Genomic DNA, 144,179 nt, shown 5'->3' on the forward strand with positions numbered 1-144,179 from the left:
CAAATTTCCCTCCCAGGATATTGTAGCCCTCTTTTTTGTAATATTCCTGAGGCTGTTTTTAAAATTCTGGTCTGTCACATGGGGGGAAACACAGTAAGAAGTTTAACAACACCAGGTTAAAGTCCAACAGGTTTATTTGGTAGCAAAAGCCACACAAGCTTTCGAGGCTCTAAGCCCCTTCTTCAGGTGAATGGGAATTCTGTTCACAAACAGAACTTATAAAGACACAGACTCAATTTACATGAATAATGGTTGGAATGCGAATACTTACAACTAATCCAGTCTTTAAGAAACAAAACAATGGGAGTGGAGAGAGCATCAAGACAGGCTAAAAAGATGTGTATTGTCTCCAGACAAGACAGCCAGTGAAACTCTGCAGGGGGGAAGACTCCCTGTCAGGCAGGGGGGAGTTTCCTCCCTGTCAGGCAGGGAGGAAACTCTGCAGGGGGGAAGACAGATAGCAATCATCCGTCTCAGCACTAGGGGGAGACACTATCATGCACAATGTCCACCTGTTAATGTGGGGACTTGAGATGTTACTTTTGGAACTTACCAGAAGACACTCAGCTTGTTACTCAGATGTTACTCTTGGAACTTACCAGAAGGCACTCAGAATGACTTGAGCATAAGAGCTCCAAAGAATAAGGAGAATAAAGTCTAATACAAAAAAGAATTATCTATGGTATAAAAAGTAGTAAAAAGAAAATTATCAAATATATATTAGAACACATTGAATAAAAGAAAGACTTGCAATTATATTGTGTCTTTCACCACAACCAGACATCTCAAAGCACTTTACAACCAATGAAGTACATTTAAAGTGTAGTAATGTAGAATGTGCAAAGTCGTGCACAGCAAGCTCCCACAAACAGCAAAGTAATAATGACCAAGTCATCTGTTTTTGTGACGTTGATTGAAGGTAAACATTGACCAAGACATCAGGGGATAACTCCCCTGCTCTTTTTTGAAATGGCGCCATGGGATCTCAATTTAACATCTCAGCCAGAATCCGGCACCCCCAACAGTGCAGCACTCCTTCAGTACTGCACTGCAGTACCTGCCTTAATTTTTATGCTCAGGCTTTGGAGTAGGACTTGAACTCAGAGGCGACTAACGGAGGTGCGCTGGGATTCTAATGAGCTTATCAAAGCTAGGTGCATTGTCTTGTGGTGCCATTCCAAATTACCTATTTTTATTCAAGGCTACACTCTGTCAACAAATAAGATGAACAGTCTTGCTTTTGACCTTCATTAGAAAAATAAGAAGTCTCACAATACCAGGTTAAAGTCCAACAGATTTATTTGGAACCATGAGCTTTCAGAGCGCTGCTCCTTCAGCTGATGAAGGAGCAGCGCTCCGAACACTCATGATTCCAAATAAGCCTGTTGGACTTTAACCTTGTGTTGTGAGACTTCTTACTGTGCCCACCCCAGTCCAACGCCGGCATCTCCACATCATTCATTAGAAGAAATTCACTTTCCCATTCCTGGTGGAAATGGTAGGTTTTTTGTCCTCTTGGAAGTCCAACGCTCCTCGTTCATCATTTGATCTTCACCCAGCTTAGTCCAAGTTTTGATGCCTGCGAGAATCTTGCTGCCTGAGTCTGGCAGATATTTAGTGCGTTCAGCAAACAATGAGCTGATTTGCTCGTCATTGCAACAATCCCAAATCTCACGCATTTTTGACGTGGTTCGGCAGGCAACAACAATCAATTTTTTGAGACTCTAGGATTAACCTGTCCATTGCAATCAACCATTTGGAGTCAACAGTAAGGGGTGCAGAGTACAAAGGTGTGAATGCCAGACCAATGGGAAATGTTGAGCAGCTAAGATTTACCACCTTAGATCATATTGTTCCCCATGCTACCACACCCAGGACTCTGGCACACACATAGAAGTGAGCAGCATTCCATTCCATAGATGTGAGATCTGGAGTCAGGTGGGGGGGTGGGGGGGGCGGCGGTGTGGGGGGGCTGTGGGGGGCGGCGGTGTGGGGGGGGGGGGGGCGGCGGTGGGGGGGGGGGCGGCGGTGTGTGCAAACTTGTGAATTACATCATTGAACCAATGTGGCTCTAAACTCCACTCATTGACTTAGCAGAACTATGGGCATTCATTTGCTCATGGTGAATGAACGGAATCCGTTTGGCCATGGATGAATGACATATCCATCTTTCGTCTTATGAAGAGAGTTTGAGCAGTTTAGGCCTGTACTTACTGGAGATTAGCAGAATGAGAGGAGATCTAATTGAAGTACATAAGATGCCAAAGGAGATTGACAGGGTAGATGTAAATATTTCCCCTTGTTGGACATTCAAGGGACGACAGTTTTAGGCTAAGGGTGGCAGATTTAAAACAGAAATGAGGAAGAATTACTTCACTTAAAGGGTTGTGAATCTGTAAAATTCTCTACCCCAGAGTGCAGTGGACATCGGAATACTAAAGAAATTTAAAGAGGAGATAGATAGACTTTTAATTAGTGGAGGAATGAAGGGGTATGGGGAATGGGCAGGAGGGTGGAGATGAGCCTGATCAGCCATGATCAGTTAGCACTGCTGCTTCACAGCTCCAGGGTCCCAGGTTCGATTCCCGGCTCGGGTCACTGTCTGTGTGGAGTTTGCACATTCTCCTCGTGTCTGCGTGGGTTTCCTCCGGGTGCTCCGGTTTCCTCCCACAGTCCAAAGATGTGCGGGTTAGGTTGATTGGCCACGTTAAAAATTGCCCCTTAGAGTCCTGGGATGTGTAGGTTAGAGGGATTAGCGGGTAAAATATGTGGGGGTAGGGCCTGGGTGGGATTGTGGTCGGTGCAGACTCGATGGGCCGAATGGCCTCCTTCTGCACTGTAGGGTTTCTATGATTTCTATGATTTCTATGATTTCTATGATATTTATGATATATGTATGTTAGGGGTTTGGGGTGCATACTGCCCCCTTAGGAGTGCGGATCATATGACCTCTGAGGTGGGGTTAGCTCCTCCCAGGGTGATATCTGGTTAAGCAGTCTGGTTTTTGGGGTTGGACAGAGAGAGGACATGTCCCCTTTTCTTCATGCTCTGTCACTTTTCTTTTGGCTCACGTCCAACCCTTATTGCCCCCTGTGATGCCTTGTCCTTATATTTTGGCTTGTTGTCTTCTTGTCTCCTGGGCCTTTTCCTAAGCAGTCTAGGATCTGACTGTGGGATAGTGAACACGTATAATAAGTAGTTCCCCAGTGTTTAAACTACGAGGCCTACTTTGTGGTTCTTGCACCAGACTTTCATAAGTACATACATAATTGTATTGAATGATGGAGCAGAGTCAAGGGGCTGAATAGCCCACTCCTGATTCTAGTTCTTATGTTAATTGTTAATCAGTGACTCCCCTTCCCTGATGGGATGGCCACAGTTGATGAAGCTGTGCCCTGCCAATGAGAGTCCTTGTACTCCATGGCTGCATTAATGTCTTCCACTATGTAGCTTTTACAAATTTGATGTGAGCCTATTGAGTCGTGCTGATCCTTTTCAAAGCGCTGCATTAGAAATCTGGCTTGCCCTTGTTTTCTGGACACATGGAGTCCTGTGTCACTGACCTGACGCTGGTCACTGTAGTGGCACAAACAAGTGAGTGAGTGTTCCAAGAAGGAGCCCCACAGCCCAGCTTAGCAGTTCTCCCACACATCTGACTTCTGATTGTGAGGAGCACATGGCCCCGAGACTGCCTGTCATCTGTGACTCCTTCCCATTTTGCAGCAGAAATGTCTGCACTCTCTGATCATGTCTGCCAGCTCCTGAATTAAAACAGGAACCTTGACATAGTTCCCGTTTCCAAAGAGAACCAAGGACAACAATGACATTCACAAAGTTCTGCAGCCCCAACCTATTTAATATTCATACGCACCTTCCCTAATATGCCACACTAACAGGCACCCACCCCATTAACTGTAGTCCCCTTCCAGTAATGAATATACTATTCACTTGACCCTCTTGTTTGTCTGTGTGTCATAGAGCCTTGGCAGGATCCGGCCTCCCTCCCTTCAGTCTTCTCTCTGCCCTCTATTGTTTGACTTCTTCATCCAACTCCTTGCCCCTCTGCCTGTCACCGTGAGCCCTCGCCATTTCTCTACCACTCTCCTTACGTAGCCCTCCTTCCACATTGACCCCCTTGTCTTCGTTTTTCCTGGTCATGAAACACACACGCCACCCACCACCCCTCCCTTTCCCCTCACCCCAACGCCCCTACCTACTCTCTTCACCTCACACTCCACCTCCAGTCGAACTTTGGACCTTTGTTATGGTGGTTACATGAGTCCCGCAGCACAGTACTGTCCAGGTAGACACCGGTGTGTGGCACCAGATGGGAAAGAGCCACCTGTACTCACCAACCCAACACACTGTACTGATCTAACTCGGTGACACAGGAGAGTCCATGGCTCCAGCAGCACGGTGCTGTCCATGAAGACCAGCTGGACATGGAGATGGAGGGCAGGAAGTGGTCTGTTTCGGCAGAGTGGTATACAGTGCATAGAAGCAGCGCAGCACTATGGCAGAAGTTTAATGCACTCACCTCAAAGTCTTTGGTGAACTGAGTATCCCCTTATGAACGTGACTGTTTATCAATCGGGTTTGATGCTGATTTCCCGCTGGAATGACACAGGATTGGAAAGCCTGACGGGAAACTGGCGGGCAGCTGTTTTGATGAGCATTCATGAGATGCGAATGAATGCCAATGACGTGGACACCACCAGGTAGCAGGAAGACGCACCCACCCACCATTAGGAGAATCGCAACGTGATTGTATGTCTTTGGTTTCCAATTTTTGTCTCCCATCAGATTCCCTATGCCGGCTGCCAAACCCGCTGCGGGCGGTTTGGAGAATTCCGCCCAGTGTCTCTGTGAACAATCAGGTTCAGCGGCAGAGACTACTCACAATTTCTCAGCAATGAATAAGTGACAAATTCCTGAATGTTTTCCTAGAATCTCTCACTGTGTAATGATGAAACATTAAATTATGATCAGTTTGTACACACTGCACTTTCACCAGTTGTAGGATTATATTTAGGGCTGCTCTGCTTGAAGCATTAACTGCTTTGAGACTTGTGCCAATTCTGTTACACTGATGAGAGGTCATCACCCTGAAACGTTGGGGAGGATTTTCCAGCCCTGCTCGCACCAAAGCCAGAAAATACCACTCCAGGTCAACGGACCTTTGCATGATCCGGCACCCCCCCCCCCCCCCCACTCCCCCGCTACGATTCCAGCGGCAGACAGGGTGGGAAAATTCCCCCCGTTAACTCTGTTTCTATCTCCACAGATGCTACCTGGCCTGCTGAGTATTTCCAGCACTTTCTGTTTTAGCTTGACATTGAAATTATTAGTTAATTTTGGCCAATTTTCCAATTGGGCCTGCATTGAACCACAGCTGAAACTGCCAGAACTGTGTCAGAAACAAGTTCTGTTCGTGACATTTTCATATCATGAGGTGAGTTATGAAACTGATAAATTCCTACGTGTTTGTGTGAGTTCCCTTGGGTTCCAGTAATACTGAGGTATTCTTCCAGTAAATGTGAATAACAAACCTGTGAGACTCGAAGGGCTCCTATCAGCCAATGTGTTGGTGGCCATTTCTTTAGGCGTTCCCTCTCGGTCCATTCTGATAATATATGCAGCATCAGACTAACGGCCAGTTTAATCAGCAGGACAGGGTAATCCTGAAAGTACAAAGACCGATTGGACTACCCATTAAAACAAAGTACGATAAACTTTTAGGGAGATGGTGGTGTAGTGGTAATGTCACTAGGTGAGTAAACTAGAGGCCCAAACTAAAGCTCTAAACAAAAGCTAAGGTTCAAATCCCATTCCAGCAATTATTGGAGTTTAAATTAAAAGTTGCTGATAGTTCAAGAAACCATTGTCGTCAAATGCATCTGCTCGTCTGGCCTACATGTGACTCCATACCTACAGCATAGATATAACTGCCTCTGACATGGACCGAGCAAGCCACTCAGTTCAAGAACAATTAGGCAATTAATGCTGGAGGATGTCTTGTGGTGTTGTGGGTACCGTCTCTGCCTCTGAGCTGGAGGCCAGAAGCACTGGGATTGAGTCCCACCCCAGGACTTGATGACGAAGGAAATTTCCTTAATAACCTGGCCAAACAGGTTGAGAATCCACCTGCAAAATTCCTTCCAACCTGCCAGTGGCTGGCGGTAAGAGTGGGAGAGACTCCTGGTTAACTATGCTTGGTGCGGAGTGGCGCCTCTGGCGACAGACTAGCTAACTATGGAAACAGACAAAAGTCTGCCTTAGTGCACCTGCGGGCATGGTGGCACAGCAGCAGGGACCCGCGTTCAATTCCGGCCTGTGTGGAGTTTGCAAATTCTCCCTGTGTCTGTGTGGGTTTTCTCCAGGTGCTCCGGTTTCCTCCCACAGTCCAAAAATGTGCTGGTTAGGTGGATTGGCCATGCTAAATTGACCCTTAGTATTAGTGGGGTAAACATGTGGGGTTACGGGGATAGGGCTTGGTGGGATTGTGGTTGGCGCAGACTCAATGGTCTGAATGGCTTCTATCTACACTGTAGGGATTCTATTCTATTCTAAGAGGAAGAAGAAGAGTAATAAATACTGGCCTTGCCTGTGCCATGGAAGAATAAAGAATCACCAACATGATTCTTCACACAATATTTACTTATTTTAAATGGATATTTTCAACAAGACCTTTACTTGATATGCATTAGTGACACAAGAAAGGGATAAAGGCAATTAAATTCTTGATGGTAAATCAGCCTGGCCCCGGTTCAATTATTTATCCAAAAAGTATGAGAGAAGAGAATCTGTCCCAGTATCATAACCAGCCTGAACAGGAATAATTCAGTTACAAAGTGCTCATCCTGCTGCACTCAGAACTGAGAAAGCAGGGCGTTATAGAATTCATATTGAGGACAAATGTACAGAGGATGTGGAGGTGCAGTCACTAGAGGGAGACAGTATCCTATTAAATGCCTCAAATACCAGCATTTCTCTTGTCCGTTCCCTAGCATACAGATGGCATTCCAACTCTAGGAGAATAAAACTGGGCTATGTTACACCCGTGTTTCGGGCATTTTGCCTCCCGTGCCTGAACAGTGTCAGAAACACACGGTGTGATTCATCAATATTACAGAGAAACATTTCTCTAAACAAAAGGGGTACTGGCAGATATATTACAGAGACATGAATATGCCACGGGCACTGTAAAACTATCTTTGTCTTTAAGTCAGGCATTAGATTGCTTCAATACGCTACCAGGAGGCCTAAGCTCAAGTTTTAAGACCTTTTTCTGAAATTGGTCAGAAACTAAACAATATTTTTTATGCAGTTCCGGGTCAGATTCTGTTCCGTTTTCTCATCGCTCCTCTTGACTTCGAAGCAACGTTGCATTTTTATGAGAGTAGGGCTAATTGAATGTTTCTGAGAAAGATCTGGAGTAGGGATGGTGGGCTGAATGGCCTCCTTCGGTGCTGGATTTGATTGCAGTCTTACAGACACTCCTTGTTTTAGTTTGGGAATAGCTAGTTAAAGGCAGCTGGAAGTCAGGCATTTGAATCAAACTTTGCTAAGTATGACTTTGGGAAGAGGAAAATAGGCTGAAATTTTCCTGAGGTGGCAGACAGAGGGCAATGGGGATAACCATTGCTGCTGGATCGTTGGGGAGGTATTCTCCATGGGCCAAAGTCGACCCAAAAAGGAGGCCTCTCCTCACAGCCTGCAGAGTTTCACATGGCGGTAGGCCCCCCTGATGTGGGCAAAATTCCAGCGAAGGTGGCCAGAGGCCCGAGGTTGGCCACTTAAGTGGTTCAATTGGACTTGGCTTGTGGGCCGTCTGTCTGCCATCTTTCCCGTTGCTACAAAATGGCATGGCAACAGGAGGATGTTGGGTACATTCATCCATCGCCTTGCTGCACCATTTTGCCAGTCTTTCAGTCTGCCAACAAATCCTCAAAAGGCTAATAAAATTCAACCCATATTCTGAGTAGCAGATGCAAATCATGTCAGCACTGGAAGTTCATGATTTTATTCTAGGTTAAGGTCTATAAAGTGGGCTTTAACAGAGTCTGCCTCAGAGTATTTCTTAAGATATAAAACAAGTTAGTAATGGGCAATTGGGAAGTGCTGATAAGTTTCAATTGTCTTCCCCTTATAACCTCTTGGATTCTGCAGCAGTTTGACAGAATTAGAAATTAGTGACCTCAATATGTGAACATCATACTCAGTGACATACTTCTTTTCAATTGCTGTACCTGACATATTATCACATTTTGAAATAAATGTGTTAATCACTCTATTACATTAACACTCAGAGGAATGTCAGATGAATGAGTTAAGCACGCATTCATTAATATCACAAACTGCAATTTACTGCAATTTTGAGGTAATTAATACATTTTCAATCATTAGATATAAGATAAGACCACATGAAAATTACAGCAGGTAAAGACTAACTGGTCCCTCTGGCTTACTCTACTCTTCCAATCCCATCCCCCACAGCCATGTAATCCCTTGGGAGAGGATGCTCTGTGAAAATGTCTCTCCAACCTCCTCAGGCTAGTGATCAAAACCAGCCCAGGATTTGATTTGATTTATCATTGTCACCTGTATTAGTATACAGTGAAAAGACTTGTTGCTCGCATGCTACATAGACAAAGCATACCATTCATAGAGAAGAAAAGGAGAGAGTGCAGAATGTAGTGTTACAGTCATTGCTAGGGTGTAGAGAAAGATCAACTTAATACGAGGTAGGTCCATTCAAAAGTTTGATTGCAGCAGGGAAGAGGCTGTCCTTGATTCAATTGATATGTGACCTCAGACTTTTGTATCTTTTTTCTGATGGAAGAAGGTGAAAGAGAGTATGGCCAGGGTGTGTGGGGTCCTTGATTATGCTGGCTGCTTTTCTGAGGCAGCGGGAAGTATAGATGGAGTCAATGAATGGGAGGCTGGTTTGCGTGATGGACTGGGCTTCGTTCACGACCCTTTGTAGTTCCTTGTGGTCTTGGTCAGAGCAGGAGCCATATCAAACTGTGATACATCCAAAAAGGATGCTTTCTGTGGTGCATCTGTAAAAGTTAACTGCCAATCTGCCCCACACCAAGCTGAGCCCTCCAAGGGGGCGTGGAAAATAGAAAATGATCCTTCTTGTTGTCAAACACCTAGCAACTGTTTTCAGGCATGTTGATACAATACTGCAATTTGTGACTGCAAAGCTAGATTTGAAATGTGGGCAGAAAATTGGGGCACACCCTCACTAAAGAAACAAATGGCTTGAGATCCATTTAGGGAGATAATCCCACACCACTCCTGTTTGACACTGCGATGGAGCATGGTGAGGCTGAGGTCTCAAACCTGGTTTAAGCCTTTGAGGTTCCTTAAATATTTGGAATTGAGAATCTATTGATGACCATGAAACCATTGTCGATTGTCAGGAAAACCCATTTGGTTCACTAATGTCCTTTAGGGAAGGAAATCTGCCGTCCTTACCTGGTCTGGCTTGCATGTGACTCCAGAGCCACAGTAATGTGGTTGACTGTTAACTGCCCTCTGAACAAGGGCAACTGGGGATGGGTAATAAATGCTGGCCAGCCAGCGATGCTCAGGAACCACGAATGAGTAAAAAAAACTACTAAGAGAAATGGTTTGAGATCCACTAGGCAGATAATCCCACAACACTTCAGTTTGACACTGCGATGGAGCATGTTGAGGCTGAGGTCTCAAACCTGGTTTAAGCATTTGAGGTTCCTTGGATCCGCTGACTTATTAAATCTCACCCCCCTGCACCCATACCCCCACTCCCCATAGCCTGGAAAGTCCAGTCACTCCCACTTGTACTCTTTATGTTTTTTAATTTGTTACAGTGTGTGCGCGTGCTCTTGCTTAGACAAGAGAATTGCTGTTTGTACCAAGCAGCGTAAGCAGAGTGGCCGGAATTCAGTCTGCAGCTAATGGACTCAATGCAATAGCAACACTACACTGCAGCCTAAGATCTAGCTGATGCACACATCATGGCGTCTTGCTGCATTTTACCATTTGTGATAAAGTAGTGTTTCTACATGTTTTCGATATAAAGGATGGAATAAAGTAGCACCTACTTGCACTTTTCCCATCATTTCTTCTGTCCCAGGGATTTTGACATTGTGGCTGTAGGGCCAATTTTAAATTTAACTCTGTGAGCATGAATGGATGAAAGCCAGTTTAATGCCCAGTCTAATACTGGAGAGAGTGTAAAAGGTCCACCTCATTCAATCCCAGTGGGTGCATTGGGTTACAGTTCCCTTCACACGTGATACCTTCTGGTGGCTACATGGCCTCATTGGCAGAGGCCAGTACTTGAATTATACTGCAGGCTCCGAATCTCACTCTGGAAACCAGGAAAGAGGAAACCAGGAAAGAGTTCCATCCACCTACACAGATCCAAAAGTTCATGGCGATCCATGGGGACATCCAAAGGATTCTTGAACACAACAAATCTCAACCATTAAGGCTAATTCAGGTGTTGAACCCATCCGGCGTGTCGTGCGTTCATAGTGAGGAAGGGATGGTGCGCATTAGAACAGAGGAAGTTGAAGGGAGATTTAATTGAGCTGTATAAAATTATGACAAGCCTAAAGAGCTGGGATAGGAAGGATGTAATTCCCTCAGCAACGGCACCAATATCCAAGGGGACAGGTATAAAGCAATTGGCAGAAGGATTAGAGGAAAGCTGTAATCATTACATCACTATAGTGCAGAAGGAGGCCATTCAGCCCATCGAGTCTGCACCGACCACAATCCCACCCAGGCCCTATCCTCATAAACTTACTCTGCTGATCCCCCTGTCACTAAGGGGCAATTTAGCCAATCAACCTAACCTGTGTGGAGTTTGCACATTCTCCTCATGTCTGCGTGGGCTTCCTCCGGGTGCTCCGGCTTCCTCCTACAGTCCAAAGATGTGCGGGTTAGGTTGATTGGCCATGCTAAGAAAAATTGCCCCTTAGTGTCCTGAGATGCGTAGATTAGAGGGATTAGTGGGTAAAATATGTAGGGATATGGGAGTAGGGCCTGAGTGGGATCGTGGTCGGTGCAGACTCAATGGGCCGAATGGCCTCTTTCTGTACTGTAGGGTTTCTATGATTCTATGCACATCTTCGGAATGCAGGAGGAAACCAGAGCACCCAGAAGAAACCCACGCAGACATGGGGAGAATCTGGTAACTCCACAGTCACCCAAGGCCAGGATTGAACCCGGGTCCCTGACACTGTGAGGCAGCAGTGCTAACCATTGTGCCACCATGTCACCCCAGTTGTGATGTTTTTCACCCAGAGGGTGGTGGGGATCTGGGACTCACTGCTTTAAGGGGTGATAGAGGCAGAAACCCTTATCACATTTGAAAAAACACTTGGCTATTCTTCTCAAGTGCGGTAAGGGAAAAGGCAACACACCAAGAGCTGAAAGGTGGGATCAGGTTAGATCACTCTATCATGGCCAGAAAATGACTCTGTCTCGGCAGGCTGAATAGCACCTTTCTGTGCTATAGGTTTCTCTGTTCCTATGTAGCAAAAATGCACATTGGGAGCAAGAAAGGACTTGTCTTGAGAGTTCTGGGAGTCACGGCACTGCAAAATAACAGGATAACTGTATCCTTGGCAGCCATTCCACAGGTACAGCAAGAAATATTTGCAGGCATGGAATGAATCGTAGATTATTGATTTAAATTATCCTTCCTATAGGCGAATTAAAGAGGCAAGTGGGTTGTAATTTGAGGTAATCTGTGCAGTTTAATTTTACGCCACTTCAAATTTCTCCTTATCCTACAGCCTTATAAAGGCTCCCAGATTATGAAGCACGTCTGTTTTGTAAAGTTAAAGGGCATTTTTAAACTTCAGAGTTGCAATCCATAAATAAATGAGTTACATTTCCTCATATGGGTTCATAGCGACAGGGAAATCTCTTCCATATTATATATAACCTGCTGATTGTCTACTGTTCTACAAGGTCCAATCAGGAGCCACTCACTGTGAGATATTCCAGAGCACATTCTTAAAAGGAAAAACTTTCTCTGATGTTTCAGTCACATCTCTCAGTATAAACTTCTTTAACTATACAAAGTTAATTGTTATTTTTGAAGTCATTAATCTCGTAGCCAGTAAATCCATATAGCAACACTTTGATGCACCATAGCACTGATTGGGATCACGTATCAATATGAATACCTCCCCCAGCTCCTAAACATCAGAACCATTGAGTGTACCTATGTCAAAATCAAGAAAGTCGAACCGTGTACCAACCATACTCGGCTTGTTTGTTGAACAAAAAGTTCTGTTAGGACAGAAATAACCACTTTAGGAGAAATCTGAAACCACTTGAAAAGAAATGATTTAAGGCCACTCCATGAAATTTCAGTCTCTGCACTGGGGGTTGATTTCAAGTTTGCAAAGAAATTTACCAGTAAATATTTGAATTAAAGATGTAACAGGAAAGAACCAGAGAACACCTTTTGCAACTCAGGATAGCATAGAGCACTTTAGAGACAATCAATTACTGTTGTAATACAAAAATGTAGCAGCCTATTTGTGCCTAACAAGGTCCCCAAAACAGCATAGAATCACATAGAACATAGTCAGCCCTCAGAATTACGGTACAGTTGGTTCTTGAAAACGCCGCTGTATGTCGAAACGTCATAAGTCAGGACCAACATTCCCACATGAACAATGTTATAAATAGGAGATTAGTCCCTGAACCATGGCTGGAAATCACTCATGGAGTGCCCAACATGGAGTGCCCAACAAGGGCGGCACGGTAGCACAGTGGTTAGCACTGCTGCTTCACAGCTCCAGGGTCCCGGGTTCGATTCCTGGCTCGGGTCACTGTCTGTGTGGAGTTTGCACATTCTCCTCGTGTTTGCGTGGGTTTCCTCCGGGTGCTCCGGTTTCCTCCCACAGTCCAAAGATGTGCGGGTTAGGTTGATTGGCCAGGTTAAAAATTGCCCCTTAGAGTCCTGAGATGCGTAGGTTAGAGGGATTAGCGGGTAAATATGTGGGGGTAGGACCTGGGTGGGATTGTGGTCGGTGCAGACTCGATGGGCCGAATGGCCTCCTTCTGCACTGTAGGGTTTCTATGATTTCTATGAGTGTTAAATGCTCTCAACCCTTGCCCTGTCAGGTTACTGAGATGGCTGTTGATGTCTGCATGCCTTAGCACAAGTTCCTCAGCTAGTGTGGGGAATATGTTGAAACCATCGATCATCGTCAGTTGCCTCTTTAACCTTGAACTTCTGTGAGTCTGCTTGCATATTAATTAGAACATAAGCATATAAATGCAATTAAATCACATAGTTGCGCCAAAAAATAATGAATACTCATTTGCAACCTGTATAACCTGTTAAGTCGTATAGTTGGGTGGCTTAGAACGTCAAAGAGCTGGAGTCATAAAGTTGAAACCAATGTTGTCAAGTTAAAATGGGATGTCAATTTATAAACATTGGAAGTACAGTACAGAGACAGGCCATTCACCATTCCTCATCTGTGCTGGCGTTTATACTCCACACCCATCTTCTCCCATTCCATCTACCTCACCTCAGCCTTTTGACATATCTTTCTATTCCTTTTTCTCTCGTGTACTCACCTGTTTTCTTTTGAAAGCATCTGAAGCTATTTGCCTCAAAGCTTGCTACAGCCTCCAACTGTAGTAAGTTCCACATTGTAACCATGCTACTAGTTGTAAAAAGGATTCATATCTTCCTAATGGGATTTATTAGTAACTATTTTGTATTTATGGGTCCTTAGGTTTTGGATTCTCCTGGGAACTTGTTGTATTTATGGACTTGTGCCTCACAGGAAGCACACAGAAGGCAGTATGAATACAAAATTGTGCTCTCTCCCAAGACGCAAAGGATGGTGGTGGATGGATGTTTTCTCAGAGTGGGAGTTGGTTTGCTTTGACTGCCCTGCAGGGGTCAGTGTTGGGTCCAAATTACCCTTTTCATTTGTTATAAATGGCGCAACATTAGAAGATTTGCAGCTGATACCAAGCCTGACATGGTAGATCGTGACGAGGATAGTTATAGGCTTCAGGACGATGTAGATAACACGGTGAAATGGGCAGAAGCAGGAAGCACACAGACGCTGTCACATCCATCCACCACCATCCTTTGCGTCTTGGGAGAGAGCACAATTTTGTATTCATACTGCCTTCTGTGTGCTTCCTGTGAGGCAGATAAAAGCAAAATACTGCAGATGCTGGAATCTGAAACAAAAGACAGAAAATGCTGGAAAATCTCAACAGGTGTGACAGCGTCTGTGGGGGGAGAATAGTGCCAACATTTTAAGTCTGGATGACCATTCGTCAGAAGCAGGGCAGAATGGGTGCAGAGAATTCAATGCAGAGAAGTGGGAAGTGATGCACTTTCAAAGGATTAATGTGGGAAGACAGTATACAAATGGCACAATTAAGGAAAGAGCAATGGTCTCTGTATAAAAATCCTTAAAGGTGGCAGGACAAGTTCAGAAGGTGGATAAAAAAGCATATGGTTTGCAAAGGTTTAGAAATAGAAAAACATAATATAAAAGCTAAGAGTTAATGCCAGAGGTTCATAAATCACTGGTTAGACCATGACTGATGTTATGGATGAAACTCACAGAACACTTCAGGAAAGATGCCAATGCCTTAGTTAAAGTTTATTTATTAGAGTCACAAGTAGGCTTACATCAATACTGCAATGAAGTTACTGTGAAAATCCCTCAGACGCCACATACCGGCACCTGTTCGGGTACACTGAGGGAGAATTTAGCATTATCAATGCACCTAACCAGCACGTCTTTGGAGTGTGGGAGGAAACCGGAGCACCCGGAAGAAACCCACGCAGACACCGGGAGAATGTGCAGACTCCACACAGGCAGTGACCCGAGCCAGGAATCAAACCCGGGTCCCTGGAGTTGTGAGGCAGCAGTGCAAACCACTGTGCTACCGTGCCGCCCCAAGGTAGGTTTACAAGGATGTTATGAGGAATGAAGGATTTCAGTTACTGGGGGAGAATGCAAACGTAACCCCTGGAACAGAGAAGACTATCTGATGACCCAATAGAGGTAGATGGAGGAAAACAATTCCCTCTGGTGAGTGGATCAATAACCAGATGTCATCGAATTTTTAAATAAATCTCAGAGTTTTTTTCCTCATTTTTAACTCTTTTGCTGACCATCAATGTTGCTTTTAATGATTTGTTAATCTATATCTTTGACCACATTGTTCTTTTACCCCATTCAGCTTCCTATTTCTAAAGTCTATGTGAGTCTATTTTTCCACTGAAGTGCATCTACTCACATTTATCAATGTTACAGTTCATTTGTCATCTAAACTGCTCAAGTTTTCTAATGTCTTGCTGGATTATGCTGCATCCTTCCTGAGCGTAAGCAATACTTTATATGTCCTGTAAATGCTGCACTGGACTTGGCAAATCTCCATGCAGGCTCCATATAAGTTGGCTCCATGAAGTAACCGTACACAGTCTGTGTACTTAAACAAATCACCCATGCTGATCCAGCCCCCCCAAAAATTAATGAGAACTGTAGTGGCACTCCAGGCATCGCCAAGACAATTCAGGATTCATTAGGAATTAAAGGTATTTATTGATAAAGAGAAACTATGTACAGGGGTTTGCAGCTCTAGTCTGCCTTAGAGCAGCCTACCCAGCTGCCCCACTCCTTACATGCTTACTACATGGGCTTCCAGATGTATTCTGGCCAAGAGAGGACTCGCCCCACGGTGATCACTCACTCTTGGTTCCAATTGGTCCCTCAAATCAGGTGATCCTCTTCTGCCGTGCTGTCTCAAAGAGACCGACACTACAATCACTACATCACTATTGCGGTTCCCGAGGTGCTTGAAGATTGGAGGATGACAAATGTTGTGCCTTTGTTTAAGAAGGGCTGCAGGGAAAAGCCTGGGAACGACAGGCCAGTGAGCCTCACATCTGTGGTGGGTAAGTTGTTGGGAGGTATTTGAAAGACAGGATCTACAGGCATTTAGAGACGCAAGGACTGATTAGGGACAATCAGCATGGCTTTGTGAGTGGAAAATCATGTCTCACAAATTTGATTGAGTTTTTTGAAGGGGTAACCAAGAAGGTAAATGAGGGCAGTGCAGTTGATGTTGTCTACATGGATTTTAGCAAGGCCTTTGACGAGGTACTGCATGTTAGGTTGTTGCATGAGGTTAAATCTCACGGGATCCAGGGTGAGGTAGCTAAATGAAAACAAAATTGACTTTGACGACAGAAGCCAGGGGGTGGTTGTAGAGGGTTGTTTTTCAAACTGGAGGCCTGTGACCAGCGGTGTGCCTCAGGGATCAGTGCTGGGTCCACTGTTATTTGTCATTCATATTAATGATTTGGATGAGAATATAGGAGGCATGGTTAGTAAGTTCGCAGATGACACCAAGATTGGTGGCATAGTGGACAGTGAAGAAGGATATCTCGGACTACATTGGGATCTTGATCAATTGGGCCAGTGGCCTGATGCATGACAGATGGGATTTAATTTAGATAAATGCGAGGTGATGCATTTTGGTAGATTGAACCAGGGCAGGACTTACTCAGTTAATAGTAGGGCACAGGGGAGAATTACAGAGCAAAGAGATCTGGGGGTACATGTTCATAGCTCCTTGAAAGTAGAGTCACAGGTGGACAGAGTGGTGAAGAAGGCATTCAGTATGCTTGGTTTCATTGGTCAGAACATTGAATACAGTAGTTGGGACATCTTGTTGAAGTTGTAAAGCCACACTTGGAATACTGTGTATAGTCTGGTCCCCCTATTATAGAAAAGATATTAAACTAGAAAGAGTGCAGAAAAGATTTACTAGGATGCTACCTGGACTTGATGGTTTGAGTTATAAGGATAGACTAGATAGACTGAGACTTTTTTCTCTGGAGCATTGAATGCTGAGGGGTGGTCTTGCAGAGGTCTATAAAATAATGAGGGACATAGACAAGGTAGATAGTCAATATCTTCTCCCAAATGTAGGGGAGTCTAAAACTAGAGAGCATGGGTTTAAGGTGAGAGGGGAGAGATATAAAAGGGTCCAGAGGGGCAATTTTTTTCACACAGAGAGTGGTGAGTGTCTGGAACAAGCTGCCAGAGGTAGTAGTAAAGGCGGGTACAATTTTGTCTTTTAAAAAGCATTTAGACAGTTACATGGGTAAGATGGGTATAGAGGGATATAGGCCAAATGCAGGCAATTGGGATGAGCTTCGGGGTTCAAAAAAAAAGGGGTGGCATGGACAATTTGGGCCAAAGGGCCTGTTTCCATGCTGGAAACCTCTATGACTCTATGACCCCTCCCCCTTCAATTCTTCCATACAATCTTCAAAATTGATTTACTCAAACCTATATTCTAAATAAACATTATACACACAAGTTAGACATTTGTAAATCAATGTAGCGGTTGTTCAATGTTAAGATCTCGAGGCTTGGATTTAACATAACACTTCTATTAGTAGGCTTCAACTATGCACATTTCCAAATATGGTCATGCATCAGACTCTTCCGTACAAGTTCGCTGCTTTCCGAGGTCTGTCCTAGGCTGTGTGCTGACCATGGAATCCTCCATTGATCCTTTTCTCAAACCTCTGACTCTTCAATGCATGCGGTTACTATTAACACAGTCTTATGTCTTGACAGCTCATAGAATCATAGAATCATAGAATCCCTACAGTGCAGAAGGAGGCCATTCAGCCCATCGAGTCTGCACCGACCACAATCCTACTCAGGTCCTCTTCCCATAACCCCTCATATTCACCCTGCTAGTCCCCTGACACTAAGGGCCAATTTAGCATGGCCAATGCACCTAACCGCACAGCTTTGGACTGTGGGAGGAAACCGGAGCACCCGAAGGAAACCCATGCGGACAAGGGGAGAATGTGTAAATGCCACACAGACAGTGACCCGAGGCTACTGGCGCTGTGGGGCAGCAGTGCTAACCACTGTGCACCGTGCCGCCCCTGTAATGTTAAATTTAACTGTAATGTTAAATTTTCACAAATATTTTCTCTTCTCTTTTTCAGACCCCATGCTCCCACAAGATAACTTTTCAGCTGAGGATAGCGTATACAAGTAGGTTGGGGATACCAAAGAGGGGCAAGGAAACAAAATTAAATGAGAGCCTGAAGTTCACTGACTAATGGAAAATTATGCACAATTAAATTTCACAGTATCAGATTCCACAGATGAAATGGTAGATTTTGTTTTGTAGTGAGTAGTCCTGAGTAGATGTCAGCAAGATAATGAATAGTAAAGGTCCTAACTCCAATCTCTGTGGAAGACTATAGGTAATTCTGTCTTCAAGCAGATATTGTCCACCACAGCTAATTCTTAATATCATGCAGCAAATTACAATTCTATATTGCACAGTTCTGCCTTGTGGAGTAACCTCTTGGAGACATGCAATTTTGTTCTTGGAAAAGATCTTGCTTCGGTTTCAAGTTAGAAAACTATCTGCAGTTTGGTCTCATCATATGGTGGGCAATATTAAGGCTTTGGAAAGGGTACAGAAATGGGCCACATGATTAATTCACCATTTAAAATACCTTAGTTACCCAGAGGAGTTCAAAGGACCAGGCCTGCAAACATTAGAAAAGCATAGGTATGGAGCAACTTGGTTGAGAGGATTTGTGTTTATATAGCACCTTTCATGGCCTCAGGAACATCCTAAAGTGCTTTGAAGTCAACAGAGTGTTTATAAAGTATACAATGTTGTAACATAGGAAAATGGTCACGCTTCACAAAATAACAAAGGGAATAAATTGTTTACATGGATAAATTCATTTAGATGGATGAAGGAGGGCCAGAGCCAAATTTACAAGTCACAGCAGAACTAGGCCATAAGTTAGACTGTTCTTTGCAAAGGCCTGTGGAAAAGCTTCCTGACCTTTGCAGTGAATACTGATTCGCCTTCAAGAGACAGCTGGAACCTCTCCAGGGTGGAGATTTTGCACAAGAGATAGATGCTCTAATATAAATCAGGATCAATGCACCATCTTGGACGAGTATTGATCACCTGAAGGAAGCAGAGGGGAATTTTCTGATTTGTCCCGTTAACTTATCTATGATTTAAGCCTTTTTTTGCTTCTCCCTGGAGATGACAAGTTAATGAGTATCTGCATCATAACGTATTAGCATCAAAATGATCTGGTGGCAGGCTAGTTGGACCTCTGGTTCTTCTACAGCACAGAAGCAGGCCATTTTGTCCAAATCGTTTATCTTAGAATTTATGCTTCAACGAGCCTTCTTGCCACCTCTTCATCCAGTCCCATCAACATGCTCTTCTATTCCTTTCTTCTTCGTGCTTCCCCTTAAATGCATCTATGGTTGCAAATTCCACATTCTTGCCACTCTTTGATTCACAAGGATTCTTCTGAATTCCTTATTGGATTTATTAATGACTATCTTATATTTATAACTTTTAGATTTGGTCTCCTGACAAGTGAAAACATTTTCTCCACATTTTCCCTCTCAACCCTTTCATTATCCCCTCTCAGACTTCCCTTTTCAGGAGTTAAGTACCTCAGTTTGTTCAGTCCACTTTGGTAGTCACAGCCGCTCAGTTTTAGTATTTGCTTTCATTCTCCTGCTGTCATTTTTCATCTGAGCGTTAAACTCAGGTGGGGAAAAACTCACCTGCTAATTTACTGACTTCTTAAAAAACACACAGATTAGAAAGACACACATGATCTTTCTATGGGGCACCACTTATCATTGAGCACTTTACACATTAGTGGTCAAATGAATGAGACTATAGTTACCCAGCGCTACCTTTTAAAAAATCTGGAACCATGTTTGCATCTATCCAATGGGCCTGAACAGTCCCGACTCGAGGGAGTTTTAAAGACGAGGCAATTGACTGGCAGAGGAGATAGTTAAAATACTCAGATCCAGAGCCTGTCAAGTTCTGGACTGCTTTGGTCACAATAAAATTTAGACCATTCAAATAATGTAAAAAAAACACTCATTCACAAACTCGATCTGTCACTTGTGAAGGAAATAGTCATGGTACTCTACTTCTGGTACTTACATCATATGATAAAGTTCCTTATCTTTTTAGCATTTCTACTCAGCATCTTTTCCATTGATCATTTTATCGTATTCGTTCTTGTGCAATTCTATCAATGTGACCATTTCAGCAATCTTGTTCTGGCGTGTAATGTCAGTTTGCAAATTTGTTTCTCCATGTTGCCTTTCCAATCTCTCCCTCAATGAAAACTGATTTGTTTGTATCCAATGATTCTTGGTTTCTGATTCTCATTCTCAGTATGTGCAAATTTAACATTGCTCTGCTTCTGCAATCCATTCAGTTTATCCGTTTCTCGCAAGGTGAATCCATCATTCCCTTTGATTTGATAACTATCTCTCCTTTCTCATGCTTTGCATGTTTTCAGAGAATTGACATGTTCCTTTTGTTGTAGTTGCAAAAAACTCTACCGGCGGGATTTTACTACCTCGCTCGGGTGAGGCTCGTAAAATCCTGCCCGAGGCCAACAGAGAATTCTGTTCTGCGAGCCTCGCCCGGCCCGATTCCAAGGCGGTAAAATTCCGGCCTACTTCTATGTTCAACGTTTCTTCCTTCTTCTTGTTATATTTATTGGACAATTCTCTTGAATTGCTAACTTGTTCCAACAGTCCTGTTCTCTCTTTGGGTATGTCCATTGCTATGTCCTCCTCAGCACCCACAACAATGGACAGTTTCTGCCTCTCCACATAATACAAATTTCTTAAGCTCATTGGCATATTCCACATTACTGGTGGCTCACGTTACTGCCCAGGGCTGCCAAGGTGAAAAAAAAGCTCAGTTCCTCATGCCCACCACAAAATGGGAAGTCATAAAATTATTGGGGGTGTGCGGGTTCTACCACAGGTTTATCCCAAACTGCAGCACAATAGCTGCCCCATTGACAGACCTATGTTAGGAAAAAGCAAAGGTAGTATGCACTGAGAAATGCCAGAAAGCTTTTGAGAAGGTGAAGGCCTTTCTAATAGGTGAGCCTGTGCTTGCAACCCTGAACTTTAACCAAGCATTTAAAGTAGCCATCAATGCATGTGACATGGGGTAGGGACTGTTCTTCTACAGGAGGGCGAAACCGGAATAGAGATAAGTACTTCTCCAAACAGCAACACAAGCATCACAAACAGTATTCCAGCAGAGAAGGAGACCCTCGGTTTATTACTGGCTCTCAACACTTTGAGGTACATGTCCAGAATGGGAAGACCATAGTATAGCGATCACAAATTGTTAGCTTTTGTGGAAAGATTTAAGACACAGAATGCCAGATTATTCTGTTGGAGTTTGTTCCTACAACTATATCACTTAAAAATCACCCACATTCCTGGGAAATCAAATGCATTTGCGGATGCCCTGTCCAGAACCAAAGGAGCTCAGTTAGAACTGAACAGATAATATTGACCAATGCTAGGAGAATGAATATGTGTGTGAGAGTGTCTGTTGTTTTATAATTTCATTCCAGTGAAGAGGGGAATGTCATGATGACAGAGCAAAACTCCGAATTACATAAGGAAGTATTAAACTTTTAAATAAGACAAGCTTTTTTCAAAAAATGGACATACAAGCCAAAGATGGCTGAGGATGTAAATTCTGAGATAGTAAATTCAGCCACTGTTTGAATGGTTCTGGCGTGGGTGATACCAAGAAAGAGACAATGGGATGTCACACCCTCTCTCAGACAGACATTTGAAAGGAGGAAGTCCTGTAAACATGAACTGCCATCTCCTGTGGAGATAATGGAAGCTGATTATCATCTCAGCAGAAATTATATCCTGTAAATTATGTCCTAGACTGGTTTGTGGATTTTCACCTTCTAGGAATATACAAGAGACTAGTGTTAGGAAGTTGGAATGAAATAAAAAGAATTGGATAAAGAAAAAAATGATTGGGTTTTAGCTGCAGTGAGGAATTGAGAGAAGCAGATTAGCTGATTCGCAGAGTGAAACAGATACATTGTGTGGAATTTTCCCATCCTGCCCACCTCAGGAATCATAGTGGGTGAAACATGAACCATGCAAAGGTCCATTGACCTTGGGCGGGATTTTCTGATCCAGGAGCAAGCACGGCCGGAAAATCCTGTCCCAGTTAAGCAAAATGGAGCCCTGCCAGTGGAGCCTCTGCACTGTAGGGATTCTATGATTCTAATAAGAAAGAAAGAGTTAAAGGGGCGGCACGGTGGCACGGTCGTTAGCACTGCTGCCTCACAGCGCCAGGGACTCGGGTTCAATTCCAGCCTCTGTTCACTGTCTGTGTGGAGTTTGCATGTTCTCTCCATGTCTGCGTGGGTTTACTTCGCTGCTCAGGTTTCCTCCCACAGTCCAAAGATGTGCAGGTTAGGTTGATTGGCCATGATAAATTGCCCCTAGTGTCAGGGGGATTAGCAGGGTAAATATGTGGGGTTATGGGAATGGGGTCTGGGTGAGATTGCGGTCAGTGCAGACTTGAAGGGCTGAATGGCCTCCTTCTGTACGGTAGGGATTCTATAATTCTATGATTCAGTTCAGAGACCTGGATCGTTGCCACAGCCAGATGCAACACAGAGCTATCTCACAGAATCAGTCTTTTGTGTAAAAAGGAAGGCAGCAGGTGTGAGATCCCATCAATTCTATCCTAAACGAGAAGAAGGAGCCCCAAAAGAAAGTTGCAGGTCCTGTGTGAAGATTATTTACTGGATTTAGCTCAGTGTTAAAACCTATGGGATATTGTTTTGAGGTAGATGGATTCTCAGAGTTTAGGAAAGTAGATAGTTTTGGATTGGGGGTAATTTAAGCATACTGCCTGGGTGATCATTATTGCAATTAATTCTAAATGTTGGGGGCGATTCTCTCAGCCCGCTGTGCTGCTTTAGTAGTGCAGTGGGCCTGGAGACTCTAGTGGGAGCCGTTTCATAGGCTGCCCGCTGGGCACCATGGCCTGAACGCCATGATCTCTGGCAGCCGCATTTCCGGCGCCGTCAGCTCCACGCCGGGTGCATAATGTATGCAGGCCTCATTTTAATATAATTTAAATACCATTAGCGGGAAATCTCTGGGCCTGTTAGCCTGTCCCCCCTCCCCTCCCGCCAGGAGTATTTCATTCCAGCGGGGTTGAGTATAGCTCCCCACTTGTGGGGAGCTGGCGGCCCAACCCCACTGGAGTGAAGGGGGGGGCAATCGAGGCCTCCCAGAGGATCAGGTCCACCAGCCTAGGCCCCCTGGCATTGCCCAAGGGGCAAAGTGCCAATGTCCCAGGGCATGTTGACACTGCCCATCGGGCATGGGGGGAACTGTCAAGAGGGTGAGATCTGGTAGGGGGTGGGGCCTGATGGGACAGGGCCTCTGGGGGACAATCTGCGGGAGGGGGAGTTCCGCTGCCACTTTGCATTTTGGGCTGAGTGACAGGGGGAGGGAGGCCAGTGATCAGGGCTGGCCATCAGGGTGGGTGAGGCAGCTTGCTGGGGGAAGGGGGGGGGGGCTGGCTCGGGACTGAGGGTAAAGAGGTCGGGGCTGCCAGTGGGGGTGGGGTGAATTGGGGGGGAATCGGAAGATTGGGGCTGCGGGGAGGGAGGTGGGGTCGAGGCTGGCCTGGGGGGGTCCAGCTATCGGGCCATGGGGGGGTCACATGGCCGGCAATGCGGGGGCCATAGGGTTAGCCAGCATATCAAGCTGGCCCACAATTGGGAGACCAGCAGACAGGGGCCACTGTGCATGCGCAATCTCAGCACTGACAGATCGGCGTATGCACAGTGGCCTGTATGTTTTAAAGCTGTGGGTGGGTGGGGCCTATTCCCGCTGGAGAGGCTGCCAGCCTCTCCAGCGGGAATAGGCCCCACCCACCCACAGCTTTTTGCTTTCTTCACGCTAGTGCATTCAGCAATGCGCAGAGTGTGCGAGATTCATTTTGAAACTCCCGTTGAAAAAACCAGCACGATTTACTCCAGTTTCTTCGCAAATTCGACACTCTGAATTTTTGGGGGGAGAATCGTTTCCCCCTCCCCTCCCCCGTTGTGTTTTACTTTTGCATTTATTGTATGTTTTAAAGTTTAATAAACATTTTGTTATTTGAATAATTTACAACAAGACTGGTCCCTTTCCACAACAGGAATTAATTTATTTTCTCACATTTTTGTTTCCAAATTGGAAAAATAGTTAAGAATCGGCATTCCGCGTTTCCCTTCTGGGATTTGGGATGCCCTCACACTGAACATCAGTGGGGTTCATTACACTGGAATAAAAAGCCACATGCAAAGCTTGGACTTGTGCTGGGTGTATCAGAGTGTGTGACACAGAATCACAAAGGCAGCTGAGTGCCCCCTGCTCTGGCAGGAGACAATACAAGTCTCACTTTCTCTCTGATCGCTGAAGAAAGCCAAGTCAGCAAAGCCACAGAGACGAGGAAGCAGCACAACTTCCCAGCTAAACTGCAGATCCTGTCAGCTCAAAACCAACTGTTCAACTGCTGCGGTCAGTGCTACTGGAATCACAATCCTCAAACGGCTGCAATTTTTCACCATCTCCTCCTCATGGACAAGTCAAAGATTGATTTGTTTATCTTATCCCATTTCTCATTTCTAATCTGCGTCAGTATCCTTTATTATGTTTCTTGTGTTTAGCAGCTAATAAACTCATTCTTCCTTTGACTGAAGTTAGCCTGGATAAATTCGCTCCTTTTAAAACATAAATACATTCGGACTGGGAAAAAGAGAGCGATCCTTTTTGAGGTAATCTTATGAGACCAACCAAAGGAGTTAGATAAAGAAAGGGAGCCAGTTCATTCCTCCTCACCCGGGGGATATCCAATCCAGAATTTAACAAATTGGGTCTCATAGGAACTCAACAATCCCTACAGTGCAGAATGAGGCCACTCGGCCCATCAAGTCTGCCCGACTCTATGAAAGAACATGTTACCCAAGCCCACCACCCCCTCCCTATCCCACACATTTACCATGACCCATCCAAGTTACCTACATATATTTGGACTATGGGAGGAAAATGGAGCACCCAAAGGAAACCCACATAGTCACGAGGATAATGTGCAGACTCCACACAGTCACCTTTTGAGAGCTTTTAAGAATGGGCAACACAGAAGCTGACTTTGCCATTGTCCCATGACAGATTGAGAAAATAGTGAGGTGAGAATGGAGAGTAGAGGGTTCACTTACCCTGGGCAGTGTGGATTAAATTAGTCATGCATTTCCTGTACTGCGGGGCAATCCGCCTCTGCACCCCTGTGGCACTGACCACTCTGGTGACCTCCTCTCAGGCCACTGCGGTGAGTTGGGGGAGGCTTCCTACTCCCATGGCTGGCAGACAGGACATCCCTCCTGTCCTCCAAAGCCTGGAGGAGAGTTTCCACGGAGGCATCACTGGACTGTGGGGCCTGTGCTTGCTGCTTTCTGGAAGCCATGTCTTGGACTCCTGGCAAGATGAATTATTTGCTGTCCCGGGTGCCTGTTAAATATGGCACCCGACGTGACAGCAGGGCATTCCTCGTGCCTCCCCCTCCCCCCCAAACAATGTGACCTCATCCTCCCAACTGCATAATTAAATAGGTGAGCAGGACACAGTTCAATGTGCTCACCCTCCCCTGCCCTCCATCTGGAGTCTCTCCAACTTCCCACATCCACCACCGGACTTGGGCCAAGAGTGGGAAATTCCTGCTGTTCGCTAAAGTGGCAACCAGAAAGCGAGTGCACACTTCCGTTTAGAAGTTTTCCACCCTGACATACTGAGGATGGACAAACCAGGGGCACCATTAACCCACACCTGGAGAAGGCATTGGCACATTTGAAGATATAAATAAGGGACATAATCTTGCTTCAAGTCCCTGCTGCAAACTTGGTCCACCTTGAGGCTGCCCACACTCTCTTTCCACATAATTCTGCAAATGCTTCTTTCTCAAATATATACCTCATTTATTTTCAGAAGTTAGTATTGAATCTGCTTTCATTGTCCATTCAGACAGTGATTTCCAGATCATAATAACTCGTTGAGTGAACCCATTTCTCCCCTCCAATTCTTTTGCCAATTAAGTCAATATATGTCCTTTGGTTTCCCCAGTGCCAGCGTCCGGGGTTCGATTCCCGGCTTGGGTCACTGTCTGTGTGAAGTCTGCATGTTCTCCCCGTGTCTGCATGGGTTTCCTCTGGGTGCTCTGGTTTCCTCCCACAGTCTGAAAGACGTGCTGGTTAGATGCATTGGCCATGCTAAATTCTCCCTCAGTTCTCCGAACAGGCGCCGGAGTGTGGCGACTAGGGGATTTTCACTGTAACTTCATTGAAGTGTTAATGTAAGCCTATTGTGACACTAATAAGTAAACCATGCTGGTCCCCCCTTCCCCGCTACAACAGTATTGCTTTTATGTTTCAAATAAAAAATATCTTAAAATTGTAATTTCTCTTTGAAGTAAAGGTATTTGAATTTGTTGGATTGTTGTGGGATCACATTGTTGGCAATTTTAGAGCCATTGGGCTGTCATTGAAACATGTTTCTCCAAAACAGAAAATAAATTATTTTATATTCTTATGAAACATGAGCTGAATTAAAAGAGGGACAATTCTGAGGAACTGTTAATGAAACAGGAAGGTGTCTGGTCATGTTCTTAGTCAGTGACAAGATCAGTGTACTCGGAATGTCACTTTGCTGCCTTAACACGTCATCAGTGAAAAATTACATTCACTATCTCGAAATGAGGCAGAGTACAGCAGATTTCTGTAAATTTTTATTTAAAAATGCTGTGATTGCACAACATTCGCACGCTACAAAGATAAATAAAGTGCCTATCACTGCAGTCGTCTGAACACTTCATTCCCACACTCGTCTGCTGACTAAAGCTCCAGGTCACAGAGTCTGAGGCACTTTACCATGTAGGGAACGGTGAAGGACATACTTTCCCAAAGATAGTCACCTTACTAGAAGATGATCTGAGAAGAGAAAGGGGTGATCACCCCTACCCCATACATAAAATGTAAAGTCAGTGCAGAGATGGTGCACTGGTGGTGGCATACTTTGATCGAATCATAGAATCGGTACAGTGCAGAAGGAGCCATTCGGCCCATCGAGGCTGCACCGACTTTCCCACAGAGCATCTTACCCAGACCCTATCCCCGTAACCCCATGCATTTACCCTGCTAATCCTCCTAACCTACACACCTTGAGACACTCAGGTGGAATTTAGCATGGTCAATCCACCTAACCTGTACATCTTTGGAGTGTGGGAGGAAACCGGAGCACCCAGAGGAAACATACGCATCCTTCCATTCGAGAGGTTCGGTGGGGAGGGACTCCATCTCCATGGGACGGTGTTTCCAATGACCATGGGGGTTCATAGAATCATAGAATCATAGAAACCCTACAGTACAGAAAGAGGCCATTTGGCCCATTGAGTCTGCACCGACCATAATCTCACCCAGGCCCTACCTCCATATCCCTACATATTTACCCACTAATCCCGCTAACCTACGCATCTCAGGACACTAAGGGCAATTTTAACATGGCCAATCAACCTAACCCGCACATCTTTGGACTGTGGGAGGAAACCGGAGCACCCGGAGAAAACCCACGCAGACACGAGGAGAATGTGCAAACTCCACACAGACAGTGACCCAAGCCGGGAATTGAACCCAGGTCCGTGGAGCTGTGAAGCAGCAGTGCTAACCACTGTGCTACCGTGTCGCCCAGACACTCTGTGTGTGCATGCGTGCATGCGTGCGTGCGGGCGGCAGCGCTTGGGGAAAGCCTGGAGATGTGTAAAGTCAATGACATGACGGGTGGGCCTGAAACTTTGGCCCAAAGATAAAATCAGAGTGGGGAATGTGGGCATCGATCCCACTACCTCTCACATGCAAAGCGAGCGCTCTACCATTTGAGCTAATTCCCCGTGGTTGCGGGGGTGAGGGGGGCAGGGGGCGGCGAGGAGGGGGGTGGTTCACTGAGGAATGGATGGTTTAATTCTTTTGTTTATTTTGTTTACTTTTAAGCTCTCAGGTATCGAGGTCACTGGCAGGGCAGGGAGCCACTTCCTGTCTTTTAGTTTGCAAAGTGTTTGAAAATTCAGCGGGAAAGGTTGGCAGCGCAGCCTGTGGTCCACACACCGCCTTTCCTGCTGAGTTGACATTTTGAAAACAAATCGGAAAATCCCAGCCATGCTATTCAGTTTCAGACACTGCACCTCCGGAAATTTATATGGTGGGGACCACCAGTGTGGTTTCGGCACAGATTTACTAGAATGATATTGGGGCTTAAAGGGTTAAATTAAGACAATGATTAGCGTTTATACAGATTCTTTATTGATTTCTGAACTCTGGCAAGGTGGTAGAATAATTCTGTCAGAATAAAGTGCATCCGCTCCGGGCTCTTTACAAAAGAGCTCCCACATCATAATCATGGCTGTGATGCAAATTGTTGCCACAGGCAACTGAAGTCTCAGCAGTAAAGAATATTTTAACTCAGCGAATGTAATCGTGCAGCACATGGATACTTGAATAATCTCTACAGCGGCGTGGTTAATTGAGATGAAACAAATCCTCAGTCTTGACCATGTGAGCAGGTGGGAAGTTAAATCAGGGCTAATCCTTTGCTCACAGGGTAAGAGGGAAAAGTCAGTGACTCATGACTGCGGGGTTCTCTTAATCAACTATTGGCAGCCTACCCCATGATGACATTGGCAGCACAAGCTATGGTGCCAGTTAATTTTCTTGCCAACTCAGGCAGGTCATGGCAATCAGGACGCGTATTAGTCCATTGGCGAATGCAGGACGGTTGTAATGCCTGCAGCAAAGGTTATGGGTGGAATTTTCTGTTTTTGCTGCGGAATGTGGCAGTAGGTGTGAAAAACAGGGGTGGAAGCTGCCAGCTCCAAGGGCAGCGCCCTCTGACGTACTCACAGCCTGACATTAAAAGAAATGTAAGGGGCGGGTCTCATGACATTATACTGCTTGAGACCGCCGGCAATTTAGGGCACCCCAATTTAACAGCAGAAACATCCCCTGCCATGTAACCCCCACCCCACCCAACCACAGAACTCCTCCTCCTCACCAGGGGGCAGTGACAGGGGGCAATGCAGGGGCAGTGCCAGGGTACTGCCTGGGCCTCTCCCCCCCAGTGGCTGTCATCACTTGTGTGCCTCGGGTGGGTTCTGCACGCCCGGTGCATGTCATGGTGGACCTGACATGCATCACGTGTTTCACATCAGTGTGAGTGGGCAATCTAATGTGGGGCGTCTGGCAGACGTAAATGTGGAGGGGGAGGGGTCTGTCAGGCCTGATAATGATATTTAAATGAATGCAAATGGATATCCCAACTTTCAAGGTCAGGATTCCCGTCACATCATTAGCGGGAGGGGGTGCAATTGGTGATATACCGCTGGCACAAATTGCAAATTTTGGCCTCTTGCGTGATTTTTTTGTCCCCGTCGCCATCTACACCCGTGGCGAATGGGGCACAAAATCCCAGTCTATATTTTAACACTGACACATGTCTCAAAAATGAATGGCCTCATCTTCTTGATTTCTGTAACCTGTTTCAGCCTTTTAACCCATCAATAACACTGCATTCCTGCAACTTTGACCTCTTGACCATTCCCCACTGTCCTAAGAGGAAATGAGTCTGGACTATCAACTAAGCTTCATTCTGTGCGCAGCCAGAGACAACTGTTGAATTTAATTGATTGACATCCTTATGTGGTAACAATATGTTATTTTACTGTGATCTCTTTTGTCAATACCTCAATGTTTATTTGCACAAGATTAAAAGTTGTGATACAGTTAAAGCTTCTGTTATTGATACTTTAATGCTTTGGTTGATTAACACTATTATAGGATTGTCGGGACATCACTTTTTGATTTCCAAAGATTTGTGAATGGATTTTTTTTCCTAAGTAGTTTTGCATGTACTGTTGCTGCTAGAGGGGTTATTGGTTCTGTACATAGCAGATAATGGGTGAGTGGGCATAGAGGGACCAGAGTTGGTATGGAGGATACAAAAGGTGGTGGATGAAGGACATGGTTAGTATGGGTGCTATAACAGGCCCAAGTCAGAATGTCGGCCCAGGAAGTTGCGACTGCCTTTCAGTGAAAGTAAATAGGAGCCACTTCACAGCAGTTCAGGCTATAATAGGGTGGAGGCAGAGGGATGTGAGGGATTAGGGTATAGCAGCCTTTAATATGACTGAGATGAAGTCCCAGGGAACCAAGGTGGGCTTTTTAACTATCCTGCCTTGGGACTCGGCTGCCCCTGGTCTGCTTCCAGGGGTGATGGGCCCAATTCCATCCTGCAGCAAATTCCCTCCCCAACACACTCACCAGGGCAAGGTTTGCACCTTTCGAACTAAGTCGATGGGGTGGTCCAGGAAAATTTCCGACTTGAGCTATCTGCCTTGGTAGTGAAAATCGAGGCCTTTCTTGTGAAATCAATAGAAGAATTCATAGAATTACATAAAATTGCAACATAGAAACAAGCCAGTGTTATATTCCACATTAGCTTATTTCTCTCCTATTTCACCTCACCTTACCAACACAACCTTCCATTCCTTTCTCCCACATTTCCCTTCAATTCAGCAATGCTATTCATTTCAAATATTCGTTGTGCTAAAAAAAAACCCATTCCGACAATTCTCTGAGTAAAGAAATTTCTCCTGAATTCCTTCGTGGATTTTTTAGTGGGGTAGCATGTGGCACAATGGTTAGCTCTGATACCTCACAGTGCCAGGGACCCAGGTTCAATTCCGGTCTCGGGTCACTGTCTGTGTGGGGTTTGCACATTCTCCCCGTGTCTGCGTGGGTTTGCACTGGGTGCTCCGGTTTCCTCCCACAGTCCAAAGATGTGTGGGTTAGGTTGATTGGCCATGTTAAATTGACTCTAGTGTCAAGGGATTTGTAGGGTAAATATGTGGGATTATGGGGATAGGGCCTGGGTGGGATTGTGGTCGGTGCAAACTCGATGGGCCAAATGGCCTCCTTCTGCACTGAAGGGATTCTATGATTCTATTCTATGATTCAGCGTAAATTTTATACTGCCCCCAACATTTACCCTTTCCATATTCTGTACATCTTTTATCCTATAAATGAATCCTATGGTTGGAACAGAATTTCACCATGAAACATGAGGAGAAGCTCTTTTCAGATGCCAGAATAAAGAACAAAGAAAAGTACAGCACACGAACAGGCCCTTCGGCCCTCCAAGCCTGTGCTGATTATGATGCCTGCCTAAACTAAAACTGTATGCACTTACAGAGTCCATATCCTTCCATTCCCATCCTATTCATGTATTCGTCTCGTTGCCCCTTAAATGCTGTTATTGTACCTGCTCCCACCACCTCCCCGGGCAGCGCGTTCCAGACATTCACCACCCTCTGTGTAAAAAACTTGCCTCGCACATCTCCTCTAAACTTTTCCCCACGCACCTTAAACCTATGTCCCCTCATACTTGACTCTTCTACCCTAGGAAAGGGCATCTGACTATATACTCTGTCCATGCTACTCATAATCTTGTAGACCTTTATCAGGTCACCCCTCAACCTCCATCATTCCAGTGAGAACAAACCAACCATTCCTCATAGTTAATACCGTCCAGACCAGGCAGCATCCTGGTAAACCCCTTCTGTACCTGCCACTGACCTGCCACCCAAGCGTTTCTACAATGCAGAACCTGATAATAATGGATAGCAGAAAAGTGTGAGTAAAGTTGTGTATTTCATTCCTTTACAGAAAATCATGGGACAGTTTAAAATGTATGTTCCCCTTTCAGTCATTTGAGGGTCATAGACAGATTTGCTTGTCTAGACTGTGAATGTGCAGGAGAAATGTATCAGCAACAATCACTTCCCATTTTCACACGGTCTATGTAGCAAGGATGAGCTCGCCACACGTCAGTCTTCACAGTCCAAGTTCTTCACCATTGAACACAAGCCATGGAACAATTACCCAGCCCACATTAAAACAGGTTCAGGGACGTGGGTCGGGTGGGATTTGGAGCTTGGGAAGGCCAATGCAAAGAGGAAGGAACACAGTGCATATTATTTTCAGTTTATTTATAAATTCATGTTTCTGGCCCTCCAGGTCCCAAAAAATAATGAGCAGTGTCCATTCTGACCCCAGACTGCAAGTAAAGCCCCATCGACTTGTTTCCCAAGATGGAAGTCAGGGCATTATGCATATAATATGGCCCTGATTTCCATTCAGTGACATTACTCTTTACCTGAATCAGGCAAATTCTCAAGCCGCCAATGATAGGTCCTGCTGAAGGTGGCTTCAGTCACAAAAGGACCAGGAATGGGGTGGTTAGGTTTTTTTGCCGCTTCAACCACCCTCTTTCCATCCAGTGTGCCCAGTGAAATAGCAGTAGTATAACTAATCATAATGCACCCGGTCTTGAGTCAAGTTACTATTTTCACAATTACTTTTACGTATGCGCGCATCTAATAGTTTTCGGGTTTTTCTCCACTGCTGTCCTCGTGTGCTGCCATGACTGAGTCAGCAGCCTGAGCCTATAGTGGGTGTTCCCTTAAGTAAAGAGTTTTGGATTATCCTGAGGTCATGAAAAACATTATACAAATGGAAGGATGTCTCTTTTTCATTTAGGATGCTGAGACATTGTACGGGTGAGGGAACAGAATATAACAGATATTCCTAATTAGATGTAGTCTGACCTCTTGCTATATTGATCATATTCCATTCCATCTGATGTGTTCTGTTCATGCTACCTGTTTGGCAGAATATGTTTACTTCTTCCCCAGATTTCTCTTATCTTTACTGGCCTCAGCCAGGCAGTTTTCCATGAATAAGCACAGCTTGTGAGCATTGTGAAAATATTCAATCTTGGAATGCGTCACAGCTGCGTTTGAGTCTGTCCACCCCTAACATTCATACACCTGCACTTTCCTCAAAGCGCCCCTTGACACTAGTGTCATTTCCCAGTGGAGGCATGGGGATATCACAAATTTTAAAACTGCCCTTTCTTTAAATGGACCCAACAGTTTTTAAAATGGCTGACAGCACATCATGTGACTTTGACAATATTGGTTCCAGCCAAGACCTGAAACTCAAGCAAATACCTCACTAACATTGCAACAATCCCATTGTTAAGGATAAACTGTGAACCAGCAGGACTATGATAGATTCACTTTCCTGACTTACCGTAGATAATAGAGACATTGAAACTCAATGTGTGCTAGATTGAGGCGGCACGGTAGCACAGTGGTTAGCACTGCTGCTTCACAGCTCCAGGGACCTGGGTTCGAATCCCGGTTCGGGTCACTGTCTGTGTGGAGTTTTCACATTCTCCCTGTGTCTGCGTGGGTTTCCTCCGGGCGCTCTGGTTTCCTCCCACAGTCCAAAGATGTGCGGGCTAGGTTGATTGGCCATTCTAAATTGCCCATTAGTGTCCCGGGATGCATAGGTTAGAGGGATTAGTGGGTAAATATATGGGGATAGGGCCTGGGTGGGATTGTGGTTGGTGCAAACTCGATGGGCCGAATGGCCTCTTTCTGCACTGTAGGATTCTATGATTCTAGATGAATATGAAATGAGTCTCAGCAAGCGTTCATTGTATTGTGATGGTGCCTCATCTCAAATAACTCAAAGTCTGAAAGGCCACAACATAGGATGTGTATCAGGACAAGGCACAACCTTATTTGTGAAAGGTCTTTGGATTTGTATAGGTCACATTGTTAAAGTAGCCAGGTTTGTAAAAGTTACAGCTGAACCTATTCTGATGCGAGAAGCATCATAAGGGATCCCATCTAAAAAGCTATTAACCCAGCTGCAAGAACACACAGCCAAGATAAATCAGCTATACCTTGAAAGTGGGAGACAGAATCTCCCTTCAACTTGTTTCACCTGCAAGCTGACCTCCTGGCAATTCAACTACAAGAAACTTTGCTGAGAAGTTCTGTTTTTACCAAACCTACACTCCAGCTACATCTTCAACTTAGCCAAGAAACTGCAGGCATGTTATGAAAGAGACGGAAATCATTTCAACTTGTAATTGTGTCATTTTCTCCCCTCATCTGTATCTATTCTTTTTGTGTGTGATAATATGTGACATGTTAAAACCTTCAGAACAAATGCTCGTTAGTTGTTATATATTTAAAAGGGTTGCAGGTTGCTTTAAGAACTGATCACATGATTTGATGGTGATGTCATTAGGGTGTTGGAGGCTGCTCTTTCATGTTTAATTTGTACTCTATGTGGTGCGGAGAACATCCTTCAATAAAACGTGTGTTAGTTTGAATCTATGTGTGCAAACCACATATTTTCTTTTTGTTAAAACTCACAACCCTAACATAGTTAGAACATTACAATAATATATAATCTTCATTATTTTTAAATTCACAAATGCTTGCTGCTAGAAATTATTTAAATTGGGACAAACCACTCTGACGGTAAGAATACACATTGACCTCACACATATAAAAAAGCTTTGATCGTGGACAATTGTTCATGTCACTGGTCATAAGTTGAGGGGATAGTTTGCAGTCACTCACTTAACAGGCTTGGCAGAGTAGTTGCTGGGAGCATGTTTTTCCTGGTTGGAAAGTCTAGAACAAAGAGTCACAGTTTCAGAATAGACTGAGATGTGGAGAAATTTCTGCACTCAACGGGTTGTCAATCTTTGGAATTCTCTACTCCAGAGAGTTGTGGATGCGCAGTTATGGAATATATTTAAGGCAGAGATGGAATGATCTTTGGATACTAAGGAATCAACGGATTCAGGGATAATGCAGGAAGCTGGAATTGAGGTAGAAATCAGCAATAATCTTATTGAATGGTGGAGTAGTTTTGAGGGACAGAATAGCCAACTCCTGTTGCAATTTTTACACTGTTTATGTCTTTAAGCTGTTAGTGAGTTAGTATCAGAGAATGATAAAACACAGAAGGAATCCATTTGGCCCATTGGTAGCACTATTTAATTAGTCCCTATCCTTTGCTCTGTGCTCATGGCCCTAGAATTTATTTACTTCAGGGATTTATCTAAGTCTGAGTTACAGTAGGCGTTCCCTGATAACCCCATCCTTCCTCAGGTGGCATACCTCCCAGTTTGAGATCCTGTCCATTGGGTGAGTTCTACATACAATATTTGTGAAAGTCTTGCACTTTTATTTTCATTCCAATTTATTTACTTACTGAGGACTATTATGATCCTGGACATATCAATATCACCATGACTTTCTGTGGTGTTCAACTTTTGGTATAATTGAACATTGTACTCAGATGGGCGGCATGGTAGCACAGTAGTTAGTTGATACCCGACTTGGGTCAGTCTCAGTGCAGAGTCTGCACATTCTCCGTGTGTCTGCATAGGTTTTCTCCGGGTGCTCTGGTTTCCTCCCACAGTCTGAAAAGACGTGCTGGTTTGGAGCATTGGCCATGCTAAATTCTCCCTCAGTGTACCCAAACAGGCGCCGGAGTGTGGCAACTAGGGGATTTTCATAGTAACTTCTTTGTAGTGTTAAAGTAACCTACTTGTGACACTAATAAATAAACTTAAACTTTATTCAGTGAGACCCAAGTTCCTCACAACGATGTCCTAATCTCTAAGACTCCAGCTGTCCTTCCACTGCACTGCTTTGAAGAAGAGCAGGGAAATTCGCCCCAGTGTCCATGCCAACCCCTCAACCAACCTCACTAGATAGAGATATTCTGGGCATTACTGTTGTGGGATTTTGCTGTCTACAATTTGGCTATTGCATTTCCTACATTACAACAGCAACTGTTCTTCAAATTGCACATCATTTAATCAATGGTAAAGCACTTTGAGGTGTCCTGAGGTTTTGAAAACTGCTTTATAAATATAAATCATAGAATCATATAATCTACAGTCCAGAAGGAGGCCATTTGGCCCATCAAGCCTGCACTAACAACAATCGCACCCAGGCCCCATCCCCGCAACCCCACACATCCACAGTCCAAATCCCCCTGACACTAAGGGTCAATTTATCATGGCCAATCAACCTAACCCACACATCTTTGGACTGTGGGAGGAAGTCAAAGCACCCGGAGGAAACCCACGCAGACATGGGGAGAATGTGCAAACTCTGCACAGACAGTGATCCAAGCCGGGAATTGAAGCCAGGTCCCTGGCGCTGTGAGACAGCAGTGCTAACCACCGTGCCACCCCCCCCTTTACTTTCCAGTCAAGTCTGCCGACAGTAAAGGATGTGACCAGTGTGGACTGCTGTCCCACAGGGGAGGAAGGGAAAGCGAAAGGGAGTTGAAGCGAACCCCATCTCCTTAAAGTTACTACAATGTCGGTGCAACCTGAGGGTCTAGTCATCCATCCATTCCCTCAGCCAGAGTGGGAAGACCTGATGATCTGGGAGGAAACATAATGTCAGAAAACAAAACAATTCCACCATGACAGGATGGACCCTGCTCAGTCCATGAAGCCAACATGTGGTGATTCTTGTCTTCGGATGAATCGCCCGCTTGATTCCTTTGTATTTCCATTTCAGCTCTGTGAGGATGCATCAGGCCACCATCTGCTCATGGGAGGGGGGGTTAACCTAAATGACGGCGTTTGAGACAGGAAATAAGCTTCTTCCATGTGTGTGGGCTGCTCCGTGGAGACTATTGCAAATATTCTGAACAAGAACAAAAAAAATGTGTCTAAGTAATCTCCCTGAGTTTTATTTCACAAGGGTTTTGTAGATGAGATTAAAGTTATTTCGAGGCGAGTTGACACTTACATAGCGTTTTTGCGTTTGATAAGACTCACCTCATCCTGTACAGCTCAGAGGCCTGATTCAGGATTATCACGAAGGGTGGTTTCTTTGTGTGTCTGTTTCTATGTCTGTCGGACTAGATTAGTGATGTTAATGATAGTGGTGAGCTGAAGTACGAAACGCTCGCCATGTCATTCTCACGAAATATCATTTACTTCAAGCATTACCTCTGTTTCTCTCTCTCTCTCTCTCCACAGATGCTGTCAGACCTGCTGTGTACTTTCTGGCTTTTATTTCCAATTCCCAGCATCTTCTGTATTTGCGCTTGTTTGAAAACTGGAGCACCCTGCAGTTTCAAATGATCGCTGCCGGCATCCATCTCTCCCTGCGCTATTCATTAACTGCACCTGTCGGCAGAGGGTCAAATGCCACGAGCAGGTAACACTACTTAAAGGCAGCCTGCCCCTCTTAAAGGGGAAGAGCACATTGGCTGCAAGAAAATGGTGGAAGCTTTATTAAAAAAATTCTTCATAGGTGGTGAACCTGTGGAATTCTCCACTTCAGAAAGCTGTGGAGGCCAAGTCACTGAATGTATTTAAGAAATAAATAGATGGAGTTCCAGACACTAAAGGCATCATAGGGTATGAATCATAGAATCCCTACAGCGCAGTAGGAGGCCATTCGGCCCATCGAGCCTGCACTGACTGCAATCCCACCCAGATCCTATTCCCGTAACCCCACACATTCACCCTGCTAATCCCCTGACACTAAGGGGAAATTTTCATGGCCGATCAACCTAACCCACACATCTTTGGACTGTGGGAGGAAACCAGAGCATCCGGAGGAAACCCACACAGACACAGGGAGAATGTGCAAACTCCACACAGACAATGACCCGAGGCCAGAATTGAACCCGGGTTCCTAGCCCTGCGTGGCAGCAGTGCTAACCACTGTGCCACCGTGCCACCCAAAGAATGGGAGAATGGCTTTGAGGTAGAGGATCAGTCACAATCGTATTGAACGGCAGAGCAGGCTCGATTGCCCCAATGGCAGACTCCCGCTTCTATTTTCTATGATTTTAAAAGGTGCACCTGGACTGTGATACTTTTAGGAAAGGCTGAACAAGCGAAATACCGAGCACTTCATGGTGTCATGTACATGGCACTGGTTAATGGTAAGCACCAGAGCTTCACAAATGCTGCATCAGTGTTTTACTTCAAGTTTTCTCTTCAGGTCTCAGGTCTCAGCATGGATGTCCAGCTTCATAAACCAATATGTAACAAAGAAGAGATTAAATAATATTCCGGTGTAAAGATGAAGGGTTTGATGAGGTCTGGGCCAGGATTGCGTCCACGAGCACCCTCCAATACCAACCCCACCAGGGTTTGTCAGGCCAGGAGGACAAACCCCTCCTTCGATGAGTCAGTGGGAACAAGTGGCAGGTCAACACCTGCTTGCTCGTACCTGCTGTGGATTCCAGTGTCTGTAGGTGGAGGGATTCCTCAGCCTCTCTCCCACTGCACTGTGCTCTCTCCGATCTCTCCAATGGTCCTACTGGTCCCTGGGCGGACTGTTAAGATTTTGGAGTCCTTTCCTGACCTGGAACCTAACCACCCACCAGCCACCCCCCCCCCCCCCCCCGCCTCCTCCCTCACCTCACCCTCCACCTCAGCCCCCCATCCCCCAGCAGCCAGCCGGATAGACGTTACAGAGGCTGCAAACCTCCTCTCAATCGAGGCACCAGCCCTTGCTACTGGTAACTTGGCCCTCTGAGAGCTGCAGCCTAGGGAGTTGCCTTCTCCGAATCCACTCGGCAGTTATCTAACCTGTGAGCCACAGGTAGCAGGCAAACAGGAAGCTTCTGGCAGGTACTGAGACTGGCACAGTCATTTTACCAGGGGTTCTGCTCGTCACCTGCCAGTGGACCAGTGGAATCGCTATAGGACGGGGCATAGAGTATAAAAGTTGGGGTCTGATGTTGCAGTTGTATAGAACGTTGGTTCAGCCGCATTTGGAATACTGCGCCCAGTTCTGGTCGCCACACTACCAGAAGGACGTGGAGGCTTTAGAGAGAGTGCAGAGGAGGGTTACCAGGATGTTGCCTGGTATGGAAGGGCTTAGTTATGAGGAGAGATTGGGTAAACTGGGGTTGTTCTCACTGGAAAGACGGAGGATGAAGGGGTGACCTAATAGAGGTGTATAAAATTATGAAAGGCATAGATAGGGTGAACGGTGGGAAGCTTTTTCCCAGATCGGTGGTGACGTTCACGAGGGGCCATAGGTTCAAAGTGAGGGCGGGGGGAGTTTTAACACGGATATCAGAAGGACGTATTTTACACAGAGGGTGGTGGGGGCCTGGAATGCGCTGCTGGGCAAGGTGGTGGAGGTGGACACACTGGGAATGTTTAAGACTTATCTAGATAGCCATATGAACAGAGTGGGAATGGAGGGATACAAAAGAATGGTCTAGTTTGGACCAGGGAGCGGCGCGGGCTTGGAGGGCCGAAGGGCCTGTTCCTGTGCTGTATTGTTCTTTGTTCTTTGAAAAGCTGCCTTACAGACTTCACCTGTGAATATAATTAAAATGTAAGCTGTAGTGCACACCCTGTAGCACAGTATTCCAGCAAATATTCACCAGAAACAGCGTGCTGTCACTGTTTTTCCACAGAGACTATTAATGTTGGATATCTTGGAAAAGCAAAAAGACAGCCAAGGCATTCTGTAATCATTTGGAGGAGATGGTAAGATGTTATCACAGATATCATAGAATCCCTACAGTACAGGAGGAGGCCTTTTGGCCCATCAAATCTGTACCAACCACATTTCCATCCAGGGTCTATTCCTGTAACCCTTATTTACTCTGCTAATCCCCCTGACACTAAGGCCAATTTAAATGGCCAATCTGCCTAACCCGCACATCTTTGGACTGTGGGAGATAGCCCACTGGTCCCTGGGCGGACTGTTAAACCTCCCCCCGCCCTCACTTTGAACCTATGGCCCCTCGTGAACGTCACCACCGATCTGGGAAAAAGCTTCCCACCGTTCACCCTATCTATGCCTTTCATAATTTTATACACCTCTATTAGGTCACCCCCTCATCCTCCGTCTTTCCAGTGAGATAGCCAAGTATGATAGCCAAGTTCCGCACACACGAGGACGGCCTCAACCGGGATATTGGGTTCATGTCACACTATTTGTAACTCCCACAGTTGCGTGGACCTGCAGAGTTTCACTGGCTGTCTTGTCTGGAGACAATACACATCTTTTTAGCCTGTCCTGATGCTCTCCCCACTCACATTGTTTCGTTTCTTAAAGACTTGATTAGTTGTAAGTATTCGCATTCCAACCATTATTCATGTAAATTGAGTCTGTGTCTTTATAAGCTCTGTTTGTGAACAGAATTCCCACTCACCTGAAGAAGGGGCTTAGAGCTCCGAAAGCTTGTGTGGCTTTTGCTACCAAATAAACCTGTTGGACTTTAACCTGGTGTTGTTAAACTTCTTACTCTGTGGGAGAAAACCAGACCACCGGTAGGAAACCCACGGAGACACAGGGAGGAAGTGCAAACTCCACACAGACAGTGACTGAGGACGGAAATGAACCTGGGACCCTGGTGCTATGAGGCAGCAGTGCTAACCACTGTGCCACCATGTGTATGTCTGTATATGTCTGCATGCCCTAGAACTTTAGACACCGGGGGATGGCTGATTTTCTGTCCCCATTTTCAGCGGGCCGGCAAGCTGATGGGGACGGAGAATCCAACGGGAGTTTTACGCTGGTAGAATTTGCTGTTGATAATGTCCCCGCCTCCCACCAATGAGGTAATGGGGTTCCTCCCAGGAGCACTCTACCCCCAACCACCCAGGGACCCTCATTACCATACATTTTAATATAATTAGTGGGACTTCCCACTGTATTTTCTCCCCATGTGAGGAATTCCACTCCCCCCCCCACCGCCTCCCCCCCCACCACCTCTCCTCCTCCCCCCCCCCCCCCAACCCCTCAATCTTGCTGGCTTTGGTGGGGTTTACAACAGCTCAGGACAAATGGGACCCTGGGAAAAAGAATGTGCCAGTTGCTCACAGATAAGCACAGCCCCTGGGGTGGAAAGAATCATGCCCTGGCAGAGCCCGGACATCGCGTCGGGGACAATGCCGGGGTTGGGGGGCTTCCATGGGGGAGCTTCAGGGTGGGATTCTCTGGGTGAGGGTTGTGTTCCCATGTCTGTGACAGGGAACATTTTAAAATTCCTATTGTTTTAGATCAGGGCACCCCCCAGGGGCTGAGGTTACTGGCAGGGTGGGCTCCACCAGTGTGATGTTGTGGGGCTCACCTCCAGGATTTAGTTTTGATTATCTGTCAAAGCAAACTGCGGAAAAAGCCTATAGAGTGAGTGGTTAAATATTAAATCAGACCAAGTCACTGAGTGTATTTAAGAAAGAAATGGATAGATTTCCAGACACTGAAGGCATCATAGGGTACGAATCATAGAATCCCTACAGTGCAGAAGGAGGCCATTTGACCCATCGAGACGGCACTGACCGCAATCCCTCCCAGATCCTATTCCCATAACCCCACGCATTCACCCTGCTAATCCCAGGACATTAAGGGACAATTTAGCATGGCCAATCAAGCTGATCTGCACATCTTTAGACTGTGGGAGGAAACCAGAGCACCCGGAGGAAACCCACGCAGACATGGGGAGAACATGCAAATTCCACACAGACAATGTCGCCATGCCACCCACTCTACAGTGACTAGTCGCTCTGTCACTTTGAACTGAGTCAATAACATCAACAGCAACTCACATTTATATAATGCCTTTAACACAATTGGCAATTAAACGAGACAATCGGCAATTAAAAGAGTCAATTGATTCATCCTAGGCTTATCACACCTCATTGCTTTTGAGAACAGCAGGGGTTGAGTTCTACGTGCCCTCACCCAAAGGGAAGAAATGCCAGTTTCTAGCTAAAATGGAGGGCTGACTGACCAATCCCCAGATTGAGGAGAGTCAGAGGTCATCTGCTAGTTTCTTGCCCAGGAGAAAGAGAGAGAGAACTGAGTGACATGGGGGAAATCAGTGAAGATAGTTTTCTGAATGCAAGGCTTGGGCAATTTAAGCCTTGGTCTTCTTCAACACTGAAGCAAATTCTTGATCCAAAGCCAAGGCTACACGGGAAAGGAAAATCCTGCAGATGGTGGAAATCTGAAATAAAAACAGGAGATGCTGAAAATATTCAGCAGCTTGGGCAGCATCTGTGAAAAGACAAAGAGATTCATCATTTTCGAGTCAAATATGACTTGCCTTCAGAACTATTTGACTTTAAACATGAACTCAGTTTCTCTCTCCACATATGCTGCCAGACAGGTTGAATACTGCATGGGTAATTGCTTGTCTTATTCATAAGGAGAATCTAATTGAAGAATGTGTGTTTTGATCATAATGTCACTCAATGTGTTGACATGCTCTCTGTCACATGAAGAAGCTTCATGATTTGTAGCTGGGCTTGTCCCGCTAAAGTATTTGTAGCCTGCCTACAGAAATACTTGAGAAAGGTGTGTAGGGCAGGAGAATGTGAGTGTATGTGTGAGAATGTCTGTGTGTTTATGTGAAAGTGGATTTGTGTATATTTCTGTGTGTTTGTGTCAGTGTGTGTGTGAAAGTGAACATATGTGTTATGTTAAAGTGTGTGTGTGTGTGCTTATGTTTGTGTGAAAGTGTATTTGTGTTTGTGTGTGTATATGTATTTGTGTGTGTGTGTTTATGTGGGTGAGTGTATTTGTGAGTGTGTTTATATGTGTGAGTGTGTTTGTGTTTGTGCGTAGGTGAGTGTGTTTGTAAATGTGCAGATGTGTGTGTTTTTTGTGTGTGTGTTTGTGTGTATGTAAATAAATTTGTGTGAGAGTTGTGTGTGTGTATTTGTGTGTGTGCTTGTGAGTGTGTTTATGTGTGTGTGTACTTGTATGTGTGTGTGTTTATTTGTGTGAGTGTGTGTATGTGTTCGTGTGTGTGTGTGTTTATTTGTGTGTGTGTATGTGTTTGTGTGTGTATGTGTTTATTTGTGTGAGTGTGTGTGTGTGTCTGTGTGTGTATGTGTTTATGTGTGTGAGTGTTTTTATGTGTGTGAGTGTGTTTGTGTGAGTTGCAATGTTGAATTGGAAGGTCCCCTTCAACCTTTTGGGAGAAGTAGGGATGAACAATAAACACCAGACTTTCTAGCAAAGCTTACAAGTAGCATGAACAGATTTGGAAGCTTGCACTATCTGGAGGGCTAGGTTCTTTCATTTTACAACCCTAATTTCTAATTTGTCTTTTCTCTTGCCAAAAAACTCCTCCTTCTGTGTTTCTTCCATCACTGACCCCTGATCGCAGATTATAAAGTCAGATTGAATTGATTTACAATGTAAATTGTGGCCAGTGTTCAACACAAAGAAGCAAAGTTAAAAACAACACACAGCACAGGTGGATTTCTTCCATACACAGCTGGGTATTTATACGGCTATACTAATAGAGGCTTTGATGGTCGTTAGATTTCAAATCTATTAAAATAGGTTTTCAACTTACTGCCCAGGTATGAAGCTGGCATTGTGGATGACGTTGTGGTATAGCAACTGCCCGATTTTCATTCTCACATACAGTTGCCCAATCCACAATGTCAGTTTTATGACTGGCAACTCACTTTCTGATCAGCGTTGTGCAAAAGATGGATCAAGTTCTCCGATCTCTCAGTCCCGAGTCAAACCAGTCAAATCAAAAAGATAGAACTGCTATCCTTCTGCTACAGTCTGTGTGATGTAAAATTATGGACTGGGATTAATGGAGTGGAATGGCACATGGCACATCAGCACAGCATCTGCGAAGTGCTGATGCTGTGATGAAAAGCTCGATTTGAACCTAATCAAAACCCATGGGTTTTGTGTTTTATGGTTTCCGAGAGCCTGGACAGGCCAAATGTTTACAAGTATTTGCCTTTAGTCGACTCCTGAGAAGTCATTAACTCTTCATTATTTTTGTGTCAAAATGAGGGCCGAGGTTCGCACAATGTTTAATCATTTTTGTACCATCAATACATTCAATTTGGTCATTATCTTTCTATAGTCAAAGTTTTAAAAAATTGAACATTGGCGGCATGGTGGCGCAGTGGTTAACACAGCTGCCTCACAGCGCCAGGGAGCCGGGTTCAATTCCGACCTTGGGTGACTGTCTGTGTGGAGTTTGCACCTTCTCCCCGTGTCTGCGTGGGTTTCCTCCGGGTGCTCCGGTTTCCTCCCACAGTCCAAGATGAGAAGGTTAGGTGGATTTACCATGCTAAATTGACCCTTAGTGCCCCAACATGTGTAGGTTAGGGTAGTAAAGTGGGGTAAATATGTGTGGTTATAGGGATAGGGCCTTGGGCCAGAGTAGGATGCTCTGTCGGAGAGTCGGTGCAGACTTGATGGGCCGATTGGCTTCTCTCTGCACTGTTGGGATTCTATGAACTTCTTTGAACTAACCCACTTGGGGCCACTTCGTTAAATACGTTCAAGAGGGAACTGGACGTAGCTCTCATGGCTAAAGGGATCAAGGGGAATGGAGAGAAAGCATGATTGGGATACTGAAAGTGCATGATCAACCATGATCATATTGAATGGTGGCGCAGGTCCTAAGGGCCGAATGGTCTCCTCTTGCACCTATTTTCTATGTTTCTATGTTTCTAACTCTAAACAATAATGAAACCGACTCCTTTGTCAAGTTAAGGATGTGACTCTCCCATAAACACAAATTTTGTAACCAAATAGCTGAGTGATTATAACCAAACTCAAAAGGGAGACAAACTGAGAGGAAGCCGCGAGGCTGACCAGTGCCCAGTCTTATCAGAGTTGGAACTCATCTTGATCCTGAGGAGTATAATGGAGGAGCCCAATAAATTGAATGCCTCTATCAGCTTTTCAACACCAACCATGAGCACGCAGGCAAGAACATTCCAGCAAGTTCTGGAATTCATTCTTAATCAGTGAAAATCCTGGAAAGTCAGCTTGGAAAACAGAAATAGTTTTAAACGAATGGCCAGTCAAGTTCAGACTGTGGCTCAAACTTTCCACATTATCTGTGAATATTACCTGCCAATGAAAGCTGCACTCCAAGGGTGATTTACACGCTAAAGTGTCATCGATATTGCAGGCAAGTCATATGGGAGCAGGGCCAAAAAGACGGAGAAATGGGGCAATGTGATCGGAATGTCGATGCGGCTGCACCTGGCTGGAAATTTGTATCTTTGTTCTCGACATATAAATCAGGTGAGCCAGTCAGGTATCGTAACGTGGCCCTGCGGTTAGATCCATTGGAGATTCAGTCAGCTCCAACATCTGGCCAAAGCACAGGTAGATCAATGGGGGTGAATCGTAAACTAAGGAGGGCTGGCACAAGCTGACAGCAACTCTGTAAAAACTCCAAACAAATGACTGACCATTTTGTTAGGTGGCCTGCAGTGATCCAGTTAAGGACCATTGTTCTTAAACGCTGTCCTGTTTCCTCATGTCACAAGACCAGAGACGGTAATAATTCCCTTCTCCCCACAGATGCAGCCTGACCTGCTGAGTGTTTCCATCATTTCTGTTTTAATGCCGGAGCCCCAGCACCATTTTGCTCCTTGTTTTATCAAGTTGGACACAGATTTTAAGTGGAGTTTCCGCTGAGCAAGAGCAAGGTGTGGAATAAATCTTTATTCAGTAAAATGACACCATGGAATCTGTCTCCTTTTCATCTTGGGATAGGTTTAACTCCATTGGAGCAATGGCAATGTGGCAATTTATGATTTTGCTTCATTCTATTGAACCTTTGACAACAAGTGTGAAAAAAACAAAGTACTCGCACAGGGTGGGGGGAGCATGTGAATATGTTAGTGTGCGTACGAGAGAGAAGGGAGAGTGTAGGTGTGTTTGTCTAAGTGTCTCAGAGAGAGACAGTGCGTGTGCGTGTGTGTGTATGTGTATGAGAGAGAGGAGAGTATGCACGTGCGTTTGTGAGAGAAGGGAGAACGTAGGTGAGTGCGTGAATGTTTTATGTTTATTAGTCACAAGTAGGCTCACATTAACACTGCAATGAAGCTACTCTGAAAATCCCCTGGTCGCCACACTCCGGCGCCTGTTCAGGTACACTGAGGGAGAATTTAGCATGGCCAAAGCACCTAACCAGCACGTCTTTCGGACTGTGGGAGAAAACCGGAGCACTCGAAGGAAACACACGCAGACACAGGGAGAACGTACAGACGCCACACAGACAGTGACCCAAGTGGGGAATCAAACCAGGGTCCCTGGCGCTGTGAGGCAGCAGTGCTAACCACTGCACCACTGCGCCCCCAGAGTGTGAGTTTGTTTGTGTGTGTGTGAGTGAGAAGAGAGAGTGCGGGTGAGTGTGTGAGAGAGAGAGAGAGAGTGGAGAGTGTGTGAGTGTGTTTATGCGTGTGAGGGAGAAGGGAGAGTAGTTTGGGTGAGTGTGTGTGTGTGAGAGGGGTGGGAGGAGGTCAGGGTGTGGGGGTGCCGGGCTTGGCTTGGGTGTTTGAAATAGTTACTCTTAAATGAGAGATGTTTTTTTCCTTCTAATTCTTTCAGAGTAAATATGAGTGTCAAACTGGCAGAACCATCTGAAGTTAACAATTTAAATTGCTTTGTTGGATGGTTCCCAGCGCAATGCAATTGTCCAGGGGAAGTCTAGCGTTTCTTGACAATTGGCGGGTAAACCCTCAGCTGGAAACCTCTGAGAGGGATTCCTCAGTGCATTATTGAGGCACCTCCCAGAACGGGTGCTGGGGAGCCAGGAAGTTATACACAGACGGGTTGGTCACTATGGAGCCACCTAACTTTATGGCTATTTATTTGAATGAATTGAAAATCAGGGCAACTTGAAACATGGTGAGATAAACGTTACTGCAAACCGATTTTATGACACAGTGGAGTTTTTCAAGATGTGGTTCAAAATACTTAGAAATTTATAACTTTGCTGGCTTGTTAAAATTTCTCTGAGTATTTAATTCTTTGTATCATCATCTGCAGTCTCACTCCTCTCCTCTTCTCCATTATACTGTAACAAATTTCCTTCATGGTGTGCTGCATCACACAGTGTGGTTGATTATAATGCCGGCTTTAAAGATAAAATCTCAAACAGAATTTGATTCAGTGGGCATAATCCTACAAAAAAAATTCTAAGTTCCAAACAAGCGAGTGAACAGGAGAAATTGGCACCGGTTTTTCTGGCGAACCGCAAGTCGCAATCTTACGGCACACTGTGCAAATAAAAAGAGCCCTGATGTGATTCTCACCGGTATGGAGAGGGAGGGCGGAGCCTAAGCTCACTGGTGAAACTGGCTTGTGGCGCCATTACGCAGGCGTCCCATCTCCTGCAACCGCACGGCTGTTTCCGGACTCCTGGACAATTCCCTCCTCATTGGCGAGATCTCTTGCCAACGAGAATCTCCCACTGGGACCAGACGTGATGGCCACGCTGGGGAGGGGGTAGGTTGGTGCAAAGCATGCCATTAATATTTAAATCAGCTTTGCGCCCTTTTTGGGCATGAAGTCAATCACACTGGCAAAACTGAGCCAGGAAGATGGCTTTCGGTGTGAGACAGGACCGCGGTCAGCGCAAAAACCTTGCGCACTATCTTCCCGGCTTGCTGTGCCAATCAGCTAGCACAGCGGGCCAGTAAAATCATGCCCAGTGCATCCAATGAGTTACTTTGGGCGAGGTTTTGTGGTCGCGCCCATCCCGAGAGCTGAAATGCCTGCTCGAGACCAATAGATCTTTAACTGGTCCACCAAATTTTCCATTTCTCCCTCTACAATTCCCACGGTGGGTGGGCCTGGAAAATTCACCTCTTTATGTCTCATTCAAGAAAGGTTCGTACAATCTCAATAACAGGCAAAGTAAAGGGAACTATTCATTAATGAATCCACCCTGATGGTCTCACCTTTGTGACCTGTGATTTGCCAGTGATGCAATAACGTTGGAAATAACATCATTTCAATGCCACAGTCTGGGCAAGGTGTGGTGTGCCTTCTCTGGACTGGAGTGGTGTGGGGCGGAAGTGGCGGTGACTTAAAAATATTAAAATAAATCGGGGAAGTGATGCAAGGAGCAGTCTCTCGAGGATGTGAAAGTATTTTTAAAATGTTCTAGACAGGAGCTGGGGTTGGCAGGGTCGGAGTGGGTTTGATGGCAAGATCCAAGGGAATGTGTTTGGAAAAGGTTTTGGAGGCAGAGAAGAAGTTTGCAAGGCAGCTGAATGTCTGTGACAGTTCTGGGAAGAAAAGCAGGATCGTTTCCCCAATATTTATCCCTTAGCCAACATCACAAGATTATTACATGAGCATTATCACATTGTTGTTTGTGGAACCTTGCTGTGCGCAAATTATTCCATGTTTCCTACATTATACCAGTGACTACATTTCAAGAGAGCTTATTTAACGAGGAAGGAATTTCATAGACTCAAGAACAGCTTCTTCCCTGCTGCCATCAGACATCTGAATGGACCTACCCCATATTAAGTTGATCTTTCTCTACACCCTAGCTAATACTGTAACATTGCATTCTGCACCTTTCACTTTCCTTCTCTATAAACAGCATGTTTTGTCTGTACAGCGCGTAAGAAACAATACTGTTCACTGTATACTAATACATGTGACAATCATAAACCAAATCAAATCAAATCAAAACTAACTGAAACGAGTGGAAACTTCATTGTCCTATATTAATTCACGATGTTTAGTATTAAACAGCATTTACTCGACCTTTGTGGTGCACAGCAGTTTGCATTACTTACATCTATCGCACTGCATCATTAAAATATATATGGAATGCTTGAATCATCAGGACAGTCATCCCAATAGGCTAAAAATTACGTGAGTGAGAGCATTGACCTGAACGTAATGGAAACACAATAATGACAACCTGAAGAGATATGGGTGCAATTGTTATTTAGCTCAAATATGTATGGGTGATTCTGCACATTGCCAAATATTTTCATAACCTGTCATCTGGTAAAAAAAAACTGTGACAGGAACAAATATGTGACCAGGAACATCTAAACAATTAAAACAAACATAGCTTCATTGGAGCATCAATCATCATGGAAATCTATTTTTAGCAATAGACACTAAGAATACTTTGACATAGTTTAAACTAGTCTGGCAGGGGGAGGAGACACAGAACATTAGTAAACCAGAAACGCATCATGCTATAGTAAAGGAGGCAAGTCAGAGTGTGTCCAGCTATGTTGTCCTGGGCCTGCCTTATAAAAGGCTCAGGTAATGAATTCCAGCCATGCAGGCAACTGCCTGTTCCCAGGGGAACTCATACTCAACAAGCCCACAGATCAATCAGTGATTCCCCATTGACCTCCTGGGGGTTATCACTGGTGCCATTCAGCCTCTGCCTATAACTACAGTATTACTTTGACTTTTTTTTCGTTCCATTAAGTCCACTAACTCCAGATGTGAGCTGGAGTAAAACGTTCACTTTTTAATTTGAATATGAGTCTGGAATGCTCCATGAGTTTGATTCAGCAATGGGTCACAAATAAATTCCAATGTTGCAATTCTTGGAAGTGTTAAACAGTTGCAATCATTACAACAGTGACTGCCAGGGATAGATTTTCCGTTTGGTGCAGGGATTCCAGTGTCAAGATTAAATCCGGTCCCAACCCGGTAATAAGCCAACAAGATTTTCAAATTGGATAATTATTGCTCAATTAATGGCCAGATCATGCCCTTGCCATCCAATTAAGGAAGGTGGGCAGGCTATCAAAGTACAGAAGCCTGTCATTGCAGGTCAGAGAGAGAGAGGGCTTTTCCACCTTGAAGCATCCTGTTAGCATTTTTCACCAACCTTTATAGCCCTGTAGCTATGCCAGCTGGAGGGTTGCCTTAGATTGATCCTGGAGTGCTTCCCACCAGTCTGCTGCCAGGAGACTGCCTTCAGAGAACTGCTGGCCTCTCAGCTCCCAGTGAGGGCAACAGGTCACCTCTCATCCTCCCTCTTTCCCTGATGTTGCAAAAACCCAGTCTGCCTCTAATCACTGGCTTTAATTGGCCCCTTAATAATCTCAAGTTACCCGCTACTTGCGGGTGGGTAGTCATTCCATGCCCGCTCTGACCTCCAGCACACCAGCCGGAAGTCGGGACTGCAACAGGGAAGTGACAGGAAGTTCCATACTTGGCCGCCTCCAATCCCACCCCATAACAAAATCCATCTTGAATCATCCTGCCAACACTTTTGACAAACCTTAGCAGCCAGTTAGGTATGATGATACCACAGGGGTGCCTTAAATTGACTCTGGCGCATGGAATCAGGAATATATTTTGACTAGGACACCAGGGAGAATAAATTCCCTTGCTCTTCTTCCAAATAGTGCCATGGGATCTTCTATGTTTGTCTGTTGGGGAGAAAAATACAACTATAATGTACTTCACTGTCTCAGTCTTGAGAAAACCAGGCGAAGACTCTTGGAGTTTTAGACAAAGCCTTTATTACGAACCATAGTACGGGCTGGCCCTAGTACTCCACTTATCTGGATATGCTTTATTATGACCTATGGTTTTCTCATAGCTTTGATTTGACTTGATTTATTATTGTCACATGTATTGGAATACAATGAAAAGTATTGTTTCTTGTGCCCCACACAGGCAAAGCATACCATTCATAGAGTACATAGGGGAGCAGGAAAGGAGAGGGTGCAGAATGTAGTGTTACAAGATCTTTCCCTGAGTGACTGCGTCTAAACCTGTGTGATTATTAACCCTAGCACTGCCCCAGAAGGGCGAACAGGTCATCTCTCATCCTCCCTCTTTCTCTGATGTTGCAACAGTCTGTTAGCATTACACTGAAATTTCAGCCTGCATTATGTGGGCAGGCTGCAGGAGCCAGACTTCAACCCCTGATGTTCTGGCTCAGAGGTGAGAAAGTGACTCTGAGCTGAGGCTGACACCATCCAAGTATAAGATCGCAGCTCAACTGTTAATCCACACACAATGTGGTTAAACAGCAACACCTGTCAATGCAGTGACAGATCCACAATAATATCCTGTAGTGTTGCTATGTTACATAGGATGTCTTATTTGCAAAGCTGCTTACCAGGATTACGAGTAACCACCTGTGCAAGCCAACAAATAAAGATAGATTTCCATGCTATTAAACCTGTAATTTATATTTATATAGATGCACTTGGATGAATGCTTAATTATATTCATCTTCTCTTTGGATTTGTTGATTATGTGCAAAAGTCCACAGGAATGAACACTTCCACCCACAATCTCTGTCATCTGAGCATTAGAGACAGGCAAAGGAGACATTTTTCTTGCAATGACTTGTTCTGATCTGCAAGGCTGGTGGAGGGAGATTCAATGGTAACTTCCCCCAGAGAATGGGAGAAGTACTGGAAAAGGAAATGCAATTGCAGAGATACTGGGAAGAGTATGGGAGTGAACCTAATTGGATCATTCTTTCATAATTGGATCAAATAACCCCACTCCATGCTATAAGATTCTCGGAAATATCAGTTAGTTAGAGGGTGCTCCAATTGTAATACAATTGACAAGTCAGGGTGAAACCGCAACGGATACCGCAGAAGTGAAGGGAGGAGACATGGGAACTGGATTTTGTGTCCACAAATTGGGTAGGCTGACGCCCCCTCTTATGTTGGGTCGATAATCTGGCATTATTACCCCAGTGCTCTGGCCTTGAGGAAGGCGAGAGGGCACCGAAATCCAAAGCCCATCCGCCATTTTGAAAAAAGAAATCGATAAGCTATTGAATGTAATTCTTAATTGCCCACTTCATTTCTCGATAGTCAGATGGCATAAGGTGATTAACAACAGGTGTTAGGAGTTGTAACTAGAACTGATGAAAAGACCTGCAAATGGCATCATGGCTACTTGCAGCTGGTGAAAGTGACAGCATTTGGATGTTACTAAAGTTTATTTATTCTCCGTTTTAAGGCTGCCATAACAAAGAAGGAAAGAGTAAGAGGGCCGGGGGCCTTTAAATTGGCGGCCGTGGCAGACTTCCAGTTCACGGCTTAACTTTTCTCTTCTGCCCAACGTCCCGGTGCTAACTTGCCACCTTCCTACCGGGCAGCTGCCAATTGACCTCTCGAGTCTTCACTCGCCATGCTGAGATGGCGCAGCAGGAATGAGTGGATCACTCAATTCCTGCTACACCTCCCTCACCCCATCGCAAAACATAAAATCCAGTCCATGGTGCAGGAGAGCAGTCCGGTTAAGGGGAGGCATTACTCTTAATTACAGCCGGTCCTGGCAAACAGGCCAAACATGATTTGCCTACATTCTTTCCATACCAAATTTAGTTATCTAAACATCTGCAAGGATGGCTGCGAGTCATTTGCCTGGGTTTGTCTACATTCCACACAGCTACCTACTTAAACTTGAGAACAAACACAGAGGACAATATTGCTTATTATGTACTGAGGTGTGGCCTGATCACATGGGAGGCGCAGCATGAACTCACGCAAAGTAGCTGTCAAATGTACGGCTGTGGTAGAAGCCAAGCCATAGGATAAAGCAGCCAGGGAACAAAGTGGAATGTGATACAACTACCTGTTTTTGTTCACTGTAACTTATAAGTTTCTATTAATAAAGACTGCAGAAAAAAAATGTCATTTTTTTCTGCTGTCTTTATTAATAGAAACTTATAAGTTACAGTGAACAAAAACAGGTAGTTGTATCTCCACATCTTCACTAGAAGATATAATGTCCTTGGCAGTCACTCAAAAACGCCAGGTGTTTAACACATTCCTTGAGGATTAACAAATGGAACAAGGTAGAGAATGTTCCTCCAGCCTTTGGTGCAATCTGATCAGAGAGCTTTCACAACTGTATGATACCGTGCTGTGAAAGTCTGGGAGATATTTATCACCTATCATATTGAGGTAAAACTGGCATTAACAAACAGCGCAGAGGAATATAGGAACGGGAATAGGCCATTCAACTCTTTGAATATCTTCCTTCACCATTCAATAAGATTATGGCTGGCCCTTACCTTAATTCCATCGATCTGCCCGTGCTTTTGTATCCCTTAATATCCCAAATTATCTACCGCTGTTTTGAATTTTTCAATTGACTTTGCTTCAAAAGCGTTTTGTGGTGTGGAGAAAGTTTCAGATCTCCACCACCATTTCGATGAAGATGTAATTCCTGCCAACCCCTGAACAGGCTAGCTTGAATTTTAAAGTTATGCATATTGCTCTGGACTCTCCCACCAGCAGAAATGTTTAGCCCTGGTATTATAGTTTTTACCTTTTCCCTCCTTCCCCACCCACTGCTGAATGGTCTATGGCTTCACTAGAACCCAGTAAGAAGTCTCACAACACCAGGTTAAAGTCCAACAGGTTTATTTGGTAGCAAACGCCACTAGCTTTTGGAGCGCTGCTCCTTCATCAGGTGAGTGGGAGATCTGATTAAACTCCCACTTGACAGATTTGACAGATCTCCCACTCACCTGACGAAGGAGCAGCACTCCGAAAGCTAGTGGCGTTTGCTACCAAATAAACCTGTTGGACTTTAACCTGGTGCTGTGAGACTTCTTACTGTGTTCACCCCAGTCCAACGCCGGCATCTCCACATCTTCGCTAGAATCTGCCAGCCATTGGCATCTTGCACCAGTGACTATCATTGCAAGAAGATTATCAGTCCAGATATTTGTTCACAGGGGTTGAGAGAGGGAGAGGGTTGCAGGCTGTGGTAGAGGGGGGAGGTAATGACAGGGAATTGGTGGCCATGATTCTCCAACCTTGCCTGTGGCTGGGATTCTCCAGTCCCTGTGCTGTGAGTGGAGATTTGGCTGAGCGCCAAATTCTCTGTTCTCGTTGGCAGTGGAAGCGGGCCAACTCTCTAATCCCAGGCCAATCCAAAACCAGTTCACTCACGATAATGAGTGAACAGACCCGAAATCTTCCTGCTCTCAGCGACTGAATAAATACACTAAGCTAGCAAGTCAAACTTTAGCATTGGACTTTCATCAAATGCAATTGGACAAAGCAGGATGGTTATAAATTGATGTTGCAACTATCCTGCTATTATTATAGGTTTATATTATCATAGAAGAACAAAGAAAGCAGCAAGGGGTGAAAGTGAATAAATTAGGAGACATTTGGGTGCAATTTATATTCATTTAATTTAAAGAGGAACTTGCATTTCTGGTACATCTTAATTGTCCCAAAGCCTTTATAAGCAAAATGTTTCATTGCAGCTGTAATCCTACTGGCAAATGTAATAGGTAACTTGTACACAGAAAGCAATAAATTAAGGAATGACCAGATAACCTACTCCCAGGTAGATGGGAATGTTGATAAGATACCATGTTCTCTGCTGCGGGGTCTCTTGCCTGAGTAGGCAATCTAATATCACATTTGAAAAACAGTGCCTCTGACAGTGCAGCATTTCTTTAGCACCGCACTGGTGCGTCAACCTGGGGGATGGAATTGGCCTTGGATGGAAGGACAATGGGGACATTTGGGAATTCAGCAGCTTCTTTTACAGCTGGTCTGCTTTCCTTTCCCACTGTGGGATGCTGTTAATTCACTATTGCCCACTTTGCCCACTTTGTCCTAATTCCCCCCGTCCCAACCCCCAACCCCCTCACACACAAACACACACTCATCCCTTAGGAATGTGAGTTTCTGATGACATTGAAGCTTTGGCGGACTCGAAAGGACACATGCAGTGACCCTAACACAGTGCTATACAAGGTGAAACTCTCCTGTTGTGCGATGCAGCAGATTACCAATGCTCAAGAGGGCGATGGAGAATTTCTCGTTTCACTTGTCATAGAATCATATCATATCATAGAATCATAGAATCCCAATAGTGTAGAAGATGCCATTCGGCCCATCTAGTCTACACTGACTCTCTGATAGACTATCATAGCCAGACCCTCTCCCCCATCCTATCCCCGTAATCGCATACATTTATCACGGTTAATCCAACTAACCTACATATCTTGGGATACAAAGGGGCAATTTAGCATGGCCAAGCCACCGAACACGCACATCTTTAGACTGTGGGAGGAAACTGGAGCACCAGGAGGAAACCCACGCAGGCACAGGGAGAACGTGCAAACTCCACACAGACAGTCACCAAAAGCCAGAATTGAACCCCAGGTCCCTGGAGCTGTGAGGCAGCAGTGCTAACCACTGTGCCACAATGTTGATCCAGAATTAATTCTAACACTGTTGCAAAAATGGTTGCATGTGAGATGGAATCTGTTTTCTCCTGTGTTCTGCTGAGGTCGAAGGTACCGACATGCTGGGGGAAATGTATAACTATTACAAACATGCGAAGTAGGAGAAGTAGGCCAGTCGACCCCTTGAGCCTGCTCCACCATTCAATTTAGATGATGGCTGATCTTTTTGTGTTGCAGATTCCGCATTCTCATCTACCCACAATAACCGCTGTTTAACTTGCCGAACAAGAATCTATCTACCTCCGCCTTAAAAATATTCAGTGACCCTGCCCTCACCACTTCCTCAGGCAAAGAGTTCCAAAGTCACAAAACCCTCTGAGAGAAAAAAAATTCTCCTCATCTCTGTCAGCCAGAAGAGACGTGTGATTCTGATGACATTGTTATATCAGCAGTCTAATCTGCAGAGCTGCTCACCCACAGGGTTGACTAAACTATGACGACAAATAAACACCACAGATGTACAAGAGGAACCAAAATGTGAAACCCGCACTTCACAGATGCAAAAGTATATCAAGATATGTCAATTACTTGCTATGTTTGTCTCAGTGTAGGGAAGGCGCAAATGTATTTTCATAGAATCATAGAATCATAGAAACCCTACAGTGCAGAAGGAGGCCATTCAGCCCATCGAGTCTGCACCGACCACAATCCCACCCAGGCCCTACCCCCACATATTTACCCGCTAATCCCACTAACCTACGCATCTCAGGACTCTAAGGGGCAATTTTTAACCTGGCCAATCAACCTAACCCGCACATCTTTGGACTGTGGGAGGAAACCGGAGCACCCGGAGGAAACCCACGCAGACACGAGGAGAATGTGCAAACTCCACACAGACAGCGACCCGAGCCGGGAATCGAACCCGGGACCCTGGAGCTGTGAAGCAGCAGTGCTAACCACTGTGCTACCGTGCCGCCTGAACCCAATGAAGTTATCTTCAATAGAAGAATCAATTTTTAAAAATTCAATTTGATTAATGACAGCAAATATTATTGTTGTCCAATCATTGATGTAACAGTACAAGCAGTGGCTGTATTCTTTCATGGAGTGCTGGGTTCATATGTTCCATAGGACGAGAAGATTGGTGAAGCACAGCTACTACCATTTATTTTGCACTGATCCAAACTGCCTCTTTCGAGACCCCTAAACTGATGAGCTAAAGGGAGTAATTCTTCAACTGAGAATTACACGGATGCCAGTTTAACACTCTGGGGGTTTGGTATGGTGGGGTGAGGGGAGGGCCAATTTGCCTCATTGACATCCAAAGCCTTCCCATTTTTTATGATGGGCCTATCAATGGGTAATGCTTGCCTGGAAGCAAGCCTAGGACCCCAATTTGCCTACGTAACAATGTGGAAATTGAAGGTCTTATCCTGGTTATAAGACACCGCGTTGAAATTTTCAGGTACAGAATGGACAGTGTTTGCACTGCCCAGGTTGATTTTGGTTCTTCGTGGGGCCAGTGGGAAATGGGGTGATCCGGATCCTGGAAATCTGTCACTCTGCCATGTCATTACCTCTGGATGCAGTTTATCTTTGGCCCATGTTACTAAAGGCTCTTGGTAGCATTACCTGGAGACCTCGGATCAAATTTCACATGTAGCATGGTGACACAAAGGTTTACCTCTCACACACTTCTCTCACCCTCTCCACTGTCTCTCTCTGATATACATATCTCCAGTTAACCAGTGGCAAGGACAAAACTACTTTCCTTGGCTCCCGCCACAAACTTCACCACCTTGCCACAGTTTCCAGCTCCTGGTACAAATGTATCAGCCCTAATCAGAACCTTACTGTCCCATTCAACATTACAACCCCTATATCCACCCCTACAACATTACACATTTCCACAGATCATACCTCAGCCAATCGGCTGCTAAATTCCTCACCCATAACTCTGTCACCTTCAAAATTGACTATTCGTTGACTTTGGCTCCTTTTCCCCAATGCCTCAAATTGAAAGTTGTCATTCCTGTGTTTAAACCCCATCATGGTCTCTCCCCTTGATTCCTGTCTCAGTGACTTGTTCCAGCATCCCACCCAATCCCACCTCCTGGCTCTATTATACTCTGACTCTTTGGGAGGGATTTTCCGGCACGCTCTCCCCAAAACCGGAAAATCTCGCCCGAGGTCAATGGACCTTTGCATGGTCTGCCCCTCGCCTGCTCTGATTCTTGTCGCAGCCGGAACGAGAAAATTCACCCCAATATGTTGTTATTTTTAGTTTTATAGTGCACAAACCAATAAAAAAGCCCAAGGAAGTCAAAACTTATGAACAGTAAATCAAAACGCTAAAACTGAACAATATTTTTAATATCTGAATCCAAAATCTCCAAACTACAATTATGAGGGAAGTATTTCTAAGCCTGCACAAGATCACTTTCATAAATCCTTCAAAATCTAAGGAGTGCTTTTCCTTACTGCCACTCTTTACAGAACAGGGCACTTCCCAAAGATCTCAAAATCATGGATCGAATAACTTTTCAAACTTTAACGAGGCTTGCCATCAGAAAAACAGTTCATCAAGGACAAATGCAGCAGATACATGGGGAACGCCACCATCTGCAAGATCCCCTATAAACCATCCTGACTTGGAAAGATATCGCCGTTTCTTCACAGTCGCTGGGTCAAAATCCTGGAATTCCCTTCTTAATGGCATTGTGGGGCAACCTACAGCACGTGGACTGCAGCGACTCAAGAAGGCGGCTCACCACCACCTTCTCAAGGGCAAACAGGGATGGGCAATAAATGCTGGCCAGCCAGCGATGCCCATGTCCCACGAATGAATAAATGAAAAATAAACCCTCAAACTGGAAAAGGAGAAATTGTTCATTAATGTTCTCCTGACTAATGAATGGTCTTGGGAGTTTTACTGTGTGCTTAACCTACAAGGAGTGGTTAAAATAGGTAGCGCTCCATCTCTCAAAATTACCATTTCTTTCCTTGATGAGCATAATATTCATAAAACGGCTTAATAATTGAAAGAACATTCTTTGGTCCAGGCTAGATCCACAGGCTACAATTTTACCCATTAATGGGATCTTCCAGTTTCTCAATGAACTTTTGAATAGCGAGCCATATTTTCCAACTCTGTCCTGTCCCTACTGCGAAAGGGCTGGAAAACCCCACCACAGAGAATGATCAATTGGCCCAGTGTAACAGGGGGTGATGGTACCGTTGGGTCCCTACCCTGTGTGAGTCAGCACCTCAGGAAAGGCTGGATAGAAGAAGATTGATAAAAAAAGAATCATAATTCAATTTCATTCCTCCTCTCAGCTGCACTTTGTGAATTATTTACCAGGGGGCCATCTACGTACAAAACTATCTGGTTGTCATACACGTGATGGAAAAATATCACATTACTGTCCCAAAATAACTTGACTCATTCTTCAGGTTGTGCAGATATTGTACAAAACTTGCAAAACATGTTCCCAGTTACATTTGAGGAAATATTCTGATGAGCAACTTTTATATAGAATTACAAAGGATCCTCAGCATAGGAACAAATTGATTCAACCTGTCCCTGATGTCATTTATATTGCACTTGGGCTCCATCCTTCCTCATCTATCGACATAACCTTCCATTCCCATCTCGCTCATGAATTTATCTGGCTTCCCCTTCAATGCGTCTGTACCATTTACCTTGATTCCATATCTGATTTCTTGGTAACTGTCTTATATTGATAACATCTGGTTGTGCTTTGCCCCACAGTGTTGGTCTGTGAATACTCTGAACAGATCCTTCCATACTTTTAAAGTCTCCTATTAGGTCACAAGCTAGGCATTTGTAAATCAAGGTATCGATTGTTCAGTGGAGGGATCTCGAGGCTTTCATTTAACATATCACTTCTTCTAGAAAGCTTCAACTATGCACAGTTGCAAATATAGCTGTTGTTAAGGACCAGATCAGAAACTCCAAAGTATTTTATGAAGTTAGCCTAGACCCCAACTTTTGCATTTGGTTTTGGCATTTTTTCAAATTCATTCATGGGATATGGATGTCGCTGGCTAGGCTGGGATTAATTGCTCAGCCCTAACTGTCTTTGAACTGAATAGCTTACTAGGCCATTTCAGAGGACATTTACAAGTCAACCACATTGCTGTGGATCTGGAGTCACATGTTGGCCAGATTTCCCTCCCTAAAGGGACGTTAGTGAACCAGATGGGTTTTCTGACAATCAGCAATGTTTTCATGATCATCATTAAATTTGTTAATTCCAGCTTTTTATTGAATTCAAATTTCACCATCTGCCATGGTGGGATTCAAACACAGGTCCCCAGAGTATCACCCTGGGTCTCTTGATTACTAATCAAGTGACAATGCCACTACGTCACCACCTCCCCAACTAGGGTGAGCATAAGATGTTTCACTCCAGGTATGATTCAAGTGACCCACCAGGAAGCTTTTATCAAAACAAACTTTATTTAAGAACAGTTAGAATATAACAAAAAGCATTAGCATTATCTTAACAATTAAAATACTTAGACATGGCAAAGGATAATCCTTAACAGCTAGCTACCTCTGTTGTTCCAATTGAAAGCAATATCCCATAGACAAATCCCTTCTGTAGAACCAGTTAGCACAGAAACCAAAGATGCTTATGTGATGCTAGATTTCCAGCTTTTTAACACTTCTGGAAGGAGATCCAGACAGCAGTTTTCAGATAAGGATATATCCTCAAATCAGCAAAACTTCAGAGGAGTAAGCCTAGTTTCTGGCAGCTCCCAGTCTCCAAACTTCAGAGAGGGGAAAAGTGAGGCTCTTCTTTCTAAAACCAGCTTTAAAAAAAAAAAATTATTCATTTATGGAATATGGACATCACTGGCTGGTCAGCATTTATTGCCCATCCCTAGTTGCCCGAGGGCAGTTGAGAATCAACCACATTGCTGAATATTCTTTGTGTAAGCCTAGCTCCACCCCATCACATGACCACACCTGTCAATCATCCCAATCAAGCCCCACTCTCCAAAATCCCAGGGGAAAACCAAGAACAGCAGAGCAGCATTAGTTCAGATTAAGCAATTATGCTGCTGCAGCAACAATAAAGGATACCAGTTGTAATAGAATGGCTCTGAGTGCATAGAAGCGCTACAACAGATCCTGAACAAGAATATGACTCAAATACATTTCTTAAAGGCACAGTATCATCACACCATGCATGGGATTCTTCCATACAAGCTCGCTGCTTTCCTAGTTCTGACCTAGACTGTGCATTGACTGAGGACTACACATTTCATTCTGCGGACAAAGTCAATCACCAATGCACTGTTGATCCTTTTCTCTTTCAAACAGCTTACTCTACAATGAATGCAGCTACTGTCATCAAAATACAACACAGTCTTATGTCTTGGCAGCTCATTTACAATCTTAGTCTGTCACTTGTGAAGGAAATGGTCATGGTACGCTGGTACTTATGGTTTCTGGTACTTATAGATTCATAGAATCCCTACAGTGCAGAAGGAGGTAATTCGGTCCATTTAAACCAGAGGCTGCATTCTCTTGTGAGTTTGAATCTTCTTCATACACCAAGTTGCACATGAGGCTGGCTTTTCCTGGAACAGGCCACCAGCTTGTTGTCAGAGGCTAAAACTTGAGGGGGCGCCACAAGCATGGCTGACCTGGAGACTCTCACTGGTGGAAGAATTTACAGGTTGTTGAGCTGGATATCAGGTCCTGAGTGGCACTAGAATTCGGAGCTTCTGGCTCAGAGGTAGGTAAATTACCCACTGCACCACGCGACCTCCCTGCATCGAACCATAGAATCCCCAAAGTGCAGAAGAGCTCATTCTGTCCATTGAGTCTGCGCTGATTCTCCAACATTGCACCTTGCCCAGGCCCTCTCCTCCACATTTTTCCTGTAACCCTGCACATTTAGCATGGCCAATCCACCTAATCTACACATCCCTGGACACTAAGGGGCAATTTAGCATGGCCAATCCACCTAACCCGCACACCTTTGGACTGTGGGAGGAAACCGGAGGAAACCCACACAGACATGGGGAGAATGTGCAAACAGGCAGACACCCAAGGCTGGAATGGAACCTGGAGTTCCTGGCACTGTGAGGCAGCAGTGCTACCCACTGTGCCACCGTGCCACCTTTGATTCATTTACTTAATATTCCCTTTTTAAATTCAGTCATATAATTTCTAATCACAACTTCTGGCGCCATATCCATCTGATCCATCTCTGTGGTAAATATCAAAGCAAAACGATGATTTAATATTTCTGCTATTTCACTATTTCTGCCTGCAGTCCCATAATGGCCCATTTCCATCACAACATTTTAAGCTCTTTACGATTTGTAAAACCCTATTGTGTATTTTCTTATTTCATGGAATTGCTGCATGACCGTCATAACTTAACCTGGAGGAGCTGTCAAGTAAAGGAGAAGGGCTCTGGGAACATTCACAACTCTGCAGCTATGTCACTTAGATGTGTCAGATGAAGCAACTGTGGTATTGCCTCACCCAGGACTCTCACAATCTTTCCGAATCCAAGCACCTTAGCCTGCTGCATTTTCCACCGTATTATGAACAACAAACTTTGAATGATATAACATGAATCAATTGCTACTAAAGTTTAAAGTACAAGTTAATATTTCAACTTAAGAAAAGGTGTTTTAGACTAAACTCATTGCGCATGTGAAATGAACCTTGGGAGCAATACAGCTAGGTCAGGCAAACTCATAGACGACCTAAGAGGACGTGCGTGCCTGTCTTTGTGGAAATGAGAATCTGTGGGATGGGAGTTGAGATGCTGGTAAATTCTCAGCTAGGCCAGGAGTCGGAAAAGTCAAATCTATTCTGGTTTAGGGAAGAAACTGGCTTTTACCACTCAGAATGCATCTCCAGCTGCTGACAGTTCTGAGGTCCTCAGACTAACCCATTTCCCTGCAACAGAAGTGAAGGCCAGCTCATCCACATTGGTAACTAATCTTTTCAATTCTGCAGCCCAGTCCACTTCCTTTTAGGCTGTGCCTTTACCCACACTTCAAGATTATGCTTGGTTATCTGTTCAGGTTTAACCAATCCCAAGATTGGTTAAGATGAGTGACAGAGCAAAGTGTGCAGAGGACGCTAAAAGTCTGCAAAGGGATATAGATAGTCTAAGTGAGTGGGCAAGGGTCTGGCAGATGGAGTACAATGTTGGTAAATGTGAGGTCACCCATTTTGGTCGGAATAACAGCAAAATGTACTATTATATAAATGGTAAAAAATTGCAGCATGCTACTGTGCAGAGGGCCCTGGGTGCCCTTGTGCATGAATCACAAAAAGTTGGTTTGCAGGTGCAGGAGGTAATTAAGAAGGCAAATGGAATTTTGTCCTTCGTTGCTAGAAGGATGGAGTTTAAAAAGTGAGGTTATGTTGCAGTTGTATAAGCTGCTGGTGAGGCCACATCTGGAGTACTGTGTACAATTTTGGTCTTCTGACTTGAGAAAGGATATACTGGCACTGGAGGGGGTGCAGAGGAGATTCACTAGGTTGATTCCGGAGTTGAGAGGGTTGGCTTATGAGGACAGACTGAGTAGACTGGGGCAATACTCATTGGAATTCAGAAGGATGAGGGGAGATCTTATAGAAACATATAAGCTTATGAAGGGAATAGATAAGATAGAAGCAGGGAAGTTGTTTCCACTGGCGGGTGAAACTAGAACTAGGGGGCATGGCCTCAAAATAAGGAGGAGCAGATTCAGGACTGAGTTGAGGAGGAACTTCTTCACACAAAGGATTGTGAATCTGTGGAATTCCCTGCCCAATGAAACAGTTGAGGCTACCTCATTGAATGTTTTTAAGGCAAGGATAGATAATTTTTTGAACAGTAAAAGAATTAAGGGTTATGGTGAGCGGGCGGGTAAGTGGAGCTGAGTCCACGAAAAGATCAGCCATGATCTTATTGAACGGCAGAGCAGGTTCGAGGAGCCAGATGGCCTACTCTTGCTCCTAGTTCTTATGTTCATCCCACAGACCTGCAGCCTTAGAAAATGTTACAGCCAGAAAATCTTTGGGCGAGATTTTATGGCCTCATTCGTCCCAAAACTGTAAAATCCCGCCCGACGTCAACAAACCTTCCCATTGTCCGCTCCTTGCCCACTCCAAATCCCATGGTGGGCGGGATGGTAAAATTCTGGCCATTAAGTTTCTCAGCTAGCAATGCTACCAACGTAAGTTGCCAGACGACAGCCATGAGACTCCCCACAGGAAGGGAAGAAATGTCACTCTGTAAAGGGCATTTGTACTCCAAAACTGGGTAAACAGCAGCTTTGACTGCAACCTAGAATCGGATTGTAACCTTCCTATCATCTTGACAGAGGAAGTGCTGGTGGCAGAAGAAGGTCTTAAGGAAAGGTATCAAATTAATTTTTGCTATTAACTCTATACACTTTTCTAATTGGGAAAATATGTAAACAAACCATTTTTCTTATCTATATTAAACAAATGATATGCATCATCTCACAAATACTACAACATGAATACTGTACAGCAATTTGGTCATATTTATTCTTGGAATAGGGACAAGGCCAGTTCCATCTGAGTTATCCTGGAAGGTGGCTCTGGCTTTCTTCTTGAAATGAGTAGCTGGATTTATATATATATTATACATATGTATATATATATATGTATATATATAGCTATATATATTTATATGTGTATATTTTATGTATATATATAACATATATATATATACATATACCTTCATTTCAAATTCCGCTGTGGCATCACTTTCTCTGTAACCTCTTCCAGTTCTATAGCTTTCTGATTTCTCTACATTGCTCCAATTCTGGTTTCTAGAGCATCCCTGAATTGTCCCATGCCTTAAACTCTGGGTTTCCCTCTCTCGACCTCTTTGTCTTTCTACCTCTCTTTCCTCCTTAAAGATGAGAAATAAGAGGGGGAAAGATCCTTGGGGTCCTCAGAGGCAACTGTGCAGAAGCAGGAAGAGAAATCAACACAGGTGATTCCCTGGCTCCTGGTTCGACTTTTCCTATATGTCAACAGCTTCGTGATCACTTTATTTGGCAGCAGTGATTTATTTCTAGATTGTTAAGCTGAATTTAAACACTCAAACTCCAATTGTGGGATTTAAACACACATTTTCTGGAGCATATATGAGTATAAATACTACACTACCACACCTCCACATGTACCTGAGATGTGACTCAACCCATCAACCATGAGACATGCAGCAATGTGCTTGGACACTGCTTCAGGCAAACTGAAGTGGGTGTTTCTGCTATTTCAGAACACAGCCGACACGACGGATGCATCTAAATTGAGTGTGCAGCATTGTTGTGTGAAGAAAGACGTGTTTGTACTCTCAGAACTTAAAATAGACCTAAAAGCAGCTGGCTGCCAGAAGGAGGGTGTGTCTTTGAGGACCCTGATTCATCCTAAAGCTTCAAAAAAATAGCTTTCTCTAATTCCCCTTCCTGTTTCAAGTAAATTAATTAATTTGTGGAGGAACTCATTTGCCCTCATGGTTCCAAAGGTCAATTTGGGAAAATTTGGACAAGGCCCAAAAACAGGCCCAGGGGACTAAATGCATTGTTAACCCATGCATTGTTTGTTATTTGGCAAATAAACTTTTTCTGCCTGCTGAATGATAGGCGTGTGAAGCCCACTGTTAAAGTGGCTACATATCCCCCAGAATTCAAGCTAGTCTGCACTATTTAAATCCAGCCTACACCTCTTTGAGGAAAGATGTATATTGTCGTGAATGTGCCAGCAAGTCTAAAGCATTTCAAAAGGTATTTTGCAGGATATGAATCCCAATAACAAGATTAGCAATTGTAGACAGACCTGAAGAATACATCATCCTGCTAATCGGAAATACACTGGGGTAGACGATGGCAGCATTCAGAGATAACATACAAATGCTCATGTTAAAACTGTAAGAAGTCTCACACCAGGTTAAAATCCATCAAGTTTATTTGGAATCACGAACTTTCAGAGCGCTGCTCCTTCACCTCTTACTGTGCCCACCCCAGTCCAATACCGGCATCTCCACATCAGTATTAATACTAACAGAAGACGAGAGGACAGACAGCCAAAGATTCAAAGTTTGTGGAGGCCAAGTCATTGAGTGTACTTAAGACAGAGATAGATAGGTTCTTGATTGGTAAGGGGATCAAAGGTTGTGGGGAAAAGGCAGGATAATGGGGTTGAGTAACATATCAGCCAGGATCAAATGGTGGAGCAGACTCGATGGACCAAATGGCCTAATTCTGCTCCTATATCTTATGGTCATATGGTCTATCTTCAAAGAGAAACAATTATATAATTGGCAAGTGTTTCGTGGAAGAAGGGAGGCATTGTCCATCTAGCAGCCTGTGCTGATTGGCAGACCAGAAGCAAGCATGCAGAGTACCTTGGTGGAGGCAGTTAAAAGCCATATCCTCACTGAACAAAGGAGAGACGTTCCCCAGAAAAAACTATTCGATTATATAAAGTGTTGTAACGATAATCTGGCCTTTCCTTATAGATCTATTGGATTGGATGTTGTTTGGGCAAAGGGAATTCCTGAAAGAGTCTGGATCTTGCAGATGTACTTTGGATCAGAAGGGTAATTTCTATTTAAACTGTGTGGGTGTGTTTAGTAGTCTTGTACATAACTGTCTTAGATTATTTTGGTCCAGTTTGTGTATATGAGCCTTTTCTTCATTGTAATAAATAATCTTTAATAAGTCTTATGACTGAGCTGGTTACTGTTTTCAATGGGTATCATACTTGGCCCCTTGCACTGTTCCTGTAGACAAATCTATACACCGGTGTACACAAGCCGGTGTTTCCAATTTGGGATACCCTCACAGTTAACATCAGCCGGGTTCATGACAATATGGGCTGCAGAAGATGCTGTGATTAGCTGGAGAAGAACATGTCGACCTCTAAGAAGAATCAATATTATGCAACAGGGCAGAGAGCAGTCCCCAAAGCTCTCCAGCTGTGGAGGCCTCAGCAAGAGGTGAACAGAAGGGATGAGACCCTCTCTTTTCTTAGAGACCAGGAGGTCAACCAGGCAGAAACTGAAACGGCAATGGGACCAGATAACTTTGCTGCCAATGCCAGGAGTGCACCAGAGGCCTGAGGGACTGGTTGCAGTGAAGCACAAATTAAGTTCAATGACCCCTCCACAAGTGGTCAAGGTCAGTCAACACATCTTCGAATCCAGATCCTCAAAGATTATTCATGAGGCTGACATACTTCTCAATTCATCACCCTCCTCCTTCGCTCACCTGAGAACAATCTCTATCACAACTTATATGTCACAATCGTCCCCAGAAGGCATTTGATAAGGTCACTTCTAAGAGACTGCTAGCTCAAATTGAAGTTCAAGGAATTGAAAGCAAATTATTGACCTGGTTAGGAAATTGACTGAGTGGCAGGAAACAGAGAATAATGAGCAGGAATTCTAATTGGCAGGAAGTGATGAATGGTGTCTCACAAGTGTTGGAGCTTTAAATATTCATTGTATTTCATTAACAACTTAAATGATGCAATGGAAAGTCATGCATCTAAATTAGTGAATAAAACCAAGATAAGCAGCATTGTAAACAGTGTAGACAAAGGCATAAACTATAAAAAGATTTTAATAGATTAAGTGAATGCGCAAACAGTGGCAAGTAGATTTCAGTGCAGGCAAATGTAAGGTCATTGACTTTGAACCTAAAAAAAGTTAGAACAAGGTACTTTCTAAATGATGGAAAGCTTGTGGGTGAAAGAGACAAAATGGAAACAATGGAAACTGAAATGTAAACTGAAAGTACCAGAAATACTCAGCAGATCTGACAGCATCCATAGAAAGAGAAAGCGAGTTAACAGGTGGAACTTTCTGGTGCTGCCAGTGAAGCTCTGGTGGGGGAGGCCCCCCCTCTGGAAGTGAACATGCACACGGCCTCGAGAGGGGGAGGGGTGAGGTCCACATGGGGTATGGGGACATCCACAGTGCTAGGTTCAGGGAGGAGGGCAGGAATATCCATAATAATCACTATGGATTCCAGGGTTACTGGGGGAGACTGGAGAATGACCAAAGAACAAAGAACAACAAAGAACAAAGAACAATACAGCACAGGAACAGGCCCTTCGGCCCTCCAAGCCCGCACCGCTCCCCGGTCCAGGATTGAATCCTGAATCCAGGATCCCCGCCCAATTTTCCAGCCTATCTACATACCAATATCCTATCCACCGAGCTGTCCCTCACAGCTACGATGCTTTGTTCATTACAACCTATTAACTCACCCCCACCCCCCCATTCCAGACCATGTGATCTCCAGGGAGAGGCGAAAACCCAGAGTGAAAAACCCCAGGGCCAATATGGGGAAAAGAAATCTGGGAAATTCCTCTCTCGACCCCCTGAGGCGATCGAAACGAGTCCAGGAGATCACAATGGCCCCGATCGGAAAATGCTTCCCAACCCTAGTCATTTCCACTTCCACGAACACCATATGAATTCCCTGCCCCCGAGACAGGTTCCCAACTATCCGCAGTCTCGCTCTGTACTGGCACCAGCAAGATGATCATAGAATGAAGCCTTGAAACGAGAAACAAGGAAAAATTAGCCCGCGCCGCTCCCTGGTCCAAACTAGACCACTCTTTTGTATCCCTCCATTCCCACTCCATTCATATAGCTGTCTAGATAAGTCTTAAACGTTCCCAGTGTGTCCGCCTCCACCACCTTGCCCGGCAACACATTCCAGGCCCCCACGACCCTCTGTGTGAAATATGTCCTTCTGATATCTGTGTTAAACCTCCCCCCCTTCACCTTGAACCTATGACCCCTCGTGAACGTCACCACCGACCCGGGGAAAAGCTTCCCACCGTTCACCCTATCTATGCCTTTCATAATTTTATACACCTCTATTAAGTCTCCCCTCATCCTCCGTCTTTCCAAGGAGAACAACCCCAGTTTCCCCAATCTCTCCTCATAACCAAGCCCCTCCATACCAGGCAACATCCTGGTAAACCTCCTCTGTACTCTCTCCAAAGCCTCCACGTCCTTCTGGTAGTGTGGCGACCAGAACTGGACGCAGTATTCCAAATGCGGCCGAACCAACGTTCTATACATCTGCAACATCAGACCCCAACTCTTATACTCTATGCCCCGTCCTATAAAGGCAAGCATGCCATATGCCTTCTTCACCACCTTCTCCACCTGTGACGTCACCTTCAAAGATCTGTCGACTTGCACACCCAGGTCCCTCTGCGTCTCTACACCCTTTATGGTTCTTCCATTTATCGTGTAGCTCCTCCCTACATTATTCCCACCAATATGCATCACTTCGCATTTATCAGGATTGAACTCCATCTGCCATTTCCTTGCCTAAATTTCCAGCCTATCTATATCCTTCTGTAGCCTCTGACAATGTTCCTCACTATCTGCAAGTCCTGCCAGTTTTGTGTCGTCCGCAAACTTACTGATCACCCCAGTTACTCCTTCTTCCAGATCATTTATATAAATCACAAACAGCAGAGGTCCCAATACAGAGCCCTGCGGTACACCACTAGTCACAGGCCTCCAGCCGGAAAAAGACCCTTCCACTACCACCCTCTGTCTTCTATGACCAAGCCAGTTCTCCACACATCTAGCCACCTCCCCCTTTATCCCATGGGATCCAACCTTTTTCACTAGCCTACCATGAGGGACTTTGTCAAACGCTTTACTAAAGTCCATATAGACAACATCCACGGCCCTTCCTTCGTCAACCATTTTGGTCACTTCTTCAAAAAACACCACCAGGTTAGTGAGGCATGACCTCCCTCTCACAAAACCATGTTGACTATCATTAATGAGTTTATTCCTTTCTAAATGCGCATACATCCTATCTCTAAGAATCTTCTCCAACAACTTCCCCACCACGGACGTCAAGCTCACCGGCCTATAATTACCCGGGTTATCCTTCCTACCCTTCTTAAATAACGGGACCACATTGGCTATCCTCCAATCCTCTGGGACCTCACCTGTGTCCAGTGACGAGACAAAGATTTGCGTCAGAGGCCCAACGATTTCACCTCTCGTCTCCCTGAGCAGCCTTGGATAGATTCCATCAGGCCCTGGGGATTTGTCAGTCTTTATATTCTCTAACAAACCTAACACTTCCTCCTTTGTAATGGAGATTTTCTCCAACGGTTCAACACTCCCCTCCGAGACACTCCCAGTCAACACATCCCTCTCCTTTGTGAATACCGACGCAAAGTATTCATTTAGGATCTCCCCTACTTCTTTGGGCTCCAAGCATAAGTCCCCACTTTTGTCCCTGAGAGGTCCGAGTTTTTCCCTAACAACCCTTTTGTTCCTAACGTATGAATAAAATGCCTTGGGATTCTCCTTAATCCTGTCTGCCAAGAACATTTCGTGACCCCTTTTTGCTCTTCTAATTCCCCGTTTGAGTATTTTCCTACTTTCATTGTACTCCTCCAGAGCTCCCTCCGTTTTTAGCTGCTTGGACCTAACATACGCCTCTCTTTTCCCTTTGACCAGTCCCTCAATTTCCCTGGTTATCCACGGTTCTCTAATCCTACCCTTCCTATCCTTTTTTACAGGCACATGCTTGTCCTGTAGCCCTAACAACCGTTCCTTAAAAGACTGCCACATACCAGATGTGGATTTACCCTCAAACAGCCTCTCCCAATCAAGAGCTGCCAATTTCTGCCTGATCCCAATAAAGTTAGCCTTCCCCCAATCCAACACCTTACCCTTGGGACACCACTCATCCTTTTCCATCACTATCCTAAAGCTAACAGAATTGTGGTCACTATTTGCCACATGTTCCCCAACCAAAACTTTGAAGACCTGACCGGGCTCATTCCCCGGTACCAGGTTCAGTATAGCCCCCTCTCTAGTTGGGCTGTCCACATATTGTTCCAACGAACCCTCCTGTACACATTTTACAAATTCCTCCCCATCCAGAGTCCCTGCCCTCAGCGATTTCCAGTCTATACCAGGGAAATTGAAGTCTCCCACTACAACAACCCTATATTTCCTGCACCTATCCAGTATCTCCTGACATATCCATTCTTCCACTTCCCTTGGGCTGTTGGGGGGCCTGTAGTACACCCCCAACATAGTGACTGCGCCTTTCCTGTTTCTAAGCTCCACCCAGAGTGACTCGCTACACGACTCCTCCGAATTGTCCTCCCTCTGCACCGCTGTAATATGCTCTCCAACCAATACCGCTACTCCCCCACCTCTTTTGGCCCCTCCTCTGTCTCTCCTAAAACACTTGTACCCTGGAATATTCAGCTGCCAGTCCTGTCCCTCTTTCAACCAAGTCTCTGTCACCGCAACCACATCCAAATTCCTTGTGCGCATTAAGGCCCCAAGTTCGTCTGTTTTACCTGCTACGCTCCTTGCATTGAAGTATAAGCACTCCAGACCCCCAGGCTCAGTGAGGTCGTCCTCCCCCAGAGTGCTCTTCTTCTTTACCAGCCTTGTCCCAGCCCCAAGCTCGTCCCCAGCCACCACACTTATAGACCTAATAGTTTGATCCCCACCCCCCTGCCATACTAGTTTAAACCCCCCCGAACTGCACTAGCAAAGCTCCCAGCCAGGATATTTGTGCCCTTCCAACTTAGTTGTGACCCCTCCCTCTTGTACAGGTGCCATCCTCTCCTGAAAACCTCCCATTGGTCTATGAAAATAAAGCCCTCCCTCCTGGACCAGTCCTTTAGCCAGGCATTCATTTGAACCAACTCCCTATTCTTAGCCTCACTGGCACGAGGCATTGGGAGCAGCCCAGAGATGGCCACCCTAGTGACCCTACTTTTTAACCTATTTCCCAACTCCCTGAATTGCTCTCTTAGGACCCCCCTACTCTTCCTATCTACGTCATTTCCACCAATGTGTATAATGACATCCGTTTCTTTATCTTCCCCTTTTAATATGCCTCCTATCCGCTCGGAGACATCCGTGACCCCAGCACCAGGTAGGCAGACTACCATCCTGGAGTCCCGTTTGCCCCCACAGAATCGCCTGTCTGTGCCTCTAACTGATGCATCCCCCACCACTATCGCTCTCCTAACCCCTCTCTTCCCTTTCCGGGCCACAGAGCCTGACTGTGTGCCAGTGACCTGGTCACTGTGTCTTACCCCTGGAGAGGCACACTCCTCCACACTATCTAAAACAATATACCTGTTTTGGAGTGGGACAACCACAGGTGACCCCTCTTCTAACTGTCCACTCCCCTCCCCTCTCACACCTGTCACCAAGCCCTTCCTATTTTGAGAGACCACCACTGGAGTCCTCCCTTGTACTTTACCCTTCTGCCCTTTACTCCTCCTAACTGTGACCCACGTGTCATTCTCCCGATGCCCCGGTGTAACTAGTTGCCTATAACTGCTGTCAATTTTTCTCCCATTTTCCCTGACTAGGCTAAGGTCAGCGATCTGCAGCTCCAGTTCCCTAACACGGTCCCTCAAGAGCTGCAGTTCCACGCACCTGGCACATATGTGAACCTCTGGGAAGCTAGGTGTTTGCAGGAACCCCCACATCCCACATCGGAAGCACTGAACTGGCCGATCACTCATACCTGCCCTTATCCTTTATAGGGTTGGGTAAAAAATAACTAGCCTTGCCTCGCCCTTTCAGCCTAATCCCTGTGAGCCAAAGTCCTTATAGTGCACACTCTGCTACCCACTCACTCCACTGCCCGCTCCCGACGCTGCCCGCTGTATAGTGCAGACGGCTTTTTATGCTCCCGGCGAACCCCCCAAGGAACTGCCTTTTATACTAAGACTCAACCTCCCAGAATCCCCTTCAGCTGACCTCACTTCCTCAATTCAAAACCCTGAAAAAAGCCCGCGAAATATACTCGGAATACCCTTAAATGAATAAATGAATAATTAAATCACTTCTTAGCTTACTCTCAGCACTCCTGCTAAGACTCTCTCCCCCAGTCTCACTCCAGTTAAACAAAGACCAGATAGAGCTTTCCCTACACATTGTGAGGGTCCAGGATGATCTGAGGGATGGGAACAGTGATGGGGGAGGTAGAAATGCAGCACCACCATGTTGAGATCCTGAATCAATGACGCAGTTTAAAAATGAAACTAGAAAGAAAATCACTCCATCGGGGTGTGGGAGGCAGTGTGGGAGGAGTCATTGGCTGGATTCTGGGGCCCCTTCAGGGGGGCAACCTTACACTTGTTAAAATTTCAACATGGAGCTGAGAAAACCCACGAAGAATTAATTAAAAAGTTAGAGTTGGAACCAGTAGCTCACTTTTACGCAATACTACACTAAGCATTGGGCCCAGATTATAGTTTCTTTCATTGAGCATTTAACCAGCAGACAAATGTGAGAAGGGAAGAGACAGGCAAACATTGAGGAGGCACAGCTGCTGGATATCTGCAAGAAGCTCTCTCAAACCCTGCAAACTACATTGCCCATTCAACATGGGTCACAGGGCACAAAGCATCACTCAAACAACACATCAATCATCCTGTTTGGAGATGAATGAGAGACAGTGCCGCGCATGGCTATGTTGTCAAGAGATGTGGTGACTCATATCTGCCACATTCTGTAGGAGGATTGGAATGCCACCCTCGGCCAGTGTCCCTGTCATCACTGCTACACTCAATTTCTAATTAAGTGACTTGTTCCAGCGATCCACAGAGGACCGATGCAGCATCTCCCAGACTCAACACATAAATGCATAAAGGAGGTGATGGATTTCCTCCACAGTAAGGCTCATAATTAAATAGATTTCACAGTGGATGAAGCTAGCCAGGCTGCTAGATTTCTGGGGTTTGCGGTGATCTCAGGCTTCCCTAGAATGCAGGGTGTAATCGATTGCACGCATGTCATTTTAAGAGCTCTCTGGCGGCAGCCCCTAATCTTCATTATCAGGACAACATTCCACTCCATGAATGTTCAGCTACTCTGCGATCATCAGAAGCAGATTGGTGGCACAGTGGCACAGTGGCACTGCTGCCTCAAAGCTCCAGGCACCAGGGTTTGAATCCCAGCTTGGACCACTGTCTGTGTGGAGTCTGCACGTTCTCCCTGTGTCTCCCTGCGTCCGGGTGCTCCAGTTTCCTTCCAGAGTCCGAAAAATGTGCTGGTTAGATGCATTGGCCATGCTAAATTCTCCCTCTGTGTGCCTGAACAGGCACTGGAGTGTGGCGACTAGGGGATTTTCGCAGTAACTTCATTGCAGTATTAATGTAAACCTACTTGTGAGACTAATAAATAAACTTAAAACTTAAACTTAAAACTCATGCATGTACCCTGTGAGATCTCATGATTCGTCCATCCTAACATTCCCAGGTGCCACAGTTACCCGAAGGGCTGCCGCACTTACAAGGTTGGCTGCCGGGTGACAAGGGGTACCCACTGAAGAGACAGCTCATGACACCTATGCGCCTTAGAGGAGAGATACAATGCTGCGCACTCTGTGACAACATCCATCATTTCACAAACCATTGGCATCCTGAAGATGCGCTTCTGTTATTTGGACAGTTCAGGTTGGGCCCTGCAATATTCTCCAGAGGCTGTCCCGCGTCATGGTGGTGTGTTGCACTCTGCACAACACGACACTTCAAAGGGGAGATCATTTGCCACAGTGAGATCTAGAGGAGGTTAAAATTTCCTCGGATGAGGAGGGTTTGAAAGGGCAGGGATTTGATGAGGGTGAGGGTGCTCCTCTTCCATGTGAGGATTCCATCACAGCAGCGAATAGCCACAATGTTCCAGCAGGAGTAGGATCCAGGCAAGGGATCCGAGTGCATTTTCCTCATCTAGTAATCAGAAAGGCCTTTCCAAGCAGTGGCATCACCAGCAAGATCAGCATTCAGCCTTGGACCTGTGAACCTCAGCGATCACAAACCCCTCATTCTTGGAAAGGACAGCAGCCAAAGCTTCATATAGTCAGTGTGAGAGGGAAAGGCAGCATATCAGCCCGCATCCTGCATCAACTGCACAGTCTGCAGTCAATGCCACCTGAAGGAGACACTTTGAATGGCCACAGAAACTGGCCCATGGTTGTAGAAACCACAAAGGCTCCATTTCTTTTCATGCTCATAATGAACACAGTTCAGCATTGATGGTACAGCATTAGATTTAACACTCCAAGATTCATGAGCACACGTCATTTTATGGTGTGTTTCAAAACTTAAATGATTGAATCACAATGTTGCAGTCACTTTCAGGATAAGGCTTGACACATTTCCCTTATAAGGGGAAAGTGCCTAACATGAGTCTGCTTAACATCACATGAATGAGGCTCGCAAGGGGAAGCAATCACAAAGTGGGAACTTGGGCCATACTCACAATAAGAGGTCACATAGTATCACATGAAGAGGCATTCACATGATGAGAGTATTATCGTGAACTCAAAATATATTTACCAAAGTGCATGATATACACAGTGAGTGAAAACTCATGTCCCCATTGTGCTCTTAGTATTTCTTATTTTTTCTTACCCTGCCACTATGTCTGCGTGTTTTCCTGACATCCACAGCAGAGGTAGAAGCAGCCTGCTGACTGTCGTGCCATGTTGTCTGCAATGATCTTGGCAGGCATCATCTGGAGGGTCAAGTTTTGGAGGGTCCCATCTTGCCTTGGGTCTCCTGCCGTGGGGAGGAGACCCAAGGCAAGGCATCCTTCTTGGTCTGTGGAGTTGGAACTGACGGAGTCATTGGCATACGGGCTAGGATCGGCTGGACACTTTTGAGTAGAGGTAGATACAGGGAGGATGTTCCTGATGGTGGAGGAGTCCAGAACCAGGGGTCACAGTCTGAGGATTCGGGGTAGACCATTTAGGACGGAGAGGAGGAGACATTTCTTCACCCAAAGAGTGGTGAGCCTGTGGAATTCATTACCACAGGAAGTAGTTGATGCCAAAACATTGAATGTATTCAAGAGGCAGCTGGATATAGCACTTGGGGCGAATGGGATCAAAAGTTATGGGGAGAAAGCAGAATTAGGCTATTGAGTTGGACGATCAGCCATGATCGTAATGAATGGCGGAGCAGGCTCAAAGGGCCAAATGGCCTCCTCCTGCTCCTATCTTCTATGTTTCTATGAGCCTCTTGGGTAGATGACACTGAGGTGTTCAGCAGACCTCAGTGTCTTTAGGTGCCCGAGGATGCCTGCCTGATTCCTTGAGGAGAAAGGGAACCTAGAGGAACCCCTCTTGCCAAGCCAAGGGGCAAGCACAAATCTGGCAGAACCTGCTGGGCCAAGGTCGCCAAGGCACCCTTCCCACGGTGAATGTGAGGCACTCGCATGTCAGAGATACGGCATCAGACAGAGCGTAGATGGACTCCTCTATCCTTCGCTCTAGTCTATTGACTGCATCACGTGACACAACCTGATTTTTTGCCACCTATCTTTATATCTCCAGTATGTGCAAGATGGCTGTTTCTGGAGGCTCATCGTCAGACTCAGACTCAGCCAGTGCTTGTTCTCCTGCAGTCCCCCGAATGCCAGATTCCCTGGCTGTCACTGCCTCCGACTGCTGTGGGGGAGTGTCTGTGAGGTATTCCCCGGAATGTGCCCCTGAACCTAATCCAGATCTAGCACTCACCAAGGTCTGTCTGTCTGTCTGGATGGTGGGGAGTGCAGGTGAACACAGTGATGGACGAATTGCATCCTCAACTGAGCTGGGCTGGAGCTGATGGGCTGCTTGGAGCTCTCCCTGGACCTGCTTGTTTGTGCCCTCAAGAGAGAGAAGATAGATTAACTTCAAGAGCAGGCAGAATAAAACATTGCATGTCACTCACTGCGAATGTCAGGATGTGATCCACTCATGGAAGGAAGACTCATCTGTACTGGGCTGCTGGGGGAGGCTGATCTCACTTTCACCACAGGAGCGATCCCTGCCCTCCCCTCCAACCCAGCAGCATCCTCCTCGAGGGGAATGAGCTCCTGTGTCATCATAGAGTCCCACAGTGCAGAAGAAGACCATTCGACCCATCGAGTTTGCACCGAGCACAATCCTATCCAGGCCCTATCCCCATAACCCCTGTATTTACCCTAGCTAGTTCCTCTGACACTAAGGGGCAATTTAGCATGGCCAATGCATCTAACCCGCACATCTTTGGATGTGGGAAGAAACCGGAGCACCCGGAGAAAACCCACGCGGACACGGGGAGAATGCGCTAACTCCGCACAGACAGTGACCCAAGCTGGGAATCAAACCCAGGTCCCTGGTGCTGTGAGGCAGCAATGCTAACCACTGTGCCACCGTGTCGCCCTGTGTGTTGGCTGTCCCCGCTCCAGTCTGGAATCTCTCTCTTGTTGTGGGTAAGTGAATGTGATGAGAAGGGATGGAGGAGAGGTTGGGAAGCATGCATTCCTGCCATGTGTGCTGAACCCTCCCCAGGAAGGGCTGAGGATGGAGTTTGTGCAGGATGATAGATGAGATGCTGGTGATGTTAACGGGTGGATGAGACAATCAGTGATGATGCATTCTCCATTAATACTATGTGAACTCACTGAACAGTGTAATCCTTTGAGCGCCTGATGTCAATCTGAGAGTGTGGGTTTAGAGTGAGCAGGTTAATTTGCCCTGGCAGAGTAGATTAGATTATTCGTCTTCTTCCTGCACTGCAGGACATTCATTTTTAAGGTCCCGGTAGCACAGAACTCTGCTGCGAGCCCCTCTCCCAGTCCAGCGAGGTGAGGTTGGTGGACCTCATGGTTCTATCACTTGAGAAGAGAACATCATGACATTTGCAAATGGCTTTGAGGTGAGAACCCCCCCCCCCCCCCACCCCACTCCCCCCCTCACCCCTCCCACCAAGGAGTCTTGGCTGAATCTGGAGGCTCATGGCTTCTTTCTCCCGGGGGGCCATCTTAGGAAATGCAGACAAACCAGCTGAGTTGCGGACAGTTAATATGTGCATTGAGGTGATGTTTAAATATGGCGCCAGGACCTTCAATCCCATAGGGTAATGCGGGGAGGGAGAATCAGTGCCATTTGGTGAGCAGCTCGCCAATGCATAATTAATGAGATTCCAAGCATACAATTGGGCGTGAGAACCCACTCTGCCACCCAGCAGGAAACCCGACGCTTATCCTGCCCGACAGTGCATCTAATCCCCAGAACAGAAAATTTGCGCCCACATCTCAGGTCGCGAGCCTTTCATCTAAACAAAAGCCATTAACCAGAAACAGTAATTCTAGTTTCTCTTTCACACAGATGCTACCAGAGTTACTGAGTATTTCCAGCATTTTCTGTTTTATTTCAGAGGTCCAAGGACACTTGCAGATATCGGTATATAAACTATTAAAATGCCAAGAACAGGTACAAGAACAACAACTTTCACTTCTTAAGCAACTTTAAGCCCAATCAAATGGTCCAAGGCAGTTCACAGAAACATTACAAAGCAAAATTTGCCATTGATCCATATAAGGCGGGGGGGGGGGGGGGGGGATTTTCTGCCCCTGTTTTTAGGGGGAATGGTTGATAGGGTGGAGTTCTGTGTGTGGGCGGGGGGGGGGGGGAGGTTGGGAGTGGGGGGCAGGGAGAGGAGGTTCCATGGGTTGTTCCTTTTTTAAATTTAAATCTTTAAAAATTGGGACTCCCTTCAAAGGCCTAAGTTGCTGGTAACTCATTTGGAACCCACATCACCAGCATGACGTTGTGGACCTGCCCCTTCGCCTTTGTTTCAAAGTGTCAAATAACCTGTTGGGAAAATCCGTCAGCACAGCCAATGGATGGGGGGTGTTGGGGAGAGGGGGGGGGGGGGGGCAGTTGGTGGAGGGAATGGGCCAGTTGGCTTTTCCCATCTGAGCTAACACTTAATTTTTTTAAATTGGAAAATTCTGCCCAAGGTGATTTCAGGGCAGACGCCCATTAACTTAGATAGCTTTTCAAGGTATGTCTTAAAAGAGGAAAGAGAGGTAAAGGAGGTGGAGAGGTATAGAGAGGGAATTCCAGAGTTTAGTGCAAAGGCAGCTGAAGATACAACTGCCAAAGATGGAGTGATTAAAATCAGACATGATCAAGATGCCAGAATTAGAGGAACACAGATATCTTGGAGGGTTATGGGTTGGGGGAGATTACAAAGATAGAGAGGGATAAGGTCATGGGGGAATTTGAAAACAAGCATGAGAATATTAAAATGCTTCACCAGAAACCAATGTGGGTCAGTGAGCTCAGGAATGTTGGGTAAACAGGACTAGGTGGGAGGAAGGACACACAGACAGCAGAGTTTTCGATTACTTGACGTTTATGGAGGGTAAAACGTTGGAGGCTAGCCAGGCGCGTGCTGAATGAATCAAGTTTAGTGATGACATAGACATAGAGGAGGCTATCAGGAGCAGATGATCTGGAATGAGGCAGAGTCTGGTGATGAAATGCCGATGGAAATAGATGGTCTTAATGATGACATAGATATGTAATCAGATGATTCTAAGATTTCTATGAGATGCTCATCTGGGGTCAAATATGATACGAAAGTTGCCAACTGGGTGGCCCTGCCTCAGAATGCTGCCATGGAGAGATGCAGTCAGTAGTCAGAAAATGAGTGAAGGGAGTAAAGATCACAGCTGTAATTCTTCGACCTCACCAAATGAGTCACCAGCAACCTAGGCTTTTGAAGGGAGTCCCAATTTAAAAAAAATTAAAATAAAAAAAGGAACAGCCCATGGAACCTCCCCTCCCTGCCCTCTCTCTCTCTCTCTCTCTCTCTCCCCCCCCCCTCCCCCCCCCACAGAACTCCACCCCTCCATCGCCTTCTGGGATTCTCCTGTCCTGGCCACAATGAATGGAGATTCAGCTGAGTGCCTAATTCTCTATTCTCACTGGCAGCGATAGCAGGGATGTGTGAGACCAATGAATTCCAGCCCATGGCTTTGCTCTTTCAAATATTTATTTCGAGGATATTTCCACTCATCTACTACTGGATGTCTGACAAACAGCCTAACAATTTAGCAACAGTGAAAGAGTTTCGAGAGGTGGTGGTGATGTAAAGTTGGGTGTCATCAGCATATATGTATAAAATAAAATATTAAAATATATTATAAAATTAATGCTGTCCCGACGGATGTTGTCAAGGAACAGCATGTAGATGTAAATTAGGAGGAGCCCAAGGTCACTGCCTCAGGCAAGCAATGAACAGATCCTAGGGGATACCAGAGGTAACTATGTGGGGGCAGGAAGAGAGGCCATTGCAAGTGATTCTATGGCTATGATTAGATAGATAAGAATGGAGCCAGGCAAATACAATCCCACCCAGCAGTGGAGAGGCTTTGGAAGAGGGTGTTGTGGTTAACTGTGTCATAAGCTGCAGCTAGTTCAAAAAGGATGCAGTGTGATAATTTACCTTTCTCACAGTGATTTAGGATGTCTTTTATGACTTTGATAAGTAGAGGAGGCATTTTGATACCAAACTGGCACCTGTAGCACCCAAACTATGGGTGCTAATATTCAATGTTAACCTTTGAAAAGTATTGAAATCTTACACCATCTCATAACTGGAATCAATGCTGCTTCACTGTTCAGGTAACAGGAAAATTTTTAAAGTCAATTAAGGCAGGTTGTGGAGTCAACATGATCAACATTTAGAAAATCTTCTCTTGCCTTGCACCCAATCTATTTGGAAGCCGTTCTGTTCTTATCTGGGATGAATCTGATACAGTTAGAATGTTTATCTCTACCTTCTCGAAGAGTGATGCCTCTCCATTTTAAGTGCCAAGCAATAATACTTTTTCGTGACATCACTAACGTATGTGAGATGGAAGCCAAACTTAGCCATTGGGATGGGAGATGTTTGGCAGGTGTGGGAAGGATGGGGGTCTCTGCCTCTTAATTATGACACTATTACAGATTTATTCTGTGACTTCCAATTTGTGCCATGCCTCCACCCATGGTTGATGTATGTCCAATTGAAACTACTTATTGCATTTCCTTCATAAGCAACTTGTGAAAGGACAATGTTCATTATCTGTTGTAAGGCTAACAGTTTGCTTCCCCTCCATCTTGCACTCATTGGCACAGAATGCTCTTTGTCTAACAAGTTATCTGCTGCTTTACTGAATCTGATTGCTATAAAGCATCTTTATAGCTTGCTTGCCCAAACCAATTATGTGGCAAGTTCCTACAAAATTTGTAACAGGCAGCAATATATGTTTAATCAATCCAGATTCTGATTTTTCCAGAAGTCTGGTAATATACCCAGATATTTGGTGGCATCAACATTCTTTCACATTGAGTTTATAGATCATTGGTGGGCAACCTACAGCCCACATGCAGCCCATCTGGGTTCTGAATGCAGCCCACAAGACATTTGTTGGCCGTTGCCATGCACAGGGTTGCCACTTTCTGCTAATTTATTTCGGGAAGTTTTTATTCCTGACTGAAGTGATACATACATCAAGCAAAGGCAAGTGAGGTGCATGCTGATTACATATAAGATTAACAGTGAGAGCCGTGCTTTCCCTCTGTGCCCAAAGCTTAAGTATTTCTTTTGCTTTTACCATTTGAAGTTGATGACAGTTCTATTAATGTATAAATAATGAAACATTTTCTATAACTCCTTATGAAATATTCAGCGTATATTTAGTCATTTTATTTTTAGTGTCACAAGTAGGCTTACATTAACAATGCCTACTGTGAAAATGCCCTAGTTGCCACACTCTGGCATCTATTTGGGTACACTGAGGGAGAATTTAGCATGGCAAATCAACCAACCAGCATGTCTTTTTGACTGCGGGATGAAACCGGACCACCCGGAGGAAACCCACACAGACATGGGGAGAACGTGCAGACTCCGCACAGACAGTGACTCAAGCCAAGGATCGAGTCCAAGTCTCTGGCTAACCATTGTGCCATCATGCTGCCAAGCCTGGTTTCAATCTTGCGATGAAGGAGGGCCATTCATGCGGCCCACTCACTAGCCTCGGTTGCCCATCACTACTAGAGAGCAATGGGTTCAGCACTACATCTTGTTCCATTGTTTATTTAATGAGTGCAGTCATAATCACACCAATTCACTGATTTGAGTTGCAAATGCATGCAACCAAGATGATGCAGGTCTTTCATATAAACGGAAACATTATTTTCATATGCGATTCTCAAGCTGGAAAATCAAAACATTTCCTGGTGCATTGAACCATATTTCCTTTGAGCTGAATTGATTAAGAATGCCACTAAAACATTTGAATTCTGCTTACTGGAAAGCTGCTTATTTTCATAACATACACAGCAGTGTTTCCAAATTAACCTGAACCCTTTGTTAGTTTGCGAAGGGCATGAACTTCGAACCCAAATCAGTGCACTCCCTTTCTGAGATATTATGCACAGGGATGCCATTTCATTGGATGCTTGATTACTTTCCAGGGTAGGTTTTTTTATCAGCAGCTCATCCAATCCATACCTACCAAATTCCTCCCATCCCAATGGCTAGGTTTGGCTTCCACCTCACATAGATCAATGATGTCATGGGAACGCACCATTGTTTGGCACTTGGATGGAAGGGTTAAAATGGAGAGGCGTCACTCTTTGTGAAGGGACACATAAACATTCTAGCTGCATCAGTATCATCCCAGGTGAGAACAGAACAGCTTGCAAATAGGTTGGGTCCAAGGCAAGAGAAGATTTTGTAAGTGTTGACTTATGTTGATTCCGCAATCTGCTTTAATTGGCTTTAAAAAGTTTCCTACTGCCTGAACAATGAAGCATCATTGAGTCTAGTTAAGAAATGGTGTAAGATTTTGTGAATGTCAATGCTTTTCAAAGATTAACGTGTATAATGTGACATTTTACATGCAGAGATTGAAAGTATTTGGAGCTCTATGGATTTTGCAAAATGTTTAAAATGTCATCCAGATTTGTATGATTCTTAAATCAATGCTTTAAATCTTGGGATCTCCATGCTTCTTGTTTCCACCAAATGCCTCAGGGTTAGAAGAGGGATTTTCCATAATGCGTAGCTTGATCTTAATCTGCAGAACTCCTTTTACTTTTTCCGTTTGCTTCACGTGTGAGTAATATAAGCTGCATCCTAACACTGTTGGAGTTCCAAAGGAGTACAACTTAGAAAACACTTCTTAGCTGATTTTTACCTTTATTTCTCTGTGTCCAGCCCTATTTTTGACCATGACCACTTACCCTGGCTGGAATTCTGCGGTGTCAGTCATTCTCAGTTACTTTGTGTAAATGGACATTTGTCGCATGTCGCAGAGAGTGAGGGTGGGAGTTTGACATTTGGCCACTCTGAAAATTTTCCACTCCCGCCCGCGATGATGCCTGCCGCTGGCAAGACCGGAATGTCCCGGTCTAAGTGTTGGCAGTCTGTGCCACCCATGTTACTTAGAGCTGAGCCTAATTACTCAACTGTTGGCCTCACAAATACTCCCATCAGTGTCAAAGTCTTATTGGTAACATTGTTAAGGTTTAATGGCACTTACATTGTTAAACATGTGATGTGTATTTATATATCTATAAATGGGATAGCTGGGGTGGCATTGTGGCACAGTGGTTAGCACTGCTGCCTCACAGAGCCAGGGACCCGGGTTCGATTCCCGGCTTGGGTCGTTGTCTACGTGGAGTCTGCATGTTCTCCCCGTGTCTGCATGGATTTCGTCCAGGTGCTCTGCTTTCCTCCCATAGTCCAAAAGATGTGCTGGTTAGGTGCATTGGCCATGCTAAATTCTCCCTCGGCGTATCCGAACAGGTGCCGGAGTGTGGCGACCAGGGGATTTTCACAGTAGCTTCGTTGCAGTGTTAATGTAAGCCGACTTGTGACATAAATAAAAACTTAAATGGGATAACTGGGGCACTGGGCAAAGGGTGGGAGTAGTGTTGACTGTGAAAAAGGTCACAAAATGCTCTCACTAGCAAATAAAGCAGTTGTGCCTTAGTTTCAACTTCATCAACTGGTGTGGATCCGATTAACAATCATTAACCTTGGTGGATTTCGCTCCTCCATAACCCAAGCGCAGTAAAACAAAGAGCATCATCCCAGATGCTGCCCCTGTTCACAGCATCTGAGTCAACCCAAATCAGGATTCAAACCTGGGATCTTCCAAGCCTATGTGGCTCAGTGGTAAAGCAGAATGTAACTGACTTGCTGAAGCATGGACAAGTTCTCTGGAACTTTTTCTAGTTGCATGTTAGTTAATATCCAATTCAATAAAATCTAAGATTTAAAGCTGTGTGGTGAACCATTGTTGGTTCCCACCAGGTAGTGCTGAGCCATGGTCTGGCCAGTACTATGAGTCTGTCGATATGTTACTGTTGGGGTTAGGGTTGGGCTGTTCTACCTGTTAATATAGTCCTATGGTACACCCCAGTTGGCTCCACCTCCTGGGAGAGGTATAAAGGTCACTGCTCTGCCTGGTGACCCTTTAGTCTGGGATCGTATACTGTCTATGGTAGCTCTGTTATTGTTGGCAATAAAAGCCTTTATTTCCTGAGTACATCCCGCCTCTCGTGTGTTATATCGCGCATAAAGCTGATAGGCAGCATGGCGGCACTGCTGCCTCACAGTGCCAGGGACCCAGGTTCAATTCTGGCCTTGGGTGATTGTCTGTGTGAAGTTTGCACATTCTCCACGTGTCTGCGCGGGTTTCCTCCGGGTGCTCCAGTTTCCTCCCACAGTCCAAGATATACAGCTTAGGTGGATTGGCCATGCTAAATTGTACCTTAGTGTGAGAGGGACTAGCAGGGTAAATAAGTGGAGTTGCGGGGTTAGGGCCTGGTTGGAATTGTGGTCGGTGCAGACTCGAGCTGAATGGTGTCCTCTGCACTGTAGGAATTCTATGAATCTATGAAGCACTTGGATTTCAGGACGAAACTTTGTTTCTTGAAAAGTCAACAACAAAGACAAAATGGAAGGTAACTTTAAAAGGAAATCAAATACCTGTAAAGCAGATGCTTAGTAGCAGCAGTGTGTACCATCTACAATATGCAATGCAGCAATTCACCAAAGATCCTTAGACAGCACCGTCCAAACCCACAACCATTTCCATCTAGAAAGACAAGGGCAGCAGATACATGGGAACACCACCACCTCCAAGTTCCTCTCCAAGCCACTCACCGTCCTGACTTGGAAATATATTGCCATTCCTTCGCAGCCACTGGGTCAAAATCCTGGAATTCCCTCCGTAGTGACATTGTGCATCAACCCACAGCACATGGACTGCAGCGATTCAAGAAGGCAGCTCACCACCATCTTCTCAAGGGCAACTAGGGATGCTAGCGACGCCCGTGTCCCACAAATGAACAAAAAAAAGAAGGCAAAGTTTAATCTAAAATATTTTAGAAATTGTGGATTTTTAAATTGTTTCATTTGTTCATCCATTGCCTTGGGCTTAAATGAACTACCTGTCCCTATTCTTATGTAGAAGTTATTCAATTCTGCATTGTAATCTCAGTATTAGTGTTATTCCTCGGAATTCCGAGAACATAATTTTAAATGATTCCTTTATATAGAGGTTGCCATTAATTCAAGTCATTAAGGTAGGTAAAATAATTTTGATGATGGATGATACAAATGCGTTCCGACTAAGCTAGAATCAACTAAAACGATAGTCACTTATGGAATACATTTTGGAGCATGTGAAACAAAAATACACAACCACAGACCAATCAATTAACTAATATAGAGGCAAAATAATTCAGATAATGGAAATCTGAAATAGTAACACAACTTGGTAGAAATGCAGAGCCGGCCAGGTAGCATTTCATAGAATCATAGAATCCCAATAGTACAGAAGGAGGCCATTCGGCCCATCGAGTCTGCACCGACCACAATCCCACCCAGGCCCTATTCCCGTAACCCCACATATTTACCATGTTAATCCCCTGGCACTAGGGTCAATTGATCATGGCCAATCGACTTAACCCACACATCTTTGGATGGTTGGAGGAAACCGGAGCACCCAGAGGAAACCCACGCAGACACGGGGAGAACATGCAAACTCCACACAGGCAGTGACCCGAGGCCTGAATCGAACCCAGCTCCCTGGCACAGTGAGGCAGCAGTGCTAACCACTGTGCCACCATGCCACCCCAAGATAGAAACAGAGTTAATAGGTGGAAATTTGCAACCTCTCCTGCCAGTGAGATTTCCTGGTCCCACTGAGGTAAATGGAATTTTGACTGGTTCGCCACATATTCTGGCCTCGACCCTCTGCCTTGACAGGACCATAAAACTCCACTCCCGTTTCAGGTCAACGCCCTTTCATCAATGATCTAACATACTCAGACCACTCTGTAAGACCAGAGATATTAAGAGCCGGATTTTCCTTGACCCTGAGGCATGTTTCGCGGCGGCAGAGATGGCCAGGGGTAGGATTTTCTGGTCCTGCTGCTGTTAATGAGCTTTCCTATTGTTCCCACACATCACCAGCCGGGAACACGTGGCAAGGGTTCACCATCGGCAGGACCGGAATATTCCACCGGTGGGAACATAGACATAAACGTGTGTAATAGGTTTTTAGTTCTGATCTAAAAGAAAATGATTTCTTTCAAGCAAAAATCAGAATAAATTTGATCACTATATCCTGCATCTGTTTCCAAAGCATTGCTTCCCACAACAAATCTGTTTGCACTTGTGGTGGGTGTAGAGGAAATGTTACATTTGTTATTAGCAGTTTGTATTTATATATTGAACATTTGAATATCGCATTGGGAGGAATTCTCCTGTCCCACCCGCCATGGGAATTGTAGCAGGCAGGGAGTGGACCACACAAAGCTCCATAGACCTCGGGCGGGATTCTCCGGTTTTGGGGCGAGCGCAGCCAGAGAATCCCACCCATTATTTTTCATTATTGAAGCTGTCATGAGATTTGGAAGTGTAAATGAATACAGTACCTCTTAATAATTTGATTCTGGACTCTAATACCCAAGCCTGGAGATAACACAATGGGCCTGATTTTACCATCGCGTTGCGCCCTTTTTCGGGCGCGAAAGCTTGGTAAAGTTGGGCGTGAGGCGAGTAGCGCGATCCGCGCCTGCCTCTGCGCCAGTTCCCCCTTTAGCAAGGCCCGAAAATGGCTGTGATCGGGACTGTGTCCGAAACAGGCACAATGGCCATTTGCCTGCATTTAAATTGACTTAATGGGCTGCATGCCCAACCTTACTGGCACTTCCCCCTGTACCATCACGTTCGCCCATACAGAATCGGCGCAAAACAGACATACTCCACAAAAGTTCAATTTGGGCATTCCAGTCAGTGAGGAGGTAAGTGCTGAGCGTCCCCCTCTGAGCATCAATCTCTGCTTGAGATCGATGTGGGGGTGGGAGGGCGGGGGGGGCGGGGATAGCGGGGAGATGGTGAGTCTGACGGCTCTCTACTTGAGCTCAATGGGGGGAAGAAGGGGTCCACTGCCATTCTGCCTGAGATCGGTGGTGGGAGAAGGGGGGGCCGCTGCCACTCTGCCTGATATCAGTGGTGGGAGGGGGGAGGGATCCACGATCGGTCTGGGGGCGGAGGGGGGTAGGGGGGATAAGAGGGTCAGTAATGTTGTGGAGGAGGGACAATGTCTGTGGGGGCCAGAGGGAGGCATTATCCAGCCCAGGAGCGATGTGGCAGGGGAGCTGCATTCTACCATTTTTTCTGCGCATGCTCAGTTGGAGGCGCCGATTGTAGCTGCAGAAGTTTGGATGCGTTAAGCCCCGGCCACAGGCAAGTGCAGCGCAATTCCGAATCACTGATATTTTTGAAAGCAGAGTGCGTATGGGGGTGCCTGAAAATGGGTCTGAAAGTCGGATCTGAAACACTCCCAGTTTCAAGTTCGCCCAGCACTTAGAATCAAAATGGTAAAACAGGGCCCAATGAGTTATATTGGGCCAGTTTTGTTGTCAAAATGGTTCTCACCCTTATGAGTAAATAGTACAGCAATCTGAGTATTGTTTATAGTGAGTTTCAGCTTTAGCTCAGTTGGTAGCAGTTTTGTCCCTGAGTTGTAAGGTGCTGGGTTCAAGTCCCATGCAAAAATCAAGGCTGACATTCCAGTGCAGTGCTGAATGAGTTTTTTGCACAGTTGGAAATGCCAGCTTTCAGACAAGGCCTATCTGTATGCACAGGTTAATGTAAAAGATCCCATGACATACAAAGAAGAACAAAGAAAAGTACAGCAAGGAACAGGCTTTTTGGCCCTCCAAGCCCATGCTGATCATGCTGCCCTAACTAAACTATGAAAAAAACCTTCTGCCCTTACTCTGTACATATCCCTCTTTTCATGTACCCATCCAGATGTCTCTTAACTATTGCTAACGTGCCTGCTTCCCCACCTCCTCTGGCAGCGCATTCCAGGCACCCACCCCACTCTGTGTGAAAAACTTTCCCTACACATCTCCCTTAAACTTTCCCCCTCTCATCTTGAACCTATGCCCCCTTGCAATTGACAATTCCATCCTGAGAAAAAAGCCTCTGACTATTCACCCTGTCTCTGCCCCTCATAATTTTGTAGACAAAGTTTAAGAAGAACAGGGAAGTGCCCTCATCAATATTTATCCCTCAATCTATATCAGTAATGGGCAACACGCAGCCCGGGAGTCACATGTGGCCCATCTGGGTTCTGAATGCGGCTCACAAGACATTTTTGACTGTTCCCCATGTGCAGGGTTGCCACATTCTACTGATTTCCATCCACAGTGTTTTTTTTCCCACCCGTATGACTGAAGTGATACTCACGTAAAGCAAGGACAAGTGAAGTGAGGAGCACACTAATTACACCCAACATTGACTGTGAGAGCTATGCATCCAAAGTGTAAATATTTCTTTTGTTTTTACCACTTGAAGTTGATAATAGTCCCATTAATATATAAATGATTAAGAATTTTCTATAACTCACTATGAAATATTTGGCATGCATTAAATACATTTAATCTTATTCACGGGTTCATAGTTAGTGAAGAAGCCCAATTTCAACCTTGCAACCCATTGAGATGGAGGGACACTCATGCTGCCCACTCATTAGCCTAGATTTCCTATCACTGATCTATATTGTAAAAACAGATTAGCTGACTATTACCACATTGCTATTTGTGGGAGTTTGCTGTGTGCAAATTGGTTGCTGCATTTCCCTCATTGAAAAAATTACCTTCCTAATCAAATGCTGTACCTGCATGCTAACATTTTATGATTCCTGTACCAGGACACCCAGCTCCTTCTGTACTTCAGAGTTCTGCAATCTCTCTCCATTTAAAATTTACACTAATTTTCTATTCTTCCTCGCAAAGTGGGCACATTCACGTTTTACTATATTATACTCCACCTGCCAAATTATTGCCCACTCACTTAAACTATCTCTGTTCCTTTGCATATGTCATTGATCTTCATGACTTGCTCCCATGCCTATCTTTGTGTCATCAGCAAACATAGCAATCGTACATTTGGTCCCTTCATACAGGACATTGATATAAGTTGTAATTAATTGAAGCCCCAGCACTGATTCCTGTGACACTGTAATAGTGACATCTTGCCAACCCAAAAATGACCCATGTTTGCCTACTCTCTGTTTAAGGCCCTCTCTGCTGCCATGCTTAGGCATCTCGCCAGAAGACTGATCCCCACATGGTTCAGGTTAAAACCTTCCCAATGGGACAGCTCCCACTTTCCCCAATCCTGGTGACAGTGTCCCATGAATTGAAACCCATTTTTCCCACACCAATTTCTGAGCCATGCATTGAACTCTCTGATCTTATTTACTCTACATCAATTTGTCTATGGCTCAGAACCTTTAAGGATCTGCTTTTTAATTTAGCCCCTAGCTGCTTTTACTCACTTTTACTAGGAACCTTGTTCCTAGTTCTACCTTTGTCCTTCGTGTGAGAAGAGCATTAGCCTATCATTAATCAAAATTCAACAGCAGTCGTAACTATAGCAAATCAGACCTCTAACATAGCTTTTATTTTTATTGCTCTGTTGTCGAATATTGTACTTTCAGCTGCCTAGGCTGTAAGTGCCTAAATTCCTTCCTGAAACCTCCCCTCATCCCTTTGAACTGCCACTTTGACCAAGTTTTTGGTTATCTATCTTAATGAGAGGGATTCTCGCCCCAAGGCCAGAAAATCCCATCCGAAGTCAATGGACCTTTGCATGGTCCGTGTCCTGCCCATCATGATTCCCATGGCGGGCGGGACAGGAAAGTTCCACCCAATGGGACGAATTTTACTGTCCTGCCCATCACGTGAATCAGAGCGGGCGAGGGGCGGACCATGGAAAGGTCCGTTGACCTTGAGCGGGATTGTCCAGTTTCGCAGCAAGTGAGGCTGGAAAACCCCGTCCAATATCTCAATTGGTCGCACAATGTCAAATTTTGTTTGAGGATGTTCCAGTGACGTGCCTTTGGATGTTTGTTACATTAAAGGTGCTGTATGAATGCAATATGTTGTTGTAAAAAGCACTACATAATTGCAGCTTATTGGCGTTGTGCACATGGCAAGATACTGGCCTGCGTCAGTAAAATAAAACGTCCTTAATGTGAAAACACCCATCGGTATTTTGAAGTGTGGAGCTTCCATGAGATCATGGCTGACCTGATTGTGGCCTCAACCCCAATTTCCTAATCCCCCCACCACACCCCTCCACCCCCGCTACCCCCCCACCCCCCCTCCCCCCGCACCGCCATAAACCGAGACTCCCTTGTAGCTCAAACATCTGCCTAACCCAGGCTTGAATATATTTGATGACCCAGTCTCCACTGATCTGTGGGATAGAGAATTCCTAAGATTCATGACCCTCTGAGAGAAGAAATTCTTCCTCGTCTAATCTTAAATGGGAGATCCCTTATTCTGAACAATGCCGTCTTGATTTGGATAGTGGAAATATCCTTTCAATGTTTACCCTGTCAACCCCCATTGAACCTTATCAATAAGAACAAATCTCATTCCTTACAACTCCAGTGAGTGTAGGTCGAGCCTGCTCAAGCTTTCCTCATAAGGCAACACTTGCACACAAGGAATCAACCTTCTCTGAATTGCCTCCAATGCAAGTATATCCCTCTCTAAATAACAAAGCGAAACCTGTATACGATAGTTTAGGTCATAGGGTCATAGAGTCATAGAAGTTTACAGCATGGAAACAGGCCCTTCGGCCCAACTTGTCCATGCCGCCCTTTTTTTAAAAACCCCTAAACTAATCCCAATTGCCCACATTTGGCCCATATGCCTCTATACCCATCGTACCCATGTAACTATCTAAATGCTTTTTAAAAGATAAAATTGTACCCGCCTCTATTACTACCTCTGGCAGCTTGTTCCAGACACTCACCACCCTCTGCGTGAAAAAATTGCCCCTCTGGACACTTTTGTATCTCTCCCCTCTCACCTTAAACCTATGCCCTCTAGCTTTAGACTCCCCTACCTTTGGGAAAAGATATTGACTATCTACCTTGTCTATGCCCCTCATTATTTTATAGACCTCTATAATGTCACCCCTCAGCCTCCTACGCTCCAGAGAAAAAAGTCCCAGTCTATTCAGCCTCTCCTTATAACTCAATCCATCAAGTCCCGGTAGCATCCTAGTAAATCTTTTCTGCACTCTTTCTAGTTTAATAATATCCTTTCTATAATAGGGTGACCAGAATTGCACACAGTATTCCAAGTGTGGCCTTACCAATGTCTTGTACAACTTCAACAAGACGTCCCAACTCCTGTATTCAATGTTCTGACCGATGAAACCAAGCATGCCGAATGCCTTCTTCACCACTCTGTCCACCTGTGACTCCACTTTCAAGGAGCTATGAACATGTACCCCTAGATCTCTTTGTTCTGTAACTCTCCCCAACACCCTACCATTCACTGAGTAAGTCCTGCTCTGGTTCAATCTACCAAAATGCATTACCTCGCGTTTGTCTAAATTAAACTCCATCTGCCATTCGTCAGCCCACTGGCCCAATTGGTCAAGATCCCGCTGCAATTGGAGATAACCTCCTCACTGTCCACCATGCCACCAATCTTGGTGTCATCTGCAAACTTACTAACCATGCCCCCTATATTCTCATCCAAATCATTAATATAAATGTCAAATAACAGTGGGCCCAGCACTGATCCCTGAGGCACACCGCTGGTCACAGGCCTCCAGTTTGAAAAACAACTCTCTACAACCACCATCTGGGTTCTGTCAAGAAGCCAATTTTGTATCCATTTAGATACCTCACCCTGGATCCCGTGAGATTTAACTTTATGCAACAACCTACCATGCGGTACCTTGTCAAAGGCCTTACTAAAGTCCATGTAGACAACATCAACTGCACTGCCCTCATCTACCTTCTTGGTTACCCCTTCAAAAAACTAAGGTTTGGTACAATTATAGCAAGACTTCCCTACTTTTATACTCCATTCCCAATTAAGCATAACATTTCAATTTCCTTCCTAATTGCTTATCAGATCTGCTTGCTAACTTGCTGAGATTCATATACAAGAGCACCCAGGTTGCTCTGTACCGCAGCATTATGTCATCTCTCTCCATTTAAATAACATTTGACTTTTCTATCCTTCCCACCTTATACACCATCTGCCAAATTTTGGCCCATTCACTTAACCTCTCCATGTCCCTTTGTAGATTCGTTGTGTCCTCTTCACAACTCACTTTTTTGTATCATCGGCAAATTTAGCTACAATACACTCTGTCCCTTTATCCAGGTCATTAATATAGTTTCTAAACAGTTAAAGTCTCCTCAATGGTCCATGTGACACTCCACTAGTTTCAGGTCAGATGAAGCAGTTTGGGAACATTAGGCTGAATGGTCTGTTTCTGTGCTGTAAATTCAGTGTACCTCTATGCAATCATTTGTTATTTACATTTTTAAAAAACTTTAAAAATCTGGTCTTGTGAAACTGGACAGTCATCACTTCGTAGAAACTGTGAAAAATGTCTGCTTCCTTCAGGTACATTTTGAAAACAGATAGGCCAAAATCTTCCCTCCTCCTTCGTGGCTGGCATTTTCTGGTGTCGGTGACAGTGAATGGAGTTTTGGCTGGAACGCCAGATTTTCCCTTCTCGCTCACAATAGGTCCCGCACTGGACAAGACCGGAGAGTTCAACTCCTTTCCAGTCCCGCCCACCGCGGGAATCATCGCAAGCAGGATGGAGAATTTGACGGACCAGCAAAAGGTCTGTTGACATCTGGCGGCAATTTCCACCGGGACCCAAAGATTCTGCCCCAATTCTTAAAAGCTGATTTGTTATTTAATTTGACAATTGCAGAATTAAGGGTTTGAAAACTAAATGAATTGAACTTTTACACCAGCAGAAACCTACCACTTCAGGAATCAGAGGAAAGTCAAGATGCCAGTAAAGTGAGTTAATAGTCATTTTCTTTTTAAATGAGTGATTTATTTTCACAAGATACAGCATGAAAAATCAATGACTCTATTGTTCTAGAGAATACAATATAATATAAATGATATAAACTGAATATACCAGTAATCTGTTACCGGTGAGAGAGATTCACTGATTGCAATCTATCATTTCATGTTGTATTTACTCCAAAGGAAATGCTGGCGAGCTGACAATGCTTAGGAATTGTTCTTGTTTCCATAGACCAACACCTGAAGAGGCAATGTTATGGTCTGAGTCTATTGATAAGCTGCTGTCTCAGAAAGGTAAAGTCACATTTTACTGTACAGTGCAGTTGTGGTGAACATGTTTTATTCTCTATGCCTTGTTCTGCTATGTCTGTCGTTGAAAGACATTTTCTTGATGTATGTGAGGATAACCTTCTACTATCCCTTCCACTGACCGTTCCACCTGAAACTGAAAGCCTGAAATCTAAAGCGGAAATGTTTCACTTACCCCACGGATGCTGCCAGACCTGCAGAATCATAGAATCATAGAATAGAAGCACAGCATCCCTACAGGAGGCCATTCGGCCCATCAAACCTGCACCAATAACAATCCCACCCAGGCCCTATCCCTGTAACCCCACATATTTACACTGCTAATCTCCTGACATGGCCAATCAACCTAATCTGCACATATTTGGAGTGTAGGAGGAAACCGGAGCACCTGGAGGAAACCTACGCAGACAGTACTTCCAGCATTTTGTGTTTTCCCATTCTCAGTTTTGTAAGAGCCAGCCCATGTTTTCGAAGGTCTGTTCAATGTCCATTCCTTTTCCTCAGCTGGCCTCGCTGCTTTCAGAAACTTCCTCCGGAATGAATTCAGTGAAGAGAACATTGACTTCTGGCTGGCCTGTGAGGACTACAAGAAAATCAAAACTCCTACAAAATTGGCTTCCGAGGCCAAGAAGATTTATTCTCAATTTATTAAAGTTGAGGCCCCCAAAGAAGTATGGAATTTTTGTTGTTATTATTTTAAGATTAAATTGACTTTATGGTTACACCTATCATTGAAATGAAAACCGGAAGAACTTCCCAAAATGTTTTTAAATTTCAATTTTCATATTCAAACATATCCATGGCCCTGCTCATCCTATTGATACAATAATCCATGATAAACATAATTGTCATTTGGGAAAGTATAGGCCAGGTCATTGAGTGTATTTAAAACAGAGATAGACAGATTCTTTATTGGTAAGGGAATCAAAGGTTTCGGGGAAAAGGCAGGAGAATGGGGTTGAGAAACTTATCAGCCATGATTGAATTGCGGAGCAGATGGGATGGGCCGAATGGCCTAATTCCGCTCCTATATCTAGTGGCCTTATGGTCCAATAAATGAATGATTTTTTAAACGCAAATCATATACAACTAAAATAAAAGCAAAATACTGCAGATGTTGGAATCTGAAACAAAAACAGAAAATGCTGGAAAATCTCAGCAGGTCTGACAGCATCTGTGGAGAGAGAATAGAGCCAACATTTTGAGTCTGAATCACCCTTCATCAGAGCTGAGAGCAAAGAGAATCAGCAGAGATTTATACTGTGAAGATGGGCTATAATTGGACAAAGGGGATGTAAATGAGGATGAAGAAGGCTGAGAAAGGTACTAAAAGTGTCCATTAAGTGATCAGAATGTGCGAATGGCAGAACAAAGGTAGAGATGGTTAAGGAACTGCCTGACTAATTTATAACTAATTACTTCAGTTCTCTGATGAAGTTGAATCATAAATTCCCTCTCACGCAGAAGGAAGCCATTCGGGCCATTGAACCTGCACCAACAACAGTCCCACCCAAGCCCCATCCTCGTAACCCCAGGTATTTACCCTGCTAGACCCCTGACACTAAGCGGCAATTTAACATGGCCAATCCAGCTAACCTGAGGAAACCAGAACACATGGAGGAAACCCATGCAGACACGGGGGGAACGTGCAAACTCCACACAGACAACCACCCGAGGCCTGAATTGAACTGGTCCCTGGCACTGTGAGGCAGCAGTGCTAACCACTGTGCCGCCGTGCTGTCCAGAAGCAGGAGAGTTGTTGATGGTAAACAGGTTGATGTGTATCTGAACTTTCAATAAGTGTTTGAGAAAATGCCACATAATAGACTTGCTCGCAAGATTCAATTCCATGGAATTAAAGGGACAGTAGTAAGCACAGATCCAAAATTGGCTGAAGGATAAAAAGCAAAAAGGGGCAATGATCATTTTTTTTTCAGATTGGAAGGAAGTATAATAGTGTTGTTACCCAGGGGTCAGTATTAGAGCTACTACACTTTTTGCTCTTCAGAACAAGAGACACTGGCTGGAATTCTCCAGCTGTTCACGCCAGCGGGATTCTCTGGCCCTGCCTGCGGCGCACCCCCTGTCGCAGGTTTCCCGGTGGAATGGGGTGGCTTTAATGGGACATCCCAATGACAGTAGCAGGACCAGAGGACCACACTACCAGTGAACGGTACACTGCCTCCCGCTGCCGAAAAAAATCGCTGAGGAGAGGCCAGAGAATCTCACCCACAAATTCAAAGTAAATTCATCAACTCTTGTGATGTCGCAATAGAACTCTGAAATCTCAGGATTTTGCTCAGGCACTCAATAACACATCTTTCATAGGCTGCTACATCCTTCTCCTCTCCTGGATGGATCATATGCCAAGGCTCCTTGGGCAACACCTTCCAAACCCACAACAGCTAACAAGAACAAGAGCAGCAGACACATGGGAACACAACCACTTGGAAGTTGCCCTCTAAGTCACACACTATCTTGGCTTGGAACTATATTGCTGTTCCTTCACTGTCACTGGGTCAAGAACCTGAAATTCCTTCCCTGACGGCACTGTGGGTGTGCCTACACCATATGGCCTGCATCAGTTCAAGAAGTCGGCTCATTGCTACTGTCTTGAGGGAAATTGGGGACGGGCTATAAATGCTGGCCTAGCCAGCGAAGCCCACATCCTGGAAATGAGTTTTTAAAATTACAGCCAGAATCCCAGATTGTCAGTGGCACTAGGCTGGTTTTCAGGTACAGGCTGCAAGTATACACTGGGTATATCAGGCTGAGTATTTAATGTTGTTACTGACTGCTGGAATGTTGTGACCAGCAGGAGGAAGAACGTGGCCCAAGTGAGGGAAGAATGCAAACAGCCTTTTTTATGCTATGGGCTTATTTTAATGGCCAGGGTGGAAAGGCATGGGCAGCCCCACTGCCTGGGCCATTCCTACAGGACACAGTGCAATTCAATGCATGTCAGGCAATTAACTGTTTGACAAACAATAACACCAAAGGCTGGGATGAAAGGGTCATTAAACAAATTAAACATTCAGAAGACTTCGGTATAAACAAACTGACTCTCAACTTTAATGAAGTTTACTGCATGTGAGAAATCCCAGAAGACTTCAGTAAATCAATTTTTATTGCCCTCCCTAAAAAGCCCAGAGCGATCGAATGTGAACTCCATCGCACTATTAATCTGATGAGTCACATTAATATGATCCTTCTTCAAGAATGATGATTAGGGCCAAGATAAACCCAGATATTTCAGCTCTATAATGTGGTTTCGTAGAAGGTAGAGGAACAAGAAATGCTATTTTTATTGTACGCATGCTATCAGAAAGAGCCATAGAGATTAAAAAGATGAATCCTAGTGTTTATTGATTATAGTGAGGCATTTGATGAAGTGAAACATGAAGAATTGATGAACCTGTTATAGTCTCTTGATCTCAATGGCAAAGATCTTAGTGATAACAAATCTATACTGGGGAAAAAAACAGCAGCAGTAAAAGTTGAGATTGATCTAAGCGATTTTATGAAGATTAGAAGAGGTGTCAGATAGAGGAGTGTTTTCTTCTCAGATTTATACAATTTATATAGTGAAAATATTCTTCGAGAGATTGAAGAACTTCCCGGATTATTTGTTGGAGGTTGCAACTTTAATAGTATAAGATACGACAATTACGCCATTGGCAACTCTGAAGATTTTTGGATAGGATAGTGAGTGAAAGTGAGAAGAAAGGGCTGAGCCTCAACTGTAATAAAATTAAATGTCTTGTAGAGTTCAAAAGGAAAACCATACAAAAATATAAAATCACAATGAAGATTGAAATATAAAACAGGCAGACAAATTTTATTCTCCAAGAAGCAGGTTAACAGCAGACAGAACGTGCAATCTAGAATTAAGATCATGGATTGGCATAGCCAAAGGTTCATTTTTAAAAATGAAAAAGATTATTATCAACTCAAAATTAGCAGGAAAACAAAGCTAAGAATCCTAGAATGCTACGTCACAACAATTTTGACACACAGAAGTGAGTGTTAGCTACTCAGCGGAACATTGCAGAGAAGAATTGAGGTTGTTAAGGTTAAGGTTTTTGAGGTGAATAGTGAAGGTATTTTGAATAAGATACCTTGTTCCAGACACTCATCGCACCTAGGGTGGTGAGTGTATCTTGGATAAGATACCTTGTTCCAGACACTCATCGCACCTCGGGTGGTGAGTGTCTGGAACAAGCTGCCAGAGGAAGCAGTAGAGGCGGGTACAATTTTGTCTTTTAAAAAGCATTTAGATAGTTACATGGGTACGATGGGTATAGAGGGATATGGGCCAAATGCAGGCAATTGGGATTAGCTTAGGGGTTTTAAAGAAAAAGGGCGGCATGGACAAGTTGGGCCAAAGGGCCTGTTTCCATGCTGTAAACCTCTATGACTCGATGACTCTAAGTCACACTACCAATGAAGGGGTGTGAGTAAAATCTGAGGCCTGAAAAACTCTGCTGACTGAGATCACGAAGAAACAGTTGGAATTGCGTGAGTGTGTAATTAAAAAAATCATGATTTGGAAAGTCTGATGCCAATGGGAAAGATCAATAATAAAAGAGATCATGGTAGACAAAGAATGATCTTTCCAAAGAGTCTGACAAAATGGATGAAATTAACACCAACAAAAATAATCCACATCTCCAGAGTGAGATTAACATAGAAGTCTATGATTGCCAATGCCCTCTTATAGCATGGCACCTGAAAAGAGAGAGAAATGCCAGGGCTTGAATCCGTCGAAGGATGGAGATCGTGCCTCCGAGAGCTATCAGTCAGTCAGAGGGCAGGGAACTCTTCTGTCCCAGCAGTGCCACTGAGACCGGTGGCCATTGCTGGGACTGCAAAAAAATCTGGACCAGCCACAGTGGAGAAGGTCCAGGATGAAAGAGTCAGGCTCACTGAGGCTAGTCAGGCAAGTTGGAGGGTGGGGTGGTGGATGATAGTTACGAAGGACATGTGGTTGTTGCAGCGATGAGCAGCTTTGTCACTGAGGTGGTTCGTCATGAGTCACAGAGTGCCAGATCAAGATGGCCCTTCCTAAACCCACAAATTTTTACTAGGTCCCAACCCATGTGATGTAGTGTCCCACCCTTCCCCCTACTGCTGGCAGAATGCTGAAGGGCCTCAATTGGCCTCCTTGACCTTCCACGGCCCTGAGTAAATTGCAGGTATTTGGGAAGGTGACAAGCACTCCATCTCTCAAGTTCCCTCTTGATTCTACGGCCCACAACCACATTCTCCCAGCCAGAGGCAGGAACTGCAAGGTCAAAGACAGGGGCTGCAGCAGAGTGTCACCTGGCTTCTGACCCACTCTCCCAGGGAGTACATCTTCCTGTGGGAAGCACAGCATCACAGAATTGTCCCTCAGTCCTCTCCTATACATGACCAGGAACAAAGGGAAGTTCTCATTCTAACAGGTGCAGGTTAGGACCAAGAAGTCCAGGATTGAGAATGACCAGAATACAGCCACAGGAAATTGGTCAGCTTTTTGTCCTCAACAACATAGAGACGTGATTAAAAACTTTAATCATCCAAGACCTCTAAACAATGGAAGAATTTTTGGGTTATATTTAAATCTGCCAAGTTTAATTGATTTTAATTGATTTGCAGTCTGCGGGTGTAATTGCTTGCTGCTCGGTTCAGAGCTAGCTATGGGTATATTGGCAGGAAAAAGGTAGGTGCACAAGAAAGAATTAAATGAAAAAGGGATATTTGGCCCAGATAGCCTGCTATTTAGAATGCACAAAGAAAGTTTTAATAGCCATTTCCATTGCCCCTATACATGCATACAATCCACATAATAACCAGCAAGTTGTAGTCAGAGTTAGTTGTAACGTCCATACATGCATCAATTAGGCTGCCAACTGTTGCTGAATGTAGTCTTTGAGGTTTCATCACATGACGTCTCATCTCCAATTCCCCAACCAGTAAAGAGCCAATTTATTTTAGTCTTCTTGATATTTTCCATGGGAGATGGAAGCAGAGTGGCAATATCACTAGACTAGTATTCCAGATTAATGCTCTGGTGCCCAGGTTTCAAATCCCATGATGGATTTGACAGCTGGCAAAATTTGAATGAACATAAAGTTAGTCTCATGACTAATGGTGACTGTGAAACCATCCCATGTTATAAAAACCCATCTTATTCACTAATGTCCTGTAGGGGAGGAAACCTGCCATTCTTGCCTGGTCTTATCTGGCCTACATGTGACTCCAGACCCACAGCAATGCGGTCGCAACACCAACTCAAAGGTTTCTGGTGCATGTGGGGAAAATCAATGAGAATGCCCTAGCAAGCTGTACAATCTCAAACTGCCCTAGCAAGCTGTACAATCTCAAACTGCCCTAGCAAGCTGTACAATCTCAAACTGCCCTAGCAAGCTACACAATTTAAGGGTAATTTTGGTCTCACTTCCCATGAAATATATTTTTTAAAATTTGATAAACAAATAAAACAGGAGCTGGAATTTTCCATCACCGTGAAAGACTGGAAAATTCCAACTTGGGAGTGTGCAAGATCACACGGTGGCACAGTGGTCGGCACTGCTGCCTCACAGCGCCAGGGACTCGGGTTCGATTCCGGCCGCAGATGAATGCCTGTGGAGTTTTCACATTCTCCCCGTGTCTGCGTGTGTTTCCTCTGGGTGCTCCGGTTTCCTCCCACACTCCAAAAATGTGTAGGTTAGGTGGATTAGCGGTGTAAATACATGGGGTTATAGGGATTTGGGTCTGGGTAAATTGCTCTTTCAAAGAGTTAGTGCAAACTCTGAATGGCCTGTTTCTGCACTGTAGGGATTCTATGATATAATCTGTTCATAACAACAATGGAGACAGCGCCACAGAAGTCAAAGGGCCTCCTAGTGGGGCATGCTGCATTGCCAGGTGCATTCTACTGTTGACATGTTGCTGGGAAGGGCATTCTCACTGATTTTCCCCACATGCACCAGAAACCTTTGAGTTGGTGTTGCGATAATAACACTCAGCCCTACCGGCTCATTTGGCAGGGAGTGTTACTGCAGGAAGCTGATGTTGCTATTGACACAAAGGTTATGACAGGTATGGGGACGGTTATTGCAGTGTGACAGAGAGATGGAGCAGAGGCCACAGAGAGGGGCAAATCTGTGCCACATCCTCTGCCAGATTGGAGCCAGACTCCTCCATGTTCCGTGACATGACAGAAGGCAATGTGGTAGCTTTTGCATCAAGTGCGGATCCTCATCAGATTCCTCTTGTACACTGCCCCATCAAGTTCCTCACCTGATTCCCCTTGAATCAGGCTTGTCTGCAACCTCACCCTCTGGTGAGCTGGCACACAAACTATCCTTTCCCCCTGACCAATGCGCAGCACATTTTTACCCAGTGACTCCCCTTGTGCAAACCCAGCCTTTAGGTTGCATGGAGTGCCAGTATCTGAACTGTTGTCCGTGAGGATCAGGTGGAGTAATGGAGCCTTCAACAGTGCCGTGATGCTGCCCTCTTTCCTCCTCTTGGGTTTGCTGTGGATTGGCAGACATCCTGGGCACCTAAAAGCAGCAAGTTAGAAAGAGGAAGGTCAGACATGAGGAAAAGATGGGCGAGGTGGAAAGCAAGAGGGACTATGAACGTGCCATTTGCAGCTTGCTTATCATTCTGGATGAGGGTGAGGCAGGATGAGAGTGGGCTGGGAGTTGGGAAGGGGCACAAGACAGGAGCATACCTTCATTCTCAATGTTCTCAGTGATGCCAGGTGCCATGGACTCTGTTGCAGCCTCAAGATATGGCGAACATCCTCTCTGTGTGGGGCTTAGAAGAGACATACGTCTTGGACCCTCACTGACCTTATTTTAAGCTTTCCAATTTATTGATATTTGAATTAGGATTTACTGGAACCAATATAGTGGGTATGTTGAGTTTAATGGGAGTTTAAGATGGAATATAACATACTGGATATACAGCATATGATTATGACAGGCAGTGAGTATCATTCCAGATCAGACAGAGCTGCTAGCACGCATAAACAATTCTTTCATTCTTCTTCTTTCACTTATCTTCTTGGTGCCTCAAATTTTCATGACTAATGAAGACATGAATCTAGCATTAAGAATTTCTGCTCATCACCACCTACATTGAGGTCTCCCAAAGACTCCTCCATTATACCCTTTGTCAGGGTTGGGTCTAGCTGGGTTATTAACAGGGCCTGGTTGCCCTATAAAGATTTACTTTATTTGAAATATCCACGAAAAGTCCTTTATCAAAACCACAGAGTAAAACCACCTGCCATTACCTTCTTGAGCCTTTGCACGTTCCTCCTCTCCTTGATCAATCACACATTTAGCCTTTGCTTATCTCTTCATCCACCCCAGAAACATTCCCTCTCTAGCTGTCAAACTATCTCTACGACATTTCCTTTTTTGTATCTGTCCTATTGTCATTTATTTATGCTCAAAGTTGTTCAGAAGGTTTGTGTATGAGCTGTTTATAATGGTTACCCAATCTAAGATCCAATTCCTTATCAGACTATTGAACTATCTATTCTAATCTACTTGCGCACATTAACTCGCATATTTTGGCATACATTTTAATAAAACAATGTTAAATAAAATTCCTAAAACAGCAAACAGTTGTTTCTTTTAAGTATCCATGCTAAGAATTACAGAGGACCAGAGGGACCCTGAAGGCAGCAGGACACATAGATATGGTGGTTAAAAAAGCATATGGGATTCTTGCCTTTATTAGTCAAGAACATAGAACATAAGAGCAGGGAAGTTATGATGAGCTGTATAAAACAATGGTTAGGCCACAACTAGAGTACTGTGTGCACTTCTGGTCACCACACTATAGGAAGGATGTGATTGCACAAGAAAGGATGCAGAGAGGTTCACCAGGATGTTGCCTGGGAGCATTTCAGCTATGAAGTAAGGCTTGTTAGGCTGGATTATTCTCCTTAAAGCAAAGAAGACTGAGGGGGGGACCTGATTGAGGTCCAAAATTATGAGGGACATAGATAGTGTGGATAGGAAAAAACTTTTCCCCTTAGTAGAGGGGTCTGTAACTAGGGGGCATAGATTTAAGGTAAGGAGTGGGGGATTTAGAAGGGACTTGAGGAAAAGCTTTTTTACCCAGAGGGTGGTGGGAATCTGGAAATCACTACCTGAAGGGGCGGTAGAGGTGGAAACCTTCATAACGTTTAAGAAGCATTATGATGAGCATTTGAAATGTCATAGTATACGAGGCTATGGACCAAATGTTGGAAAGTAGGATTAGAATAGATAGGTGCTTGATGGCCAGCACAGACATAATGGGCCAAAGGGCCTCTTTCTGTGGTGTAAAACTCCATAATTATCATCACTCATCACCCAAGAATATTCATTTCACTAGCTTTGTTATTAGACAAGTTTCCAGGAAACAGTTGTCTAATAACTGTTTCCAGGAAACAGTTTCCAGGAAAACAAAACTCCAACACTGACCTATTCCTTTACCTGTTTCACAGACTGCTAAATATTTGTTTATTCCAAGCATATTTCTAATGTTTAGCATCAATTCTGCTCCGCCCCTTTCTATCGAATGTCACCTTGTCCTGCAAGAGAGAAGGCAGAATGTTAGTGATTGTGTTATATTGTTTGAATGATGTGCCTGCCATAGCTGAATGGCTGCAGATATATGAAAGCAGTAGGAGTTGGGTGTGAATTATGCTTCATTGGAGTGTGCGTCAAGTTGAGCTGGAGTATCTGGATGTTAGGTGAGAGACCTGAGTGCGAGAGACTGGTACGGATGAGTGATGTGGTGTGTTGCACTGAGCAGCATGAGAGGATGTTAGAGCAATGGGTAGCACAGTGGTTAGCACTGCTGCCTCATAACGATAGGGACCTAGGTTCAGTTCCGGCCTTGGGTGACTATCTGTATGGAGTTTGCACGTTCTCCCTGTGGCTGCATGGGTTTCCTCCGGGAGCTCCAGTTTCCTCCCACAGTCCAAAAGACATGCTAGTTAGGTGCATTGGCCATGCTAAATTCTCCCTCAGTGTACCTGAACAGGCACCGGAGTGTGGCAACTAGGGGATTTTCGCAGTAACTTCATTGCAGCGTTAATGTAAGCCTGCTTGTGACAATAATATTTAAACTTAAACTTAAACCTACACAGTGATGTAAGGAGGCACATTATCCAGACCCAGGGTCAGTGTTGAGCAGAGGTGAGTTATGATCTATATGGAGCTAGCTCCCGGCCAGTACCTTTTACTGTACTTGTTTCAAAGCAGTTAAAAGTTTTGAAACTAAAAAAGTTATGCCACTGCCATTCTTGAAAGAGCAACAAGATTTAAAGCTGTAACTGCAAAAAGATTAAATGACCATGAATCAAAAATACAACTTACAGATCAATCTAGACTTCTCCAAGGTACAAACCCAATGGGAACTGTGGCATCCCTGAGAAGCCATTGTTTTACATTACTGAGTACATCAGATTTGAGTAAAAAATCAGAAGAAGAACCAGCAACACCAAAGCCTACCACTCCTCCAATAGAATGGCGAACGAGATATGGAAGAGTTATAAGGCTTCTAGACCACCTGAACCTGTAAATTTGAGGATGTGAATTCAAGGGGGAGATGGAAGAATATTATAATAGTGCGAATACTGTAATAGCATTAATGTGGTAACAACAATGTAAACTCATGAGACTGATAACAACGTATGACATGAAGTAATCTAGTATAACTCCATATGCAATGGATGAAGACTTGGGATGAAATGTAGTGTAAGATCTGTCACATACAGGGTAAATGTGGGACTGAGTACAATACCGTTCACATGGTGCTATAAGAAGGCTCATGACACAGGCACAGTCAGTGCGGTGTTGAGAGAGAAAGGATAAGACATAAGCATGGAGATAGTTCCTAACCTGTACCCCTTATTGTACATGGGTAAATAGCTCTATTTGTTAATAAAGACTTATGGTTAACCTACCAAAGATGACACAGACTTCTTTCAGAGACAGCGCTCTGTAGGCAACATCCTCCCTGCAGCCACCTGCTTCGAATTTCTCCTGAGGGTCCTCCTGCAAGGCTTCCTGAGTACCTGTGAAACCTACTCCTGTCTATCTTCATCATTGGAATGCTCTCTGTTTGGTGTTCCATCTTCCTTGTTTAGAATTACAGCAATAAAATGCAGCAGCAGCCTCCTGTAAATTGGTGCAACTTAAGAGGGACAGACTGCCTTTAAGAACATTCACTTGCTGAGCACTCAGGCAGCCAGCAGTATTGGCATTGCTTGGATCAGTGCTACAACCATGTAAATAAAACCATAGAAAATTACAGCTCAGAAACAGGTCTTTTGGCCCTTCTTGTCTGTGCCAAACCATTTTTTGCCTAGTCCCACTGACCTGCACTTGGACCATATCCCTCCACAACCCCTCTCATCCATGAACCTGTCCAAGTTTTTCTTAAATGTTAAAAGCATTTACTACTTTATCCAGAAGCTCATTCCACACTCCCACCACTCTCTGCATGAAGAAGCCCCCCGTAATATTCCCTTTAAACTTTTCTCCTTTCACCCTTAACCCATGCCCTCTGGTTTTTTTCTCCCCTAGTCTCAGTGGAAAAAGGTGGCAAATTGCCACCTACCTCCAGAATTACTGCCACTGAATTATCCAATGCCTAAGGCGCAAGTAGATAATGAGTCATGAGCACCTACCAGATCTAGCCTAATTTCTTGCTATGCCACCTATGGTTTATCCTCCCGGGTCACTCACAGCTGTGTCCTGGAGTATAATCTTTAACTCCTGGAGATTCCAAGGTTGGTTAGCTCAAATCCCAACCGCCATTTGCTCAGACCAATGAAGTTTAGGATTAAACCTTCTTGCTTTGTTGAGCTCATAGCCACACAGCATGCACATTTACCTATGAAGTTGCATACACGTGTTAAAAGACGCTTGCAGGAATCTAATCAGCAGGTATAGCAAGGAAATGTCACCCAATGATATTCATTTTCACACCTTCACTTTCTTTCTCACAGATTAACATTGATTTTGCCACACGAGAGCATATTAACAAAAGCATCGGTGAGCCAAGTCCCTCCAGCTTTGATGTGGCGCAGAAGCTAATCTACAGCCTGATGGCAAAAGACTGTTATCCCAGATTCCTGAAATCCAGCTGCTACCTGGAATTGGTAAATAAGATGGACAACAGTCAGTCGAAATGAAGCCATTCTGTTCCTGGCATTATGGAGAATGAGCAATGGGGAGTCAGTCCAGAAATTGTCGTTAGATGCCAGCTGGATACTAACAATTTTTGAAGTGATTTAAGACTGTCTGGATTGCTCAGGCCAGCCTGAAATAATTAATGACAAAAGTGATTAATGAAATGTTCCCAAATGTTTGAACTGCTCAAATCCTAAAGAAGAATACATTAAGTTTCTTATTGTCAGACGGCTTGAATGTCCCTGTGTTAACGTTCTCCAGGACTCACCTCAACACTGTACTGTAGAATGTTAAACCTTGTTGTTACTAATGTTGTGGGCCTCCCAGTGAAGTTGTCCTTATTTGGCATCTAACTTTGAGCTCCGCTGTTGAAAATAATAGACCTTTAGCCAGAAACAGTAAGCAAAATATTTTGCACCAAAAGGTCCATAATTACACAAATTAGAACAATGATGTTTGCCTACATTGGGACACAGTTATTGGTTAACCCTTGACATGAACCCACATTTCTTCCAGTAACCCGGCCATCACACTGACCTTAACTTCCTGATTGGTGTGTTTCAAATAGGCTTTGACATAATTCTAAAAGACCCTTGTCAGAATGACCCTTGTAAACAGAGGCATTACTCATTATAGGTGGCACCTTTCTCCATTTTTGATATAAGGAGCTTTTTGCTTTCTGCATTTACTTGCATAAAGCATTTGACAGAAAGAGAACATCTAAACAAAGAACTGGATTAAAGACATCCACTGCAAATTTGACAGCAATGCACTTTAAGTGACTTAGGAGAGCAGAGCAACTCCTTTAATTGTCTTTACATTTGATAAGGAAGACGGCTAAAGCACTTTTTACAGACTCTGTAATAGCTTACAACTGTCTTTGGCTACTCAAGCCATTTATTAGGGTCGCCAGCTATTATTTTGCTACGATCAACTGCTGTCGTGATTTCCAATCTTATCTCTTTCTAATAGCTACTTTTGAAATGTTTTATAGTCTTAACAACAGAGTAAAATCATGCTGAAATTCAGATTGTTGTACTGTGTTTTAGCTTTAACCTAAGTAGTACTTGATTCTTTTCTAGGGGGTCTGTGATTGGTAATAGCTGTTTGAACTCTGTTCAATAAATTGAATTGTGATTTGATAGTTTATTCAGGATACTTGACAGATAAGATTTTGAAGTTAAAACCTTTTGGACGCCTTGTTGTCAAAGCCGGGATGATTTTCTGTCTGCCTCGGATTATGGCCATACATTTGTCACCCAAAGGTGGCACAGTGGTTAGCACTACTGCCTCACAGCGCCAAGGATTCAGGTTCAATTCCGGCCTCGAGTCATTGTCTGTGTGGAGTCTGTACATTCTCCCCGTGTCTGCGTGGGTTTCCTCCGGGTACTCCGGTTTCCTCCCAGAGTCCAAAGATGTACAGGTTAGCTTGATTAGCCACTATGCCTCTGCCTCCTCTGTTTTCAGGTGAAACCAAGATGGAAACAGTAAAATGCAATTTTTTATGGAAACTGCAAGATTAGGAGGGTGAGTTTAGCATCTACGATATAGTTAGTGAACACATTATCGCATTCATATGGAATACCTGCAGTGTACTACTTTAACACATATAAACAGATGTATTAAAATACTGTGCACAATTTTTTGTATGAAGTTGGTAATACATTCAGCATGAATATTGCCAGCTTGAATTTCGCTCCATCATTCTTAATCCCACTGTCAGTGGTTGCTTATAATGTATAATAATTCATGGCTCGTATTTAAAATAAAGTTTGGTTTTGCAATTTAGTTATTGTTAATGAGTGCGATTTATTTTCAACAGCCAGAAATCAGAGATGAAAGGAAGTAGACCACGCAACTTGGAAAGCGTAGAGGGGAAGGTAAATCAGAAGGTGACACTCTAATGTCAGGGGACTAGCAGGGTAAATATGTGGGGTTACGGGGATAGGGCCTGGATGGGATTGTGGTCAGTGCAGGCTCGATGGGCCGAGTGGCCTCCTTCAGCACTGTAGGAATTCTATGATTCTATGAAAGTTAAAGTTGGTTCTAATACTATGGCAGAAGCTGTAAGATGTAATATATACCGACAGGCCATGCATTCCCTGTTATTCGCTGTTACATTTCGCCTCACTGAGCACACTCAGAAATGCCGCTCTTTAATCACCTTCTGATTTACCTTCTCCTCTACGCTTCCCAAGTTACGTGGTCTACTTCCTTTCATCTCTGATTTCTGGCTGTTAAAAATAAATCGCACTCATTAACAATAACTAAATTGCAAAAACAAACTTTATTTTAAATACGAGCCACGAATTATTATACATTATAAGCAACCACTGACAGTGGGATTAAGAATGATGGAGCGAAATTCAAGCTGGCAATATTCATGCTGAATGCATTACCAACTTCATACGAAAAATTGTGCACAGTATTTTAATACATCTGTTTATATGTGTTAAAGTAGCACACTGCAGGTAGTCCATATGAACGCGATAATGTGTTCACTAAATATATCATAGACACTAAACTCACCCTCTTAATCTCGCAGTTTCCATAAAAAAATTGTAGTTTACTGTTTCCATCTTGGTTTTATCTGAAACCAGAGGAGGTAATGACATAGTGGTATTGTCACTGGATTAGTAATCCAGAAACCCAGGTCTAGTGACCTGGGCTCAAATCCCACCACGGCAGATGCGAAATTCGAATTCAATAAAAATCTGGAATTACGAATCTAATGGTGACCATGAAACCATTGTCAATTGTTGTACAAATCCATCTGGTTCACTGATGTCCTTTAGGAGAAACAAAATCTGCTGTCCTTATCTGGATTGGTCCACATGTGGTTGACTCTTAAATGGCCTAGGGATGATCAACAAATGCTGGCCTTGCCAGTGACACTCACATCTTGTCAAAGATTTGAATTGCACTAATTGCTGGTAGCTTTCAATTTTCTCAATGCTTCTGTTGGTGCATGGAAATTCCATCAGCTCCAAGTTCCCAACTGGGATACATGTCACCATTTCTGTGTCATAATCCCACAACTCCTACCCAACAGCATTGTAGGAATACCCCAGTCATGTGGACTGCAGTGGTTCAAGGGAAAGGTTAACCACTCCCTTCTCAAAAGCATTTAGACATGGGCAATAAATGTCAGCCTTGCGAGGAACACCCACATCCTGAGAATGTTTAACTTTTAAATTGACCCCTGCTTCAAAAGTCTTAAAAGGGCAAAAGATGCAATCAGGACCACTTGATATGTCAGAAACAAGCACTCCTCTGCACAATTTATACATAGGTGTTACTTTCAGCATGTTAACACTGGAGTTGTACAGAGAGGAACTTGGTGAGATTTCTATACGTCAGCAGTAGCAATGGGAATTTCTACCTGATAGGAGCTAATTTTACACTGATCTTATGATTATTAATATTCAGCTGTGGGTAATATGGGAAGTACTGGTAATATACCTCGGCATGAATCAAGTTTGCCTACTTGCAATTGAGGTCCCTTGGGAGCCATAGCACAGTGGCACAGTGGTTAGCATTGCTGCCTCATAGTGCCAGGAACCTGGGTTCGATTCCAGGCTTGGGTCACTGTCTGTGCAGAGTCTGCACGTTCTCCCTGTGTCTGCGTGTATTTCCTCCGGGTGCTCCGGTTTCCTCTCATAGTCTGAAAGATGTGCTGGTTAGGTGCATTGGCCGTGCTAAATTCTCCCTCCGTGTACCCGAACAGGCACCGTCTGGAAACTGGTCAGGCAGAGCGCAACAGATGGAAAACGAGGCAGTGCTGATCAAGTAACATCCTCATTCAATGTCACACTCACAGCCACCAGCTCAGACAGCGACATTGTGTGGAATTTAGAGAATAGCTTCGAGGCAGAATACACACACAATAAGACATGGATCATGAACAGCCTGGAGCCAGGGTGGGGGACAAGGATAGCAGATGTATCAGCTCCCCTCAGGGGAGTTCAGACATGAGTTCTGCTGCAGAGGACTCAAACACTTTGTTTGGAGAGGCTACAGAATGAGGCTGATGTGTGTGCACAGTTAAATACGTGGCATTGTCAGGCTTGTCAAAGAAACTACGGAAAATGTTAAGGAGCAAGGAGGAGTCTGGAACTGACCTTGTACAGAGCATGGAAACCCACCCTTTCCAAAATGAAGCAGGTGGCCAACTCTATTAGCATACTTGTGGACCTAGATATGATGTAGCATCTGATAGCTGAAATAAGACCATAAGATATAGGAGCAGAATTAGGCCATTCGGCCCATCAGGTCTGCTCCACCATTCAACCATGGCTGATAACTTTTTCAACCTCATTCTCCAGTCTTTTTCCTGTAACCTTTGATCCCTTTACCAATCAAGAACCTATCTATCTCTGTCTTCAATGCATTCCTTGACCTGGCCTCCACAGCCTTCTGTGACAATGAATTCCATAGACTCACCACCCTCTGGCTTAAGAAATTCCTCCTCATCTCGGTTCTAAAGGGTGGTCTCTTTACACTGAGGCTGTGCCCTCAGATCCTAGTCTTTCCTATGAATGGAAACATTTATCCCACATCCACTCTATCCAGGCCCTTTAGTATTCTGTAAGTTTCAATGGGATCCCCCGTCAGCCTTCTAAACTCCATTGAGTTCAGACCCAGAGTCCTCAAACGCTCCTCAGATGTCAGGCTTTTCATTCCCGGGATCATTCTCGGGAACCTCCTCTGGACTCTCTCCAAGATCAGCATATCCTTTCTTAGATACGGAGCCCAAAACCACTCACAATATTTCAAATGTGGTCTGACCAGAACTTTGTAAAACTCAGCAGTACATCCCTGTTTTTGTATTCTAGTCCTCTCAAAATGAATGCTCACATTGCATTTGCCTTCCTAACTATCAACTCAACCTGCAAGTCAACTTAAAAGAGTCCTCAACTAGGATTCCCAACTCCCTTTGTGCTTCTGATTTCTGAATTTTCTCCCCATTTACAAAATAGTCTATGCCTCTGTTCTTCCTACCAAAGTGCATAACTTCATACTTTCCCACATTGTATTCCATCTGCCATTTCTTTGCCCACTCTCCTAACGCACCCAAGTCCTTCTGCAGCCTCCCCACTTCCTCAATACGACCTGTCCCTCCACCTATCTTTGTATCATCTACAAACTTAGCCACAATGTCTTCAGTTCCTTCATCTAGATCATAAGAACATAAGAACATAAGAAATAGGAGCAGGAGTAGGCCATCTGGCCCTTCGAGCCTGCCCCGCCATTCAACAAGATCATGGCTGATCTGAAGCGAATCAGTTCCACTTACCCGCCTGCTCCCCATAACCCTTAATTCCCTTATCGATCAGAAAACTATCTACCCGTGATTTAAACATATTCAACGAGGAAGCCTCCACCACTTCAATGGGCAGAGAATTCCAGAGATTCACTACCCTCTGAGAGAAGAAGTTCCCCCTCAACTCTGTTCTGAACCGGCCCCCCCTTATTTTGAGGCTGTGCCCTCTAGTTCTGGTTTCCCTTCTAAGTGAAAAGAATCTCTCCACCTCTACCCTATCCTGCCCCTTCATTATCTTATACGTCTCTATAAGATCACCCCTCATCCTTCTAAACTCCAACGAGTACAGACCCAATCTGTTTAATCTCTCCTCATAAGCTACACCCCTCATCTCCGGTATCAACCTGGTGAACCTTCTCTGCACTCCCTCCAAGGCCAATATATCCTTTCGCAAATAAGGGGACCAAAACTGCACACAGTACTCCAGTTGCGGCCTCACCAGTGCCTTGTACAGTTGCAGCAAGACCTCCCTGCTTTTATATTCTATCCCCCTCGCGATAAAGGCCAACATTCCATTCGCCTTCTTGATCACCTGCTGCACCTGCAGACTGAGTTTTTGCATCATTGATGTATAAAGTGAAAGTTTGTGGTCCCAACACTGACCCTGGCGGAACTCCACTAGTCACCGGCTGTCATTCTAAAAAAGACCCTTTTATTGCCACTCTCTGCCTCCTGCCAGTCAGCCAATCTTCTATCCATGCTCGTACCTTGTCTCTAGCACCATGGGCTCTTATCTTACTCAGCAGCCTCCTGTGCAGCACCTTGTCAAAGGCCTTCTGGAGCTCCAAATAGATAACATCCACTGGCTTTCCTTTGTCTAACCTGCTCGTTACGTCCTCAAAGAATTCTAACAGATTTTTCAGGCATGGCATCCACTTGAAACCATGCTGACTTCATGGCACGGTGGCACAGTGGCCTCATAGTGCCAGGGACCTGGGTCCAATTCCCGGCTTGGGTCACTGTCTGTGTGGAGTTTGCATGTTCTCCCCGTGTCTGCGTGGGTTTCCTCCAGTGCTCTGATTTCCTCTCACAGTCCAAAGATGTGAGGGTTGGGTTGATTAGTCATGCTAAATTGTTCTTTAGTGTCGGGGGGATTAGCGGGGTAAATACAGAGGTTTACAGGGATAGGAGCTGGGTGGGATTGTTGTCGGTGCAGGCTCAATGGGCAGATTGGCCTCCTTCTGCACTGGAGGGATTCTATGATTCACCCTATTTCACCATGCACTTCCAAGTATTTCAAAATCTCATCCAAAATAATGGACTCTAAAATCTTATCAACAACCGAGGGCAGGCTAACTTTTCTGTCTTTTGCCTCCCTCCCTTCTTAAGCAGGGCGTGGGGGGTTACATTAGCGATTTTCCAGTCCTCTGGGACCCTCCCTGACTCCAGTGTTTCCTGAAGGATCACCACCAAAGCCTCCACCATCTCTTCAGCTATCTCATTCAGAACTTTGGAGTGTAGTCCATAGGGTCCAAGTGATTTATCCACTTTCAGACCTTTGAGTAATGGGTAAGAGAGCCAATCCATGGCTTACAAAGGAAATTAGATGAGTTTCCGATCTAAGGAAGAAGCATATAGATTGGCCAAGAAAAATAATAAGTCTGAGGATTGGGAGCAGTTTAGAATTCAGCAAAGAAGAATCAAGGGATTGATTAAGAAGGGGAAAATACAGTACAAAAGTAAGCTTGCAGGGAACATAAAGACTGACACTAAGAGTTTCTACAGATATGTAAAGACAAGTGTAGGTCCCCTACAGACAGAAACAGGGGACTGTATAATAGGGGACAAAGAAATGGCCGAGCAACTGAATACATATTTTGGATGTGTCTTCACAAAAGAGGACACAAATCAAATGCCAGAAATGTTGGAGAATGCAAGATTTAGTGAGAAGGAAGAACTGAGGGAAATCAATATTAGTAGAGAAATATTAGTAGGGAAAATTGATGGTATGCAAGGCGGATAAATCCCTAGAGCCTGATAATCTACATCCCACAGTACTTAAGGAAGTGGTTCTAGCAATAGTGGATGCATTAGTGGTCATCTTCCAGGATTCTATAGACTCTGGAACAATCCCTGCAGATTGGAGGGTAGCGAATGTCACTCCAATATTCAAAAAGGGAGGTAGCTAGAAAACAGGAAATTATAGACCAGTAAGCTTAATATCGGTAGTGGGGAAAATTCTTGAATTCATTATCAAGGACTTTATAGCAGAGAATTTAGAAAGCAGTGGCAGGATCAGACAGAGTCAGCATGGATTTATGAAGGGGAAATCATGCTTGACAAATCTGTTGGAATTCTTTGAAGATGTAACTAGTAGAGTTGACAAGGGGGAACCAGTAGATGTGGTATATGTGGACTTTCAAAAAGCATTTGACAAAGTCCCGCACAAGAGATAATCGTGTAAGATTAAAGTGCATGGGATTGGGGTAAATATATTGAGATGGATAGAAAACTGGTTGGCAGAGAGGAAGCAAAGAGTAGGAATTAATGGGTGCTTTTCAAATTGGCAGGCAGTAGCTAGTGGGGTGCCACAGGGATCGGTGCTGGGACCCCAGCTATTAACAATATATATTAATGATTTGGATGAGGGAACAAAATGTAACATCTCAAAGTTTGCAGATGATACTAAGTTGGATGGGAGGGTGAACTGTGACGAGGATGCAGAGATCCTTCAGCATGATCTGGACAGATTGAGTGAGTGGGCTAATCAATGGCAGATGCAGTATAATTTGGATAAGTGTGAGGTTATTCACTTTGGAAGCAAAAACAAGAAGGCAGATTACTATCTGAATGGCTGTAAATTGGGAGAGGGGAGTGTGCAGGGGGACTTGGGAGTCCTTGTGCACGAGTCGCTGAAGGTAAGCATGCAGGTGCAGCATGCAAATGTTGGCCTTCATTGCAAGAGGTTTTGAGTACAGGAACAGGGATGTGCTGTTATAGAGGTCATAGAGTCATAGAGGTTTACAGCATGGAAACAGGCCCTTCGGCCCAACTTGTCCATGCCACCCTTTTTTTTAAACCCCTAAGCTAATCCCAATTGCCCGCATTTGGCCCATATCCCTCTATACCCATCGTACCCATGTAACTATCTAAATGCTTTTTAAAAGATAAAATTGTACCCGCCTCTACTACTACCTCTGACAGCTTGTTCCAGACACTCACCACCCTCTGCGTGAAAAAATTGCCCCTCTGGACATTTTTGTATCTCTCCCCTCTCACCTTAAACCTATACCCTCTAGTTTTAGACTCCCCTACCTTTGGGAAACAATATTGACTATCTACCTTGTCTATGCCTCTCATTATTTTATAGACCTCTATAATGTCACCCCTCAGCCTCCTACGCTCCAGAGAGAAAAGTCCCAGTCTATTCAGCCTCTCCTTATAACTCAATCCATCAAGTCCCGGTAGCATCCTAGTAAATCTTTTCTGCACTCTTTCTAGTTTAATAATATCCTTTCTATAATAGGGTGACCAGAATTGCACACAGTATTCCAAGTGTGGCCTTACCAATGTCTTGTACAACTTCAACAAGACGTCCCAATTCCTGTATTCAATGTTCTGACCGATGAAACCAAGCATGCCGAATGCCTTCTTCACCACTCTGTCCACCTGTGACTTCACTTTCAAGGAGCTATGAACATGTACCCCTCGATCTCTTTGTTCTGTAACTCTCCCCAACGCCCTACCATTAACTGAGTAAGTCCTGCCCTGGTTCAATCTACCAAAATGCATCACCTCGCATTTGTCTAAATTAAACTCCATCTGCCATTTGTCAGCCCACTGGCCCAATTGATCAAGATCCCGCTAGCAATTGGAGATTGCACTATGCCACCAATCTTAGTGTCATCTGCAAACTTACTAATCATGCCCCCTATATTCTCATCCAAATCATTAATATAAATGACAAATAACAGTGGGCCCAGCACTGATCCCTGAGGCACACCGCTGGTCACAGGCCTCCAGTTTGAAAAACAACTCTCTCCAACCACCATCTGGCTTCTGACAAGAAGCCAATTTTGTATCCATTTAGATACCTCACCCTGGATCCCGTGAGATTTAACTTTATGCAACAACCTACCATGCGGTACCTTGTCAAAGGCCTTGCTGAAGTCTATGTAGACAACATCAACTGCACTGCCCTCATCTATTTTCTTGGTTACCCCTTCAAAAAACTCAATTATATTTGTGAGACATGATTTTCCACTCACAAAGCCATGCTGACTGTCCCTAATCAGTTCTTGCATCTCTAAATGCCTGTAGATCCTGTCTCTCAAAATACCTTCCAACAATTTACCCACCACAGATGTGAGGCTCACTGGCCTGTAGTTCCCAGGCTTTTCCCTGCAGTCCTTTTTAAACAAAGGCACAACATTTGCTACTCTCCAATCTTCAGGCACCTCACCCGTGACTATCGATGATTCAAATATCTCGGCTAGGGGACCCGCAATTTTCTCCCTAGCCTCCCACAACGTCCTGGGATACACTTCATCAGGTCCAGGGGATTTATCTACCTTGATGCGCTTTAAGACTTCCAGCACCTCCTTCTCTGTAATTCTCTGTAGCAATTATACAGGGCCTTGGTGAGGCCACACCGAGAGTATTGTGTGCAGTTTTGGTCAAAATGTTATCATAGATAGAAACCCTACAGTGCAGAAGGAGGCCATTCGGCCCATCGAGTCTGCACTGACCACAATCCCACCCAGGCCCTACCCCCACATATTTTACCCGCTAATCCCACTAACCTACGCATCACAGGACTCTAAGGGGCAATTTTTAACCTGGCCAATCAACCTAACCCGCACATCTTTGGACTGTGGGAGGAAACCGGAGCACCCGGAGGAAACCCACGCAGACACGAGGAGAATGTGCAAACTCCATTAATTTTGTGTTGTCATTTTATTTTTGTACTATGTCCATTGCCTGAGGGAATGTAAGGGGCAGAACCTGCTGGACTCCATGTTGGGGGTTGGGATGAGTGTGGTTGGGGTGTATCTGCAGGCTGGAAAACTGATGGCAACCCCACATTGGCCATTTTTGGGAAGCGTGATGGTATTTAATCCCAGTCAGACACCCCACTGCCTGCCATCAGGCTTCCCAAATCCTGTGAAATGAACTTCACCCCAGAAACACTAGTGCAGGCCAGCTATCCCACCTCCAAGAGCTATCAAACCATCAGAGACCTCCAGTACTGGCTGCACCACTGGGAGTAGTGGCTACTGCTGGTACTGCAGCTTGATGTACATCTGGCCTTGTTGTTGGAGCCCCAGCAACAAGTCTGGGGAGTGGGTTTCTTTGGGGCTAGGCAAGGCCTCGCGGAGAGGGAAATAGTGGAGAGGGTTGATTTAAAAGGCAGAGCATGGTCTTACACCAGATCCTTCCATTTCCACCAGCAAGTGCCTCTGTCCGACACAGAGGGTGGGGTTTTCTGGCCGCAATCGCCCCAAGACCAGAAAACCCCGCCCAAGGTCAACAGACATCTGCATGGTCCATGTCCTGCCCGCTATGATTCCTGTGGCGAAAGGGACAGGAAAATTCTGCCCAGGGTGTCCAACAAGGAGGCACAGGCCTACCCACTAAGATATTCCATAAGTGATCACTCTAAGGCTTTCCATGGGCCTGCGGGTGGAAGGTCTGTCTGCCAGCCTTCTCACCGTTGACTAAATCAGAGGGAGGCGGGAAATTGCTGGGATCGCCACCTGCACCTTTCTGCTGGAACACCCTCCCCCACCCACTCTCCAAATCCACCCCTAGGTGTGGAAGTGTTGGTGGATAAGGTATTTGTTATATGCTCACTTGTGTCACAGTTGGATGAGTTGTTCACGGGCAGCCCAGGCAGAATGGGGCAGTCTGGGTTACCATCTCCCTTCTTCTTCCTCCACCTCCACCTCCCCAAGTTCTTGCTCTCAGCTGGTCACTGTCTAGCTGGTGGCATGCAGCTGATCTCCCCGGGTCTTGCCACTCATTCTGTTGAACACAACAGGGTTGCTCCAGAGTGGTCCAGGCCACTGAAGGATTGTCCAAATTGGAGGGTGGCAGGAAGGGGGCACTTTCCAATACTAATAGCCTGCTCGATCACAGTTTGTCTGACAGACTGGCTTTCATTGTAAATAAGCTGCACACATGTGCATAGGTAGCACACCAGAGTCATCAGCTATGTAATGAGCAGATAGCTCTTGTCATCCAATAGACACCCAATATGGCACAAACGCAGATGGCACAATGAATACCACAGGATCAAGAAGGTATGCTGCCAGGGTGATGGGCACTGATTCTCTGTAAATGATCACAAAGCAGCTGGACACTGAGATAGTGGGATCCCCGTTGGCTGTGGTATAAAACACCATTGACATGTGACAGTGGCAAAGCAATGTGTGTCAATTTAATTACATCCATTAACATAAGGAATCCTGCAACCTCTATCAAAAATTTTACATTACACAAAGTGAGATAAAGATTAATTTCTTTCAGTACAATATGTGGCACGCTAGATGCCTAACAACAATTACAGGTTAGATTTACAATATGCATTTCATCTCAAATACCCTCTGGTGCATAGAGTCCAAAGTGTTTGACTCAGGTTCCAGCCCTGTCATACACCCTGACAGGAAGACCAACTTGCAGCAGTTTTGGTGTATCCCTCCGCTGGTAGACCTGGACTGTTCTTTTTTCATTCATGCGATGTCGGGCCATTGCTTTATTGCTGATCGTTTGAACTGAGGGCAGCTAAGAGTTGATCACATTTATATAGATCTGGAGTCACATGTAAACCAGACCAGGTAAGGATGACAGATTTCCTTCCCTAAAGGATATCGGTGAACCAGATGGGGTTTTTAATATGACAATCAACCATGGTTTCATGGTCATCTTTAGACTTTTAATTCCAGATTTTTGTTGAACTCCATGGTGGCATTCAAACTCGGGTGCCTATTACCCTGGTTCTCTGGATTATTGATTACTAGACCAGTGACAATAACATTACACCACCGCTTCCTCTTGGAATGAGCTACACTCAGTTGTGAGCAGTTCCCTCGTGCACTGAATCCACCTGCGGGTCTTTGATAAGAGAGTGAAATATATTCAACTTTCTTGGACTGCGGAGCTTCTGTGACCTCCTTTAAAGCACAGCAAACGGCAAACTGCGAGATGCTGCAAGTATCTCCAGATCCAGCCAGGAAGGAGTCAGGCATCGAGAAAAGTCATCACCAGGGTCAGCTTCCCAATCACTGGCAAAGTGGTTTTTATTTTAGTCTGTACTGGGGTTGCAGTTGTGGCTGCAGAAGGTGCCAGATTTCAGTGAGGATATCCCTTATGAAGCACAGATGGCACAGACAATGCTCCTCACAAAGATTCAGTGGGAGAAATACTCCCTGAAGTTCCTTCCTCCTCTTCATCCCACTTGACCTGCTGTGCATGCTCTCTTCACTCTCCAGGGCATCCTGTATTTCCAGGGAAATGCTGACCAACGCACCCACATCAGCACATTTGTGGAGAAGTCTAGAAGTCAGAACAAAGTCCTTCAGCATCTATCACTCCACTTCCTGCAGCCTTTTGAAAGTTGAATCACGTGTTGAAGCACCAAGCATTTGGACAATGAGAACAAAAGTCAGAAGAAATCAATCAGAAACTAATCCAAAAATAGTTGTTGATCTGATTAAAAAAACATTGCTGTGGGAGAGGACTGGGGGGGGGGGGGGGGCGGAGGGGGGGGCGTTGTTTCTTCTTGCTATTGAAAGTGTGTTCAGCCGTGTATAATTAAGAGACAGCATTAACTTGAGTGTTGAGCTCCAAAATGGCAGAACTCATGTCAAATCATATTGACTGACTCACATTATGATCTGCCTACTCTGCAAACCTCCCCCAGGTGCTCATGGTCCACATGCTAAATCCCTCAGCGATATGGCACCCGGCATAATTCATTCTCAGAATACGTGCGCAAACTGCGGACACCATTTTGGACCTCTAATGGTAATTGTGACATCAGAAAATGGCAACCGTGGAGATAAATTTTGCATCCGTTATCGTCTCAAGAGTAATTCAGCATAATATTTTCATAAACAGATGCTGACAAATTCCTCACGTGCACAAGAATGTAAAAATTGTGAGCGCCTGTTAATAATTTCTGTGAGTAGCAAACTTTATTTATGACAACCGTGTAAATTTTCTTGCGAGCATAAATATATTCTGTCCGAGGTTGCGGAAGTGTTTGAGAAAGGAAGATGAGATACTTCCACTTATTTTGGCTGCATCGTCAGTAATGTTCCCTCTTTAGCGATTTTGATTAAATTTAACTTCTCAAATAAAATCTGCTGACCTCTACAAAACCAATAGTTTCGAAATGCGCCAGTTGTTGTTGCTACCACAATATTTTTCTGTGTCTTACTTACTTATAAACGTTGTGTTGACAACAATAGGGAAACCAGGTGTTGGAAAATAATGTACTTCATTCAATTCCTACATTACAGCAGTAACTACACTTCAGAATAGTATTTTGTTGGTGGTAAAGCACTTTTGAAACATCTAGCTTATTGAAGCATGACGGTGGCACTGTGGTTAGCACTGCTGTCTTACAATACCAGGGACCTGGGTTTGATTCCCGACTTGGGTCACTGTCTGTGTAAAGTTTGCACATTTTCCCTGTGTCTGCATGGATTTGCTCCGGTTTCCTCCCATAGTCCAAAGATGTGCGGGTTAGATTGATTGGCCATGCTAGATTGACCCTAGTGTCAGGGGGATGAGCAGGGTGGATGCGTGGGAATGGGGCCTGGGTGGGATTGTGTTTGGTGCAGGCTCGGTGGGTCGAGTGGCCTCTTCTGTACTGTAGGGATACTATGTTTCTATTAAGCAGTAAGTCTTTATTTTATAATCGTCTCAGGCTTTAAGTCTCTTGCACTGCTCCATATTAACTAGATACCCCCCCCCCCCTACTGCATTAGAATGACATTCCTCACACTAATGAGAGATTCCTCACACTAATGAGAGATTTACCAGGATGCTGCCTGGTTTGGAGGGTAGGTCTTATGAGGAAAGGTTGAGGGAGCTGGGGCTGTTCTCTCTGGAGCAGAGGAGGCTGAGGGGAGACTTAATAGAGGTTTATAAAATGATGAAGGGGATAGATAGAGTGAACGTTCAAAGACTATTTCCTCGGGTGGATGGAGCTATTACAAGGGGGCATAACTATAAGGTTCATGGTGGGAGATATAGGAAGGATATCAGAGGTAGGTTCTTTACGCAGAGAGTGGTTGGGGTGTGGAATGGACTGCCTGCAGTGATAGTGGAGTCAGACACTTTAGGAACATTTAAGCGGTTATTGGATAGGCACATGGAGCACACCAGGATGATAGGGAGTGGGATAGCTTGATCTTGGTTTCAGATAAAGCTCGGCACAACATCGTGGGCCGAAGGGCCTGTTCTGTGCTGGACTGTTCTATGTTCTATGTTCTAATCATTATTAGCATCTCTGACTCGGTTTTCTGTTATAAATTCAAGCTTGCACTAAATTAAAGTCTTACCAAACACAAGTCACTTGAGGGCCCTTGGCATCAATCAAAGGACAGTGAATATATGTTCCATACATTAGACTCAGGTCAACGCAACTTCCTGAGATGTGAGGGTGGTACTCTAATTGGTACACGGGCACTTTATTCCTTTGGGGAGGGAAACAGAGTTAACGTTGCTTCAAAGAAAAGTCATATTCATCTCAAAACATTAACTCTGTTTCTCTTTCACAACAGATGAGGCCAGATCTTATTGAATGGCGGGGCAGGCTCGAGGAGCTCGATGGCCTACTCCTGCTCATATTTCTTATGTTCTTATCTGCTGAGTTTTTCGAGCATTTTCTTTTTGTATTTCAGATTTCCAGCATTCGCAGTATTTTGCCTTTATCTTTGTTCCTTTTTTAAAATGTTTTATCTTGTTTTTCCAGTTCTTCAATAATGGGCCACTGCTGTACATAATCTTAGAGAATGCCCTTGTCACATTTTAATCTAATTTCAGATTGCTGGGCGGAATCAGATTTATTGAAGCCTACATTTCCTCAGAACAATACAGGAAAGAAATGATTAGAAGACAGCAAATGTACTTTGATTTTTGTCATTGCCCTTCAGCTGAATTGAATCGTTCATCTAAATCAGCACATTATCATTCTTTGCACGGTTGGAACATTGTCCTTGTCCACACACAGCTACATGCCGCCAATGCCTTTTACTGGTCCAGAGGCCCAAGAAATGGATTTCAAAACTAAAGGGAAGAAAAACTCAGACAATGGTTGTCCAGAAGGCTGGGTTAAATTGTCATGTTCATTCTCTTGCTGATATTAATGCTATCCTGTAATCCTGATATCAATGGAGTTCTGTAATTGACATGGGATGTTTTAACATTTTCTTTCAAGGCATAACCCAAAGCATAATATGAACACTGCAAGCCCAATCAATATGAGATTTTATTAATGATTAAAAATTGTTTGGGAAAAGGAAATATCAATGAGTTTCAGTCTGTGAAGAAACAGAAAGACTACAAAGGTTTGTGAGTGAAGCCCAGTCCATCATTCAAACCAGCCTTCCATCCATTCACTCCGTCTACACCTCCCGCTGCCTTGGAAACGCAGCCAGCATAATCAAAGACCCCACACATCCCGGACATACTCTCTTCCAACTTCTTCCATTGGGAAAAAGGTACAAAAATTTGAGGTCATGTACCAGCCAGCTCAAGAACTGCTTCTTCCCAGCTGCCATCAAACCTTTGAATGGACCTACCTTATATGAAGTTGATCTTTCTCTACACCCTAACTATGACTGTAACACTACACTCTGCACTCTCTCCTTTCCTTTTCCCCTATGTACTCAATGAACGGTATGCTTTTTCTGTATTGCACGCAAGAAATAATACTTTTCACTGTATATCAATACATGTGACAATAATAAATCAAATCAAAGACTGAGAAGGTACCTTTAGTTGATTAATGTATTCAGTTCTCCTTTGAAGAATATGGCCATCTGTCTCATTTAACCCAAATATTATATGAACACTTGCATTTATATAATGCCTTTATTGTAATAAAATGCCTTAATAAGTTAAAGTTTATTTATTAGCCACAAGAAAGGTTTACATTAACATTGCAATGAAGTTACTGTGAAATTCCCCTAGTTGCCACACTGCGGCGCCTGTTTGGGTCAATGCACCTAACTAGCACATCTTTCAGGCTGTGGGAGGAAACCAGAGCACCCAGAGGAAACCCACCCAGACACGTGGAGAACGTGCAAACTCCACACAGACAGTGACCCAAGCCGGGAATTGAACCCAGGTCCCTGGCACTGTGAGGCAGTAGTGCTAACCACTGTGCCACCATGCCACCCATTTACTATTTTCTGCTAATAAGCTTCACAGAAGCATTAGCAACCAATTTTTGACACTGAGGAGATATTAGGGCAGCTGACCAAAAGGTTTGTTCAAAGACATAAGTTTTAAGGAGTGGCTTAATGGAGGAAAGCAAGGTGGAGCGGTTTCCAGGGTTCCAGGGTTTAGGGGCCTCACAGCTAGCTAAAGGCACGGCCACCAATGGTGGAATGATTACATCTGGTAAGACCCAAGAGGTCACAGATATCTTAGAGAGCTGTAGGGCTCAAGGAAATTATGGACACGTGAAGGCAGAAACCACGGAGCAATTTGAAAACAAGGATGAGAATTTTAAAATTGCAGGTTGCTGAACTGGGATTTGGTGCAGGTTATGTCACTGGAAGCAGAGTTTTGGATGACCTCAGGTCTACGGCAAGTAGAATGAAGGAAAAGTTCTATTCTGACCTTAATGAAGAAAAATAATCATCCTTCTGGGACACTTCAAAGCTAGGGCTGGCTGTGATTCCGATGTCCGAAGTGGAACCATTGGGGAAACAAAGTGGGCAAAGCCAATGCAACTTGTGCCCTCCTGCTGAGAAAGTGTACTCAGCATGGCCACAATGTGCACTCAGCATTGCTACAATGTGTACTCAGCATTGCTACAATGTGTACTCAGCATGGCCACAGTGTGTACTCAGCATGGCCACAGCATGGACTCAACATTGCTACAATGTGTACTCAGCATGGCCAACGTGTACTCAATGTGTATTCAGCATGGTCGCAACTTGTACTCAGCATGTCCATGTGTACTCAGCATGCTCACAACATGTACTCAGCATTGACACAATGGGCCCGATTTTACCAAAATTTCGTGCCCATTTTCGGGCGCGAAATCGTGGTAAAGTTGGGCGTCGGGCCTAAAACGCGGTCCAGACCCGACCCAAGGCCAATCGCACCTTTACCAATGGCCAATCCGGGCGCCGATCCAGCCGCGCCCGAATCGGCCATCGGGCCGATTTAAATGCATTTGCATGCATTTAAATCGGCCCAACTTACCCAAGGATTCACACTTTACGAGGCTCCGATCCGACCGGCGTCCACGCATTCACTGTGTTGCTGAATTCAAGTCCGATAGGGCTTCAACTCAGCAACTGAACAGCCGAATCGCCCCCGACCACCCTTCGCGGACCACCCCCGCGAACCACCCCAGCAGCCCACCCCTCCCCACTCCCGATCGGACCACCCTGAGACACAGGCCCCACCAGCAGCAACCCTCCCCCCCACCCCGGGATCGGACCCCCCGGGCCCCCGACCTACCCTGATCGCTAGTGTCTGTTGAAAGCATCTTGCGATCCCGGATCCTGGCCTTGCTCCAGGGGTCCTGATGGTTAGGATGACATCTCTTCACTGGGGGGGGGGGGGGGGAGGGGGGATGTGACGTCTCTTCCCTGAGGAGGGGGGAGAGGGGGGGAATGTGACGTCTCTTCCCTGAGGAGGGGGGAGAGGGGGGGAATGTGACGTCTCTTCCCTGGGGAGGGGGTAGGGGGGAATGTGACGTCTCTTCCCTGAAGTGGGGGGGGGAGGGGGGGATGTGACGTCTCTTCACTAGGGGGGGGGGTGTAGGGGGGGGATGTGACATCTCTTCCCTGAGGGGGGGTGGGGGGGGGGGGTAGGGGGGGATGTGACATCTCTTCCCTGAGAGGAGGTGGGGTAGGGGGGAGACGTGACATCTCTTCCCTGAAGGGGGGGGGGGGTAGGGGGGATGTGACGTCTCTGCCCCTGGGGGGGGCGGAGATGTCACATCCCCCCCTACCTCCCCCCCTTAGAGAAGAGACGTCACATCCCCTCCCTCCCCCCCTCAGGGAAGAGACGTCACATCCCCCCCCTACCCGCCCCCCCCCCCCCCCCCCACACCCCGGCCAGGGAAAGTCAAAGGCAGCGCTGACAGCTTTGACTTTTGCGCTCCGGCGCACTGAGTGCTCTCCACTTTGAACTGCGCATGTGCAGTTTGGTGCTCCGACAGATGCAAATGCGCTAGGCCCCGCCCACTGGACCCACGCCGAAAAAAGGCGTATGCGGGCGCTGGAGCACGGCTGTACGGCTGGAGCACGGTCTGATTTACGACCGCACCCGGCACTTAGAGCCGATTTGGTCAAATCGGCCCCAATATGTACTGAACACAGCCACAATGTGCACTCATCATGGCTGCAACGTGTATTCAGCATGGCCTTGTTATAACAAATGCCCTCTTCCACCAGAAAACAAATACAAAACCACATGAAACATTCTAGATCAAAGCACTGGCACCTCCTGACAATGATTGTGTCATTGTTCAGGTTAAAGATCTGAGCAATATCAGCAGGAGACTGATGCCTGCTGGGACAGATCATAGACTTATCCAATCAGTGATGAACATCCGCCTCGCATTAAGACATTGCAAGGCTCACAAGTCCAAAAGGAAGAAGACCAATGAAAAGAGCCCAACTGAAGAGAAGGATTCCAAGTGCAGCTCATAACCAGTCAGGAAAATCTTCACCCATCAACTCAATCCCAGAAGAGTGGGACCCAATAGAGTCAGCTGTACTACACTCCTATGTCCAGAGCATTGGGTTCAAGCATCACTGGCATCAGGAATGGTTTGATAAAAACAATGCCGACATTTGTGCTCTCCTAGAAGAAGAATGGGCAGCCTTTCATTGCCTGGCTGAACAACCAAAGTTCACAAGTGAAGAATGCAGCATTCCAACAGCTCAAGGCTGACATCCAAAGGGAGATCCCGAAGACAGAGGGCATGTGGTAGGAAGAGAAGTCAGACACGCTGATCCAGTAGAGGGATCGAGAGAGATGTGATAGTGAGGCAGTGTATATGTGGAAAGTGGTGCTGTGCTTTTGGATCTTGTCACTGTGGGGCAGCAAGTGGATGAAAAATATATCATCAATATGTATTTTACATAATTTACATAGAGAAACCAGCTTTGACAGGGGACGTCCTGACCAATTCCCTTCCTGATTGGAAATGACGTATGTACCTATAATTTCACATATAACAGGTATTGATTACATGGGTGCAGTGCCAGTAAGATATTGCCATTTGCAAGTCCAACTTTAGCACAGCATTTTGGGCCAAATTGCTAATTAGTGTAATTTTGAATTTGCCTGGAGGTTTAACACTCAAACACAGATGCGTGGAGCAATATGTGTTTGCTTCTTACACTGGACACACAGAGGCAAGTTTTGGGATGGCTCTGGGGCTAAGTGAGAGGAAGCACAGATTCTCAGACATGGCACTGGAAGTCCAGAGGGGGGGGAAACACCCTATGCCCATAGCGGACAGGTATTCCCCTTCCTGTCTCTCTCTTTCCTGCCGCTGCCTCATCTAACCTCATGCTATCCTCCCATTTCAGCTCCAAACCAAAAGTGGCAAAAATCCGATGAGTAAGCACTTTGCCTCCTTGTGACTCTTATAGTGTGTCCAGTAAGGTTGAGGAGCACAGCACTCGCTCGTTTTAGGTGAAATCCTCAGAACATTTCTGAGATCAATGTTGGTCGAGTGGTGGTGATGCCACGACAAACTGCTCCAGAAAACCCCCTGCTGTGTTTCAGAAAGCCCCCTTCATGTCTCAGCAGCAAGTGGAGAGAAAAGGGTGAACTATTTTTAGATTGCACTCAAAATCTCCTGCAGCGATGAGTTCCACCCCATCCAACCGGTCCCTGTTTTGGAGGCCAGTGCCCAACCTATCACTATGAGCGGGGTCTCCAAAAGGCCAGGCAGCCTCGTTACTGAGCGTAAGCAGGAAATTAAAGCAGCAAGTGACTGCTTAATGGTCCTTCCAGCAGCTGTGCATAGAGCAAGCTTCAACTCCTTTACCAAAAATAGTGCCTTGTGCTAAATGTGAGCGGAAACATATTGACCTGTCAGAGATGCTTTTGTGTCAAAAGGGCGGCACGGTGGCACAGTGGTTAGCACTGCTGCCTCACTGCACCAGGGACCCATGTTCGATTCCCGGCTTGGGCCACTGTCTGTGTGGAGTTTGTACAATCTTCCAGTGCCTGCGTGGATTTCCTCCAAGTGTTCCGGTTTCCTCCCACAGTTCAAAGATGTGCGGGTTAGGTTGATTGGCTATGCTAAATTGACCCTAGTGTCAGGGGATTAGCAGGATAAATATGTGGGGTTACAGGAATAGGGCCTGGGTGGGATTGTGGTCAGTGCAGACTCGATGGGCTGAATGGCCTCCTTCTGCACAGTCAGGATTCTATGATTCTATCTGGGAAAAATGATCTCCAATGAGCCTGATTTGCACCAATTAACGTTAAATTACATTGATCACTTGTACTTCCATGTGTTAATTGTATATTAATTGGGTATTTAATTGAACTCAGGTGGTGGGTAGTACTTAGGAATTCACCTGTGATCCTAAATATAGGAGCATCAGAGGTACAAAAGAGGTATACATAGAAGCAAGGCTTTTTAATTTGACTTGTTAAATTGCCTTTAAAATTTTGGTTATGATTACAAATGGGGCACTTAATTGTTTATTGTTTCTTCAAAAGAGAGTTTTATAGGAGCAGATTGAAACCCTTGTTGTTAGATTTGGAGGCACATGTTTGTCATGAGTGTATCTGCAAATAGTGTCTAAGAAGTGTGCAAAGACTAGGCTTCAGTTCTATCTTTCAGAGTGAAGACTGGATGTGCCTCTAAAATGGGAGGGAAGTAAGGGTAAGTTGGCCATTGGTGTAATCAGCAAGTTTGCAGATGACACGAAGATGGCTGGACTTGCGGATAGCGAAGAGCATTGTCGGGCAATACAGCAGGATATAGATAGGCTGGAAAATTGGGCGGAGAGGTGGCAGATGGAGTTTAATCCGGATAAATGCGAAGTGATGCATTTTGGAAGAAATAATGTAGGGAGGAGTTATACAATAAATGGCAGAGTCATCAGGAGTATAGAAACACAGAGGGACCTAGGTGTGCAAGTCCACAAATCCTTGAAGGTGGCAACACAGGTGGAGAAGGTGGTGAAGAAGGCATATGGTATGCTTGCCTTTATAGGACGGGGTATAGAGTATAAAAGCTGGAGTCTGATGATGCAGCTGTATAGAACGCTGGTTAGGCCACATTTGGAGTACTGCGTCCAGTTCTGGTCGCCGCACTACCAGAAGGACGTGGAGGCGTTAGAGAGAGTGCAGAGAAGGTTTACCAGGATGTTGCCTGGTATGGAGGGTCTTAGCTATGAGGAGAGATTGGGTAAACTGGGGTTGTTCTCCCTGGAAAGACGGAGAATGAGGGGAGATCTAATAGAGGTGTACAAGATTATGAAGGGGAGATAGGGTGAATAGTGGGAAGCTTTTTCCCAGGTCGGAGGTGACGATCACGAGGGGTCACGGGCTCAAGGTGAGAGGGGCGAAGTATAACTCAGATATCAGAGGGACGTTTTTTACACAGAGGGTGGTGGGGGCCTGAAATGCGCTGCCAAGTAGGGTGGTGGAGGCAGGCACGCTGACATCATTTAAGACTTACCTGGATAGTCACATGAGCAGCCTGGGAATGGAGGGATACAAATGATTGGTCTAGTTGGACCAAGGAGCGGCACAGGCTTGGAGGGCCGAAGGGCCTGTTTCCTGTGCTGTACTGTTCTTTGTTCTTTGAGTGATCTTGATGTGCTCTACATTACTGAGGGCAGCACTGAAAAACAACCTTGACAGGGGTAGGGTAGGGACTAGGACTAGGGTTTGAGATGACACACAATGATCTAAGAGAACAAGCTTCTGTCTACATCAATGGGCTCTCTTAACTATCTGACCTGGTCCCACCAACGCCTCTACTTTCTCAGAAGACTAAGGAAATTTGGCATGTCCGCTATGATTCTCACCAATCTTTGCAGATGCACCATAGAAAGCATTCTTTCTGGTTGTATCACAGCTTGGTATGGCTCCTGCTCTGCCCAAGACCGCAAGAATCTACAAAGTGTTGTGAATGAAGCCCAGTCCATGACTCAAACCAGCCTCCCATTCATTGACGTTGGGAGCACAGCTGAGCTGTAAAGTTGGACATTTGGAAATCACAGATTTACATGTTTGACTCCCACAATTTTAACAGAATGAGGTGCTCTGAGTAGTTGGATGTTCTTTGCTTATTCCTTCTAAGCTTCAAGTACACAATTAATTTATTTTCTTATGTCCTCTGTCCTTCAATTTTAAATCATTGTTCCCAGTCTCTGGAATAGCAATCTCTTCCTCCTTCAGAATATTGACTTACTAAACTCAAGCTTGTGTCACCTAATGATAGCAACTTTGCCTTCTATCCTACTTTATTTTAAAACTTTAGTGGGTCACTCCACTGTGGATCTTCATCTCTTTCATCCTAACTTCTCAAATACATTTTTTTAAAAAGCCATACCATACCATTGCGCAAGTTTATTGGACAGGATGGGATCGATTACTTAAATGGATTCTTTTCATTCTGGACTGCCTTTTAATTGTTCACAAATCATAGTCTTGGCACACTGTCTAGTTTAGCTCCTTTTTTTAGGTCACTTGACTGTGAGGCCCAGTCACAAGGGAAGCACCACACCAAATGATAAACAATACGATGGTGGTGGCTCATAAGATGAGGAAGGAAGTGAGATTTCGATCCAAGTGGCTGCTCTGAGTCAGAAATACCTCTCAATGTACGGAACAAACTTGGGTGCGGATAAACCATTTTCAAGTGATCTCATTCTGTAAAAACTATGTGTCTCTACCCATGCGCCTTGCAAGTACAAGGGGCAATGTATTCACCAGTGGGAAGGGGCACTTGTGTGTGGCTTGACCTTTTCCATTAAACTAAGGCACAAGTCTATTTTTATTTAAGTGCATGAAGTGTCCCTCTCCCACTGGTCCCCCCCAGCGAGTAAAGTGTGTGATGGTAGTGGGAGGAGGGGTGGGCGGGGGGGGAGGATTAGTATCACATTCCAGTGTGCTTCCCACCCCAGCATTTTCACAAGCCTGAATTCAGCCATGGGATAGCTTCCCGCTTCAGGGTCATCGGGAAACATGCACCATTACTAACCACAGGCCCGACCATGGCCTGCATGGAAAGTTCCTAACCGACCAGGAAAACAGAGAAACATTGGAGTTAACAGCCACACATCCCTGAAGTTGGGCCAGTATGAAAGGTGATCAAAGAGGCTAACGGGGTACTCGCCTTAATTAGCCAAGGCATTCAATATAATTTTGAATTGCCGAGCAGAAACTGATAGTCAAGTTCCGCACGTATGAGGACGGCCTCAATTGGGATCTTGGGTTCATGTCTCACAACATGTAGCCCCCACCATTTGGCCTGGGCTTGCAAAATCCACTAACTGTCCTGGCTTGAGACAATTCACACCTCTTTAACCTGTGATTATCCCTCTCTCTACTCGCACTGTCTGTACCTGTAAAGACTTGATTGCCTGAAAAGACTCGCATTACAACCATTATCTTGCAATTGTGTCTCTGTCTATAAATGCCGTGTTTGTGAACCCACCTCTCCACTCACCTGATGAAGGAGCAGCGCTCTGAAAGCTCATGATTCCAAATAAACCTGTTGGACTTTAACCTGGTGTTGTGAGACTTCTTATTAAATATAAGAGCAGAAAGGTTATTGCTGGAACTGTATAAAATACCAGTTGGTACACAGCTGGATTTCTACATACAGTTCTGGTCATCGAGCTGTGGGAAAACAAAGTTGCATCAGAGAGGGTCTGGAGGAGATTTATGAGGATTTCTATTCGTTCATGGGACATGGGCATCACTGGCTGGGTCAGCATTTATTGCCCATCCCTGAGGACATTTAAGAGTCAATCACATTGCTGTGGGTCTGGAGTCACATGTAGGTCAGACCAGGTGAGGACGGCTGATTTCCTCCCCGAAAGGACATTAGTGAACCAAATGGGTTTTTGTGACAATCGACAATGGTTTCATGGTCAACATTAGACTTTTAATTCCAGATTTTTTATTGAATTTAAATTTCACCATCAGCTGTGGTGGGATTTGAACCCAAGTCCCCAGACCATTACTCTGGGTCTCTGGATAACTAATCCAGTGACCTCCCCAGAGGTTGACTGGAGTGGAAAATTTTAGTTATGAGGAAAAGTTGGACAGGCAAGGAATGTTTACTTTAGAACAAAGGAAGCTGAGGGGGGACTTGATAGAAGTTTATGGAACTATGAGGTGTCTAGATAGAATGAGGGGTCCATAGCCAGTCGGCATTGATTTAGGGAAAGACGTATGAGGTTTGGAGGAACTTTGGGGGAATTCTTTTGAGGACAGTGGGGTTATGGAACTCATTCTCTGAAATGGTGTTAGAGGCAGAAACCTTCATAACTTTTGAAAAGCACTTAGGTACACACATGAAATGTTTTAACATATAAAACTATGAACCAAGATCCAGAAAGTGGATTAGGGTGGAGGATTACCTGTTGGCCAGTGTGGCACGGTGGGTCAAATGGCCTTTTTCCCTACTGTAAATGGCTATGATTCAGTGAAAGATGGTGGTAAAAAGAATCCTTGCTGAGAAGGCCCCAGTCAGTGACACTGAAAATATTTTGGGCTTCCCATTCTCTAGGCTTCACACCTCTCAACCAATGGCAGACTTGTCAACCACGGACCCACGCCAGTCACCAACCCCCACAATTCCACCCAGCCACCCCCGTCAACACCAATCCATACTCACCTTGCTGAGGACTATTTCATTTCCTATCACCCCATCACGACGACACCTACCACAACTAATCTCGACTTCCGCCCACACGCTGACTGGTAGCTGACCTGTATCCACCCTCCTGAATCACCAAGGCAATGACTCATTGGTGAATCTCTCTCTCCCCTATCACCCACACGGAAGTCGATAGATAGCTTGGCACACTTGAATGATAACTGAAACTGCATGAAGTGTAAGGGTAACAAATGTGGGAAACCGCAAGCAATAGTGACAATTTATCTACTGGTCAGGCAATACTATCAAAGAGAAAAGTGATCACATTTAAAACTAGTTGAAAAAGGAAGCGTAATGATAAAAATACGATGAACGTCTGAGGATCGTGGAATTATATTCATTGGAGTTTAGGAGGTTGAGGGGAGATCTGATAGAAACTTACAAGATAATGAACGGCTTAGATAGGATGGACGTAGGGAAGTTGTTTCCATTAACAGGGGAGACTAGGACGCGGGGGCACAGCCTTAGAATAAAAGGGAGTCACTTTAGAACAGAGATGAGGAGAAATTTCTTCAGCCAGAGAGTGGTGGGTCTGTGGAATTCATTGCCACAGAGGGCTGTGGAGGCCGAGACGTTGAGCGTCTTCAAGACAGAAATTGATAAATTCTTGATTTCTCGAGGAATTAAGGGCTATGGGGAGAGAGCGGGTAAATGGAGTTGAAATCAACCATGATTGAATGGTGGAGTGGACTCGATGGGCCGAATGGCCTTACTTCCGCTCCTATGTCTTATGGTCTTATGGTCTTAAAAATTGATCTGTAAAGCAATGAGGCACACACTAATAATTTCAATTTGACAATGAAACTGGGGCAGAATATGTAGCAAGACTGGGATTCTCCTCTTTAGATCAGAAAAGGATAAGGGGAGATTAAGAGGATGGGTTCAAAATTACAAAGATTTTGACAGAGCAATCAAGGAGGAATTGTTCCCAATGGCAGGAGAGCTGCTAACCAAAAGACGCAAAGAGAACATACTTTCACAGAACAAGTTGTACTCTGGAATTCAGGGTGTTGGCAGCACACTCAATAGTAACTTTCAAGAGGAAATTAGGCAGCACGGTGGCACAGTGGTTAGCACTGCTGCCTCACAGTGCCAGGGACCTGGGTTCGATTCACGGCTTGGATCACTGTCTGTGTAGAGTTTGTACGTTCTCCCTGTGTCTGCCTGGGTTTCCTCCGGGTGCTCTGGTTTCCTCCCACAGTCCGAAAGGCGTGCTGGTTAGGTGGATTGGCCATGCTAAATTGTCCCTTATTGTCAGGGGGACTAGCTAGGGTAAACGCATGGGGTTATGGGTGGGATTGTGGTCAGTGCAGACTCGATGGGCCGAATGGCCTCCTTCTGCACAGTAGGATCTATGAGCTATGATCTATAAATATTTGGAAAGGAAACTGTTGCTAGGCCGTGAGGGAAAGGTAAGGAAATGGGAGTAAATGAAGGATGGAATTCAATTCAGGCCTCCTGAGCAGGGATGGGGCTGTGGGAGAATCGGGCGAGTGTAGCTGTGTCCAATTCCCGGTGTCGGAACAACACCAGATCCTGTTGTCAGTGGGGTGCCAGAGCCATTTGACGCCAATTATCCCCAAGCCCACCAGAAGTTATTAGTGGCTCCAGGATTTGACGGGATTCACACGTGGCTCGCCAAATCAGCCCAGCAGACCAGCAGCATCGGAAAGTGGGGAGAGGTCCCTTAGTGACAGGTAGTCAAGCGCCCAATATGAGGGACTCAGCATCAGGAAGAGGGGTGCCACTGAAAACTACCTCTGACCCTGCTACACCCTTCCATCCAGCGACCCTTCTCGTGATCCCCATTCCACTCCAATCACCTGGCACCATAGATCCATGGAGATCCTCCGAGTAGGCCTCAGAGCATCACCTGTAGCCACTGGTTCAGGCGCGGCTTCTGCCAATGGAGAGCTGCCAGCCTCTGATTGGTCAGCAGCTCTCGGAAGCAGGATCCCGTGCGAGACCCAGGTAAGTTGCCGACTGGATAAATTGTGTCAGGCCTCCCCACAGAAGCAGCACTCCCACTGGTTCGCCAACTAGTGGAGGCACCCTTGTCACAGGAACGAAATCTGGGCTGATAGCTCTTTCAAAGACCTGGCACAGCCGTCATAAGCCGAATGATCTTCTTCTGCATTGAATGATGTATGTCTAAAGATGTATGTCTAAAGACATAAAAGCACATGCAATAGAATAGCAGCAATGACATGAATGAAACATATTGTGGACAATTTTACTCCACGGTGGGGAAGTTGCGTCCTTTCCTTGGCTGCAGCCCTGACCATTGGGTCACGGTTATTTGAATATATTGGGTAGGATCTCAGGAAAATTCCATTCGGATCCAGGAAGCTCACTTTGAGTGTTGGGGTAGGGGCTGGTACAGTGGTGGATTGAAATCTTGGCTGCAATAACACCCAGTTGAGGGACTTGGCATCAGGAAGAGGGGCACTGTTGAAAACTTGGCCCAATGCTTCTCTGTGGGGCCAGAGTTGCCCCTACTGGCCTGCAACAAAGCCTAAAATAAAGCTTTCAGGACTCTGGGCTCAGGATCCATCATTTCCCTGACAGGGATATGGCTCCATCTTCCAGCCCCCGCCCCTTTACAAGTACCATTTTACAGTAACTGTTTAGCAACTATGCTCGTACAGGCATTGTTGCGAATCCTGTGAATGTCTTTCCAACTATATGTAGTTGCAAGAAAAATATATATTTTAACGTTCTTTCACCTGATCCAGCTTTGAAGGAATTTGGAGCATTATCATGACTGCACTATTGGGCCAAGGCTGACGCCAAGGCTGAAGTCAGTGGGGAAAGTGCGAAGGGGCAACATGCAAGTGAAGGATCCATCGAAAGGAACTGTGGTTAAGCTCTTGTTAAAGTGTTGGCGCAGGAGAAACATCTTGGATGTTGCTTTGAGATTCTGAGGAGAATTGTAGAGCATGAGATGCTACCTTCACGAGAGGGGCTGCAAGGAGAAAAAGAGAGTGGTATAAAAATTGAAGAGACAAAGAAAAAAAAACCCTTGCTGAAGAGAAATGGCAGTTAACCGTCAACAGCTGCGAAGGTAGGGTTCAGTAAAACAGGGGCAGCACATGTCGTGAAATCCCCTGTTAAACCATCATGTGCCTGTTATTCCCCAGTTCATTGATAGCTTCTCAGCAGACCCACACTTTGTGCAGACGTTGACACCTTTTACTAAACAACATTTCTGTGGTATTCACCAGACTTCCCGCTTCACCACTTGCACCTGCTTTGAGGGCCCTGCAGGAAACCACTGAGTGCGAATGAAGAGAGGCCGTCAGTTTCTCAACTATACCGTATTTTTCTTAACTAAAGAAAAACATGGCAGGGCCAAACAGTTCACAGGTGACAGTGCATTTCCCGTAAAGATAACGCGATTAATTCTCAAACAGCTTGCTGCCTGACGTCAATCTTTGATCATTTGAGACAGAGTTTTTGTGAGCTAATTCTCAAGGTAGAAATCTGTTTTCATGGACTTGCCATTGACTCAGATCTCTCTCACTCGATGTAGCATCTTCAGTTGTCCAAAGGTTGCTGACCGTGGCTCTCAACACATCTATCTCCAGCAGCCTTTCCATGAGACCACAATGGGGCAATTTGAAGTAAACATAGAAAATAGGGGTAGCAGTGGGCCATTTGGCCCTTCGAGCCTGCACCACCATTCATGGCTGATTGTGCATTCTCAGTATCCCATTCCTGCTTTCTCTCCGTAACTCCTTGATCCCCTTAGCCGCATGGGTCACGCCCAGCTCCCTCTTGAACATATCAAACAAACTGGCCCCAACAGCTTTCTGTGGTAGAGAATTCCACAGATTCACAACTCTCTAAGTGAAGAAGTTCTTCCTTTTCTCAGTCCTGAATGGCTTACCCCTTATTCTTAAAATGTGACCCTTAGTTCTGGACTTCCCCAACATCAGGGATATTCTACCCACATCTAGCCTCTCAAGTCCCATCAGGATTTTATATGTTTCTCTGAGATCCCTTCTCATTCTTCGAAATTCCAGTCAATACAAGCCCAGTCAATCCACTCTTCCTTCATATGTCAGTCCTGCCATTCCGGGAATCAATTTGATGAACTTTCCCTGGACTCTCTCAATAGTAGAATGTCCTTCCCCAGGCTAGGATACTAAAACCGCACACAATACTCAAGGTGTGGCCTCACCTAGGCCCTGTATAACTGCAGCAAGACATCCCTACTCCTATACTCAAATCCTCAAATCCAGGCCTCAGGAACTACCTCAGCCAGGGACTGGAGCCTTTGGCATTATTAACTACCATTTTAACAGAAATATTTATTCATTCTTTCTCTCTCCACTTCTTGCTAACCTTATGCTAACTGAAGTCGACAGATGTCCTGTTTCACCAGATAATGCCAGCCTTCAGGCAATTTGAACAAATGAATGTAACTGGTGACCTTTGACTGGTGGTGATGTTGACCAAACTGTTTGGCTATTTTGGACCTTTACTACAAACTCACTGCACTTCACAACAAGAACTGATTCCAAAATCTCTTACTGTTTGTGACCATGCAGCAGCAATGGATTGCTCAGGTTGGCAACACAATCATGGGGAATTGTCTCATTCATGCTCCAACACACTCCAGCCCCTCAGCTCTGTTCAGAGAACAGTAAGAAGTCTCACAACACCAGGTTAAAGTCCAACAGGTTTATTTGGAATCATGAGCTTTCGGAGTGCTGCTCCTTCATCACCTGATCAGAGTGATGAAAGAGCAGCTGACGAAGGAGCAGCACTCCGAAAGCTCGTGATTCCAAATAAACCCGTTGGACTTTAACCTGGTGTTGTGAGACTTCTTACTGTGCCTACCCCAGTCCAATGCCGACATCTCCACTTCCTGTTCAGAGAAGGCAGTCAGGTGTCAAGATGACTTTTGCGAAAAAAGCACAACACTTGATTTAATATAAAAAGAAAATGCTGGAAAAAGCCATCAACCTGAGAATGCTAATTTTGTTTCTCACTAAACAAACGCTGCCAGACCTGCTGAGTATTTCAAACACTCTCTGATTTTAGTTCAGATTTCCAGCATCTGCAGTATTTTCATCTGACAGGATTTGCTTTCGTGGGACATGATCCCACATGCCAGCATCACCAGCTGGACATCACTGAAACCTAGTGTGGAAGTTGAGAGGACTATTGGAGTTCTGAGAAGGAATGTTCAGCACCTTGACAGACTTGAAGGATCTCTGCATTGTGCTCCCAAGCTCAGTTCGCGGTCTTCACAAATATGCTTTCCACAATGGACCAGAAATGGAATTCCTGGTGGATTGCGTTCTGGATGTTCTAATGGATGAAGAACATAGAACTCAGATTCATGAAGACGATGCCTTGATCTGGTGCTAGTTGTCAGAGAAACGCACAGGGAACTGATTGATGGTACTTGATCCTCAGATTAAATTCTGCACCTTGGAAAAGCTGCATTGCTACATCTATCAAGCCCATTCCAATCCATCCATAATTATACACTCGTGTCTCACTCAACTAACAAACAATCAGACCTCATCAGAAGTCATGAACTCAAAGAACAGAGCCAACTCAAACAACATCTAATTTATTCTTGTATACAGTTCACTGTCAAGGTGTCACTAAGAAATCCAATTGAGAAATAAGAGAGCCTAATGAGGTTCCTAATGAGGAGCAGAGATCCGCCTTGGCTATCGTTAATGATCCCCACAGCACTTTACGGTTGGAGGGCATGGAGCCAACAGCATGGTTTCCAGGTGGGGCATGCCATCCTCCTAACCCCACTCCCACCACTCTATTATTCCACCCAGAGAGTAGTTAGAATGTAGAACGATAGAATCATAAGATCCCTACAGTGCATGAAGAGTCCATTTGGCCCATCTAGTCTGCACTGACCCTCCCAAGGAGCAAATTACCCAGACCCATTCCCCCCACCTTATTCCCATAACCCCATGCATTTAGCATGGCCAATCCACCTGACCTGCACATCTTTGCACTGTGGGAAGGAACTGGAGCACCCGGAGGAAACCCACACAGACACAGGAAGAACGTGCAAACTCCACACAGTCACCAAGTTCGGAATCAAACCTGGGTCCCTGGCATTGTGAGGCAGCAGTGCTAACCGTTGTGCCACCATTGCTGTGGATCCTGAATCACATGTAGGCCAGACCAAGTAAGGACGACAGATTTCCTTCCCTAAAGGACATTAGTGAATCGGATGGGTTTTTACAACAGCGATTGTTTCATGTTTCCCATTACTGAGTTTAGCATTCCATTCCAAATTCCACCAGCTTCTGCAGTGGGATTTGAACCCATACCTCAGACGAATAGCCTGCACTTCTGGATTACAATTCCAGTGACACTACCACTACACCACCATCGCCCTTAGATACATTGAAGGATAAATATTAGCCAGGACACTAGGGAGAGCACTGCTACTCTTTTTTGAATAATGCTTTATGAGCACTCAAAAAGGCAGATGAAGCTTAAAGTTTATTTATTAGTATCGCAAATAGGCTTACATTAACACTGCAATGAAGTTACTCTGAAAATCCCCTTAGCATCTCATCTGAAAGATGAAAGGCATCTCCAACTGTGCATATTCAATGCTGCACTGGGATGTCATGCTAAATGAAGAGCATCAGTTCCTCGGGCTTGAACCCATGATCGTCTGACCCAGATGAGAGTGCTCCAAAACTCGTATGGCCTACAGCAAGGCTGAGAACATTTCTGCCCCATAATTTAAGGGCAAGTGTTCGAATCTGGTGAGTGTCCAACTCTAGTCTGAATTTCAAAATACTTCAGATAGTGTTCACAGCATTCATTGATTTTGCTAATAGTTTTGTGAGTGAGAACAATGTGGACAGGAGCCGAGTACATGAAGCTATGTGTTCAGCTGTGTGAACATTATCACAAACAAGCAGCTGCAGCCATTTACACGGTAAGCGATCACTATCTGCTTCAGTAATTCAGCAGAAGGGTTTAGTGGCAACAGAACATGCAAACAATCAGTCACCAATTTCACGTTTCCAAAACTTTCTAATTCCCCCTAGTCTCGAGTTAGAAGCTTTTTATTTTGCTTTCTGATTAGCAATGAATGCCGCAGCTGACTTAGGGGGTTATTCCTGTTCCACTGTGTTCCCAAGTTCCTACTTTTGTTCATGCATTAGCGTATCAGCAGAATATAAACAAAGCTGCATCCTCAGCATATTGTATAACATATTATACCCGACAGGCCATAAATCTGGGGCAAAAGGTCCTCATAGCAGCATTTTATGGGCAGAATATTACACTTGCAGCAAGGTGGTTCTGAGATGGGGCCGGGAGAGAGGGGAGGGGAGGTAAGTGATGGGGGGGTGAGTATAAAATTAAATGGATGGGATTCCCCCCAGGAACCCACTGCCCAAGCCCAGATGCAATTTCATGCTTGGGTGGACAGTGTCTCGGGCAGGAAACCCATCCATTCACCTATTAAGGCTTTAAGTGAGGACAATGGCCACTTAATGGTCTTTATGTGCCCAGCTGTTGTAGGGCAATACCATTTTATATTTATATTTTAATTTATATGTCCAATCATATTTTATTTAATTTCAGTATAATACATGCAGGGCTACATAGAGCAAGCCCAGAGAGCCAGGCCTCACCAGAGGGAAGGAAAGGGTTAATGCAGGCAACAAGAGGCCTGCTCTGCCAACAGATAACAATTAACGCATGCTATCAACTTCTGATGCGCGGAAGATTGCTCCGAATTATCATGACAATGGGAGAACCGGCATTAAGACAGCTAGGCTCCATATAGTCTAGGGACGGTATAGTCTTCCATAAAACACAATCATCTAGCAGAGGGGGAATAACAATTAACACATCAGTGCAAATCGGTTGGGCAAATACAATGCTTTGGTATTATGATTAGGTAAACAGAACTGCCCAAGAAACTGATTAACAAAGTTGTACTGAACAGTGCAGTTTGCATAATGAGATTAAAAGAACCATTTTGTATCCAACTCGAGGAATTAATGTGCTAATGTAAACCTTTGTGACTCAAAACAGTATATTAACCTGTACCAATCTACCAGGGGCAGAGGGGACTCGCAGGCAACCTGAGATTTCAGGCCCCAGTTCAGCACTCCCTCATGCATGCAGAATAAAAACTTTTCTTGAAATTTGACTCGGTCTCCAAGGTTCAACCCGTTTTATTTCCTTCCTACAACAGCTTCAACTTTTAGGCTTGTGGAAGTGGGCATGGGGAGAGTGGGCAACATTTCCACCTTTCCCATTCTAGAGTTGGAAGTGACAGGGGTGGGTGGGTGGGGGGGGGGACCACATTCTGAAGGCACCCTCAGAGTTGGGGCACCCCACCCCCTCCTCTCCCTCTTGCACATTAGAGCTCTAGGTCCCCCTCCCCAGCCCCTGACACCGCGATCACCCCCTCCTCAAATGCCCCCAGGCGTCTCCTACTCTCCCTCCCCCAGGACCTACCTTCTCCAAGTTTCTGGGACTCAGTTCCAGGCAGAGTGCTGCAGCCCTGCTTCTGGCCACTGCAACACTCTGCTAGGTCGGGTTGGAGAACTTCTCACAGATGGACCTGTCTTCCAAGGGCGAGCAGAAGTCGAGCACCGACTCTCAGGATGACGAGTGCCAATCACTCACCTTCCACAAAATTCTGCCCCATATTTTCTATTTGCCATGAACAAATCTGGATTATTTTCCACACTTGGAACAAGATTGTTTTCAACATAAGCCACCTTGATATTTCCTTTGATGGAGTTTGGTTAGAATACCTGTGATACGGGAAGCTTTATCCTCCATCAAAGCCACGCTATACCTAACCCAGAAATGCTCAGTATGGACACCCAGTGCAAGAGGCAGAAAGCATTATTCAATTTTCCACCATTCACCTTGATGCCAATAGCATTTACCATGGATGCAAATTCATTGCAGATGCACCGAACACCAAGTGTTCAAATTCCACCAGGTTTTGCAATTATCTCTTACATATTAAAAGTGTGAGGGCACTTTTATCCTTTGCTGACAGTTAAGACGGGTGATCAGCCGACTATCGCAGGTCCTGCCTGAATTTTCGTTCTATGGTGGAAAGCAACATTTGGCAAGTCCAGGTGGACATAAGTAGCTGAAGTGGTATGTTGCCCAATTACTGCCATAGATGAAAGTTAAAAATTATTCCTTCCCCCATCCGATGTGCGGTTTCAGGATTTGCATCAATGGAACAATGTTCTGTTAGGTGATAAACTGAGGAGTCCCCATTTGGCCCATTATTCTATCAGTGTCTGCTATCAAAAAGAAAACAGGTATCTATTGATGGACAATGTAATAAGCCTTTAAACAGAATGGATTTTTAAGTTTCCCGAAATTACATTGTAAATTCCTGAAATAATACGTTATGCACTCAAAAGCAATTTCCATTGTAATTTTTTTACTGAACTGAATCTAAGATGGCTGCATGTGGGGCATCCCTCATGGGACAGGTTACATGACTACAGCAAGCCAGATAGAATGTGTAGTAATGATTACATTTCAAAACCCAAAAAGGCCGTGCAAAAAAGAACATGTGGTGGGAGTGGGAGGTATGGAAAGGAATGGAAACCTACAGAAAAACACAGGAAGCAAAAAACAGTGACTTCAAATAATGGAAAAACCTGGCCCTTGGCCTTAACGCCAACCCCCCGCCACCGTCAGTCGCTCCCACACACCAAACAATAAGTGATGGATTGGATTATTCATACATCATTTGGCTCAATTTCCTATTCATTTATCACCGGCTGCATTTTATAATCCAAACAATCCAGTGGCTTCCAATTCCTCCCCCCCACTCCTCCCCCCCTCCCCCCCCCCCCCGCCCCCATGCCCCAACTCCTTGAAGTTCCTCTTCCCAATTTATGCTTACTGCCGCACTTCTCGTTTCAGAATAACCTCAGACTGATAAAGTTGGCATGTTGTACCTCAGGACATTTTAACACATTAAAGGTACTATATCAATGTACATTGTGAGAGAAGTACTTGACTCTGTTCAGGTGCTGCCTCACGATTTGGAGATCAGAAGACAAGAAAGGTAAATTAGGTCCAGTGTGACACAGCAGCTGAGAAAGCGTTTTCCAAAAGAGAGAAAGTGAAGGTACAAGGTTAGAACATCACCTAGCTTTAAGAAAAGAGGGTGGGACTTTACAACCTCGCTCGTCCCGAAACCATACAATCCCACCCAAGGTTAACAGACCTTCCCATGCTCCGCCCCTCGCCCGCTCTGATTCCTATAAAGTTTATTTATTAGTCACAGGTAAGGCTTACATCAACACTGCAATGAAGTTACTGTGAAATTCCCCTAGTCACCACAGTCCGGCGCTTGTTGGGGTCAAAGCACCTAACCGGCAGATCATTCAGACTGTGGGAGGAAACTGGAACACCCGGAGGAAACCCACGCAGACACGGAGAGAACGTGCAAACTCCACACAGACAGTGAGCCAAACCAGGAATCGAACGCGGGTCCCTGGCGCTGTGGGGCAGCATGCTAACCACTGTGCCACTGTGCTGCCCCATATGGCGGGCGGGGCAGTTAAATTCTGGCCATAGTAGTAAAACAAAATGATCAAGCTCAAGATTTAATAGCCACCATAAATGTTGTTTGAATAGCTGGAAGATTGAATTGTTCCATTAACTGATTGTGTACTAATTTCAGTGATTCATTGCAGTGATTCACTGATTTCCGCTATCCTGCTTAATTGGACATGGTGGGATGAGGTTTGCTTGCGTTCCACACAGCGGGGTGAGATTGTGTCAGTTCTGTTCTATCGGGGTAACCTGGCAGATACTATATCCTAATGTGCTCTGATGATTACTGCTGTGCTGTTCTGAATGACTCTTGCTGTGAAATGTTCAGTGGGAGTTCCGCCTACAGTTTGTTAACATTCCTGCCACACCAACACTCCAGGATTGCCTCCAATTCTGTTTGAGGCTTAATTAGTAATCAGAGTGTTAAATATAGACACTGTGCCAGACTTCTGCGTCAGTAATTAACCCTTTCACTGAACAAAACTTTTTACCATGTGGCTATATTAAGGCTTTTACACAAGGCAGGTATATAAAACCATATGGTATGGAAGCAGAATTAGGCCATTCAGCCCATCCAGTCTGCACCGCCAACCAATCATGTCTAATATGTTTCTCAACCCCATTCTCCCAACGTTTCCCCATAACCCTTGATCCCCTTACCAACCAAGAACCTTATCTCCATCTTAAATGCAATCAATGACCTGGCCTCCACAGGCTTCTGCAGCAATGAATTCCATAGATTCACCACTCTCTGGCTGAAGAAATTCCTCCTCATCTCAGGGTCGTCGCTTTATCCTCCTACTAATGGAAACACCTTCCCCACGTTCACTCTCTCCAGGCCTTTCAGTATTTGTTATGGAAACTGTACTGTAAAAGCTGTACATTGGAAAATTTAGGAAAAATGGATTGTGAATTTGATCTAAACTACATGTAAAAATAGAAGACTTTAGTCCATTCAGTTCAGCACATACTTACAAAGTGTGATCAATTGTTTCCCTTACTGTGAGGAAAGGTTGGCTCATATATGAACCTACCTACTAGTATTATTGATTCTGTGCTCAATACCTCTTAGACTGGAAGTTTCTTTATGCCACACAAGTGCCAAATGACGATCATCTGCTGTAAGACATGGAATACTCTCCATTTTCTGCAACAACACTTAAAAAGTTCAACACAATCCACAGCAAAGGAGTCCCTGTCCTTCTGATTGGCACTCATCAGCAATAGCTCAAATGTACATTCTACTGGATGCACTGCAAAAATTGGCCATGGCGTCTTCAGCAGCATCCCCGAACAGGCACTGCATGGTGGCACAGTGGTTAGCACTGCTCCCTCACAGTGCCAGGGACCTGGGTTCAATTCCAGCCTTGGGTGACTGTTTGGAGTTTGCACATTCTCCCCGTGTCTGCGTGGGTTTCCTCTGCATGGTCTGTTTTCCCCCTACAGTCCAAAGATGTGCAGGTTAGGTTGAGTGGCCATGCTAAATTCTCTCAGTGTACCGAACGGGCACCAGAATGCGGCGACTCGGGGATTTTCACAATAACCTTATTGCAATGTTAACGTAAGCCTACATTACTCCACACAGACTCCTTCACTAACTTGGGACACGAATAAATAAACTTAAAATTCAACTTAAGATGTGTAGGTTTGGGGGATTAGTGGGGTTACGGGGAAAAGACCTGTGTTTGGTGAAGCCATGATGGGACAAATGGCCTCCTTCTGCACTGAAGGGATTCTATGATGTAGAAGGATAAGTACAGCATGGAAACATCTGCAAGTTTCCCTTCAAGTCCCACACTATCCTGAATTAGACATATCGTTTTTTCATCAACGGTAGGTGAAAATCCATACTCCCGGCCTGTGGAAGTGCCTCCAGAATGTGACAGCTCAAGAAGACGGCCCATGACTACCTTCTCAAAACCAACTAGGTCAGAAATGCTGAACTTGCCATAAGACCATAGGACCATAAGACGTAGGAGCAGAATTAGTCCACTCGGCCCATCGAGTCTGCTCTGCCATTCAATCATGGCTGATATTTTTCTCATCCCCATTCTCCTGTCTTTTCCCCATAACCCCTGATTCCCTTATTAATCAAGAACCTATCTATATCTATCTTAAAGATGCTCAATGACCTGGCCTCCACAGCCTTCTGCGGCAAAGAGTTCCACAGATTTACCACTCTCTGGCTGAAGAAATTCCTCCTCATCTTTGTTTTAAAGGATCGTCCCTTTAGCCTGAGGTTGTGTCCTCTGGTTCTAGTTTTTCCTCCTAGTGGAAACATCCTCTCCACATCCACTCTATCCAGGTCTCGCAGTATCCTGTAAGTTTCAAAAAGGTCCCCGCTCATCCATCTAAACTCCAATGAGTACAGACCCAGAGTCCTCAACCGTTCCTCATACAACAAGCTCTTCATTCCAGGGATCATTCTTATGAACCTCCTCTGGACCCTTTCCAAAGCCAGCGCATCCTTCCTTAGATATGGGGCCCAAAACTGCTCACAATACTCCAAATGGGGTCTGACCAGAACCTTGTACAGCCTCAGAAGTACATCCCTGCTCTTGCATTCTAGCTCTCTCGACATGAATGCTAACATTGCATTTGCCTTCCTAACTGCCGACTGAATCTGCTTGTTAACCTTAAGAGAATCTCGAACAATGACTCCCAAATCCCTTTGTGTTTCTGATTTCCTAAGCATTTCCACATTGAGAAAATAGTCTATGCTTCCATTCCTCCTTCCAAAGTGCATAACTTCACATTTTTCCACATTGTATTCCATCTGCCACTTTTTTACCCACTCTCCCAATCTGTCTAAGTCCTTCTTAGACAGAGTGCAGAGAAGGTGCAGAGAAGGTTCACCAGGTTGATACCGGAGATGAGGGGTTTGGATTATGAGGAGAGGCTGAGGAGATTGGGTTTGTACTCGTTGGAGTTTAGAAGGATGAGGGGGGATCTTATGGAGACTTATAAGATAATGCGGGGGCTGGATAGGGTGGAGGCGGAGAGATTCTTTCCACTTAGTAAGGAAGTTAAAACTAGAGGACACAGCCTCAAAATAAAGGGGGGTCGGTTTAAGACAGAGTTGAGGAGGAACTTCTTCTCCCAGAGGGTGGTGAATCTCTGGAATTCTCTGCCCACTGAGGTGGTGGAGGCTACCTCGCTGAATATGTTTAAAGCGCGGATGGATGGATTCCTGATCGGTAAGGGAATTAAGGGTTGTGGGGATCAGGCGGGTAAGTGGTACTGATCCACGTCAGATCAGCCATGATCTTATTGAATGGCGGGGCAGGCTCGAGGGGCTAGATGGCCTACTCCTGCTCCTATTTCTTATGTTCTTATGTTGTGCAGCCCCCCTGCTTCCTCAATGCAACCTGTCCCTCTTCATATCTTTGTATCATCTGCAACAGTGCCTTCAGTTCCTTCCTCCAAATCGTTAATATGTATTGTGGAAAGTTGTGGTCTCAGCACTGACCCCTGAGGCACACCACTAGTCATCGGCTGCCATCCTAAGAAAGACCCCTTTGTCCCCACTCTCTGCCTTCTGCCAGTCAGCCAATCCTCTATCCATGCCAGGATCTTACCCTTAACACATGGGCATTTAACCTATTTAACAGTCTCCTATGT

General features: G+C 45.0%; 1 protein-coding gene and 1 non-coding gene across 2 annotated transcripts; one reads left to right on the forward strand and one right to left on the reverse strand.

Moving 5' to 3' along the window:
• Window positions 1-27,809: 27,809 nt before the first annotated feature.
• On the reverse strand, window positions 27,810-27,882 carry trnaa-ugc (transfer RNA alanine (anticodon UGC)). The gene has a single exon. It is a non-coding gene; the product is annotated as a tRNA-Ala (tRNA).
• Window positions 27,883-44,864: 16,982 nt separating this feature from the next.
• On the forward strand, window positions 44,865-104,609 carry LOC144497740 (regulator of G-protein signaling 21-like). The gene is made up of 4 exons (XM_078219179.1): window positions 44,865-45,027; window positions 92,288-92,398; window positions 92,918-93,084; window positions 104,424-104,609. The coding sequence occupies exons 1-4, from the start codon at window positions 44,865-44,867 to the stop codon at window positions 104,607-104,609; spliced, it is 627 nt and encodes a 208-aa protein (XP_078075305.1).
• Window positions 104,610-144,179: the final 39,570 nt, after the last annotated feature.

This window comes from Mustelus asterias, chromosome 8, assembly GCF_964213995.1.
Source record: "Mustelus asterias chromosome 8, sMusAst1.hap1.1, whole genome shotgun sequence".
Taxonomy (NCBI): Eukaryota; Metazoa; Chordata; class Chondrichthyes; order Carcharhiniformes; family Triakidae; genus Mustelus; species Mustelus asterias.

Bases quoted from the DNA above. Each gene is read 5' to 3' on its own strand.
- LOC144497740 (XM_078219179.1), top strand. From the start codon at position 44,865: ATGGGGCAATGTGATCGGAATGTCGATGCGGCTGCACCTGGCTGGAAA. The intron at 45,028-92,287 runs GTAGATCAATGG...TTTACTCCAAAG, and splicing joins AACATCTGGCCAAAGCACAG to GAAATGCTGGCGAGCTGACA. The intron at 93,085-104,423 runs GTATGGAATTTT...TCTTTCTCACAG, and splicing joins AAGTTGAGGCCCCCAAAGAA to ATTAACATTGATTTTGCCAC.